The sequence below is a fragment of the Bombina bombina genome, chromosome 6, assembly GCF_027579735.1.
Source record: "Bombina bombina isolate aBomBom1 chromosome 6, aBomBom1.pri, whole genome shotgun sequence".
Taxonomy (NCBI): Eukaryota; Metazoa; Chordata; class Amphibia; order Anura; family Bombinatoridae; genus Bombina; species Bombina bombina.
This window is the reverse complement of record NC_069504.1, coordinates 858,978,234-859,085,389: the sequence shown is the minus strand read 5'-3', so window position 1 is coordinate 859,085,389 and position 107,156 is coordinate 858,978,234. Positions and strand designations below refer to the sequence as shown.

The 107,156-nt window shown below is 38.7% G+C and overlaps 1 protein-coding gene across 1 annotated transcript; it reads right to left on the bottom strand.

Moving 5' to 3' along the window:
• Positions 1-8,075: 8,075 nt before the first annotated feature.
• On the bottom strand, positions 8,076-98,414 carry LOC128664683 (extracellular calcium-sensing receptor-like). The gene is made up of 6 exons (XM_053719492.1): positions 98,374-98,414; positions 97,072-97,396; positions 94,698-95,522; positions 44,981-45,208; positions 9,088-9,211; positions 8,076-8,995 (listed from the first exon to the last, which is right to left on the bottom strand). The coding sequence occupies exons 1-6, from the start codon at positions 98,412-98,414 to the stop codon at positions 8,076-8,078; spliced, it is 2,463 nt and encodes an 820-aa protein (XP_053575467.1).
• Positions 98,415-107,156: the final 8,742 nt, after the last annotated feature.

Below are 107,156 nucleotides of genomic sequence, written 5' to 3'. Positions count from 1 at the left end.
GTGACAAAAAGATGGACTAGGAATCCTCATCTATATATTAGCCCTTGATCTCTCAAAATGTTAGTGTAATCTGCATACTTTCTGCAAAGTTGTAAAGTGTATGGTGATAGGTCAGGGAACACTTGAAATCTAGAAAGACGTGTTTTTCCAAGGGCAAGAGCTCACTGTATTTTTTTATCTAAATGTATAGTAATAGAGTCTGGCATTCACATCTCAAGGTCTTGATCTAAGGGTCCTATGAACCCTGTTAATGAGGTGTGTATTTGAAAAAAAAAAGCGAAAAAAAACATCAAGTTCCTGAAATTGGATAGATTCTGGGATACCTCCAATCCTTATGTTATTTCAACTGGATCTAAATACCAGATAAGCCATTTTGATTTCAAGTATAATAATTTGATCAACTAGATTTTGGGAATACATAACTAGACTGGAGTGATCTACAATAAAGTCCTACTGATTATGCCCTAGAGCCTCAGTATTGAGGCAATGCATCTCTTGAGATCTGCATGTAACATCGAATTTCCTTGATCATGATGAGATGCCAAAAGCATTTTGATAGTGTCCACTAAGTTATTAGAGACAGGCTCAAACGGTGAAGAGCCAGCCAAATGCTGGAGGAGGGATGCATTCATTTGAGCTTAAATAGTGCTCTCAGAGTCCGATCAGTTGTCATCTGAACAAGTCTGTGGGTCAGAAGTTGGCTGATGAAAATTATTCATGAACAACTTTTAGGCGTAAGCATATTTTTTGTTTTTTTAAATGATTGCAACATTCTGAAAGAGCACAGGAAAAATGGTAGTGTAGATGATAGAGTGAGGCAATGTGGAATCCAAATTGAAACGATTCTTAGGAGGAGTTCCCTCTAGGGTTAGGATTGGAATGCCTGATTGTCAAAGAAAGGCTGATAGGGGGTTGGTTAGGTATATTAATAAATCTTCACATAAGCTATTGTAAAAATTTATAGAGACAGATACGGCTATTAAATCAAATGGGGGTAGTGGGCCATTTCCTTTAGGACCAATCAAGAATGACAGAAGGTCAAGGGTTAATGGAGTATACTCACTGGGAGCGATAGATGGGATAAGGGAGGAAATGGGACCTAACATTTAAGACAGTATCAGCAATTGAATGAGGTATAAACTCCTCTATTATCAAGCAATATGCCAAACATAGTTGAGATAATTGAGATACAGGTTATGAAGGAAGTCCTGAGCTGATGTTCAATTCTGGTGTGCATTGGGTGTTATGTAAACTTCCCTGGATTACTTCAGAAACTGTAGTGTATAGCAGAGTAAGACACATGATTCCACAAATAGAGCAAGTTCTCTGATGTGATTCTTATAATATTAGAACACTACAGAATTCCATTCCTGCAAATATCTGCCTGGGCATTTTTAACTTAGATGGCATTCAGGTAGGTAGCCCAGGGGTTAGAGGTCATAGGAGCCTAGAAGTGAGGATAATTAGGACTATATAGGCAGTAAGGGTATAGGTCTTTAAACTGCTACTATAGATGCCCCCTCTAGTACTTACTGTATCCTCTTAAGGGTTTCTCTTCCTACTATGCCTAAGTATGAGTCAGCTGAGTCAGATTTTAAATGAGTGTACATTTTAAAAAATACATTAAATTCACAAAGTAAATCATCAAATAGTGTGTTAATAATGTGTTTTCAATATAGTACAGGGTGAATTGAATTTTCAAATGACTCTTTTTGTTTGTTTTTTTGCATTTTCCATAATGTCCCAAATTTTTATATATGTTACAGGTAAAGTAAGAAAACGAACATTACCCAAGTGGCTGTGGGTAAGGGATTATGTACTGTAATTCCCCATCTACACTGTTTCTTTTGCCTCTGCCTGGGGTTCATGAAAGGTGCCCGCCGATCCCCTGGCATCCCCCCCAAGTGAATCTTGGGGAGTGAGGTTTACAAGGGGGGCTTCGCCATCCTTGAACTGCCCATGTGGAAGCAAAAAAGATAGTGAAGATGAGGGAATTACAGTGCATGCTATATATACTTGAAGCAGTGACTTGATGACTACTGGCAACATTTCTCCCAAATTCCAAATAAAAAATGCACAGCAGTAATCAGTTCCTGATGTATATAAACAAAATACTTTAATGATAATTTTTATTTGGATTATATGATATGCTTACATATATATATATATTTTTTTCTAAATCACATATTGTATATCACAGGAGATAAAGCAAATGCTTTTTATTTATCTGGCCAAATAAGATTACAAGGAGATACTTGTTTATAGAAAACAAAAACTTTGTAAAAACTAAATGTAATCTCTAATAAAATATAATGCTCATAAAGTGCACCAAATAATTCAATTATTCTGAATTTTACTTAAAAGAGGAAAACTGGGGGGCGGAGCCAACTCTGAAGCCAGACGGTCGCATTTTTCAGCAGCTCCTACCATACTCTCTATAAAAGATAAATTTAGTGACTGTATATGGCCATCTACCTTACTAAACAGCTACTAATGTTGGTCTGACTGCACAGCCGTTCTCGACAACCACTTTTACTAGGAGTGGCTCCTTATATACAGACTTCTTCTACCCTGATGTGTTCTCCGCTAACTGCGCAGGCTACAGCAGCCATCTTGCGGCCTAACTGACACCTTTCATTGAGAGCAGAACTAACTGAGAGATTTTATCTTTCACCCCTACCTTAGGAGACCGCTTCCCTCTCTCACTATGGAGGATACTGAGCACATATTGGAGCAAATGCGTACATTCCTAGAGGCATGTAAAGGTGCGTTCAGATGCCAGCCTGAAAAGGAGTCTCAGCAACCTGCGGTGACACTCTCACCTCATGCCGCCTACTTTACCAAGCCTGCTCCCGAAGATAGAGGAAATGTGGAACTGCAGAATATGCCGCCTGAGAAACACCAGCCCATGTATACTGTCAGCCCAGCTTGGGAACCACCCGATGCAGCAGCGTGTGACATAGAAGTAAAATGTCTGATGTCCTGTAACGGGGCTTGCAGTGTCTTCTGGAAACCGAAACCGGTATGGACACACCGACCCGATGTCGCAGCAACCCACAGAGGCTCTCACCTGATACAAGCAGAAGTGTCCCCCTACTCGGAGAGTCTAACTCGGTATGGCCCATGTTTCAAGAGATGGGAATTCAATATGCAGCTCCTACCTAGCGCAACGCAGCGAGTTGGTGTGGGTTAGAGACTCTTTTTTGATGAGAGTGGCTCAGTGAACTCTGGAGCGCTTCAAAGAGCTGGCGCTATTACATATTACATATGCCTCATTGTCTCCTAACTGTTGATTAACACTCTGGACATATTTCCACAACGATTAGTTTACCTTCAATCTCTACCCACATTTATATTGTGTATATGTTCTGTTTATTACTGAGCAAAGTATGTTTAACCATATTCTTAATCTAGTATGTGAAGGTGATAGTGCTGGTTATAATGTGCCGTTATATTTTCCTATCTATATCTCTCACCCCACTTGGAGCAATCATATGGGAGTTGCTTTAGTTGACTTACCCTACCTTGCTTCATAGACCCAAATCATTTAAACCATTTATATTATTATAGACTACAATCCGAAATTTTTACTTAAATCCTTCTGATGGCTGATACAGCTACATCTTTCTACCACTGGAGGGGAGTAGAGATCCGCTTTTGCTTTAATTACAGCTTATATTTGTCTAAACTTGGCTTAGATTATATATCACTTGGGACTGCTTCAAGATACCTAATAATGTATATATCGAGTTACCCTCTGCAGTTTACTTATTTATATACATACAGGTCATAGCAAGGTAGCTATATATCTTTCTTTGCTGCCTCCTACTGGTTAAAAGAGACAATGCTATTAGTAGAAGATTGATGACTGTTACTGTTTATACTATCTATGCTAAGCTCTGAGCTCTCATTAGTTCATATGGTGTTGTGACACACTAAATGTGTATGATATCTATTTTAGTTCCTGTTTTCATTGCATATGTTGAGAATTCTTTACAGCAGAGAAACCACAATTAGCTATATTAAATCCAGTCTAAGTTAGGAATTTAAAGTCTAACACCCTAAATAAACTGCTATAGCTAAGACATCTTCATTCCTTATATTATGCAGTGTGCAGATGTTAGTAGCCAAGCTTGTGTTTCCCCTCACTGTAGTACTGTTACTTATATGTGTGCGCCTATATTCTTTAGGGAAGTGGGATTATGAGTTGAGTGAATCATTGCTTTAGTAAACTGGGGTTATTTCGATTCATGCGATCAGCGGCCGAGATCGCAGGTAGAAGTCTGGGTAATATATCACTTTTTGCCCCACAGAAATTATAACAGAGTAAACCTACTCTACTTCACTTTGACATTCTCACACTACACTTAATGTGTTCACCTTAATCTTTCAATCTGGTACACATTAGCAAATGCCTGCTGAGTATTAACATATGCTCTTTACATAGTTTGTTGTTATTTGTAACTTAGTGTCTTCCTATTGCTGGATAAAGAGCTGCTGCTTAAGAAACTGATATCACTACTATTATAAAAATTAGAACTAGGCTCTCATATGTCAGAAATCCTACGACCCTACTAGGTAGCCAGCCTACTTTTGTCCCCCCCCCTGATTACTACCATGTTTATGAGGCCATATATACGACTACATTGCCCTGTACCTATTTAGTCTATCTGCTCAGTATTTGCTACCTCTCATATTTTCTTTGTTACCTCCTCTCCAATCCAAAATGAGCTCTTTAGCATTTAAACCACATATGCTACTTATTCTATCTGAAACCTATTTACTCCCTTAGTAAGTACTCTAAATACTAAGCTACTGACTTCACCTACTTATCTAGATCAGCAGGACTGATCGATAATACTAGTTGGATGAACCTATACTCTCCGCACACACCTTGCCCTCTCTATAGTTTCATTTGCTCTCACCTCCAGCTCAGTGACATTACACAATCAGTGCTTTATACCTTAAAAGTCTTTTTTGGCATATATTTTACTCACAGTATCTATTTTACCACCTCCCCCTCCCCCCGTTACTATACTATTAGTATGCCTCCTATTATTAAATACCTACCATGCTCCCACGATTATAGCTGTTGTTACATGGTTGAATTTAAATATATATATCCATTGGTCCTCAATTAAGGCGTAGTATTTAGTCCACTAAGTACCCATGACACACTATGTATGTCCGTTTATGTGTAGTGTGATAGGAGCGCCTAAAGGTGGATTCCTGCTGCTAAAAAAGTTCTTCCCTCAAAGAGAACTAAATGGTGGATAAGAAGAAAAAATGGGGTTTATTTAGCAGCGCTAAAAAAAGCTAGGAAATGATGATACCAATCTAATTTATGTTTTATACAATCTATTTTATTTAAAAATTCTTATAACACATAAAAACAACAGCAAATGCTTTTCCTAATTAATAAAGGGACGTCTCCCTTATACAACACTTATAAAAACAGACTAGAACCATATAATCCTAGAATTTCAGGTATAAAGGAATTAATTCTATAGATAACATATGGCAAGCAACAAATTTCTAAGATAAATGGTGAATTAAATATTTAAAAGGCACAAATGTATCAATCCTAATAGCTTTACAGTTCTTCAGTAACAAATTCAGTTATAAAGTTACACAGTTACTTTCCTTGGACATATAATTGGCTCAGGTGTGCTGGATAGTTAAAAAGGCAAAAAACAGCCAATATTCTGATTTAGGTGCCAAAGCAATCGTGGTTAATGGAAATGGTTAATTTAACAGATGAATACCTTGATGTCTTTAAAGTTCAGTTTGCGTGTTTTAAAAAACGTAGTGCAAATTAGTGTAGAGGTACCTTAATCTGTCCTGGTTGCAACCGCTGATTATCTTCACTGTGAGGGATTCACAGACTGTTTGTTCCTGGTGCTTCTGATAAGTCACCTGACCTTCTCTTTGATTCAGAGGTCAGGGGTGATAAAGCCCAGAAGGGTGAAACACGTTGAATGGGACCTGCTACACTCTACTAAACTTCATTTACTACTGTCACAAAGCTGTGTGACCCTGCAACTTTAAACTTTTCTCCTGACCCTGCAAGTTAAAATCTACCTTTGGTAACTTCAGGGAATACGGTGTTACTGCTAAACACTGACCAAAGATTTCTTCAAACCTTAAGAAGTCTGAGGGAACCCAGATGAAAACAATATTTGGGCTATAAGAAGAAAGGAAAACAAAAAAAAAAAAGGATAACTACATCACCAGAACGGATCATCACCCCTGACCTCTGAATCAAAGAGAAGGTCAGGTGACTTATCAGAAGCACCAGGAACAAACAGTCTGTGAATCCCTCACAGTGAAGAATATCAGCGGTTGCAACCAGGACAGATTAAGGTACCTCTACACTAATTTGCACTACGTTTTTTAAAACACGCAAACTGAACTTTAAAGACATCAAGGTATTCATCTGTTAAATTAACCATTTCCATTAACCACGATTGCTTTGGCACCTAAATCAGAATATTGGCTGTTTTTTGCCTTTTTAACTATCCAGCACACCTGAGCCAATTATATGTCCAAGGAAAGTAACTGTGTAACTTTATAACTGAATTTGTTACTGAAGAACTGTAAAGCTATTAGGATTGATACATTTGTGCCTTTTAAATATTTAATTCACCATTTATCTTAGAAATTTGTTGCTTGCCATATGTTATCTATAGAATTAATTCCTTTATACCTGAAATTCTAGGATTATATGGTTCTAGTCTGTTTTTATAAGTGTTGTATAAGGGAGACGTCCCTTTATTAATTAGGAAAAGCATTTGCTGTTGTTTTTATGTGTTATAAGAATTTTTAAATAAAATAGATTGTATAAAACATAAATTAGATTGGTATCATCATTTCCTAGCTTTTTTTAGCGCTGCTAAATAAACCACACTATGTATGTCCGCCTGCCCTTCTCTTTATCCGCAACAAACCTCTAAGTCCTTAAGTTACTTACTTCATTCATCATACTTTCACTACCACCTCCCCCCCCCCCCCCGTCACCATAAAGTACCTCCTTTTATAGGAGAGCTAACTACGCGGCTTATCTTTCCTATGCCGCATCTCTCTCCTTGCTTATACCGCACTCTGATTTCTTTCATGTCCATATATCCTGCAGCGCAATCCGACAATGCTCATATTTTTCCTCCCCAGTTTTGCAGGTTTGTCTAGCATTTTTTCTTGTTAATCATAAAAAAAATAAAAGAGTAAAACAAGGTTTCTCATCTGAGATCCATGAGTGATCCCAATCTATCTAAATTTACCTACTATAACTCCACCCACAATACATCATTATAAGGTCTTAGAGTGGCCCGCCAAATTGTTCAGTGGGTTTAAAGTTTTAAAGGCAATTGTTGTGCATTTTAAGATTGTATTATGTCATGCAATGTAACTATACACTGTATTTGTACTTTTTTCACTGACATTTTTTTGTATGTTTGCCTTATTTGAAACCTCAATAAAGAGTAAAAAAAAAAAAAAAAAAAAAAAAAAAAAGAGGAAAACTAATAAAAATACCTTTGAACACCAGATATGTATATAATAAAGACATTGAGATATTTCTGCTTAAAATCGCTCGCCGGAAACTTAAGTTAAGAAGCAGCGGTCATAAAACCACTGCTCCTTAATTCATACGCCCCCTCTGAGATGGCGGACAGCAATCATCCCGATCGGATATGATTGGGATGATTGACACCCCCTGCTAGTGGCCAATTGGTCGCGAGTGTACAGGGGGCAGAATTGCACAATAATTTCACCAGAAATGCTTGTGCAATGTTAAATGCCCACAGCGTATGCTGTCTGCATTTAGCGATATCTAGCAGACTTGACTCACCACAGCGGATCATGTCCACCCGACATTTAATAAATCTACCACAATGTGTCTTTCAAAAGGAAACAACTTTCATCTTGAGTGCTACAAATTTTAATCTAGTAAATCTTAAAGCTACGAATGACCATAGACCTAGTTTAGTTTAAGATCATTTTAATTAAATTATTCCCACAAAAACCTCATAAGACAGCCATGTCTTGAGGTTAATCAGATATGGAAACAAAAGTAAATATTATTTTTGTATTGTCTGAACTTTTGTCCTCCCCATAAGATGTTGTCTTGAATTCATTTTGGGTTGGAATAAAATAATATAACACTTAGAAGCAAACATACAAGAAAGCATGGCCCAGCTAGAGGACAAAATAGCAAAGACCTCCATGGCAACCATATATTTTCCAGTGGCACTAAGGTATGCTGGAATAAAAGATCCCCAAACTGTGAGGAAGGCCAACATGCTGAATGTAATGAATTTAGCTTCATTGAAGCTGCCTGGAAGCTTTCTAGAAATGAAAGCAACTAAAAAGCTTATAGTAGCCAGGAAGCTCAAATATCCTAAAATGCACCAGAAAGCCATGGAAGAGCCTTCATTGCATTCAAGTATAATAACTGAAGATTCAGTCTTTGAATTGTAGAAAGGAAAGGGAGGATAGAGAGCTAGCCATATAATACACATCACAAACTGTAGCACAGTGCTCAACCCAATAATTGAGTATGAAAACCTTGGACTGGTCCACCTCTTCAAGACACTGTGTGGTTTAGTAGCCTTAAAAGCAATCACTACCATGATGGTTTTTGCCAAGATACATGAGACACAGAAGGCAAAGGCTACACCAAATGCCATTTGGCGCAGGAGACATTTCTCAGGGTTGGGATAGCCAATGAAAAACAATGAGCACAGGAAGCAAAGTGTCAATGAGACTAGAAGAAGACAACTTAGGATATAATTGTTTGCACGAACAATAGGTGTGGTCTTGTAGTGGATCAGTAGTGCTAGAACAGCTACAGGAATTATGGAAGATGTTACGCTTATGCCAGCCAGAGCAGTCCCCAATGGTTCTTCATAAGATAGGAATTCAATGGATTTTGGAAGGCATTTGTCTTTTTGGTAGCTAGGCCAGGAATTCCATGGACACTTGTAGCATTCTCCTGAGTCTAATAAGGTGACATGTAAAGGAAAAACATGTAATAGTATTAGTCTACTCATGGGTTATATATTTTGATTAGCTATATTGCAAAACACTCACCTGTTTGATTGGCAATTTCTCCTTGGGCACATGGGACACAATTAAAGCAGCAGGCAGGCACTCCTTTTATAACTGCCTTCCTAAAACCCATCAGACATTTCTCACTGCATACAGAATGAGGGACCTAGAAAAAGGTATTATACAGTATTTTTACTTGTGAAATATTCCACTCTATCATTGCATGACTGTTCTCATTTGTCTAGATTACAGTGAACTGTAAAGACAAAACAACCTTGCCATTAATATGATAATAATGAGAGTGCATATTTAACAGCAATTGTAATTAACGTTTATGAAACTCTAAACTAGTAGTTAACTGTATTACAAAACTGTCGCCTAGATTTAGAGTTCTGCGTTAGCCGTCCAAACCAGCGTTAAGGGGTCCTAACGCTGGTTTTGGCTGCCCGCTGGTATTTAGAGTCAGTCAGGAAAGGGTCTAACGCTCAATTTCCAGCCGCGACTTTTCCATACCGCAGATCCCCCTATGCCAATTGCGTATCCTATCTTTTCAATGGGATCTTTCTAACGCTGGTATTTAGAGTCTTGGCTGAAGTGAGCATTAGACCCTCTACCGACAAGACTCCAGCCGCAGAAAAATGTCAGGAGTTAAGAGCTTTCTGGGCTAACGCTGGTTCATAAAGCTCTTAACTACTGTGCTCTAAAGTACACTAACACCCATAAACTACCTATGTACCCCTAAACCGAGGTCCCCCCACATCGCCGCCAATATAAATACATTTTTTAACCCCTAATCTGCCGACCGCACACCGCCGCAACCTACATTATCCCTATGTACCCCTAATCTGCCGACCGGACCTCACCGCTACTCTAATAAAGTTATTAACCCCTAAAGCTAAGTCTAACCCTTAACCCTAACACCCCCCTAAGTTAAATATAATTTAAATCTAACGAAATAAAATAAATCTTATTAAATAAATTAATCCTTTTTAAAGCTAAATACTTACCTGTAAAATAAACCCTAATATAGCTACAATATAACGAATAATTATATTGTAGCTATTTTAGGATTTATATTTATTTTACAGGCAACTTTGTATTTATTTTAACCAGGTACAATAGCTATTAAATAGTTAATAACTATTTAATAGCTACCTAGTTAAAATAATTATAAAATTACCTGTAAAATAAATCCTAACCTAAGTTACAATTAAACCTAACACTACACTATCAATAAATAAATTAAATAAACTACCTACAATTATCTACAATTAAATCAACTAAACTAAATTACAAAAAAAACCCCCACTAAATTACAAAAAATAAAAAAAGATTACAAGAATTTTAAACTAATTACACCTACTCTAAGCCCCCTAAAAAAATAACAAAGCCCCCCAAAATAAAAAAATGCCCTACCCTATTCTAAAATAAAAAGTTTTCAGCTCTTTTACCTTACCAGCCCTTAAAAGGGCCTTTTGCGGGGCATGCCCCAAAGAAATCAGCTCTTTTGCATTTAAAAAAACATACAATACCCCCCCGCCCAACATTACAACCCACCACCCACATACCCCTAATCTAACCCAAACCCCCCTTAAAAAACCTAACACTAAGCCCCTGAAGATCTCCCTACCTTGTCTTCACCACGCCGGGTATCACCGATCCGTCCAGAAGAGGGTCCGAAGTCTTCATCCTATCCGGCAAGAAGAGGTCCTCCAGAGGGTCTGAAGTCTTCATCCTATCCGGCAAGAAGAGGACATCCGGACCGGTAGACATCTTCATCCAGGCGGCGTCTTCTATCTTCATCCATCCGGCGCGGAGCGGGACCATCTTGAAGCAGCCGACGCGGATCCATCCTCTTCTTCCGGCGTCTCCCGACGAATGAAGGTTCCTTTAAGGGATGTCATCCAAGATGGCGTCCCTCGAATTCCGATTGGCTGATAGGATCAGCAAATCGGAATTAAGGTAGGAAAAATCTGATTGGCTGATTGAATCAGCCAATCAGATTGAAGTTCAATCGGATTGGCTGATCCAATCAGCCAATCAGATTGAGCTCGCATTCTATTGGCTGTTCCGATCAGCCAATAGAATGCAAGCTCAATCTGATTGGCTGATTGGATCAGCCAATCTGATTGAACTTCAATCTGATTGGCTGATTTAATCAGCCAATTAGATTTTTCCTACCTTAATTCCGATTGGCTGATAGAATCCTATGAGCCAATCGGAATTCGAGGGACGCCATCTTGGATGGTGTCCCTTAAAGGAACCTTCATTCGTCGGGAGTCGCCGGAAGAAGAGGATGGATCTGCGTCGGCTGCTTCAAGATGGTCCCGCTCCGCGCCAGATGGATGAAGATAGAAGATGCAGCATGGATGAAGATGTCTACCGGTCCGGATGTCCTCTTCTTGCTGGATAGGATGAAGACTTCGGACCCTCTGGAGGACCTCTTCTTGCCGGATAGGATGAAGACTTCGGATCCTCTTCTGGACGGATCGGTGATACCCAGCGTGGTGAAGACAAGGTAGGGAGATCTTCAGGGGCTTAGTGTTAGGTTCTTTAAGGGGGGTTTGGGTTAGATTAGGGGTATGTGGGTGGTGGGTTGTAATGTTGGGGGGGTATTGTATGTTTTTTTAAATGCAGAAGAGCTGATTTCTTTGGGGCATGCCCCGCAAAAGGCCCTTTTAAGGGCTGGTAAGGTAAAAGAGCTGTAAACGTTTTATTTTAGAATAGGGTAGGGCATTTTTTTACTTTGGGGGGCTTTGTTATTTTTTTAGGGGGCTTAGAGTAGGTGTAATTAGTTTAAAATTCTTGTAATCTTTTTTTATTTTTTGTAATTTAGTGTTTTGTTTTTTTTGTAATTTAGTGTTTTGTTTTTTTTGTAATTTAGTTTAGTTGATTTAATTGTAGATAATTGTAGGTAGCTTATTTAATTTATTTATTGAAAGTGTAGTGTTAGGTTTAATTGTAACTTAGGTTAGGATTTATTTTACAGGTCATTTTGTAATTATTTTAACTAAGTAGCTATTATATAGTTATTAACTATTTAATAGCTATTGTACCTGGTTAAAATAAATACAAAGTTGCCTGTAAAATAAATATAAATCCTAAAATAGCTACAATATAATTATTTGTTATATTGTAGCTATATTAGGGTTTATTTTACAGGTAAGTATTTAGCTTTAAATAGGATTAATTTATTTAATAAGATTTATTTTATTTCGTTAGATTTAAATTATATTTAACTTAGGGGGGTGTTAGGGTTAGGGTAAGACTTAGCTTTAGGGGTTAATACATTTATTATAGTAGCGGTGAGGTCCGGTCGGCAGATTAGGGGTTAATAAGTGTAGGTAAGGTAGCGGCAACATTGGGGGGGGGCAGATTAGGGGTTAATAAATATAATATAGGGGTCGGCGATGTTAGGGGCAGCAGATTAGGGGTACATAGGTATAATGTAGGCTGCGGCGGTGTACGGAGCGGCAGATTAGGGGTTAATAATATAATGCAGGGGTCAGCGATAGCGGGGGCGGCAGATTAGGGGTTAATAAGTGTAAGGTTAGGGGTGTTTAGACTCGGGGTACATGTTAGGGTGTTAAGTGCAGACTTAGGAAGTGTTTCCCCATAGGAAACAATGGGGCTGCGTTAGGAGCTGAACGCTGCTTTTTTGCAGGTGTTTTTTTCCAGCTCAAACTGCCCCATTGTTTCCTATGGGGGAATCGTGCACGAGCACGTTTTTGAAGCTGGCCGCGTCCGTAAGCAACGCTGGTATTGAGAGTTGAAGTGGCGGTAAATATGCCTGTATGCTCCCTTTTTGGAGCATAACGCAGCCCTTCAGTGAACTCTAAATACCAGCGTTGTTTAAAAGGTGCGGGGGGGAAAAAACACGCGTAGCTAACGCACCCCTTTGGCCGCAAAACTCTAAATCTAGCCGTGTGTCTATTAGTTACACACTGGCGCTAAATTGTTGCAATGCAATGATTCTTTACACCAGTTCAGAGACGGGGTACACTGATTGGCTAAAATGCAAGTCTGTCAAAAGAACTGAAATAAGGGGGCAGTCTGCAGAGGCTTAGATACAAGGTCATTACAGAGGTAAAACATGTATTATTTTAACTGTGTTGCTTATGCAAAATTGGGGAATGGGTAATAAAGGGATTATCTATCTTTTAAACAACAAACATTCTGGTGTTGACTATTCCTTTTAATTGTATTAATTTTAAATGTATTTCAACGCGACATAGCATTACTAACTGATGAGCATCAGTTGTCATGGTAACCAGGACCACGCTTAGAATTTGCAGGGCTCTGGGCAAGACAAATTTGTGGAGTCCTTTTGCTCTTATTCCACTCTCCCTGTATGCCCCGCCCCCTGTATGAGCCACCCCTATCCAAACATTCAGTCTTACCTATATAAAGAATAACACTAAATATTACACCCCCTGATTCTTCATAAACTAAATACAGGATGTGCATTGCTCATTCTCATAAACTTACCTCTTGGCACTGTGGGGCCTGCCAAAGTGCAGGATCAGGCGCGATGATAACACTAGCTCCCATTTTACATACTGCTGGTAGCAGCATTTCATTATTTACTGCAAGAACATGTTTATTGGTGTGTCTGTCATAAACAATCATTTATGAAATCCCATGAAGTCACACAACTGGCACAATACTCAATGTAGAAGACATAGCTGAGATAACAGATTGACCACTAGAATGAAAAGTAACTATTTCACAGAGATGGTTGACATAATGATAGTGCCATAAACTCAATATGTATAAAGACCTTCTATAGAGTCCATTGAAATAGAAGACCAAGGTTTGGCAAATAATGGAATGGCTAGCGCCAATATCTACACCTCATATATCGATATGTGAAATTTCACATAAGTTGATATATGATAAAATGGTGCAATATATTAAACATCAATGATAAATTATAGAATGTCAAATCTGAGGATTACTTTATGCCAGGATTTGCAGCCTAAGGGGTCAATTTATCAAGCTCCGTATGGAGCTTTACGGCCCATATTTCCGACAAGCCTTCAGGCTCGATGGAAACAGAAGTTATGAAGCAGCGGTCTAAAGACCGCTGCTCCATAACTTGTCCGCCTGCTCTGAGGTGGCGGACAGAAATCAACCCGATCGAATACGATCAGGTTGATTGACACCCCCTGCTAGCGGCCGATTGTCCGCAAATCTACAGGGGGAGGCATTGCACCAGCAGTTCACAAGAACTGCTGATGCAATGATAAATGCTGACAGCATATGCTGTCGACATTTATCGATGTGCAGCAGACATGATACGCTACATCGTATCATGTCCGTTCGCACATTGGTAAATATACCCCTAAATGTTATTTTATATAAAGCAAGTTTTAGATGCCATGGATTCTATGTGCAGTAATGGAGGTCTCAAGTTTCTAATTAAACCAGTGAACTCAATCCATTATCATCAGGATTCCACAAAGATATGGTGTGTATTGTCAAGTATATTTACTTACAGTTACACATCAATATGATTCAAGCCATTATCATTATTCATGATTTTAAAAAAAAGAAGAAAAAAAAATGTGCATCCTGTAAGTCAAGCAAAATTATGTATTTGCCTGAAAATTATACAAATGCTTGTATCCAGGGCCATAACAACAGTGGTCTCAGAGGTCGCAAATGAAGCCGGGCCCATACCTCTAGGGGCTTATCTTACAAAATGATCTATCTTTACAAAATGATGTATCTTTATAAATATGGTGGCAGGGTCTCAAAGATGGCCACCACTGTATTGCTGTACAGAAAACAACTGCCTCCATATTTGTGCAGAAAGGACGAGAAAGTACATATCTTCTGGTGTAGACTTACCAAATGAGAAGAATGGCCGACAATCCCAGAGAAGTATCTCCAATTTTGTGGAATGCTGAATAATTATACTATTAGGAGTGTGTGGTTCTCTGGAAAGGGTGCCATGGAAATGGAGAATCTAGACACAAATTTTGCTGTGGCCCAATGAGATCTAGTTATTCCCCTGATTTTATTTTTGCTTGTTAACCACAAGAAAATTAGCATTTTGTCATTTAATCAGATTGTTATAAACATATGTTTAAAAAAATATATGTCATTTTTTTTACAGTTATATGTAATTGTTATTGCAGTGTGCTCAGAAGAAGAATCATAAAACACATGTAGATTCTTTGTTTTCTGTGTGTGCCACTGTCATATCTATTTTTCCCATATTGCTTACTATGGAATTTGCCAACAAGCAGATAGAATTTTTTTTTTAAATGTTGTTATGTGAATTTGAACCTAGATGACAAATCCACTTGTTTGTTTCAATAGCAGTTTAACACAACATGCTTACAATATGTCTGGCAAAGGCATAAAAAATGCAAGCATCTATTGTATCCTGCAAGTATATACTGTACACGACTGGCAAAGGGTGGTGAGTGTGAAAACATACACTTTGTATATTTGATGATTTGCATAATTTTGAATACTGTGTGCTAAAGTGAATTTCAAGCTTGATCGCTTACACCACCTTAATTAAACTTGTTGCATGTGCTGGTTACTGCTCATATTGCAAGTTGAAAGTATTTTTTTGGGCAAGAACGAAACCTAATGCACACCCGCTAACTGGAGTTTGGAGGTCTTCAGGAAACTTGTGTTTAAAGAACTGGAGGGAATCAAGCGTTTTAACTTGGATGGGGGCAATCTAAATAGATTTGATTGAAAAGCTATTTCCAATTTGATGTCTGGCACAGAAATTATAATAAGACAGGCAGATAAGGGTGGAAGGGTAGTACTCCAAAATAAATCGGACTATCTGCAAGAAGCAGGTCATCTATTGAAAGATGAATCCTATTACAAGATTTTATCTTTGATCCCACACTTACATTCTCAAGAGACCTGATAAAATTAATAGATGGTGGGTACTCCCAGAGGATTCTTGATAGAAATGAAAGAATATTTTTGTTACCAGAAAAACCAAGTGTAGCAAACTATTATCATTTACCAAAAATTCACAAAAACTTGGTGAATCCCCCTGGGAGACCCATCATCTCGGGTATCGGGTGTCTAACATATAATTTATCATGTTATATCGATGTTTTCTTGAAAAGAATTATGATAAATTTAGAATCCTATATAATAGACACTACAGATTTATTGGGTAAATTAAGGTATCTTCCAAGATCACTAAGAAGAATATTTGGATTAGTTGCGATGTTGCAGCTTCATATTCAAATATTAAACATGACATTGGTTTTAGAGCAGTAAATTACTTTTTAGAGCAAGATAGGTACATGCCTGAGAAACACATAGCACACATGAAGTGTTAGTGTACTCCTGTTGGGTTTATGTGCGCAAAATCCAACAGGACTACACTATGGGCCCTGAATTCCCCTTCTTCCACGTGAACCTTGTGGCTCGCCAGAAACAGGAGTTAAGAAGCAGCGGTCTTAAGACCGCTGCTTCTTAACTCATCCGCCGCCTCTGAGGTGGCGGACAACAATCAGCCTGATTGAATACAATTGGGTTGATTGACACCCCCTGCTAGCAGCTAATTGGTCGCAAATCTGCAGGTAGCGCATTGCACAAGCAGTTCACCAGAACTGCTTGTGCAATTTTAAATCCCGACAGTTTAGCGATGTTGGATGGACGTGATTTGCTACAGCGAATCATGTCCACCCCCATTTGATAATTCGGCCCCTATTTCTCCATGTGTGCTATCCCTTGTGATATACCATATACCTTTTAACCCTTAAATAAAAATTGTTATTAATATTTATATGAATAATTTTTATTAGATAGTGTATATATGAGTTTATTTATAAGTTTATGACTTTATTTTAATGTATTTATGTTGTGTTTAGTGCAACTTTAATTTTAACTTTAACACTTTATGCAAGGGGGTAGATTTATCATAATGCAAGCGGACATGATACAATGTAGCGTATCATGTCCGCTGCACATCAATAAATTACACTGTCAGCATTTATCATTGCACCAGTAGATCTTGTGAACTGCTGGTGCAATGCTGCCCCCTGCAGATTTGCGGCCAATGGGCCGTTAGCAGGGTGTGTCAATCATCCCGATCGTATTCGATCTGGTTGATTTCAGTCCGCGGCTTCAGAGCAGGCGGACAAGCGGACAAGTTATGGAGCAGCGGAAACAGGGGCATCGAGGTTGTGCAAACCCGACGCGCCCTACTTTTCTTTGCAAATTTGAAATGCGACTTCTAGATTGCTTTACCAATGGGTAAAATATCTAGGATTTAAAGGGACAGTCAAGTCCCAAAAAAAGTTCATGATTCAAATAGGGCATGTCATTTTAAACAACTTTCCAATATACTTTTATCACCATTTTTGCTTTGTTCTCTTGGTATTCTTAGTTAAAGCTAAACCTAGGAGGTTCATATGCTAATTTCTTAGATCCTGAAGGCCGTATCTAATCGGAATGGTTTTTTGCCACTAAAGGGCGTTAGTTCATGTGTTTCATATAGAAAACATTTAGCTCACGCATTTGAATTTACGGAGGAGTGAACACTGATTGGCTAAAATGCAAGTCTGTCAAAAGAACTGAAATAAGGGGGCAGTCTGCAGAGGCTTAGATACAAGGTCATTACAGAGGTAAAACATGTATTATTTTAACTGTGTTGGTTATGCAAAATTGGGGAATGGGTAATAAAGGGATTATCTATCTTTTAAACAACAAACATTCTGGTGTTGACTATCCCTTTTAATTGTATTAATTTTAAATGTATTTCAACGGGACATAGCATTACTAACTGATGAGCATCAGTTGTCATGGTAACCAGGACCACCCTTAGAATTTGCAGGGCTCTGGGCAAGAAAAATTTGTGAAGTCCTTTTGCTCTTATTCCACTCTCCCTGTATGCCCCGCCCCCTGTATGAGCCACCCCTATCCAAACATTCAGTCTTACCTATATAAAGAATAACACTAAATATTACACCCCTGATTCTTCATAAACTAAATACAGGATGTGCATTGCTCATTCTTATAAACTTACCTCTTGGCACTGTGGGGCCTGCCAAAGTGCAGGAGCAGGCGTGATGATAACACTAGCTCCCATTTTACATACTGTTGGTAGCAGCATTTCATTATTTACTGCAAGAACATGTTTATTGGTGTGTCTGTCAGAAACAATCATTTATGAAATCCCATGAAGTCACACAACTGGCACAATACTCAATGTAGAAGACATAGCTGAGATAACAGATTGACCACTAGAATGAAAAGTAACTATTTCACAGAGATGGTTGACATAATGATAGTGCCATAAACTCAATATGTATAAAGACCTTCTATAGAGTCCATTGAAATAGAAGACCAAGGTTTGGCAAATAATGGAATGGCTAGCGCCAATATCTACACCTCATATATCGATATGTGAAATTTCACATAAGTTGATATATGATAAAATGGTGCAATATATTAAACATCAATGATAAATTATAGAATATCAAATCTGAGGATTACTTTATGCCAGGATTTGCAGCCTAAGGGGTCAATTTATCAAGCTCCGTATGGAGCTTTACGCCCCATATTTCCGACAAGCCTTCAGGCTCGATGGAAACAGAAGTTATGAAGCAGCGGTCTAAAGACCTCTGCTCCATAACTTGTCCACCTGCTCTGAGCTGGCGGACAGAAATCAACCCGATCGAATACGATCAGGTTGATTGACACCCCCTGCTAGCGGCCGATTGTCCGCAAATCTACAGGGGGAGGCATTGCACCAGCAGTTCACAAGAACTGCTGATGCAATGATAAATGCTGACAGCGTATGCTGTCGACATTTATCGATGTGCAGCAGACATGATACGCTACATCGTATCATGTCCGTTCGCACATTGGTAAATATACTCCTAAATGTTATTTTATATAAAGCAAGTTTTAGATGCCATGGATTCTATGTGCAGTAATGGAGGTCTCAAGTTTCTAATTAAACCAGTGAACTCAATCCATTATCATAAGGATTCCACCAAGATATGGTGTGTATTGTCAAGTATATTTACTTACAGTTACACATCAATATGATTCAAGCCATTATCATTATTCATGATTTTAAAAAAAAGAAGAAAAAAAAATGTGCATCCTGTAAGTCAAGCAAAATTATGTATTTGCCTGAAAATTATACAAATGCTTGTATCCAGGGCCATAACAACAGTGGTCTCAGAGGTCGCAAATGAAGCCGGGCCCACACCTCTAGTGGCTTATCTTACAAAATGATGTATCTTTATAAATATGGTGGCAGGGTCTCAAAGATGGCCACCACTGTATTGCTGTACAGAAAACAACTGCCTCCATATTTGTGCAGAAAGGACGAGAAAGTACATATCTTCTGGCATAGACTTACCAAATGAGAAGAATGGCCGACAATCCCAGAGAAGTATCTCCAATTTTGTGGAATGCTGAATAATTATACTATTAGGAGTGTGTGGTTCTCTGGAAAGGGTGCCATGGAAATGGAGAATCTAGACACAAATTTTGCTGTGGCCCAATGAGATCTAGTTATTCCCCTGATTTTATTTTTGCTTGTTAACCACAAGAAAATTAGCATTTTGTCATTTAATCAGATTGTTATAAACATATGTTTAAAAAAATATATGTCATTTTTTTACAGTTATAGGTAATTGTTATTGCAGTGTGCTCAGAAGAAGAATCATAAAACACATGTAGATTCTTTGTTTTCTGTGTGTGCCACTGTCATATCTATTTTTCCCATATTGCTTACAATGGAATTTGCCAACAAGCAGATAGAATTTTTTTTAAAATGTTTTTATGTGAATTTGAACCCAGATGACAAATCCACTTGTTTGTTTCAATAGCAGTTTAACACAACATGCTTACAATATGTCTGGCAAAGGCATAAAAAATGCAAGCATCTATTGTATCCTGCAAGTATATACTGTACACGACTGGCAAAGGGTGGTGAGTGTGAAAACATACACTTTGTATATTTGATGATTTGCATAATTTTGAATACTGTGTGCTAAAGGGAATTTCAAGCTTGATCACTTACACCACCTTAATTAAACTTGTTGTGTGTGCTGGTTACTGCTCATATTGCAAGTTGAAAGTATTTTTTTGGGCAAGAACGAAACCTAATGCACACCCGCTAACTGGAGTTTGGAGGTCTTCAGGAAACTTGTGTTTAAAGAACTGGAGGGAATCAAGCGTTTTAACTTGGATGGGGGCAATCTAAATAGATTTGATTGAAAAGCTATTTCTAATTTGATGTCTGACACAGAAATTATAATAAGACAGGCAGATAAGGGTGGAGGGGTAGTACTCCAAAATAAATCTGACTATCTGCAAGAAGCAGGTCATCTATTGAAAGATGAATCCTATTACAAGATTTTATCTTTGATCCCACACTTACATTCTCAAGAGACCTGATAAAATTGATAGATGGTGGGTACTCCCAGGGGATTCTTGATAAAAATGAAAGAATATTTTTGTTACCAGAAAAACCAAGTGTAGCAAACTATTATCATTTACCAAAAATTCACAAAAACTTGGTGAATCCCCCTGGGAGACCCATCATCTCGGGTATCGGGTGTCTAACATATAATTTATCATGTTATATCGATGTTTTCTTGAAAAGAATTATGATAAATTTAGAATCCTATATAATAGACACTACAGATTTATTGGGTAAATTAAGGTATCTTCCAAGATCACTAAGAAGAATATTTGGATTAGTTGCGATGTTGCAGCTTCATATTCAAATATTAAACATGACATTGGTTTTAGAGCAGTAAATTACTTTTTAGAGCAAGATAGGTACATGCCTGAGAAACACATAGCACACATGAAGTGTTAGTGTACTCCTGTTGGGTTTATGTGCGCAAAATCCAACAGGACTACACTATGGGCCCTGAATTCCCCTTCTTCCGCGTGAACCTTGTGGCTCGCCAGAAACAGGAGTTAAGAAGCAGCGGTCTTAAGACCGCTGCTTCTTAACTCATCCGCCGCCTCTGAGGTGGCGGACAACAATCAGCCTGATTGAATACAATTGGGTTGATTGACACCCCCTGCTAGCAGCTAATTGGTCGCAAATCTGCAGGTAGCGCATTGCACAAGCAGTTCACCAGAACTGCTTGTGCAATTTTAAATCCCGACAGTTTAGCGATGTTGGATGGACGTGATTTGCTACAGCGAATCATGTCCACCCCCATTTGATAATTCGGCCCCTATTTCTCCATGTGTGCTATCCCTTGTGATATACCATATACCTTTTAACCCTTAAATAAAAATTGTTATTAATATTTATATGAATAATTTTTATTAGATAGTGTATATATGAGTTTATTTATGTTTATGACTTTATTTTAATGTATTTATGTTGTGTTTAGTGCAACTTTAATTTTAACTTTAACACTTTATGCAAGGGGGTAGATTTATCATAGTGCAAGCGGACATGATACAATGTAGCGTATCATGTCCGCTGCACATCAATAAATTACGCTGTCAGCATTTATCATTGCACCAGTAGATCTTGTGAACTGCTGGTGCAATGCTGCCCCCTGCAGATTTGCGGCCAATGGGCCGTTAGCAGGGTGTGTCAATCATCCCGATCGTATTCGATCTGGTTGATTTCTGTCTGCGGCTTCAGAGCAGGCGGACAAGCGGACAAGTTATGGAGCAGCGGAAACAGGGGCATCGAGGTTGTGCAAACCCGACGCACCCTAATTTTCTTTGCAATCGAGCTAACATGTTTACTTTCATCTTGTAATATGGGCGCAAGTTAGCGGGCTACTTGTAATCTAGCCCTTAGAGTTTCCAGATTGAACAACTCCAGGATTTGAAAATATGAACAGGATGTACAAAATTTAAAAAATGCTTTATTTTACTTGATCTTGCTGGACTTACATAAACAAATATTTTTGGCAAATTTGATAGATCACCTGCGAAAGATGTTAACTTCTTCAAGAACTTATTTAAATACAAGCAGGTTGCTATTGAATACATATTTATGGCTATTAATGTATATTAGAGAAATAGGTGATGCAAGTTAGCAAATAATGTGAATGTTTGTACAGCCTTCTGTCCTACAGAAACACTATTCCTCTATACTGCATTTTTTTAAAAGATTCTGAGAGATAAAAAAATATGTCAAAAGGTGTGACCAAGTATCCAAAATGAAACAGGTTGTTATATCTAATTTCCTGATCCACAAAAAGTTATATGTCAGGGATCCAATTATTTTTTAAACTTCGGACAAATGTAAAAGGGAAAAGATTCCAGGAATGAGTGGCATGTGTTTATGATCATTCATTATGAGGTTATAAATATTTGTGTAGTCAAATCTGGTAGTGATGAAGAATGAACAAATTAATTTTTCCTGAACATACTGTATGTCTGTAGTAACTCCAGTTATGGCTTTAGTAATTTGTGTCTGTATGTCTCAATTTGTTGAGAAGCCGGTAAGAAGAAGGAAAATAGATTTGATAGGGTGGTAAACTATTTAAAATATTCCTTTATGTGTTTACTATATACTGAGGGAGTGTCTGAGTCCATTGTACCATCTTAAAGCTCCAACCTAGATATGGGAAAAGTACTTATATTACAGCTCATGAGAACATTATGGGTACCTAACCAGGGTAAGCCCAACACTGCCAAAAGGAACAATAAGAAAACTTAAAAAGATCATTTTTTTGTGATCTAGATATGTAATGATTAGCAGTAGAGTTTGTTTAATAAGTATCAAGACTATATTTAGGGCTAGATTACAAGTGGAGCACCAACGATTCTGCGCAAGCAATAAAGGAATGTCTCGGGCGCATTAATTTGTGTGCGTGTTACAAGTTGAATCTAAACGTGTTCGCTTGAGTGCAATCACATTTAAGGTGCGTTGAGTTAGTGAGACCAAAGACCATGCTTAAAGGGTTAGGGATGAAAAAAGTTCCACTAAATACAGCTTAAAAACATTAAAATATACTGTTACACTAATATAATCAATATCTAATAACAATTATTGATATAAATAACAGAATTTATGCTTACCTGATAAATTACTTTCTCCAACGGTGTGTCCGGTCCACGGCGTCATCCATTACTTGTGGGAAATATTCTCCCCCACAGGGAAAGGCAAGGAGAGCACACAGCAAGAGCTGTCCATATAGCTCCCCCTCTGGCTCCGCCCCCCAGTCATTCGACCGACGGTTAGGAGAAAAAGGAGAAACTATAGGGTGCCGTGGTGACTGTAGTGTATAAAGAAAATTTTTTCAACCTGATTAAAAAACCAGGGCGGGCCGTGGACCGGACACACCGTTGGAGAAAGTAATTTATCAGGTAAGCATAAATTCTGTTTTCTCCAACATTGGTGTGTCAGGTCCACGGCGTCATCCATTACTTGTGGGAACCAATACCAAAGCTTTAGGACATGGATGAAGGGAGGGAGCAAATCAGGTTACCTAAATGGAAGGCACCACGGCTTGCAAAACCTTTCTCCCAAAAATAGCCTCCGAAGAAGCAAAAGTATCAAATTTGTAGAATTTGGCAAAAGTGTGCAGAGAAGACCAAGTCGCTGCCTTACATATCTGGTCAACAGAAGCCTCGTTCTTGTAGGCCCATGTGGAAGCCACTGCCCTAGTAGAGTGAGCTGTGATACGGTCAGGAGGCTGCTGTCCGGCAGTCTCATAAGCCAAGCGGATAATGCTTTTCAGCCAGAAAGAGAGAGAGGTAGCAGTAGCTTTTTGACCTCTCCTCTTACCAGAGTAAACGACAAACAAAGATGAGGTTTGTCTAAAATCTTTTGTTGCTTCTAAATAGAACTTTAAAGCACGAACAACATCTAAATTGTGTAATAAACGTTCCTTCTTTGAAACTGGATTCGGACACAAAGAAGGAACAACTATTTCCTGGTTGATGTTCTTGTTGGAAACAACTTTTGGAAGAAAACCAGGCTTAGTACGCAAAACAACCTTATCTGAATGAAAAACCAGATATGGTGGATTACACTGCAAAGCAGATAATTCAGAAACTGTTCTAGCAGAAGAAATAGCAACCAAAAACAGAACTTTCCAAGATAATAACTTAATATCTATGGAATGTAAAGGTTCAAACGGAACCCCTTGAAGAACTGAAAGAACTAAATTTAGACTCCAAGGAGGAGTCATGGGTCTGTAAACAGGCTTGATTCTAACCAAAGCCTGAACAAAAGCTTGTACATCTGGCAAAGCTGCCAGTCGTTTGTGCAACAAGACGGATAATGCAGTAATCTGTCCTTTAAGAGAACTAGCTGACAACCCTTTATCCAAACCTTCTTGGAGAAAGGAGAGAATCTTTGGAATTTTAATCTTACTCCAGGAGAATCCTTTGGATTCACACCAACAGATATATCTTTTCCATATTTTATGGTAAATCTTTCTAGTCACAGGTTTTCTGGCTTGGACCAGAGTATCTATCACAGAATTTGAAAACCCACGCTTGGATAAAATCAAGCGTTCAATTTCCAAGCAGTCAGCTGCAGAGAAACTAGATTTGGATGTTCGAATGGACCTTGTACTAGAAGATCCTGTCTCAAAGGTAGCTTCCATGGTGGAGCCGATGACATATTCACCAGGTCTGCATACCAAGTCCTGCGTGGCCACGCAGGAGCTATCAGAATCACCGAGGCCTTCTCCTGTTTGATCCTGGCTATGAGCCTGGGAAGGAGAGGAAACGGTGGAAACACATATGCTAGGTTGAACGACCAAGGCGCCACTAATGCATCCACTAGAGTCGCCTTGGGATCCCTGGATCTGGACCCGTAGCAAGGTATCTTGAAGTTCTGACGGGACGCCATTAGATCCATGTCTGGAATGCCCCATAATTGGGTTAACTGAGCAAAGACCTCCGGATGGAGTTCCCACTCCCCCGGATGGAAAGTCTGACGACTCAAATAGTCCGCCTCCCAGTTGTCTACTCCTGGGATGTGAATAGCAGATAGATGGCAGGAGTGATTCTCTGCCCATTGGATTATCTTGGTTACTTCCTTCATCGCTAGGGAACTCTTTGTTCCCCCCTGATGATTGATGTACACAACAGTCGTTATGTTGTCCGACTGAAATCTTATAAACCTGGCTTCCACTAGCTGAGGCCAAGCCAGGAGCGCATTGAATATAGCTCTTAGTTCCAAAATGTTTATCGGGAGAAGCGACTCTTCCCGCGACCATAGGCCCTGAGCTTTCAGGGAGTCCCAGACCGCGCCCCACCCCAAGAGGCTGGCGTCGGTCGTGACGATGACCCACTCCGGTCTGCGGAAACTCATTCCCTGAGACAGGTGATCCTGGGTCAACCACCAGAGAAGTGAGTCCCTGGTTACCTGGTCTACTTGAATTTGGGGGGACAAGTCTGTATAGTCCCCATTCCACTGATTGAGCATGCATAGCTGTAATGGTCTTAGATGAATTCGAGCAAAAGGAACCACATCCATTGCTGCGACCATTAGTCCTATTACTTCCATGCATTGAGCTATGGAGGGTTGAGGAATAGAATGAAGAACTCGACAAGCTTTTAGAAGCTTTGTCTTTCTGACTTCTGTGAGAAAGATCTTCATTTCCACAGAATCTATTATTGTTCCCAGAAAAGGAACCCTTGTGGACGGTGACAGTGAACTTTTTTCTATGTTCACCTTCCACCCGTGAGATCTGAGAAAGGCCAACACAATGTCTGTATGAGCCCTCGCTTTGGAAAGGGACGACGCTTGGATTAGGATGTCGTCTAGATAAGGTGCTACTTTAATATCTTTAAATCCAGAATTGGCCTGAAAGTTCCCTCTCTTTTTTGGGAACCACAAACAGGTTTGAGTAAAAACCTAGACCTTGTTCCCCGGAGGGGACTGGGTTTATCACTCCCATCTTTGATATTTCTTTATCTGGTCTGAAGATAAGCGAGACAGGTGGAACCTTCCCTTTGGAGGAAGTCCCTTGAATTCTAACAGGTATCCCTTGGAAACTATCTCTAGTGCCCAGGGATCCAGAACATCTCTTGCCCAAGCCTGAGTGAAGAGAGATAGTCTGCCCCCTACCAGATCCGGTCCCGGATCGGGGGCTACCCCTTCATGCTGTCTTGGTAGCAGCAGCAGGTTTCTTGGTTTGTTTACCCTTGTTCCAGCCTTGCATGGGCTTCCAAGCGGGTTTGGGCTGGGCCGCGTTACCTTCTTGTCTAGCAGCAGTGGAGTTATTAGCCGGTCCGTTCCTGAAATTGCGAAAGGAACGAAAATTAGACTTGTTCTTAGCCTTAAAAGGCCTATCCTGTGGGAGGGCATGGCCCTTACCCCCAGTGATGTCTGAAGTAATTTCCTTCAATTCCGGCCCAAAAAGGGTCTTACCCTTGAAAGGAATATTCAGTAACTTAGTCTTGAATGACACATCTGCCGACCAGGATTTTAGCCAAAGCGCCCTCCGCGCTACTATAGCAAAACCTGAGTTTTTCGCCGCCAATTTCGTTATTTGAAAGGCGGCATCCAATATAAAGGAATTAGCTAACTTTAATGCGTGAATTCTGTCCATGACTTCTTCATAGGAAGTCTCTTTCTGGAGCGACCTTTCTAGTTCTTCGAACCAAAAGGACGCCGCTGAAGTGACAGTAATAACACACGTAGCTGGTTGAAGGATGAACCCTTGCTGAACAAAAATCTTTTTAAGCAATCCTTCCAAATTTTTTATCCATAGGATCTTTGAAAGCGCAGCTGTCCTCTATAGGAATAGTTGTGCGCTTCGCTAGTGTTGAAACAGCTCCCTCAACCTTCGGGACCATTTGCCATGCGTCCCTTCTAGGGTCTACTATGGGAAACATTTTTTTAAATATAGGAGGTGGGGCAAAGGGTACACCTGGCTTCTCCCACTCCTTTTCCACTATGTTCGCTACCCTCTTAGGTATTGGAAAAGCGTCATCGTGCACTGGGACCTCTAAAAATTTGTCCAATTTGCACAACTTCTCTGGTACTACCATGGAATCACAGTCATCCAGAGTAGCTAATACCTCCTTAAGCAAAGCGCGGAGATGTTCTAGCTTAAACTTAAATGCCACTAGATCAGGTTCTGCCTGTTGAGAAATTTTTCCTGAATCTGAAATTTCACCCTCAGACAGCCCTTCCCTTACAGCCAATTCCGATTGATGCGAGGGTAAAATAGATAAGGCATCGTCAGCATCTGATTGTTCATCCTTTTTATCTGTATTTAAAACTGAACAATCACGCTTTCTCTGAAAAGCTGGCAGTTTGGATAAAAGATTTGCTATAGAATTATCCACTACTGCTGATAATTGTTGCATAGAAATAAGCACTGGCGCGCTAGGTGTCGCCTGCGCGGGCAAAGCTGGTGTAGACACAGAAGGAGAGGATGTAGAGCTATCCCCACTACCTTCATTAGATAAATCATCTTGGGCAACATTATGAAAAATAACAGAGCTGTCCTGATTTTGTTTGGACGCTATGGCGCAATTATCACAAACACTCGAAGGGGGAACCACATTTGTCTCTATACACACAGAACATAGGTTATCTGATGGAACAGACATGTTAAACAGATTTAGGCAGGCAAACAATGCAATAAAAACGATTTTAAACAAAAACGTTACTGTCTCTTTAAATAATAAAATGACACATTTATTTCTGAATGTTCAAAAAACTATGAAGGCAATATCTGAAATTTGGACCCCAGTGTCTTAATGCTTAGAAAGTATTGCACAGCAAATATGGAGACTCTAGCTCTTAAAACAAGCAAACCGGAGCTAATTGTTGGATTTAACCGTTTTTATACACCACAATCCCTGCTACAGCATTGCTGCAGCTTTTTACCTTCCTTAGGGGTCACCATTCACAGAAAAAAGCGTTTTGGAGTCACTTTCTGAGCCACAGGACCCTCTCACATGAATCTGCATGCACTGCCTTGTAAATCAACTGCGCAGCTGAAGCACCAAAATGAGGCTTCCTCCCTCAGCACACTAGAGTGATGGGGCCTTCCTGACTAGATTTAGGTGTCTAAAACAAGCCAGATCAATAAAAAATGTTCCCCAGTGTATGTGAGCTTATAAAATATTTCAAATGGTATAATATTGTAATAAAAACCAATCGATTTTGCCCCTAACAGTGTCTACCAGCATAAAAAACAAAAAGGGGAAGCCTGTTATCTTTTTTGCTGAGGTGAAAGAAAAATGGCTTACCGTTTCCCCTGAGGGTAAATATGACTGTCATCTAGCATTAGCCTGTGTTGTTAGAAGGAGACCAGTCATACCTGAAGCAGATGAGTCTGCAAACTGTTACCCCCAACTGAAGTTCTCTTGTTTCAACAGTCCTGCGTGATAACAGTAATGGATTTTAGTTACTGGTGCTAAAATCATAGCCCTCTTAAACAGAAATCTTCATCACTTTTCTGTTATAGAGTAAATAGTACAAGCCAGCACTATTTTAAAATAACAAACTCTTGATAGAAGAATAAAAAACTACAACTAACACCACAAACTCCTCGCCATCCCCGTGGTAGATGCTACTTGTTCAGAGCGGCAAGGAGAATGACTGGGGGGCGGAGCCAGAGGGGGAGCTATATGGACAGCTCTTGCTGTGTGCTCTCCTTGCCTTTCCCTGTGCGGGAGAATATTTCCCACAAGTAATGGATGACGCCGTGGACCGGACACACCAATGTTGGAGAAATATATATTTTTATAAGGGTTCAAATGTATATAGTATATGGCCTTGTATTTGACTGCAAAGGGCTATAATATATATATAATTAAATACAAATTCTATAATAATATTTAATAATGTGTATTTACTGTAAATGTTTACATTCCAATGTTCTTCACATCCAGGATAATGTTATTTTTACTATGAAATATATATTTCTTTATAGATCTGGAAATGGTAATATAAATCCTTACAACATTGTTTGCACCTCACTTGTAATCTAGCTCTAAGTGTGTTAAGAAAAGCAGAGAGTCAAAATATATAGCCCTGAATCAGTCTAAAATAAAATGTTGCAGCTCCTCTCTTGCCAGCATCCAAATATACACAAAAGAGAGAGTGCGCTCCCCTAGTACATTGCCAAGTACAGTATAAATGAGTAAAAAATGGAAATGCAATCACAAATCTAAAAGCACAATGTTGTGCTTATTCTGATGGTTTGGGAAAATATTCAGCCCCCCTATATTGCTGATTTCTTTGTTCTAATCTTCTAAATAAGATCATTGCCTTTAGTAGTGCTTATCAGACATCTGCACTTTCTTCAATATGGCATTTGGGTGTATAAACATATGCCGATTATGACCCATTAAAATAAGGGCACATAATTGTGCTTATCAGGCAGCCTGGGAGAATCTGCAGTTTATTCACAACGTTTCGGGGATAATACCCCTTAATCATGTGATACATATGTCATCAGTTCTCATTACTTATTTAGGTGTACACCTGAGATTAACCCTTTACATGACATAACTTATCATACCTATTGACAATTAAAACAACTTAGAGCATGAGATCCGAATGCAATAAAAAACAGCTATGAAACAATCAGGATCACAATCTATACATAAGCTTATAAATTGTTGCAATATTTGCAAAACAGTTTTATTTATCAGGAACACAAAATTGCAAAAATTGCAAAAATGTCACACTCAGCAAAAAACATGTAAAAACATGATCAATAACTAACAGATATGAATATTAAACAATGAGATAATAAGAACAATGCAACCAATAGCATATTCAATAGAAAGCAGACCAATTAATCTCCCTATTCATGCCCATAGGTTCCAGAGTATCTAACTGAAAAATCCAAAAGGTCTCATGCTGTTTAAGCAGCAGATCCCTATTACCTCCTCTCCTAGGAGTTTTAATATGATCAATAATCTGGAAACTAAATTGATTAATCTGATGTTCTGCTGACAGGAAATGGTGGGCAACTGGGGCAGATAATACCTTACATCTAATTTTGCTTTTGTGTTCTGTGATCCAATCTCGGATTCGTCTAGTGGACTCCCCCACATAGACACACCCACAAGGACACTTAATTATTTGCACATATTTTTTTTTTCAGGACTATCAAAGGATATCAAGGGATATTGACCAAACATCTAGCTAGACTTATAAATATAGGAAAAAGCAATAATATGATACCAGCAATTAAAGTTGAGAATACAAGATATGTTGCTTCTTCTGAAATTAGAATTTTTTTTTAACTACTATAAAGAAAATTACTCAGAATCGAAAGTTAATAAGAAAGAGAAGGATAGATTTTGCCAAAAAATAAAGTTACCTAAAATTACCAGTGAGGCTCTCCAACAAATCAACTACTCAATTTCTATAGAAGAGATCGAGACATCTATAAAAAAGATGAAGCACAACAAAGCACCCGGCCCGGATGGGCTACCATCTGAATTTTATAAAACCTTACAAAATGAAGCAGTTGGAACTCTAGCTAATCTTTTCAATGAGTAATTCTGTGAAAATAGAATGGACTCCCCATTTTTTTCTGACTCAGTAATTACACTCATTCATAAAAAAGGGAAAGATTCTTAACAATGATTATAAATTGTTGACATCATCAATAGAAGACAGACTCAAAAAAGTGATAGGAACTTTGATTCATCCAGATCAAACAGGGTTTATGCCAGGGAGAAATGTTGTACGTAATATAAGAAAGGTTCAAATTGCAGCATGACATTAGTAGAATGGACATGGCCCTATTGACCCTGGACTTGGAAAAGGTGTTTGATGGGATTGTATGGGACCATCTATTTACCACACTTAGTAACATTCGCCTAGATTACGAGTCTTGCGTTAGCCTTAAAACGCAACGTTGAGAGGTCCCAACACTGCTTTTTAACGCCCGCTGGTATTACGAGTCTTGCAGGTACAGGTGTACCGCTCACTTTTCTTCTGCGACTCGAGCATACCGCAAATCCCCTTACGTCAATTGCGTATCCTATCTTTTTAATGGGATTTGCCTAACGCCGGTATTACGAGTCTTGGAAGAAGTGAGCGGTAGACCCTCTCCTGTCAAGACTTCTACCGCATTTAAAAGTCAGTAGTTAAGAGTTTTATGGGCTAACTCCGTAACATAAACCTCTTAACTAAAGTAATAAAAAGTACACTAACACCCATAAACTACCTATTAACCCCTAAACCGATGCCCCCCCCCACATCTCAAACACTTAAATAAAAATTTTAACCCCTAATCTGCCGACTGGACATTGCCGCCACTGTAATAAATATATTAACCCCTAAACCGCCACACTCCCACCTCGCAAACACTAGTTAAATTTTATTAACCCCTAATCTGCCGTCCCTAACATCGCCGACACCTATCTACATTTATTAACCCCTAATCTGCCGCCCCCAACGTCGCCGCTACTATATTAAATTAATTAACCCCTAAACCTAAGTCTAACCCTAAGTCTAACCCCCCTAATTTAAATATAATTTAAATAAAATGAAATAAAATTACTACAATTAAATAAATTAATTCTATTTAAAACTAAATACTTACCTATAAAATAAACCATAAGATAGCTACAATATAACTAATAGTTATATTGTAGCTAGCTTAGGGTTTATATTTATTTTACAGGCAACTTTGTATTTATTTTAACTAGGTACAATAGTTATTAAATATTTATTAACTATTTAATAGCTACCTAGTTAAAATAAATACAAATTTACCTGTAAAATAAATCCTAACCTAAATTACAATTAAACCTAACACTACACTATAATTAAATTAATTACATAAACTAACTACAATTAACTACAATTAAAATAAATAAACTAAAGTACGGAAAAAAACAAACACTAAATTACAGAAAATAAAAAAATAATTACAAGAATTTTAAACTAATTACACCTACTCTAATCCCCCTAATAAAATAAAAAAGCCCCCCAAAATAAAAAAATTCCCTACCCTATACTAAATTACAAATAGCCCTTAAAAGGGCCTTTTGTGGGGCATTGCCCCAAAGTAATCAGCTCTTTTACCTGTAAAGAAAAAGACAATACCCCCCAACATTAAAACCCACCACCCACACACCCAACCCTACTCTAAAACCCACCCAATCCCCCCTTAAAAAACCTTACACTACCCCCTTGAAAATCACCCTACCTTGAGACGTCTTCACCCAGCCGGACACAAGTGGACCTCCAGAGGGGCAGAAGTCTTCATCCGATCCGGGCAGAAGAGGTCCTCTAAGCGGCAGAAGTCTACATCCAGGCGGCATCTTCTATCTTCATCCATCCAGAGCGGAGCTGGTCCATCTTCAATCCAGCCGACGCGGAGCATCCTCTTCAAACGAAGTCCAAGCGAAGAATGAAGGTTCCTTTAAATGACGTCATCCAAGATGGCGTCCCTTGAATTCTGATTGGCTGATAGGATTCTATCAGCCAATCGGAATTAAGGTAGGAAAAATTCTATTGGCTGATCCAATCAGGCAATAGGATTGAGGTCGCTTTCTATTGGCTGATTGGAACAGCCAATAGAATGCGAGATCAATCCTATTGGCTGATTGGATCAGCCAATAGGATTGAACTTCAATCCTATTGGCTGATTGGATCAGCCAATAGGATTTTTCCTACCTTAATTTCGATTGGCTGATAGAATCCTCAGCAGCGCACTGTCGGATCAGGTCTGCCAGACCTTTGATAAATATCCCCCTATATGTGGTCATGTCCACAAATCAGGCAATTTTGGAATAAAGCTAAAGGGACATAATACTCGTATGCTAAATCACTTGAAACGGATGCAGTATAACTGTAAAAAGCTGACAGGAAAAGGAAGATATTTTACCTCAAAATTTCCTCAGCTCACCAGAGTAAGTCCTGTGTAAAAATGTATACTTCAGCTGCTGCCAATCAGCATCAATAGTGCTGAAAAAAAATTATATTAGCTTAGCTTGGATACATTTATGAAATCTGAGGTTTTCCAGGGGTTAGTTCCGGAAGGCACCCTCCCACAGCATTTGGTGAATATTAGAAGGCCAGTAGCCTAGTTATTATAGAAGATAGACCTGAAGCCAGACTCTCAGAGAGAGAGAGGGAGGGGGGGAGGGGGACATGGCGGGGCGGGAGTTTCTTCTTTTTTTTTTCATTATGTTAAACATAGATTGAAAATTATATAAGTGGGATATTGTGGGAAGCCTTTAATTTGAAGGCATGATATCACATTTAGTTTTCCTAGGCCTAGATTTGGAGTTTGTCGGTAGATGGGCTGTTAACGCTCCGCGGGCTTTTTTCTGGCCGCACCATAAAATTAACTCTGGTATCGAGAGTTCAAAAAAATGCTGCGTTAGGCTCCAAAAAAGGAGCGTAGAGCATTTTTACCGCAAATGCAACTCTCGATACCAGAAATGCTTACGGACGTGGCCAGCCTCAAAAACGTGCTTGTGCACGATTCTCCCATAGGAAACAATGGGGCTATTTGAGCTGAAAAAAAACCTAACACCTGCAAAAAAGCAGAGTTCAGCTCCTAACGCAGCCCCATTGTTTCCTATGGGGAAACACTTCCTACGTCTGCACCTAACACCCTAACATGTACCCCGAGTCTAAACACCCCTAACCTTACACTTATTAACCCCTAATCTTCCGCTCCGTAAACCGCCGCAATTTACATTATCCCTATGTACCCCTAATCTGCTGCCCCTAACACCGCCGACCCCTATATTATATTTATTAACCCCTAACCTGCCCCCCACAACGTCGCCGCCAGCTACTTACAATAATTAACCCCTAATCTGCCGAGCGGACCTGAGCGCTACTATAATAAAGTTATTAACCCCTAATCCGCCTCACTAAACCCTATCATAAATAGTATTAACCCCTAATCTGCCCTCCCTAACATCGCCGACACCTAACCTCAATTATTAACCCCTAATCTGACGACCGGAGCTCATCGCTACTATAATAAATGGATTAACCCCTAAAGCTAAGTCTAACCCTAACACTAACACCCCCCTAACTTAAATATAATTTAAATCTAACGAAATTAATTAACTTATTAAATAAATTATTCCTATTTAAAGATAAATACTTACCTGTAAAATAAACCCTAATATAGCTACAATATAAATTATAATTATATTGTAGCTATTTTAGGATTAATATTTATTTTACAGGCAACTTTGTAATTATTTTAACCAGGTACAATAGCTATTAAATAGTTAAGAACTATTTAATAGTTACCTAGTTAAAATAATAACAAAATTACCTGTAAAATAAATCCTAACCTAAGTTATAATTAAACCTAACACTACCCTATCAATAAATTAATTAAATAAACTACCTACAATTACCTACAATTAACCTAACACTACACTATCAATAAATAAATTAAATACAATTGCTACAAATAACTACAATTACATAAACTAACTAAAGTACAAAAAATAAAAAAGAACTAAGTTACAAAAAATAAAAAAATATTTACAAACATAAGAAAAATATTACAACAATTTTAAACTAATTACACCTACTCTAAGCCCCCTAATAAAATAACAAAGACCCCCAAAATAAAAAAATGCCCTACCCTATTCTAAATTAATAGAGTTAAAAGCTCTTTTACCTTACCAGCCCTGAACAGGGCCCTTTGCGGGGCATGCCCCAAGAAATTCAGCTCTTTTGCCTGTAAAAAAAAACATACAATACCCCTCCCCAACATTACAACCCACCACCCACATACCCCTAATCTAACCCAAACCCCCCTTAAATAAACCTAACACTAAGCCCCTGAAGATCTTCCTACCTTGTCTTCACCATCCAGGTATCACCGATCCGTCCTGGCATCCGGTGCTGAAGAGGTCCAGAAGAGGCTCCAAAGTCTTCCTCCTATCCGGCAAGAAGAGGACATCCGGACCGGCAAACATCTTCTCCAAGCGGCATCTTCGATCTTCTTCCATCCGGTGCGGAGCGGGTCCATCTTGAAGCAGCCGACGCGGATCCATCCTCTTCTTCCGGCGTCTCCCGACGAATGACGGTTCCTTTAAGGGACGTCATCCAAGATGGCGTCCCTCGAATTCCGATTGGCTGATAGGATTCTATCAGCCAATCGGAATAAAGGTAGGAATATTCTGATTGGCTGATGGAATCAGCCGATCAGAATCAAGTTCAATCCTATTGGCTGATCCAATCAGCCAATCAGATTGAGCTCGCATTCTATTGGCTGATCGGAACAGCCAATAGAATGCGAGCTCAATCTGATTGGCTGATTGGATCAGCCAATCCGATTGAACTTGATTCTGATTGGCTGATTCCATCAGCCAATCAGAATATTCCTACCTTAATTCCGATTGGCTGATAGAATCCTATCAGCCAATCGGAATTCGAGGGACGCCATCTTGGATGACGTCCCTTAAAGGAACCGTCATTCGTCGGGAGACGCCGGAAGAAGAGGATGGATCCGCGTCGGCTGCTTCAAGATGGACCCGCTCCGCACCGGATGGAAGAAGATCGAAGATGCCGCTTGGAGAAGATGTTTGCCGGTCTGGATGTCCTCTTCTTGCCGGATAGGAGGAAGACTTTGGAGCCTCTTCTGGACCTCTTCAGCACCGGATGCCAGGACGGATCGGTGATACCTGGATGGTGAAGACAAGGTAGGAAGATCTTCAGGGGCTTAGTGTTAGGTTTATTTAAGGGGGGTTTGGGTTAGATTAGGGGTATGTGGGTGGTGGGTTGTAATGTTGGGGGGGGGTATTGTATGTTTTTTTTTACAGGCAAAAGAGCTGATTTTCTTGGGGCATGCCCCGCAAAGGGCCCTGTTCAGGGCTGGTAAGGTAAAAGAGCTTTTAACTCTATTAATTTAGAATAGGGTAGGGCATTTTTTTATTTTGGGGGTCTTTGTTATTTTATTAGGGGGCTTAGAGTAGGTGTAATTAGTTTAAAATTGTTGTAATATTTTTCTTATGTTTGTAAATATTTTTTTATTTTTTGTAACTTAGTTCTTTTTTATTTTTTGTACTTTAGTTAGTTTATGTAATTGTAGTTATTTGTAGCAATTGTATTTAATTTATTTATTGATAGTGTAGTGTTAGGTTAATTGTAGGTAATTGTAGGTAGTTTTTTAAATTAATTTATTGATAGGGTAGTGTTAGGTTTAATTATAACTTAGGTTAGGATTTATTTTACAGGTAATTTTGTTATTATTTTAACTAGGTAACTATTAAATAGTTCTTAACTATTTAATAGCTATTGTACCTGGTTAAAATAATTACAAAGTTGCCTGTAAAATAAATATTAATCCTAAAATAGCTACAATATAATTATAATTTATATTGTAGCTATATTAGGATGTATTTTACAGGTAAGTATTTATCTTTAAATAGGAATAATTTATTTAATAAGAGTTAATTAATTTCGTTAGATTTAAATTATATTTAAGTTAGGGGTGTTAGTGTTAGACTTAGCTTTAGGGGTTAATCCATTTATTATAGTAGCGATGAGCTCCGGTCGTCAGATTAGGGGTTATTAATTGAAGTTAGGTGTCGGCGATGTTAGGGAGGGCAGATTAGGGGTTAATACTATTTATGATAGGGTTAGTGAGGCGGATTAGGGGTTAATAACTTTATTATAGTAGCGCTCAGGTCTGCTCGGCAGATTAGGGGTTAATAAGTGTAGGCAGGTGTCGGCGACGTTGAGGGGGGCAGATTAGGGGTTAATAAATATAATATAGGGGTCGGCGGTGTTAGGGGCAGCAGATTAGGGGTACATAAGGATAACGTAGGTGGCGGCGCTTTGCGGTCGGAAGATTAGGGGTTAATTATTGTAAGTAGTTGGCGGCAACGTTGTGGGGGGCAGGTTAGGGGTTAATAAATGTAATACAGGGGTCGGCGGGGTTAGGGGCAGCAGATTAGGGGTACATAAGTATAACGTAGTTGGCGGACGGCAGATTAGGGGTTAAAAAATTTTAATCGAGTGGCGGCGATGTGGGGGGACCTCGGTTTAGGGGTACATAGGTAGTTTATGGGTGTTAGTGTACTTTAGGGTACAGTAGTTAAGAGCTTTATGAACCGGCGTTAGCCCAGAAAGCTCTTAACTCCTGCTTTTTTCCGGCGGCTGGAGTTTTGTCGTTAGAGCTCTAACGCTCACTTCAGAAACGACTCTAAATACCGGCGTTAAAAAGATCCCATTGAAAAGATAGGATACGCAATTGACGTAAGGGGATCTGCGGTATGGAAAAGTCACGGCTGAAAAGTGAGCGTTAGACCCTTTAATCACTGACTCCAAATACCGGCGGTAGCCTAAAACCAGCGTTAGGAGCCTCTAACGCTGGTTTTCACGGCTAACGCCAAACTCTAAATCTAGCCGCTAGATTTTAATAATAATTCTCTCTGAATAGGCTTAACTTCGCTTATAACTTTATTGATCAGACTTTGGGGGTAGCCGCTCTCAAGAAATTTGATGCCCATTTCCTCCAATCTTACAGGAACATTATTGTCATCTGAGACAATCCGTTTTACTTGTAACATTTGACTACGTGGTTGTGATTTAATTAATGTAGGGTGATGAGCACTTTCAAAATGAAGTAAGCTATTTCTGTCAGTTTCTTTGCTAAAAATATCTGTCTTGAACCCAAAACCATCTTTGATCACAGTAACATCCAAAAAATCAATTTTAATCTCACTCCATGATAATTTAAATTTTATATTAGTAGTGGAGTGGTTTAGTTTATCAATAAAGAATTTTTGGGCTCCAATTTCACTCACCCATATACCAAAAATATTGTCAATGTAGTGCCATCAGGTGGCGCCACACTGACAAAAAAGTTTATTCTCAAAGACAAACTTCTCTTCAAATGTGTTCATGTAAATGTTGGTATAATTGGGGGCGACATTGGAGTCCATTGCTGTACCCTGCAATTAGAGATAAAAAGAGTTTTCTAAAAGAAAATAGTTATTATACAGAATAATCTCCAATAGCTGCATAATGAAATGAATTTGTTCAATGCTATATAAACCTGCAGAGTATAAAGCATATTTAACAGCACTCAGCCCACTTTCATGTAAATGGATATGTACAAACTTGTAACATCTAAACTGAACAATATAAACTTGTTTGTATCCATTTGAAAATTGTCCAATTTATTCAATAAATCATTGGTGTCTTTAACAAAAGTGTTTGATTGCTCCACCAAAGGCCTATGTATCTTATCTAAAAAAGTTGCTAAATTTGAAAACACTGAGGCCTAGATTTGGAGTTTGGCGTTAGCCGTGAAAACCAGCGTTAGAGGCTCCTAATGCTGGTTTTAGGCTAACTCCGGTATTTGGAGTCACTCAAAAAAGGGTCTAACGCTCACTTTTCAGCCGCGACTTTTCCATACCGCAGATCCCCTTACGTCAATTGCGTATCCTATCTTTTCAATGGGATCTTTCTAACTCCGGTATTTAGAGTCGCGTCTGAAGTGAGCGTTAGACATCTAACGACAAAACTCCAGCCGGAGGAAAAAAGTCAGTAGTTAAGAGCTTTTTGGGCTAACGCCGGTTCATAAAGCTCTTAACTACTGTACTCTAAAGTACACTAACACCCATAAACTACCTATGTACCCCTAAACTGAGGTCCCCCCACATCTCCGCCACTCGATTTTTTTTTTAACCCCTAATCTGCCGACCGCAAAGCGCCACCAGCTAAGTTATCCCTATGTACCCCTAATCTGCTGCCCCTAACACCGCCGACCCCTGTATTATTTTTATTAACCCCTAACCTGCCCCCCACAACGTCGCCGCCAGCTACCTACAATAATTAACCCCTAATCTGCCAACCGCAAAGCGCCGCCACCTACATTATAGCTATGTACCCCTAATCTGCTGCCCCTAACACTGCCGACCCCTATATTATATTTATTAACCCCTAATCTGCCGCCCTCAACGTCGCCTCCACCTGCCTACACTTATTAACCCCTAATCTGCCGAGCGGACCGCACCGCTATTATAATACAGTTATTAACCCCTAATCCGCCTCACTAACCCTATAATAAATAGTATTAACCCCTAATCTGCCCTCCCTAACATCGCCGACACCTAACTTCAAACATTAACCCCTAATCTGCCGACCGGAGCTCACCGCTATTCTAATAAATGTATTAACCCCTAAAGCTAATTCTAACCCTAACACTAACACCCCCCTAAATTAAATATAATTTTAATCTAACGAAATTAATTAACTCTTATTAAATAAATTATTCCTATTTAAAGCTAAATACTTACCTGTAAAATAAATCCTAATATAGCTACAATATAAATTATAATTACATTGTAGCTATTTTAGGATTAATATTTATTTTACAGGCAACTTTGTAATTATTTTAACCAGGTACAATAGCTATTAAATAGTTAAGAACTATTTAATAGTTACCTAGTTAAAATAATTACAAAATTACCTGTAAAATAAATCCTAACCTAAGTTACAATTAAACCTAACACTATACTATCATTAAATTAATTAAATAAAATACCTACAATTACCTACAATTAAACCTAACACTACACTATCAATAAATTAATTAAATACAATATGTACAAATAACTACAATGAAATAAACTAACTAAAGTACAAAAAATAAAAAAGAACTAAGTTACAAAAAATAAAAAAATATTTACAAACATAAGAAAAATATTACAACAATTTTAAACTAATTACACCTACTCTAAGCCCCCTAATAAAATAACAAAGACCCCCAAAATAAAAAATGCCCTACCCTATTCTAAATTACTAAAGTTCAAAGCTCTTTTACCTTACCAGCCCTGAACAGGGCCCTTTGCGGGGCATGCCCCAAAAAGTTCAGCTCTTTTTCCTGTAAAAAAAAACATACAATACCCCCCCCCAACATTACAACCCACCACCCACATACCCCTAATCTAACCCAAACCCCCCTTAAATAAACCTAACACTAAGCCACTGAAGATCTTCCTACCTTGTCTTCACCCTGCCAGGTTCACCGATCCGTCCTGAAGAGCTCCTCCGATGTCCTGATCCAAGCCCAAGCGGGGGGCTGAAGATGTCCATGATCCGGTAGAAGTCTTCATCCAAGCGGGGCAGAAGAGGTCTTCCATCCGATTGAAGTCTTCATCCAGGCGGCATCTTCTATCGACATCCATCTGGAGCGGAGCAGCAGCATCCTGAAGACCTCCAACGCGGAACATCCATCCTGGCCGACGACTGAACAACGAATGACGGTTCCTTTAAATGACGTCATCCAAGATGGCGTCCCTCGAATTCCGATTGGCTGATAGGATTCTATCAGCCAATCGGAATTAAGGTAGGAATATTCTGATTGGCTGATGGAATCAGCCAATCAGAATCAAGTTCAATCCGATTGGCTGATCCAATCAGCCAATCAGATTGAGCTCGCATTCTATTGGCTGATCGGAACAGCCAATAGAATGCGAGCTCAATCTGATTGGCTGATTGGATCAGCCAATCGGATTGAACTTGATTCTGATTGGCTGATTCCATCAGCCAATCAGAATATTCCTACCTTAATTGCGATTGGCTGATAGAATCCTATCAGCCAATCGGAATTCGAGGGACCCATCTTGGATGACGTCATTTAAAGGAACCATCATTCGTTGTTCAGTCGTCGGCCAGGATGGATGTTCCGCGTCGGAGGTCTTCAGGATGCTGCCGCTCCGCTCCAGATGGATGTCGATAGAAGATGCCGCCTGGATGAAGACTTCAATCGGATGGAAGACCTCTTCTGCCCCGCTTGGATGAAGACTTCAATCGGATGGAAGACCTCTTCTGCCCCGCTTGGATGAAGACTTCTACCGGATCATGGACATCTTCAGCCCCCCGCTTGGGCTTGGATCACTGATCCAAGGATCAGGACATCGGAGGAGCTCTTCAGGACGGATCGGTGAACCTGGCAGGGTGAAGACAAGGTAGGAAGATCTTCAGGGGCCTAGTGTTAGGTTTATTTAAGGGGGGTTTGGGTTAGATTAGGGGTATGTGGGTGGTGGGTTGTAATGTTGGGGGGGGGTATTGTATGTTTTTTTTACAGGCAAAAGAGCTGAACTTCTTGGGGCATGCCCCGCAAAGGGCCCTGTTCAGGGCTGGTAAGGTAAAAGAGCTTTTAACTTTAGTAATTTAGAATAGGGTAGGGCATTTTGTTATTTTGGGGGGCTTTGTTATTTTATTAGGGGGCTTAGAGTAGGTGTAATTAGTTTAAAATTGTTGTAATATTTTTCTTATGTTTGTAAATATTTTTTTATTTTTTGTAACTTAGTTCTTTTTTATTTTTTGTACTTTAGTTAGTTTATTTCATTGTAGTTATTTGTAGATATTGTATTTAATTAATTTATTGATAGTGTAGTGTTAGGTTTAATTGTAGATAATTGTAGGTATTTTATTTAATTAATTTATTGATAGTGTTAGGTTTAATTGTAACTTAGGTTAGGATTTATTTTACAGGTAATTTTTTAATTATTTTAACTAGGAAACTATTAAATAGTTCTTAACTATTTAATAGCTATTGTACCTGGTTAAAAAAATTACAAAGTTGCCTGTAAAATAAATATTAATCCTAAAATAGCTACAATGTAATTATAATTTATATTGTAGCTATATTAGGATTTATTTTACAGGTAAGTATTTAGTTTTAAATAGGAATAATTTATTTAATAAGAGTTAATTAATTTCGTTAGATTAAAATTATATTTAATTTAGGGGGGTGTTAGTGTTAGGGTTAGACTTAGCTTTAGGGGTTAATACATTTATTAGAATAGCGGTGAGCTCCGGTCGGCAGATTAGGGGTTAATAATTGAAGTTAGGTGTTGGCGATGTTAGGGAGGGCAGATTAGGGGTTAATACTATTTATTATAGGGTTAGTGAGGCGGATTAGGGGTTAATAACTTTATTATAATAGCGGTGCGGTACGCTCGGCAAATTAGGGGTTAATAAGTGTAGGCAGGTGGGGGCGACGTTGTGGGCGGCAGATTAGGGGTTAATAAATATAATATAGGGGTCGGCGGTGTTAGGGGCAGCAGATTAGGGGTACATAAGGATAATGTAAGTAGCGGCGGTTTACGGAGCGGCAGATTAGGGGTTAAAAATAATATGCAGGGGTCAGCGATAGCGGGGGCGGCAGATTAGGGGTTAATAAGTGTAAGGTTAGGGGTGTTTAGACTCGGGGTACATGTTAGGGTGTTAGTTGCAGACGTAGGAAGTGTTTACGCATAGCAAACAATGGGGCTGCGTTAGGAGCTGAACGCGGCTTTTTTGCAGGTGTTAGTTTTTTTTTCAGCTCAAACAGCCCCATTGTTTCCTATGCGGGAATCGTGCACGAGCACGTTTTTGAGGCTGGCCGCTTGCGTAAGCAACTCTGGTATCGAGAGTTGAAGCTGCGTTAAATATGCTCTACGCTCCTTTTTTGGAGCCTAACGCAGCCTTTATGTGGACTCTCAATACCAGAGTTATTTTTATGGTGCGGCCAGAAAAAAGCCGGCGTTAGCTTCGCGGGTCTTTACCGACAAAACTCTAAATCTAGCCGTGAGTTAGTTCCAGCGACATACTTTTCTTATTATCTCATCGTTTAATATTCATATATGTTAGTTATTGATCATGTTTTTTGCTGAGTGTGACATTTTTGCAATTTTGTGTCTCCGATAAATAATACTGTTTTGCAAATATATTGCAACAATTTATAAGCTTATGTATAGATCGGGATCCTGATTGTTTCATAGCTGTTTTTTATTGCATTCGGTTCTCATCCTCTAGGTGGCGTAATTGTCCATAGGTATGATAAGTTATGTCGTGTAAAGGGTTAATTTTAGGTGTACACCTATATAAGTAATGAGAACTGATGACATATGTATCACATGATTAAGGGGTATTATCTCCGAAAACGTTGTGCTTTTATTATTCTGTCCTGGATATCTGAATAAAGCCGTTTTTGCATGATTGGAGACCACTCTGTGTTTTGTACTTTACCTGTTGTGAGCTTTGGTAGTTGCTCATTGTGGGTTTCCACACTGGACTGTGCTGGACTCCATTATTGATTGCTAGATTCTGCAGTTTCCCAGCTTACTGTTGCTTTAAGATAAACTCTCCAAACCGCAGATCAAGAAGTGAAAAAGGAAATATCTAAGCAAGCTGTATAAAAAGTAATTAATTAATTAAAACAAAAGTATGAAAACACATTAACACATTTCTCATCTCAACTCTCATACACCAAGCAGCGAGCTGCGTGTTTTGGCGCGTTTTTTACGGACATGACCGTTAGTTGGTTTTACACACCTTTCGAGACTAACAGCAGTCCTGCAGTACTCCATATCGAGCGGTGCTCTGAGCGGATCCTGGAACTACCCGCTTCCTGCAACCAATTCGGTAAACACTCCCAGGTGTAAAAATCTTTTGGAGACCTGTTGATGGAGTATCCATGGTCAGTTTGCTAACTGCTGAAAAGTGTTAGCCGGCTCATTTGTACTCTATTTCGGTACGTGTGCCACCACCTTTGGTGAGTGTATTTTTTCCTTTTTACATCGTTTGAAATTCAACGCAACACACTAAGAGGCGCTCCCACTCTCTTCTCTACATTTCTCATCTCCTAGGAGTGATTCTTCATGCTGTATAAAATCTAATGAAAGTGCGTAATTCAGGGCCTAACAGAACTGAGGTACAAATCCACCTGTATTCTTGTAAACTATGAAGACAATAAGAGAATACAAATGACATCCTGGAGAGTCCTATTGTGTAGCACCAAAACTAAAGTGAACACACATTAAAGGGATACTAAACCCAACTTTTTTCTTTCATGATTCAGAAAGAGCATATCATTTTAAGCAACTTTCTAAATTATTTCTACTATCATTTTTTTCTTCGTTCTCATGTTATCTTTATTTGAAAAAGCAGGTATGTAAGCATAAGAGTCGGTCCATTTTTAGTTCAGCACCTAAGTAGCACTTGCTTATTGGTTGCTTAATGTAGCAAACCAATCAGAAAGAAAGAGACAACCGGCGTCGGCCCAGGAAACATCCGAATCACAGCATCGGTAAACCGAAAGTAGATCCGGGTAAAGGTCAACCAAAGTATTCCTGAGTGAACGGAGTACCGTAGCAAGGTGTGGTGGAATCAAGCCACAAAAGCCAATATGCGGTAGAGACAGAGGATGCAGGTACTCTACTCTGGAGTACCTGCATCCTCTGCATCCTCTGTCTCTACCGCATATTAACCAATCAACAAGCTCTACCCAGGTGCTGTACCAATAATGGGACAGCTTCTAACCTTACATTCCTGCTTTTTCAAATAAAGATACCAAGAGAACAAAGAATAATTGATAACAGGAGTACATTAGAAAGTTGCTTAAAATTGCATGCTCTATCTGAATCGCGAAAGAAAAAAAACTGGGTTTAGTATCCCTTTAAAGGGATAGAAAAGTCAAAATTAAACTTGAATGATTCCAACAGAGCATGTCATTTTAAGACACTTTTAAATTAACTTCTATTTTCAAATGTGCTATGTTCTCTTGGTATCCCTTTTTGAAAAAGAATACGCACATATCCTACACGAGCTGGTGCTAATTGGTGCCTGCACACATTTGTCTTTTGTGATTGGCTAACTAGATGTGTTCATCTTGCTACCAGTAATGCAATGATGTTCCTTCAGCAAAGAATATCAAGAGAATGAAGCAAATTTGATAATGGAAAAAAATTGGAAAGTTGTTTAAAATGTTATGTTCTATCCAAATGATGAAAGCAAATTTTGGGGTTTCCTGTCTCTTTAATACATTATTCATAAAGGAAACTATGCAGAAGCCACTAGGCAGGTAAAAGTAGACCACAGGCCAGTCTGTGCGCACAATCATTCATGAGTGGACACTCCTGCTGAACAGATGTAACAAAACATATTTCTTTTTCCACACCAATATGTTACATTTAATTTATTTTTATTATTACACTTTATCCAGATTTTCAGTAAACCAGATGATACTGGTTCTATTGTTAGTGTTTGGATCATTTCATTAAATCTTACCTTTTGGTCTCCAGTATTCCACAACATGGCACTGATATTGATGTTCAATGTTTTTCCATCAGTTGCTGATGTGTCATAACTTCCCACATTAATTAGCTTCAGTTTACCTTCTGGATCCAGCTTCCATTGCACAATATCATACACAGCAGGAGGGTCTCCATTTTTGTCAAAGTAGATCTGCCTTCCACTGCTCAGCCTTACTCTCACTTTCTGCATGTAGTATAAAAGCTGTGGGATTGTTAGGAAAGATATCATATTGACCGTTACTAAACAACATGTTTCTTAAAGGGATATTAAATCATTGCAATATGTATTATTGATCTATTTAAATGGATTTTACCTTTTATTTATTTTTTACATTACATATTTGCAGTGTATTTTATTTCCTGTCAGAGCCCTACAAGGAGGAGGAGACAGGAAGGTTTATCTTAGCCTAGTATCATAAAACTTCTAGGCTAGTGAATAGACTAGATAACTGGGAATAAGATATGCTCATGTCCAGAACTGACAGAATTAAAATTTAGGTTTTGAAAATCCTCTGCTCTTAAAACACTGGGGGTGGGTCTACACTAAGTATTTCCAGGGCTTTTTTTTGGGGAAAAAAGGTGCCGGTACTCTTTGATAGTCATTGCCCCTCCCACCTCATATGCCCCTCCCGCATCATATGCCCCTCCTCCACCATGACTACATTAGTAATAATAATATTCCTGCTTCTCTAACTAGATCATTATTTATAAGTTTAATTCATAAAGGCACACTAACAGACCATAGTTTAAGGATTACCTTTGGTGAGAGCACACTAATAGCCATGCTCTAATTCAGATATCCTGAAAATATGTGCCCTGCAAACTGGAATTTAGAAACACTAAACTAGATAACCAACTCAGTCATAGTTATAGTATTCTTAATGCCTTTGTCATTTGCAAGGCATAGGCCTGATTGAAATTAGAGTATCAAAGAAAAGTGACACAAAAAGGCCCCAGCTTGAAACTCTGTTTAAAGAGATATGGAAATCAAATTTAAATGTTTATTATTTAGATTTAGAGATATTTTTTTTTCCCTTCAGTTATCTAAATTTACATCTTCCTCTTTTGTCTCCTTGGTTGAAATGTGTGCATGGAATATAAAAGCTATTTTTATATATACAAAATATCTTCAGACAAAATTGGAACATGTATCCCTTTAAAAGTTTCTTGAGTGTTATCTCCTTAGCTGCGACCAATTAGAGACAGATTGTACCAGAGTCACATTTTGTTCCTCCATTAGTATTCTGGTTTAACTTTGTGAATATCTAAAGCCCTCTCACAAACCTTCACCACCCTGTCCACAGAGTGCCACCAGTGATGTCCCAAGTGTCACCAGGCACACCCACAGAGGATTGATCAGGCTATTTCCCATGCTGTCCAATCCACCCTGGCTCCCCATGCCTCTCTTTTTCCTATGAATACACTACAGTGAAATTAAATAATCCCTCACGGTACCTTGCCTGTATAGTCGCCAACACATGACACGTGTTCACACGCCGACTGAACAGCTATTTCCTCCTCACTGCACACAGTCTACTCAACCTTCTATGCCTGAGAGTAGGTGGAGCTGGAGCTGGCTGATGAGATCACTAATATGTGGACCAGAGTCATCCACACCCTGTCCACATATTGCCGATTCAGGGCTCCCAGCTGGATATATACCAAGCACATACCGGCTCCTTCCACTTCACTCAACCCCACTCCACACACTAGAGCACCCCCCAAGTAACTTCAAGTCCAGCCGCCAAGCCAAATAAAAATAATAAATTTATAGGTGGCATCTGGTCCCAACCAGACTGCAGACCCTCTATCCTAATCACCCCCCCTCCTGTTGGAGAAACTGTGGCGGCATTGGCACCCCACTACACACCTGGTGGACTTGTCCCAACCTAAAGGCACTCTGGGGTAAGACCAGTAAGATCTGTTGCTTGATGGGTCTTCCAGAGATAAAGGACCCCGGAATGGCTCTTCTACACTTGGGTCTAGAGAAAGTGCCTCCGCACCAGAGAACCCTTCTTATATACATACTCACCTCAGTTAAAATGGCAATTGCCAGGAACTGGAAAAAAGTGCACCCTCCAAAATGGAATACCTGAATTATGTCAAGTCCATGGAAGACTTTGTCTAGAGAGTCCGGCGCAAGTCGGAAACTTTCTGTCTTGTCTGGGAACCCTGGGAAGCTTACCTACAGAGCCTCAGAGCTAAATCTTAGGATTCCCTGCCCCTTAGTGTCACTGGCCCCTGATACGGGTCCAGGACGGTCTGTCCACCCTTCCCCCCCCCTCCACCCCCCCCCTCCACTCAATGAGCCCAAACCCCCCCCTCCCCCCCCCCCCTCATCTAATATCCTCTCCCCCCTCAAAGGGGGTACTTTAGCCCACGATAGCGCAAGGATGACTGAATCTTGATTTCACTCCTTTGGAGCGGTGGCCCTTGTTGGCCCCTCGCATCCGCTCAACTGCTTATACAGGCAATACCCACATAACAACCGACTACTAGCGTAATTCCGCTTTTATAAAGCAGATCAAAAGGCGGAAAAAACGCCAAAACCTTAACCTACCAACTGACAACGACTCTCCTAACCTGTAAACGCTCCTACTCACTCCTCATTTCACCTCCCACTCAGGTATAGTTTGACCTTTAGATCTGTTAGGAATGGAGGTGAAAACCTGGTTATATTATGCAATATCTATGTCATTTCAATGTAATGCGAGATACCATTCTTGTGATTTCTGTGTTTACTTCATATTTGTAACGTTTGAAAGAGTTGTGATAACCTATGCATATAATAAAAAAATATTTAATAAAAAATAAATAAAAAAAAAAAATAATAAATAAATTTAATTGTCAGTCCGCCGATGATCTCCTTGCTACCAGACGTTATTCTAGGCGTCCTCTGGGTGCAGCGTGCAGTGTCAGAGGCTGTCTTTCATACAAAATGAACTCAACTCCGCCCCATATACAGTCCAATGAAAATTTCCCTGTAGATCTCAATTTTGCTTTGAAGAGGTGCCGGTACAGCGTGCAGAGGTGCCGGTATGGCGTACCGTTGCTTACCGGCAGAAAAAAAGCCCTGAGTATTTCTAATTGCTAATTTTGTAAGAAAACAAGTAAGTTATTTGCTGTTTTTTATATCTTTTTTTTTTTTTCAATTCTTTATTTAAGCAAAGAACAAACATCACTTCTCATCTCAATGCACATAATACCGAAAGGACAAAAAAAAAATAGATTTTTTAATACAAAACATAGAGTTGACCATTGAGCTATAGCAATGAATGTCTTCTTTTTCTATTAATAACCTCATATTCTCCAGCCTTAATGCTCTCCTCTGCCATCTACCCCAAGGTGTCACTAATCCCCCTGCCGCAACCTGTGAGTTCCCCTATAGCGAGACTGTACATAGCTATCAAAGTCAAGTTTCCATTCCCCTCTCAGTTGTGCCTCTAAGATGTAGGTGGTATTTCATATTGGGTACAAAATTTGCAATTGCTGTCCCTGATCCAGTGAGTGTAAGTAAATGTCCCATTTAGTCATAAAGCGACTTGTGCGTTTCTGAGGGTCCCCCAGAGTATCTGCTTGTTCGTAAAGTAATTGCTGGTGTACCTCCCTTCTTAACTGTTGCAGGGTTGGGGCCTCCGAGGTTAGCCAGTTCTTGAAAATGACCTTTCTGGCCTGTAAGATCATGTTATGTGTGAATGCTGTGTTTGTCTTATTTGTATTTTCACATTCCAGAAAGACCAGTGTCTGGGACGTGAATGGTTTCAAGTGTATACCTATCGACCTAAGCCAGTGTTGAATCATTAGACAACTAGTACTCTAGTGACAGATGGTGTCACTGCAGTACTTATAAGAGGCGCCTAGGAGCGGGTATACACACTTAGAAATATGGTATACAGATAATAAGCTAATGAGACAAAATTAATAAGACAAAATTAATAATATAAAAGGTATAAGGGTATACAGACTAATAGTCCAATAGGTGGTGAGTGATGGTAGGGAAGTACTTTGTTGTAGTGACGAATAGTCCCAGATGATATGTATCCAAAGCAACAGGCCGCTCCTCTAGGGTGTCGTGCCACGACACAGGTCAAGGGAATATAAACAAATCAGAATAGAGGGCGCCACATAGTGCAGATCATAAAGTAACTTAAAAAAGTTGCAGGAATGGCAGAAGAATCCTACTCACAAAATGTAGAGCACAGATGTGCAATACCAGCAGTTCGGAACTGCTCGTCGACCGGTAGACCAATAGATGATGTCACAAAAGGGATCCTCGTCTCGCCAGGGAGAGTCCAGAGATACCACGGGCGGGAGTCTGTACAGCAATGGTCAGTCTCACAGGTCCAGAGGCCTGAATGAAGAGTCCACAGCTCCAAATTGGTAGATAAATCCCAGAATAGGGAAAAAGATAGGTCGGTAGCAAATGAGGGGTTAAAAAAAAACTTAAAAAAGTTTATTTAAAAGGATAAAAACAACAGCAACGTGTTTCTCAGTGTAACACACTGTTTCATCAGGCTAGATGTAGGTGGTATTTCGTATTGGGTACAAAATTTGCAATTGCTGTCCCTGATCCAGTGAGTGTAAGTAAATGTCCCATTTAGTCATAAAGCGACTTGTGCGTTTCTGAGGGTCCCCCAGAGTATCTGCTTGTTCGTAAAGTAAATGCTGGTGTGCCTCCCTTTTTAACTGTTGCAGGGTTGGGGCCTCCGAGGTTAGCCAGTTCTTGAAAATGACCTTTCTGGCCTGTAAGATCATGTTATGTGTGAATGCTGTGTTTGTCTTATTTGTATTTTCACATTCAAGAAAGACCAGTGTCTGGGACGTGAATGGTTTCAAGTGGATACCTATCAACCTAAGCCAGTGTTGAATCATACCCCAGTATCTTACCAACTTGGGGCAGTTCCATATCATATAGATTAAGCCCCTTGGACAAGTGCCTAAGGAGTCAGTCTCCCATACTTTGTATAGCATTGGTGTAATGTATGCCATTTCAAGAAGCTTAATGTGGGACTCCAATCAGCCAATAGAATACGAGCTCAATCTAATTGGCTGATCCAATCAGCTAATCGGATTGAACTTCAATCTGATTGGCTGATTCAATCAGCCAATCAGATTTTTCCTACCTTAATTCTGATTGGCTGATAGAATCCTATCAGCCAATCTGAATTCGAGGGACGCCATCTTGGATGACGTCATTTAAAGGAACCTTCATTCGTCATTAGTCGGTCGGTGAGGAAGGATGGCTCCGCGTCGGCTGCTTCAAGATGGACCCGCTCCGCTCCGGATGGAAGAAGATACAAGATGCCGCCTGGATAAAGACTTTGGACCCTCTGGAGGACCTCTTCTTGCCGGATAGGATGAAGACTTCGGACCCTCTTCTGGACAGATCGGTGATACCCGGCTGGGTGAATACAAGGTAGGGAGATCTTCAGGGGCTTAGTGTTAGGTTTTTTAAGGGGGGTTTGGATGGGTTAGATTAGGGGTATGTGGGTGGTGGGTTGTAATGTTGGGGGGGGGTATTGTATGTTTTTTTTTCAGGCAAAAGAGCTGATTTCTTTGGGGCATGCCCCGCAAAAGGCCCTTTTAAGGGCTGGTAAGGTAATAGAGCTGTTAACTTTTTATTTTAGAATAGGGTAGGGCATTTTTTTATTTTGGGGGGCTTTGTTATTTTTTGGGGGGGCTTAGAGTAGGTGTAATTAGTTTAAAATTCTTGTAATCTTTTTTTATTTTTTGTAATTTAGTGTTTGTTTTTGTAATTTAGTGGGTTTTTTTTGTAATTTAGTGTTTGTTTTTGTAATTTAGTTTAGTTGAGGTAGGTAATTGTAGGTAGTTTATTTAATTAATCTATTTATAGTGTAGTGTTAGGTTTAATTGTAACTTAGGTTAGGATTTATTTTACATGTAATTTTGTAATTATTTTAACTAGGTAGCTATTAAATAGTTAATAACTATTTAATAGCTATTGCACCTAGTTAAAATAAATACAAAGTTGCCTGTAAAATAAATATAAATCCTAAAATAGCTACAATATAATTATTCGTTATATTGTAGCTATATTAGGGTTTATTTTACAGGTAAGTATTTAGCTTTAAATAGGATTAATTTATTTATTAAGAAATAATTTATTTCGTTAGATTAAAATTATATTTAATTTAGGGGGGTGTTAGGGTTAGACTTAGCTTTAGGGGTTAATACATTTATTATAGCAGCGGTGAGGTCCGGTCGGCAGATTAGGGGTTAATAAGTGTAGGTAAGGTAGCAGCGACGTTGGGGGGGAGGGCAGATTAGGGGTTAATAAATATAATGTAGGTGTCAGTGACGTTGGGGGCAGCAGATTAGGGGTTCATAGGGATAATGTATGTTGCGGCGGTGTACAGAGCGGCAGATTAGGGGTTAATAATAAAATGCAGGGGTCAGCGATAGCAGGGGCGGCAGATTAGGGGTTAATAAGTGTAAGGTTAGAGGTGTTTAAACTCTGGGTTCATGTTAGGGTGTTAGGTGCAGACTTAGGAAGTGTTTCCCCATAGGAAACAATGGGGCTGCGTTAGGAGCTTAACGCTGCTTTTTTGCAGGGTTTTTTTTCAGCTCAAACTGCCCCATTGTTTCCTATGGGGATATCGTGCACAAACACGTTTTTCAAGCTGGCCGCTACCGTAAGCAACGCTGGTATTGAGAGTTGAAGTGGCGGTAAATTATGCTCTATGCTCCCTTTTTGGAGCCTAACGCAGCCCTTCAGAGAACTCTAAATACCAGCGTTATTTAAAAGGTGCCAGGGAAAAAAAACACGCATAGCTAACGCACCCCTTTGGCCGCAAAACTCTAAATCTAGGAGTAAGCTTTTTCCGCTTCCTGATATTTGGGGCATGCCCCGCAAAAGGCCCTTTTAAGGGCTGGTAAGGTAATAGAGCTGTTAACTTTTTATTTTAGAATAGGGTAGGGCATTTTTTTATTTTGGGGGGCTTTGTTATTTTTTGGGGGGGCTTAGAGTAGGTGTAATTAGTTTAAAATTCTTGTAATCTTTTTTTATTTTTTGTAATTTAGTGTTTGTTTTTGTAATTTAGTGGGTTTTTTTGTAATTTAGTGTTTGTTTTTGTAATTTAGTTTAGTTGATTTAATTGTAGGTAATTGTAGGTAGTTTATTTAATTAATCTATTTATAGTGTAGTGTTAGGTTTAATTGTAACTTAGGTTAGGATTTATTTTACATGTAATTTTGTAATTATTTTAACTAGGTAGCTATTAAATAGTTAATAACTATTTAATAGCTATTGCACCTAGTTAAAATAAATACAAAGTTGCCTGTAAAATAAATATAAATCCTAAAATAGCTACAATATAATTATTCGTTATATTGTAGCTATATTAGGGTTTATTTTACAGGTAAGTATTTAGCTTTAAATAGGATTAATTTATTTATTAAGAAATAATTTATTTCGTTAGATTAAAATTATATTTAATTTAGGGGGGTGTTAGGGTTAGACTTAGCTTTAGGGGTTAATACATTTATTATAGCAGCGGTGAGGTCCGGTCGGCAGATTAGGGGTTAATAAGTGTAGGTAAGGTAGCAGCGACGTTGGGGGGGGGGCAGATTAGGGGTTAATAAATATAATGTAGGTGTCAGCGACGTTGGGGGCAGCAGATTAGGGGTTCATAGGGATAATGTATGTTGCGGCGGTGTACAGAGCGGCAGATTAGGGGTTAATAATAAAATGCAGGGGTCAGCGATAGCAGGGGCGGCAGATTAGGGGTTAATAAGTGTAAGGTTAGAGGTGTTTAAACTCTGGGTTCATGTTAGGGTGTTAGGTGCAGACTTAGGAAGTGTTTCCCCATAGGAAACAATGGGGCTGCGTTAGGAGCTTAACGCTGCTTTTTTGCAGGGTTTTTTTTCAGCTCAAACTGCCCCATTGTTTCCTATGGGGATATCGTGCACAAACACGTTTTTCAAGCTGGCCGCTACCGTAAGCAACGCTGGTATTGAGAGTTGAAGTGGCGGTAAATTATGCTCTAAATTATGCATAGCTAACGCACCCCTTTGGCTGCAAAACTCTAAATCTAGGAGTAAGCTTTTTCCGCTTCCTGATATTTATGTTGTAAGAAGTCACCACCCCCCTTAGCACTGCCTTAGCCGCCTCCCAAAAAAGAAGTGGATTGTCTCTGTGTCTGCCATTTAGGTCATCATACGCTAACCATTCCCCTACCAAGTGATTTTTTAAGTTTGCATCGTGCATCAGATATCTGGGGAAAGACCACCCCTCCCTACCTGTCCTAGTCGATCCCAGACTTAGTTCGAGTGTAATTGGAGCATGATCAGAAAGAGTCGGGCTGTCAATTCCAGTCCTTGTAATTCTCGTGGTCAACGTAGGTGACGTGAGAAAGAAGTCAATTCGCGATAACGTGTCTTTGGTGTGTGTAGTGCATGTAAAGTCCTTTACTTCCGGATTTCTTTCTCTCCATATGTCTATGAGTTGTAATGCATTTTTGAACTTGTTCAATGTTAAAGTGTCACGTTTCACATTATACTGTCTACTGAGGCCTGGTGCTGAGATATTGGGATTCTTATATCTGTCTGCCGGTGTTTGTGGGGCTATATTATAATCACCCCTCCAATATTATGGGTATGTCAGCCATTTTCATAATTGTTGTCCTCATGGTATTCCAAAAATCTTTTTTATGTGTGTGTGGCCCGTAAACCCCCCCCAGAATCAGAGGGGTACCCTCCAACACAGTCTGAAGAAGGACAAACCGTCCCAGCGGATCTATTGTCTTTTGGATAACTTTATAATCCAGATTCTTCCTAAATAAAAAAAGCCATGCCCCTAGCTCTCCTGCTCTCATAGGGAGTATAGATCACTTCACCTACCCACTGCTGTCTACATTTTTCGTGTTCACTAGGTTTCAAGTGTGTCTTTTCCAATATGGCTATATCAACTTTCTTGGTCTTTAGATATTTTAGAATGGCTTTTCGCTTAATGGGCAATGTGACTCCTCCCACGTTCCAAGCTAAAATGTGGACCCCCATATTCAGTCTAACAGTAGTGAGGCCCTCCCCTCTCCCACCTCTCTTCACAAGTGTGGTGAAAGATTGATGATCTAAGCCTCCTCAGTGAAGGTATGGTGTGAGTTTGTGACAGGTACTTACTGTTTGACACCTTGGGGTAGTTCCTATGAATCACACATACAGGCACAAAGAACTACTTCAGAGGTCCTTTAAGAGATAACATCAACAATAAGGCACCAAAGTCGTTAGGTACAATCTAGAAAAAACAGTAAATTAATACAACAGTAAACAACTTAAACTACAAAGTAGTGCAACAATTCAACCCCCCCCCCCCCTGCTTTCAAAAATGATATATGAGAAAAGCTCTAATAGCATAATTAAAAGTATTCAGTCTTTATATGTTCTTGTTTCCTTCTCTGCGTTATTTTCATCTCCTGCGACCAGCAGAATATTGTGTCCAATGGAGAGACCATATCAGTCCTCTGCTTCCTCTATTTCTTCATCATCAATTTGGTTATTTTTTACCAAGGCAAGAGACCTCAGGAAAACCTTGAGCTGGGTGGTATCTTCAAAAAACTTTGTTCCCTGTGGTGTCTGCACCTTAAGTCGAGCCGGATATAATTGGGTGAATGATTCTCCCCTGTCAATAAGTTCCTTACAATAAGGGGAAAACTCTCTCCTCTTCTTGGCTACTTCAGCGGAGTAATCCTGAAATAAATGCAGCTTGCACCCCTCATACTCCAGGCTTGAAGCTTGCCGATATCCTTTGAGAAGCAGTGCTTTATCTTTAAAGTTGAGATATTTTATCATAACCTGCCTGGGGGGGGGGTTAATTCTCCCTCTGTGGAGGCATTCCAACTCTATGTGCTCTTTCAACCACACAGGGTATACTGATATTTGGAAGTTTTAATAGCTGTGGAAGTATCTGTTCTGCAAAGTCAATTAGAGCAGAGCCGGGGATTGACTCAGGAAGACCCACTACTCGAACGCTATTCCTCCTGGACCTATTCTATAGGTCTTCTAGCTTTTCTCTAAGGGCCTTATTTTGTCGTTGCAACTGAGAAACATTCAAAGTAACTTCCCTCTGCTGACTCTCTGTATCTGCCACCTTGTGTTCCACTGTAGCGATTCTTGTTGAGAATATCTTAAGATCTGTTGTGAGAGTATCAAGGTGAGTGCAAAAATATAGCGCTAATAGCTAAAGTAGACCTAGGCCACTCTAAGACAGTCCCCCCAGGATTGTCACAAGTAGAACAAGATAGAAAGAATAAGATGGCGCTAAAGCTAAGATCCCACCACACTTAGTCAAAAATAGTATAGACAACAGAAGGCAAATTAATAACTTTACTTCACAATCTTTAAAATACAGTTTATACAACAAATGGAAATATAGATGAGAATTGATGTGTAAAAAGGGACGTCTCCCTTAATAAAAATAAAAATAAACTGGATTACCACCTTTAAGAAGATAAAAAATATATACTGGAGCTTGATAAAATATGTTCATATATTCGATGAGCGTTAGTTTATTTTTAATATTTTTTATATGTTCATGTTGAGCGCAATAAATTCTTTATCTAACAAAAACACACTACTATAATACTCAACACTATTTTTTGGGAAAGTAAATATGATCTCCTGGTCTAAGCTAAACATACCACCTTAAGTAAAACTACTAGGAATTTGGATCGAATTCCACCTTTTATTGGAAAGCATCACACCAATCAGCACACTCCGATGAATATTTAAACCCTGTCCCGGGAACACACCGGCATCTTGAAAAAGCCCTGTTAACGGGCGAAACGCGTAGATTGATTTCCAGTTGTTCCCTGCAAAGGACTTAATTTTATCTCTTATCTAGGTACCTAGTTCAAGAATATCCAACCCGCGCGTGTTCCACGCTAAGTGCGGGCCTGCGGATTTCACCTCTTGCCTTCGGAATCAAAAACCAAGCACACAAGGAATTGGAGTGACAAGCAGTTTCCATACACGCTGACCGGGTTCAGCCCACGCAAGTAAAGAGCAACACAGCATTGGAGGATACCGCTTACCTGGACATATATCTGACAGTGTAAGTCTAATAAGATCGTATTAATCACTTTGAACTATTAAGTATTACTTAATTAACTATTAAATTATCAATCTTGACTCTAAGGTGTGTATTATGACTGTTTGAACCACATCATAGGGAGTCACACAAGGAATGAGAATACAATTTCTCTATGTTATAACCATCTGATGGACAGTAACACGTTTTTTCCTTGATCAGCCTATATAAGGAACATTGTTTCAAAAGTGTAGCTACTCAATAAAGTTTAGCCAATTTCGCTGGATAACTAACGCTCATCGAATATATGAACATATTTTATCAAGCTCCAGTATATATTTTTTATCTTCTTAAAGGTGGTAATCCAGTTTATTTTTATTTTTATTAAGGGAGACGTCCCTTTTTACACATCAATTCTCATCTATATTTCCATTTGTTGTATAAACTGTATTTTAAATATTGTGAAGTAAAGTTATTAATTTGCCTTCTGTTGTCTATACTATTTTTGACTAAGTGTGGTGGGATCTTAGCTTTAGCGCCCTCTTATTCTTTCTATCTTGTGAGAGTATCAAGGCCTGTCTGCAATTGTTCTATCTTTGGAAGAAACAGCGCTGAAAGCTGGGATACTATTGGATGTGTATCTTGTAATGCAAGATCTGGCATCTCAGGGGAGGTGGATGGTGGAGGATGTACTTCCACTTGACTTTTAAGCCTCCTATCTTGCTGATGTTGTTTGCTGGCCATTTTGTCAGTTTTTTTGTTGTATGGCATAAAGTATTTTTGCATACAGAGGTATGAGCACTTCCCACGCCGGATTCAGCAATATGATAGACAAATGGGTTTAAGGGGGCCCTCAGGCCAATGTGCCTCCGCCAGAGAAGTACCCCAATGCCCCACTATATAGCTATACACACACACAGTCTCTCCAATGGAAGTTGAAGTTTATGATTTACCTCTGCTAGTTTGAACAAAAAAAAGGGATGTTAGCAGAGAACGTTAGCTAAGTCAGCAGATTCATTTGACTGAAGATGTTGTGACAGGGGGTTCTCAGGGGGGGTACATGTAGCTTACACCATCTTCATTGCCATCGTTCTTACAGGAGAAAGAAAACCTCGGTGGGGATCGAGTAGCAATATGCCACCTCTTATCTCACTCTCTCCTGTCTTCCTTAACTAAGGTATTCTCTTCCCCTACTTGATATAAGGGTTTCCAGGGGGTCAAATCTGCCCACACGTTGCTCCAATAAGCCCAGGCCTCCCACTGCTTCGTAGTGTAGGTATTGTTAGGCCTTTAAGTTCTAATAGTGGACAGGCGGGGTGTACAATCGCTCAGTCCCCTGCAGTGTCAATACTAGGTGTCTGAGGTCTTTTATTGTATTTATGCAAAGTTTATAATAAAGTGAGCGCTATCCTGGATCGCTGTGACTTATGTGTAGAGCTAGCTACTCACCAGGAATATGTTAGTGTGGCGTTTGTGGATCTCACTTATTGTTTAACACTTTCGGCCGTGAGGCAAGATGGCTGCCGTCCACTTGTTACGCAGATTATATTCAGTAAGTTGCGCTTCTTGCGGTCGCTTTGTGCACCTCAGCTCCGTCTGTCAGATGCTGTGGCTGGCAGAACTAATGCTCCTCTACCTCCCTATACCTCCAAGATTACCCCAGGAGACTTTTATTTCCTCCGGTCGCCGCCGCGACCTCTTATCCGATGTTCAGTCAATGCGACTTGCCAGTGAGGGAGTTGGTTGAACTCACTCCTTGCTTAATTAAGGTCCGGGCAGGTGTAGACGAAAGTCCCTGCCAAGGAATAAAGCTTATCGGGCTAAATACAGGACTTAGTCTTAGATTTGGGAGCTGGTATGCACGGAGCTCTCCACTCTTGCTTCCATCCGTTAAGCCCACCCACCGGAAGTTGTTTTTTATTTCATTTTATATTTACTTTGATTTAACATATTTGTTTTTTTTTACCAAATGAGTACTGTTTAATATCCCTTTAATAAAGTCCAGCAAGAGCAAAGTTAAATAATTTTCCTAATACTTGAATTACATTACTTCCGTGATACAAAGTTTTTGCAAATTCCTAAATCTCAAGTAATTGAGCAACACTATAACATTGCCCTATTTATTTCCTTGTATCTATTCTAAATACTCTACTTAGTTTATACAAATATGACATATACTTCTTCAAGAAAAGATTAATTCAGATACTCCTTCTGCATACACTAAAGCTAACCAGAGGAATCTTACGCCTAGATTTAGAGTTTTGTCGGTAAAAATCCGCGTAGCTAACGCTGCTTTTTTCCCCAACGCACCCTTAAGACAACGCTGGTATTTAGAGTTGTCTGATGGGCTGCGTTAGGCTCAAAAAAGGGAGCCTAACTTAGCTCCACTTCAACCCTCAATACCAGCGTTGCTTACGGTAGCGGTAAGCAGCTAAAACGTGCTCATGCACGATTTCCCCATAGGAAACAATGGGGCAGTTTTGGCTGAAAAAAAACCTAACACCTGCAAAAAAGCAGTGTTCAGCTCCTAACGCAGCCCCATTGTTTACTATGGGGAAACACTCTCTAAGTCTGCACCTAACACCCTAACATGTACCCCGAGTCTAAACACCCCTAACCTTACACTTATTAACCCCTAATCTGCCGCCCCCACTATCGCTGACCCCTGCATATTATTATTAACCCCTAATCTTCCACTCCGGACACCGCCGCAACCTACATTATCCCTATGAACCCCTAATCTGCTGCCCCTAACACCGCCGACCCCTATATTATATTTATTAACACCTAATCTGCCCCCCCAACGTCGCCGCTACCTTACCTACACTTATTAACCCCTAATCTGCCGACCGGGCCTCGCCGCCACTATAATAAATGTATTAACCCCTAAAACCGCCACACTCCCGGCTTGCAAACACTATAATACATTTTATTAACCCCTAATCCGCCCTCCCTAACATCGCTGCCACCTACCTACAATTATTAACCCCTAATCTCCCGCCCGCACTGTCGCCGCTACTATAATAAAGTTATTAACCCCTAAACATAACTCTAACCCTAACCCTAACACCCCCCTAACATAAATATAATTTATAATAAACGAAATAATATTCATAAAATTAACTAAATTATTCCTATTTAAAACTAAATACTTACCTAAAAAATAAACCCTAATATAGCTACAATATAACTAATAATTACATTGTAGCTATTTTAGGATTTATATTTATTTTACAGTCAACTTTGTATTTATTTTAACTAGGTACAATAGCTATTAAATAGTTAATAACTATTTAATAGCTACCTAGTTAAAATAAATACAAAATTACCTGTAAAATAAATCCTAACCTAAGTTACAATTAAACCTAACACTAAACTATCATTAAATTAATTAAATAAATTACCTACAATTACCTACAATTAAATACAATTAAATAAACTATTCTATAATACAAAAACAAACAAACACTAAATTACAAAAAATAAAAAAGAATTACAAGCAGTTTAAACTAATTACACCTAATCTAAGCCCCCTAATAATATAAAAAATCCCCCAAAATAAAAAATTCCCTACCCTATTCTAAAATACAAAAGTAATCAGCTCTTTTACCAGCCCTTAAAAGGGCTTTTTGCGGGGCCTTGCCGCAAAGTAATCAGCTCTTTTGCCTGAAAAAAAAATACAATACCCCCCCAACATTACAACCCACCACCCACATACCCCTACTCTAACCCACCCAAACCCCCCTTAAAAAACCTATCACTAACCCCCTGAAGATCTCCCTACCTTGAGTTGTCTTCATCCAGCTGAGCCGAATTCTTCATCCAAGCGGAGCAAGAAGATGTCCTCCATCCAGTAGAAGTCTTGATCCAAGCGGCAAAGAAGAGGTCCTCCATCCGGGCGAAGTCTTGATCCAAGCGGCAAAGAAGAGGTCTTCCATCCAGGCGATGTCTTCTTCCAATCGGCATCTTCTATATTCTTTCTTCCGGATCCATCTTCATCCCGCCAACGCGGAACATCCTTCTTCCCCGACGGACTAACGACGAATGAAGGTTCCTTTAAGGGACATCATCCAAGATGGCGTCCCTTCAATTCTGATTGGCTGATAGAATTCTATCAGCCAATCGGAATTAAGGTAGAAAAAATCTGATTGGCTGATTTAATCAGCCAATCAGATTGAAGTTCAATCAGCCAATCAGCCAATGCATCAGATTGAAGTTGCATCAGCCAATCAGATTTTTTCTACCTTAATTCCGATTGGCTAATAGAATTCTATCAGCCAATCGGAATTGAAGGGACGCCATCTTGGATGATGTCCCTTAAAGGAACCTTCATTCGTCGTTAGTCCGTCGGGGAAGAAGGATGTTCCGCGTCGGCGGGATGAAGATGGATCCAGAAGAAAGAAGATAGAAGATGCCGCTTGGAAGAAGACATCGCCGGGATGGAAGACCTCTTCTTTGCCGCTTGGATCAAGACTTCGCCCGGATGGAGGACCTCTTGTTTGCCGCTTGGATCAAGACTTCTACAGGATGGAGGACATCTTCTTGCTCCGCTTGGATGAAGAATTCGGCTCGGCTGGGTGAAGACGACTCAAGGTAGGGAGATCTTCAGGGGGTTAGTGATAGGTTTTTTTAAGGGGGGTTTGGGTGGGTTAGAGTAGGGGTATGTGGGTGGTGGGTTGTAATGTTGGGTGTGGTATTGTATTTTTTTTTTCAGACAAAAGAGCCGATTACTTTGGGGCAAGGCCCCACAAAAAGCCCTTTTAAGGGCTGGTAAAAGAGCTGATTACTTTTGTATTTTAGAATAGGGTAGGGAATTTTTAATTTTGGGGGGCTTTTTTATTTTATTAGGGGGCTTAGATTAGGTGTAATTAGTTTAAACTGCTTGTAATTCTTTTTTATTTTTTGTAATTTAGTGTTTTTTTTTTATTATTATAGAATAGTTTATTTAATTGTATTTAATTGTAGGTAATTGTAGGTAATTTATTTAATTAATTTAATGATAGTGTAGTGTTAGGTTTAATTGTAACTTAGGTTAGGATTTATTTTACAGGTAATTTTGTATTTATTTTAACTAGGTAGATATTAAATAGTTATTAACTATTTAATAGCTATTGTACCTAGTTAAAATAAACACAAAGTTGCCTGTAAAATAAATGTAAATCCAAAAATAGCTACAATGCAATTATTAGTTATATTGTAGCTATATTAGGGTTTATTTTATAGGTAAGTATTTAGTTTTAAATAGGAATAATTTAGTTAATTTTAGGAATATTATTTAGTTTATTATAAATTATATTTATGTTAGGGGGGTGTTAGGGTTAGGGTTAGAGTTATGTTTAGGGGTTAATAACTTTATTATAGTAGCAGCGATGGTGCGGGCGGGAGATTATTGGTTAATAATTGTAGGTAGGTGGTGGCGATGTTAAGGAGGGCAGATTAGGGGTTAATACTATTTATTCTAGTGTTTGCGAGGCGGGAGTGCGGCGGTTTAGGGGTTAATACATTTATTATAGTGGCGGTGAGGTCCGGTCGGCAGATTAGGTCTTAATAAGTGTAGGTAAAGTAGCGGTGACATTGGGGGGGCAGATTAGGGGTTAATAAATATAATATAGGGGTCGGCGATGTTAGGGGCAGCAGATTAAGGGTTCATAAGTATAACGTAGGTGGCGGCGATGTCCGGTCGGCAGATTAGGGGTTAAAAAAATGTATTAGAGTGGCGGCGATGTGGGGGGCCTCTGTTTAGGGGTACATAGGTAGTTTATGGGTGCTAGTGTACTTTATAGCACAGTAGTTAAGAGCTTTATATTCACGCATTAGACCATAAAGCTCTTAACTACTGACTTTTTTTGTCGGTATGAGTCTTGTCGGTAAAGGGTCTACCGCTCACTTCTCCCAAGACTCCAAATACCAGCATTAGGCAGATCCCATTGAAAAGATAGTATACGCAATTGGCGTAAGGGGATCTGCGGTAGCCTGGAGTCGCGGTAGGGAAGTGAGCGGTAGACCTGTACCTGCCTGACTCTAAATACCAGCGGGCGGTAAAAAGCAGCGTTAGGACCCCTTAACACTGCTTTTGACGGCTAACACAGAACTCTAAATCTAGGTGTTACTTACTACATTAAACCATCCTAAATATAGAATTATTTTCTGTCAAACGCTTTGAGATATAAATCAAAGTAGCAAATGTAAAGCAACCATTTCAAACCCCTGATAAGTGAATTCCCAAAATACTTAAAAATGTAATTAAAAGAAACAATGAAATGACTTATTAATAAACATTTGGATGTTATAAAGTGAACAATCTGAGAAATGGATGAACTTTAGAGATAAATGACAGGTAGTATAAACCCCTCATTTTAAAATATACTCTGATAAACCACTTACCCTCTTGTGGTGACCTAAAGATAAAGGTTTAATATTTGATCAATAATTTCAGTTAAAGGGACATTCTACCATAGAATTGTTATTGTTTTAAAAGATAGATAATCCCTTTATTACCCATTCCCCAGTTTTGCATAACCAACACAGTTATATTAATGTACTTTTTACCTTTGTGATTACCTTGTATCTAGGAACCTTCTTCCAGCCCCCTGATCACATGACTGTGACTGTTTATTATCTATTGTCTTAAATTTAGCATTGTTTTGTGCTAGATCTTAAATAACCCCCTGTGCCTTAACACAGTGTTATCTATATGGCCCACGTGTACTTTCTGTCTCTTCGTGTTGAAAAGAGATTTAAAAAGCCTGTGATAAGAGGCAGCCCTCAAAGGCTTAGAAATTAGCATATGAGTCTACCTACGTTTAGTTTAAACTAAGAATACCAAGAGAAAAAGCAAATTTGATGATAAAAGTAAATTGGAAAGTTGATTAAAGTTAAAAGTCCTATCTGAATAATGAAAGTTTAATTTATACTAGACTGTCCCTTTAAAAAGTTTTACTTAAAATTGATTACCCTGCCCTAGTGGAAGATCAAAAAAGGGAAAAAAAATAGTTCTTATAAGCTATATAATTTTTTCTTTTCATTTTTGGTTTACAATCTTGCGGCTAGATTTAGAGTTCGGCGGTAGATGGGCTGTTAACGCCACGCGTGTTTATGTCTAACGCACGTCATTGTTCGACTCCGGTATTTAGAGTTAATATAAGACCATCTAACGATGCTCCTAACGCGTGTATGTCACACGCGTAATCCTGCCCGCGTTAGACAGTCTCCCATAGAGATCAATGGGAAATCAAATAAATTGCCTTTTTTCACCTAACACTCGATCTCGCGAGAATACGCACAGCTCGGTCATATGACGCATACCACATCATGCACAACAATAACACGCCGCAAATGTCACAACAACAATCAATCAACAAAGCACACAAGCATTACACATTCACAAGCGGGGGAAGTTTTAATACTATTTATACGGGGAATACGCATATACTTTAAGATGCGGAAAATCGCACAATAACAACAAGGATTAAAAAATATATACATACACTAGAAACAAAATCGCATTCAATATCATTATATATTATGAAAAACATACATATACAACACTTCACGAAGAACACACCATCGCAAATTCACATTTAAAAAGAATACTTTTGGACAATGAAAGCGAAAACGAACACTATGACATCATCGCATTCTACACATTCCACAAATACCAACTCTAAATGAGCATGCGCAAATTCACACACCTAATACACATTGCAATAATATTAATTGCTAATAAAGCACACCTGAACACTAATTACAATGGAAATTGGGACATCATTAAACATTTACACAGGGTATATAAGCACCACACAAGCAGGGCTTCTTTGACTGTGTTGCTGGTGGGTCTTTGGAGATTTAAGAATAGAGAGTTTGAGAATTTTTGAGAGTGAGTTAGTGTTAGCGTGAGAGAGTCAGTTGGTAGTGTTAGCGTGAGAGAGTCAGTTGGTAGTGTTAGCGTGAGAGAGTCAGTTGGTAGTGTTAGCGTGAGAGAGTGAGTGAGTTAGTGGGAGTTAGTGGGAGTGGGAGAGAGTCTGTTAGTGGGAGCGTGAGTGAGTTAGTGGGAGTTATTAGTGATAGTTGTTAGTGTGAGCGTCAGTTAGTGGTAGTTAGTGAGCGTTAGTGGGAGTGTTTGTTATTGAGAATTAGAAGTAGTGTGAGTTAGCGAGCGAGTGATTTATCTGTACACTTAACACATTTACACGCAAACACATTCAATACATACATACACTTATCAATAACACTACATACACTCCATACCCCCTACCCCCTCATACTACACTCCATACCCCATTCCTTGTAGTCCCATTCCCTTTCATCCCATTTACTCTTATCCCATACCCCATACCCATCCCATACCCATCCCCTAGTTACATTTAGTTTACATATCCTCCTTTTAGTCTTATTCTTTTCGTTTATTTAAATACTCCTTACCCTCTTTGTTTTGTTTACATCCCTCACACTTTAAGCACCTTTTTTGTCTTTTTAGTTCTTTATTTTGACCCCCTTTCATTTCATCACACTCACTTTTTGTTTGATTATTTGGGGTTTAGTTTAGGGAGGAGATGGAGGCCAGGCAGGGGACAGGTAGAGGGGGGAGTAGAGGGAGGGGGAGAGGAACAGGGCAGGAAGGGGGGCAGGAAGCGGGGGTGGAAGCGGTGGGTGGACCCAGCCACTTGGTTCAAGATGACCAAGTGGCTGGGCCCAGTGGCGGTCAGAGTAGGGCTTCACAGTCCGGGAAACAGAGGGCATCGTCACAGGGGAAGGCCAAGGCGACTAGGGAGGCGAGGTTTACGATGGAGGAGAAGGAGGCCCTCGTAGAGGCCTATATGGCCAGGCATAGGATGCTGCAGCACCAGAAGACTACCCCGACTGACAGGAGGAGGCTCTGGAATGAGATTAGGAATGCAGTCAATGCAGTGGGTGGCCGGAACCGGGATATGGATTCTATCAAACATCGGTACCGGGACTGTAAACTTGAACTTAAAAAAAAGTTAAGCCTGGAGGCCCGACATGCCGCAGGGACCGGTGGCGGCCCTGCCCTTGAAATGGAGTACTGCAGATGGGAGGAAATGTTGCGGCCCAGCATCTCCGAGGTGGAAGTAGTCGGTATCGGAGGAATCGATACCGGGAACCTGCCACTCTCATCTGACGGTAAGCTCATTGAACAATAATTTCACATACGAATGTATTTCAATGGACACTATACGCAAACATTTACTTTCATGATTGAGGTAGCGAATACAATTTGACAAAACATTCAAATGTACTTATATTACCTAATTTGATTCATTCTTGAGATATATTTTAATGAAGAAATAGCCATGCACACGGTGAAACAATCACAGGAGGCAGCTATATTCAGCTAACAATCAGCATCTTATAAGCATATTTAGATATGCTTTTCAGCAAAGAATATCCAGAGAATGAAGCTAATTAGATAAGAAAAGTACATTCGAAAGTTGATACTAAATGTATGCTTCTAAATCATGAAAGATAAAACATTGGGTTTCATGTGTTAAGGATCAGATTAATGCTATTACGCTGTTTACACGCATTCTATTACTTTGCGGTTACATCAGTATCTAGGCTATAGGTTAGGTGTGCATTTAAACAGACTGAAAACAAACGCAAAAACATTCACATTGACCAGATATCACAAACACGGTTTAGAAAAAGCGGAAATCGTATTGATTGTTTGTTAGATTTCAAAGTGGATTAATGATTCTGCATTTGTAATTGTATCGTAAGCTAAGTCATTTAAACCTTGATTTGCAAATATGCTAATATATATATATTTTTTTTTTATTTTTTTATTTATATACAGAGTCTGGGGACGAGGCAGCACAGCCTCCTGCATCTCCCCGGGATGAGAGTGGTGGTGAGGAATTCCCACTTCGGAGGGAAGAGGCCCCCCGTGACGAACAGCGCACGGGAGATGATGAAGAGGCCCCGGAAGCACAGGAGGATCCCGCTGAACCCGCGGAACCCGCGGAACCAGAGGTCCCTCAAAGACCCGCACTCCGCCGTGCACGGGCACCCCGCCGTGCACGGGTTCAACAGGCACAACAAGAAGAAATAGCGGAGGTGCGGGTTCTACTGGAGTACATAGACCAGATGCGTACCTCCCGGATAGAAAACATAGAAGGACGACGCAGAATACTTGATGGGCAGAATCAAATAATTCAAGGCCAAAATGAAATAATCAATATACTGAATAGAATACAAGAAGGACAAACAAGAATGTTTAATCTTCATCAGGAAATGTTCACATTTTTCCGGGAGGCGCATGCTGGTCTACCTCCTGTTGCTGGGCCTCTTGTTGCTGGGCCTCTTGCTGCTGGGCCATCTCCTCCTGCCGGCCCATCTCATCCTCCTCCTCAGCCATCTACTCCTCCTCCTCCTCAGCCATCTACTCCTCCTCCTCCTCAGCCATCTTCTCCTCCTCATCCATCTTCTCCTCCTCCTCAGCCATCTACTCCTCACCTTGGTCGTCCCAGTACTCTTCCTTCCACTCCTCCCACAACAGCTCCAAGGAGGACTCTTCGGAGTCGGCAGTTGCCTCTCCCAGAGCCTCAGCCCCGTGGGAAGAGGGGAAGGAAGAGGAAGTAAGTATTTTTTTCCATCTTCAAATATTTTTTTTGTGTAATGGATAGGTATGTGATGATGTGGTTTTCATACACTTGTGGACCACACTCTGTATATAATCGACTTCTATGGGACCGGGTCCATGGAGGAAGATTCTTTGCAGAGTGTGGGTTATAAGTGTGTGAAAACCACATCATCACATACCTATCCTTGTTCATGATATTGATTGGTTTCTGTGATGTGATGTCCAAACTGTTTCCCGAATCGCTAACTAAATTACCATAACAATTATCCATGATGGCATATTACTGTTTGAATGCCAATAACACAGCTTAAAGGGACAGTCAGAAAATTATTGATTACAAAGAAAACACTGTATTACGCATTATAAAGTTTGAAACAACAAAACATGGAGAAATACATGTGTGACTTATGTGCTTACCCTTGTATCTATGACTATGAAAAATGACCACTTATTTGTTGTTCTGACATAACAACATTTTAGATATCAATGATCAATACATGGTCAATAATATGCTGTATGAGCACAAGGTTTTACATATACAAATGCTATCCAAATGCCCTCTAGTGCTCAAATTGTATAATGATTACAAGCACTCTTCAAGATTTAAGAAATGAGCACACCAACCTCATAGGTTTAGAGAGCAAATTTAAATAAACCCAGACAAATGTTCAATTGTTGAGAAACATTTGATATCCTTGATATTACAGAATTGACTTTTCGAATAATTTAAAATTTTTTTTTTTTCTAAACTGTCCCTTTAACAACATTACATATGCTAACACATATTTTAAGCTTGTTGGTATATCTACATGTACTTTGTCAAAAAAAAAAAATTTAAATAACATTTATATTGACGTGTTAAATAAAGTCTATTTTCTTTAAGAGACATTATTGTGTTAATATTTTATTGTAAATATTTTTATTTTAACAATGAATATGGTTTAAAGTCCTTTTAGGAGTGGGGGGGGGGGAATATGCTAACAAAAATATATTTGAAGATTAAACTATGTGGATCTCATACATGATACAAAAAACAACATTTGCATTCAAGGGACAGTATCCTATATTTTTTACATAACTGTATGTAATAGACACTACTACAAACAACAAGATTAACATATACTGATATCAATATTAAAAAGCTTCAAACACTTGCAAATAAAATAGGGTTAGCTATATTGAAAATATAGATGAACCACCATTACAACCGTAAAACAACACAATACCCCATCATTAACATATGAAAAGACCCTTTACACAAACTGGACAAAGCTGGAGATGGTACTCACATGAAACTCATTGGCTTTGCGAGGAGTAAGAAAATTACTTACATTTTCTTACAACACAAGACAAAATAAACCGATTGGTTAAACAATGGACTATCTAACTAGAGACAAAATCAAATATTTTTATTTATAATGTGAGTGTCTAATGAACCTTTCATAAAATATACAACGAAATTACATTTAGAAGAAGTCGGCATCATATATTTAGCATATGATAAATGCATATTGATTACTTTATTCAAACACAATAGCGCATATTTATTAATTAGATATGTTCAACATTAAACACAACAGTAATTTTTCAGAAAAAGGAACATTGTTGACAAACATATTAAACATGGACTGGAGAGATTTGCACTTGCCTATAAATATCCTATGCATGAAAACATTTTGCTTTCGTTCGTTGATTCAACCAGACATCCAGCAAAAGAGAATGTGTTGGTCTTTATCAGCTACGGGTCAACAATGTAACATGATGCAAATAATACATATTCGCAAGCTTTGTAAAATTGCATGCAGTCACAAACGTTTTTAACGTGCACAAATATTGCGGGACTACGCAATCCAATCACACGTTTTTTTACCTTTACATGTTCCGTCTTAACATGGCGCTTCCTTGATCACGTAAGAACGCCATCCAATGAAAGGCACATTATTGATCACGTAAGAACGCACAAAAAAAAAGGCGCATCCTTGATCGCGTCAAAACGCAATACAATAAAAGGCATATTCCTGATCACGTAAGAACGTCAGTCAATACAAGGAATCATTGGACAGCCTGGCAGGTGACGTCTTAAGCAACATGGCGCATCCGAGATCGCTGAAAAAACGCAGACAATACAAGGACTCAGTGACATCTTGGCATATCACTAAGAAACGTATTTATATTTTAGGAACTAGTATGTGTGTAGATTGCTATCTAGGAATGTCACCAAATCATGAATCATCTTTTCGGACTTGACTGTCCCTTGAACTATAGCTATGGTGTATATCTTTAACATTTAAAAGATACACATGAGAAATACATATGCCATTGATGTTTTAAGATATGTTTGGATTGTTGTTGAATAACAATAGTTATACATGTATTGATTAAACGTGTCATTTATTCAAGTTTAATTATTGTCAGCCTACCTATAGCCATATATGGGAGGAGATGTATTTTGTTAACATATTAGTTAACTAATATTCATCATCTACATTATTTGCATTACACACAGAGATTGATTTGGTTACACTTTGACAATAATATAGATTTGAAAATGAAATACAGGTGCTGTCAACATTACAATAAGATTGTTTATTAATAAAACTATATGTCCTTGTTCTTGTAAAAAGGACAAAAACGCTTTACAAATGGAAATACATTCATTTACAATAGTGATCAACATCACTTAAAGGGACATTATTTTGTTTTTAAAAAGAGCATACACATAGTCAATACTATTTAAATAAAATGAACACTTTACAGGGATTATATCATTGTATCAATACTCAGATCATTTGGTAAAGGTGCATCAATTCATGCAGAGTTTATAAATACACACATGGATCTGAACATTTAAATATACATATATACACAAATACAAAAATATATATACATATATAAAGAAATTACTCTGCTAATCATAATCAGGCAATGATAGAGCTAAGAGAAAATAATATAAACACAAATAATAAGATTACATTGGAGATGTTAATCTTAAAGTCATTTACTATTGTCTTACATATATGATTTCATTATAACAAATATATTTGTTAGGTCCCTTTAAGGATAAACAACATAAACTAGAGCTTTCAAAAAATAACAGGAAGAATGAGGACAAAGATTTGTGAAATAAAATGTATTTTATTAGTATGTAAGAAAACATACACAACGTTTATAAATAATCTTGTAAAAATAAGGAATATATGAGCCATATGACAAGGTAACACAGTGCATCACAGTCCATGAAGAGAGTTGCCAAGGGCCAGCATAGCCCCATTGGAGACACATGGCAAGGTAACACAGTGCATCACAGTCCATGAAGAGAGTTGCCAAGGGCCAGCATAGCCCCATTGGAGACACATGGCAAGGTAACACAGTGCATCACAGTCCATGAAGAGAGTTGCCAAGGGCCAGCATAGCCCCATTGGAGACACATGACAAGGTAACACAGTGCATCACAGTCCATGAAGAGAGTTGCCAAGGGCCAGCATAGCCCCATTGGAGACACATGACAAGGTAACACAGTGCATCACAGTCCATGAAGAGAGTTGCCAAGGGCCAGCATAGCCCCATTGGAGACACATGGCAAGGTAACACAGTGCATCACAGTCCATGAAGAGAGTTGCCAAGGGCCAGCATAGCCCCATTGGAGACACATGACAAGGTAACACAGTGCATCACAGTCCATGAAGAGAGTTGCCAAGGGCCAGCATAGCCCCATTGGAGACACATGACAAGGTAACACAGTGCATCACAGTCCATGAAGAGAGTTGCCAAGGGCCAGCATAGCCCCATTGGAGACACATGGCAAGGTAACACAGTGCATCACAGTCCATGAAGAGAGTTGCCAAGGGCCAGCATAGCCTCATTGGAGACACATGGCAAGGTAACACAGTGCATCACAGTCCATGAAGAGAGTTGCCAAGGGCCAGCATAGCCCCATTGGAGACACATGGCAAGGTAACACAGTGCATCACAGTCCATGAAGAGAGTTGCCAAGGGCCAGCATAGCCTCATTGGAGACACATGACAAGGTAAAAGAGTGCAACAGGCACAACAATAAACTGATAAAAAGGCCAAATGGCAACAATATAAATACTAATTCAACATGTGGACGGAGGATTATTATCTGCCACCATGGAGCATATCCAGATCCTCCACTTACTGGTCATCATCTTCATTGTCCTGTGCATGTCCAGCTCCAGATTCAGGCCTTGAACGTAATTGCATAATTTCACGCAGAGTCAAGTCCTGAACCCGGAGCTGGGCCTGCATGGTGTTGTTCATCCCTCTCAGGACATCTGCGTTCCTCAACACGGCCTGCTCTACTCTTGCTATCCCTTCTAGCATGAGCCATGCTGAGTCACAGCCTAAAATAAAATAAAATTAAATATTAAGGATAATTACACAACAGAATAAAAGATTTTAATACATACATTGTCATCATAAAGACAAATAATTATTTACATAAATTATTTTTCATATATTCTTTACACATGAATTAGGTTATTCAGACAGACAGAAATCATTAAAGGCTCATGTTACTCAAACATGTTGTCCCCTTTAATTGGTTTTAGATGATCCACTTATACAGCTTGAGTGTATCAAATCTTGTTAAAGGATTTACATTGTACTTACATCAGCAATTTAAAAATTCAATTTAGACTGTGGTAGGCACACCTATCCTTAAACATTTTGGCATTGAGGACAAGCTGTGTAAACATAGCAACCAGAAGAAATTAAATTCCCACTGGGTTAGACAAGAGATAATGTATCCACATTTGGACATAAAATTTTGGATCCAAGTAGTGGTGTTTGGTATATGTAGTGATATCCAATTAAAGGGACACTGAACCTAAATATTTAATGGACTGATTCAGATAGAGCATGACATGACAAATCTTTAGAAATTACACATATTCATTATATGTTTTAATTGTCAAGCTATATTTTGAATGCAAGAATGTTGGTTTTTATGGAAGCCAATATTTGTTGATGAACTTTGTTTGTGCATGCTGGTTGATGGATACATTCATCCAACAATAAAGAAATGATGGCCACATTTATTTTATTGTTTAAACTAATTATAGGAATAAGTTGTTTTCCATAAATATATCAAGAGAATGACGAATAATTCATAAGAGTATTCTATTATACATTGGCTTAACATTGCATGCTGGATTTGAATCACAATTTAACCAATTTAACTTCACTGTACCTTTAAGTATCTTATAAAGTGTATTTAGAATGATACTTACAGCTGTGCCTGGGAAGGACAATCTGACACCCAGGACAATGAAGGTTTAAACAGGGGGGAGGGATGGGATTGGCTTGGGGAGGGATGGGAATGGCTTGGGGAGTGGTGAGCTGCTGCTCCAGGGTAGGCCGTACAGCTGGGGAGTGGGGAGTTTGGGTCTGGACAGCTGTACGGGCCAGAATACGGGGAGAGCGGCGAAGGGGGGTGTATGGGCGTTTTTTGGGAGGGACAGGATATGAAATATGGGAAGGGCTGGCAGTGGTCGGGGCATGGTCATGAGTTTGGTGATGGGAAGGGCTCTGGGTGTGTGCAGAGGTGTGGCCATGGTCAGGGGTGTGTGCACGGGGAGGGGTCTGTGACTGGGCAGGGGCGGAATCCAGATGACCAGAAGTGGTGGATCCATCTGAAAATGTAAAAGAAATATATTAACATCTCATACATCCTGACATCAAATCAACGCATTTCAAATTGATTATGTTTTCAATATACTTCGAAGTGTGTTTGAATCTGTAAACTATTCTGAAATGAGGATATGGTATCTATATAGGCACTCAGATGAATCTCAATGACTGTCTGTACAATGTGAAACTTATTATTGTGTTTTGGCATGGAATATGCATGTGACATAATGATGGCATGAATTATATATTCTTAAAAAAATATATACAAGCAGATTTTCATGCTGCCTGATATAGAAAGGGGCCAGTAGTGTATTTGAACAGACAAATAATATTCCTTTTTAAAGGGAAAAAGCTGTAGACTTTGAATGTCTTCAATAAAATGATTTCAAACTAAGAAACATGTTGGAAACATGATAGATATATTTCACATACCATCAGACTCCAAGGCAGCCTCTTCCTCCTCCATCCCACATGTGACATCAATCTCTGTAAAACATAACATGTTGTGTACACCTTAAGATCAGATATTATAACATATGTTACTGTTGCTCAAATACGCACATCAATGTTGCATTAAAGATATACACACACAAAGTTATGATTTACATCATTTTGATGGAGCATACAAATGACAATAGATTTGTTATTGTCAATAAATCAGAATATTAATGTATTGTTTGTCTTAATGTTAAATTCATAAAAGCATAGTACATAGAACATTTAAGATTTCTCATGTGTGTATCACTTGATGACTGTTGTCAAAAAAACAAATTGAAAAAAACATATGTTAGACATCTTATGAATAACAAATGTGTAGACTAATAAAGTAGAAATTATTAATCGCTCAATATAAAAAATAAATATATAAACAGAAGATAAATTCTATGTTTTTTTATAATGTTATGCTTCATCGGAATCATGATCATAATATTGATTAGCAATACACCTTCAATTACATATAAATGAGTCAATGGACTTACCAGGAGACCGCAAAGGCGGCTCTATGTCACTGCTGGATTCCTGTGGGCTTCCCACACCAACTCTCTCTATGAATGATATAGATATATATTATTAAACACATTTTGGATATCACTAAATCACATCTGTCTAGAATTTTAACATTAATCAACTTTAAAATGTGAAGAATAGAGCAGTCATTACACCAGAAAATGCTTGATTGAATCAAGGGGATTCTGTAAACATATCTGTATTGAACATATGTTTAATGTCAGACTACATTAGACATCAAATTCATCTCAGATGCTGCTATTGCATATCTAAATATACCCAATGATCAATGTTCTTAACCCTTTAAGGACACAGCTTTCACTTAGCTCAATTGTTTTATGACGGAATAATTCCGTCATATGTCCTTAAGAAGTTACAAGAATACACACAAACCACATATTGAGGAGCATCTGTTGACAAATCTAAACAAACATGTGTCACATCGACCCATTTTTTCAATGTACAGTAATCTTGTTTAGGACACAACACATATTTATCACAATACATAACAAACTTGATTATTACAAATATGTAATCATGGTGCTGTTAGAGTATGCAGATATCTATAAAGTAACTCCAACAGATAATTAGATTTATATATCAATAGTTTTTAATAAAAATAATGTAAAGATGAATGAATCTATTTTGTCTTAAAGGGACACTGACATGATTAATTTAAATAATTGATTTCTATGTTCAAAATGTAAAAAATGATTTAACATTGACTCCTATTATAATTAGAATGTTGTTCGATATTAATCTTAAAGGCAGATAAGGAATATTGGATTCAATAAATATTGTTTGTTGAAGGTATCCACCAATCATCAATATAAACCCAGGTTGGTCAACAAATATTTAGATGCACATAAACGTACTTTCTTTATTTTAAACTACATTTAGCAATAGAATATGTCACATATGATGATAGTATTATATTTTATGTTTATTAATATTGCATACTGTATGTGAAAGACAATATTAATAATTGTAGCTCAGTATCCCTTTAATCTAAAATTAAATAGATTCCACAATGTTGTTGTTTGTTAATGAATTATCTACTCCATATGTTGATGTAATGAATGGTATTGAGCATGCAATTAAAATCAAATATGTTATTTAAGGATATCCGAATAATTATATAATTTTCATCTATTAAATAGACATTACATATAAATATTGAACAATGTGTATTTAGTATGTAATGTTCATTCCATGTTTCTAAGACAAATGTCAATTAAAATGAGACATACCATACTGTGACAAGCCCTGGCTTGAGGATCCAGCAGCCACATCCATATCTGTAATATATTAAATGAGGATTGCATATCATTAATACTAATCATGCCATGTTTAAAATATTTACATTAATATCAAATCAATAGAAAAATATTAATCCTTTGGTAGTCCCATGAGTTAATAGTTTCCGCAATTAAATTAATGATAAATATATCCTGGACTCTTATTTTCAATCAGTTGTGTTGTTTACTGTATCTTTAAGAATATCTGCTTGTTATTACATAATCATCAATTGATGGCCATATGTTATAATTTATTAGTATTATTCGTTTTTTATTAGATATAATATTTAAAATAAGAATACTGTATTCTTCACTAATCTAAGAATTTCCATTTAATTTTTAACAACATGTATAAAGCAATGCCACTTTCCGCAAACCCATGTTAACGTGGATGAGAAATGCCATTTTCGCGATCATTGCGCAATGATTCCAAGCGGAATTACGCATCCGTCATTTGAACAACATGTATAAAGCAATGCCACTTTCCGCAAACCCATGTTAACGTGGATGAGAAATGCCATTTTCGCGATCATTGCGCAATGATTCCAAGCGGAATTACGCATCCGTCATTTGAACAACATGTATAAAGCAATGCCACTTTCCGCAAACCCATGTTAACGTGGATGCGAAATTACATTTCCGCTCTGTGACGCATATTCTGTAGAGCGCAAGAAACATCATTCCTATTTCATGTGTCAATAATCTAAAATCAGATATCTAAACATCATATGTAGTGTATGTTGTGAGATCTGTATAGGTTTAGTATCTGACTAAATACACATTTTTGATTTTTAAAATTATAAATATTATATGAAGTTGGATAATTACCTGGTTCAGATTCTCTATCGGCTCCTCCCAGGCCACCGGACGGAGAAGCATCTGCCCTGTCCCCCGCGTCAGGACTTTCAGATCCCGCAGCTGGGAGGGAAGAAGAGGAGGCCGAGGATGGCGAGGATCTAAATCTTTTGGGGACCCGGAGATTGAGGAGCTCGCATAAAGTCACCTCATAAGGGAGTAGGTACAGTTTCCGCGGGGCCTTTCTTTGGCCCCCTCTTTTACGGGCTTGTACCCAGTCCCTTATGAGGTTGACTTTTTTCGATAAACGCAACCTCATATCTCCGAATCTCCTCATGATCTGATCCTGGGTCCTCTGGACGTCACACACCAATCTAACCGCATTGGTGATAGACTCCCAGAGGGCCTTCTTAACAGGCGCATCTGTCGAGCTCCTCTTGTTCCCAAACAGCTGGGGATAAAAGTCCTTGACGGCGTGGACCAGTGCAGCGCTCTCCTCCTTGGTGAACCTGGGAACTGACATGCCTGCTGGGTTGTCCAATAAATATATTATAATAATATAAACTGCCTGCAGGCATTAGAGAACTGACAAAGATGGCAACGTGTAATGGACTTTTATATGGTGAAGTAAACATGAGATGCACCATGGGACAATTTATCTGTACATCTGATTGGATAAAAGTTTGAAATATTGTTATAATGTCTGTGAGACCATCCTGACTCAAGTTGTGTTTGTGTGATGAACTCTGATTGGCCGTTCCTTAATGTTTCATATCTTAGTAACTTCCTTACACATACCGCTTGGTGGTGCTGTAAATTCATTTTTCATGTAGACTTATTTGTAACTCATGGGCCTGTCATGCGGATATGTGTGACGCAGATTTAATATCCGGGATCCGTGAAATATTAATGATTAAATACTCTTTAAAATCTAATCCTGTCACATTATTAATGTTGTAGACATTTCTCGGTTTAATAACGGTCTGTTTCTTTAATACAAATACACATTTAATATTGTATGTCTTTATTGTTCTTTAAATAAATTGATTGTGAAGTATTGACATTGCTCTATTAAATGTATTTATAATGCACATTGATTGTGTGCTATTGCGTGACATTACACTAATGTTTAAATATGCTAATCTGGTGTTTGAAGATGCGTTTCCCACGCAATATTTATTAATGTTAAAATTCCGGTTAGAATGTCAGTAACTTGGATAATCTGTTTATAAATGTTAAACTACAGCTTTGTTATTCGCAAATAAACCTCGAGCTTGTATTTCTCTGAAGTGCTCATATATGTTATTGTGCAATGGCGTATTTAGTTTTAAAGAGACATTACAAACAAACAATTGTATCAAATGATCTGTAGAGATAGAAGATTGTTTAGACTTTAAACTGTAAATCATTTTCTCTTAGTATTTATATATCCTCAACAGAAGAAATTTAAATGCACATGGTTGAGACAATCACATAAGGCATCTCTGTGCATCCACCAATCTTCATCTACTGAGCCTATCTCGATATGCTTTTCAAGCAAAGTATGTCAAGATAGGAAGAGAAGTAAATACACTCTTTAAATCTCTTAAAGGGACACTGTCCAAACAAATTTACCATTGGTGATTGAGCATGAAATGTTAATCAACTTTATTATTTAATACGATTATCAAATGTTAAGTTATCTTGTTATGTTTCTTTGCAAATCAATAATGATATTTTATATTACGGACAATTGTTTAATAAAAACCTGGGTTGTCCTTGACGATTGTTGCATCAATTATTCCAAACAATCAAGTTCTGTCCAGAGTACTGAAGCAAATAAATTAGCTATTTACTGCCTTATTTCTAAAGTAATGATAGCAACATCACAATGAGCATTCATAATATGAGACAAGTTTTAAAGTTGATTAAAATAGAATACTCATTCAGAATGTATAAATCATTGTTTTTTTAAATGGCTACCTTTAAGTATATTTTGAGTTCATGTCCCTTTAAATAAACATTTCACAATAATGCTTAATATATCATAAACCTAGGCACCTTCCTTTTGCTAAATGAGTCTAACATATGAGTAAAGCAAATTTAGATTAACTTCTAGATTGTTTTACACACTGACTGAAATATATTTATTAAATGAGGTCTTTTTTAGCCTTCAGCGTAGAGGGACATTAAGCTATATGTTATGTATGCATTTTGTATAATAATCTTATATTTGACCAATTTAATATGTTTTGTTATTCAATCATTATATTGTAATTATATATATATTCGTGGATTAAATACATCTCTACATAGGCTATTTTGATGCTGATTGTTGTTTGCATATAGATGCCTTATATCATTGACTAAGATATGTGCATTTATTTGTATTTTAACAAGTATATTTAAAGACTGAATGTAATTCTATAGTACATTCTAAATATGTTTAAATTCTTGTATGATATTTGTTACAATGTATACAAAATATACATTTTGAATGACCCCTTTAAGGACCCAAACATATTGTATTTTGATTTAACATTGACAAAATAAACTAAAGGGGAAATTACATTCTATATAGATATTTGATGTCTAACCCAAGAGGTAAGATTGTAATAAATACATAATATTACTAAGTATAGTTAAATGACTCCACTAGAAAATTACATAGATTAACCTGGCATCCAATAACTAATTTTTTAAAAATATCAAGTTAAATGACCTACCATTTATAAATGTAATAATTGTAAAATATTTTCTAATAATGTTTTGAGATACCTAAGGAAGATACATGATCTTATACAATTCTTTTTACATTCAACAACACTGTCACTTTCATGTAATTGAACCACTTCACCTTATTAAATGTTAAAACAATCATAATATTAATACATATCCTAAATATTTTTAATATATACTTTTTAAATATAAAAGCATTGAAGAATCTGACTCCCCAATTAATGTTAAAAGATATATTTTAATATTCTCTGAAGATTTTTATTTTCTACTATTAATGCATTATTTTCTCTTATGCATGTGCTTGTCAAATAGCCAACTACCAGTCATGGGAGTCCAAGTTTTATTTATTTACAGATTATATTGATATATATTAGAATCTGTTAAAAATAAACATATATTTAATTGAAAATAATTAAATATTCCAGGAAGTCATCAGATGCCAATCTGAAATGACAAATAATAAAAATTGAACAAAGTTAATACACACGTTGTAAAATATTCATAAAATACGTTTAAAATCATATGGTGTCTATGCTCTAACTTTGATCAACATTTTTTAAAGATAATCATTACATTGATTTTAAATTAATGAAATACATACACCATTATATTGTTGATTAAAAATTATATTTAAATATCAAAAATTAAAATTATACATAATAATGTATATCACATGTAAACAATATATGTATGCTGAACATAAATGTAATATTTCATGTCCATTCAAATACCTCTATATCAACTATAATATGTATTCCTTTTTCTGATTGTGATCCCTAAATATCTCATTAAGAACTAAATATGACTAATGTATGTAAGCTACTAATATTCTACAGTCTTCACTAGCATGCATTGGTACACCAACCTGGACAATGCATGGTCTTTGAAAGTCAATTCAGGGGTAAACAGTTGATCTTCAATAGGTGTCTTATTCATCAGTTCATTAAATAGAGGACTGGGAAATACCATCTAAAAAAGTACAATCATCTAAGTGTCTGATTGTGATCCCTAAATATCTAATTAAGAACTAAATATGACTAATGTATGTAAGCTACTAATATTCTACAGTCTTCACTAGCATGCATTGGTACACCAACCTGGACAATGCATGGTCTTTGAAAGTCAATTCAGGGGTAAACAGTTGATCTTCAATAGGTGTATTATTCATCAGTTCATTAAATAGAGGACTGGGAAATACCATCTACAAAATAGAAAATCATCTAAGTGTCTCCAATAGGATGTCTCCACAGCCTTATTCTATCAAATAGTTTGCACTTACCATGTGAACATGTATTTGTATGGTTTTCAAGGTCAGCAGAATTGAAATATAATGCCAGACATGATCCCATTGGTATACTTCAATTTCAATCTTGGCTTTTTCCCCACTGTCAGTCTTGGAAATCTTCACTGTCAGGCTTCAAATTGTTCCCTTTCAGTCTTTAGATTAAGTCATCTCCCTAATGTAAGAAATTATATATAAAGATTTCATACAAGTGTGTGAATCAGTTCTGTACCCCTCTCCCACCCCCCATTTCATAATAAATATCTATCACTAGCTTACTAAGCCTGTGTATGAACCTGTGTTATTTTCTATCAAGTGTGAAGATGAGTCATATTGAGCAGAACAAACCTCTGTGTGACATTGAACCATAGTCATTCTAGAGTATCCCTTTCTGATTATGTACATTTTAAGTAATGTGTAAACAAAGTTATATTTTTTAAAATGTATGCCATATGATGTATTTGTGTACAAATCATGCCAGCAACAGTCCATACATTTCTACTTACCATCTGATGTCCTCTTTAAAAACCAGGTGGCAAAGACTCGCTATAGGACCCAATGCCCAGAGCATCACCTATATTATGAGAAATAAAGATTATTCTAACATTTGATCAATACTAACATGTTTGCACAATTCTCTACTTGTCATTTCCCTAGAGTTCACATCTATTGAAAATACTCCAGTGTAACTTCTATTATTTACCGTCTAAAGTGGCGGTTGATGACGTCTGCTCTGACATCAAGTCCCTCGTCCTGGAATTCCCCCTCTAGAACAGGATCATCCTCCTCATCTCTGAGGAGGTCTCTGTCCACCGGGACGGCCTGCAGCATCCCAGCCCGCTGTGCAATATTATGCAGGACGCTACAGGCTACAACGATCTTAGCCACCTTCTTTGGGTTGTACTGGAGTGCTCCTCCAGAACGGTCCAGGCACCTGAATCTCATCTTCAGGAGCCCGAACATCCTTTCAACCACCGCCCTGGTTCTCTTATGAGCCCTATTGTAGCGCTCCTCAGACACATCAGTTGGGCTACGCAAGGGGGTAATGAGCCAAGGCCGGCTCATGTACCCAGAATCACCTATAAATTTAGAACAGAACATAATTCAAACAGAATACTTAAACTAGTATATTGTTGTATAAATATATTTTTTAAAAACCATAATCCATATTAAAAGTTGTCAGAAAGATAAAATAAAAAAAATAAATTTATATATAAATCTGTATCTTGCCATTTCATCTAAGACATGCTACATATGCGTATTTCTCCTAAACCAAACCTTGTGTAAAATGCTAACTACATGGTTACATTGCATTCTCTATCTGAACACTTAAGGTAAGACATGCTACATATCTGCATTTCAATAAAAATAGACATTAGCAGAAAAAGACAATGACAGGGTTAAATTGCATGAGATAATATCTTGCCTTTTCATCTAAGACATGCTACATATGCGTATTTCTCCTAAACCAAACCTTGTGTAAAATGCTAACTACATGGTTACATTGCATTCTCTATCTGAACACTTAAGGTAAGACATGCTACATATCTGCATTTCAATAAAAATAGACATTAGCAGAAATAGACAATGACAGGGTTAAATTGCATGAGATAATATCTTGCCTTTTCATCTAAGACATGCTACATATGCGTATTTCTCCTAAACCAAACCTTGTGTAAAATGCTAACTACATGGTTACATTGCATTCTCTATCTGAACACTTAAGGTAAGACATGCTACATATCTGCATTTCAATAAAACTAGACATTAGCGGAAAAAGACAATGACAGGGTTAAATTGCATGAGATAATATCTTGCCATTTCATCTAAGACATGCTACATATGCGTATTTCTCCTAAACCAAACCTTGTGTAAAATGCTAACTACATGGTTACATTGCATTCTCTATCTGAACACTTAAGGTAAGACATGCTACATATCTGCATTTCAATAAAACTAGACATTAGCGGAAAAAGACAATGACAGGGTTAAATTGCATGAGATAATATCTTGCCATTTCATCTAAGACATGCTACATATGCGTATTTTGACTAAACCAAACCTTGTGTAAAATGCTAACTACATGGTTACATTGCATTCTCTATCTGAACACTTAAGGTAAGACATGCTACATATCTGCTTTTCAATAAAACTAGACATTAGCGTCGGTAAATAACAAATGGTTAAATTTAATCCTATAGCTGAACATGACGCTAACAGTTAAAAAATACAGGGGCAATTGTCAAAATAATTAACCATGTTGAGCACAAATACTCACCAACGAGATAACCAGGGGGCATTTGTCTTTCCTCAAACTGTCTCCACAGGGACGACAGAGAGAAGATGCGGGCATCATGACAAGCCCCTCCAAAATTCGCATACACATGCATAATCCTCATCCGTGCGTCACAAACATACTGCACGTTGAGGCTATGAAAATGTTTGCGATTTCTGAAGGGCAAGTCATCAATTGGAGCACGCAGCGCAATGTGGGTACAATCAATGGCTCCCAAGACATTGGGCAATTGAGCAATATCAAAGAATTCCCGCTTCAGGCGCCTCCAATCACCATCATTCTGTGGGAATCCTATGTATTGCTTACTGATACGTACCATGGCGTTCAGAAAGTTATCAAACACCCCAGAGAATGTACCTTGAGCCAGGCCATGCATGTACAGTTCTCCGGATTGAAAACTCCCTGAGGCCAGGACGTATAGACAGCTTAGCATCTTACTCATGGGGGGAACAGCAGTCCTTATTTGTATACGTGGCTCCAAATGAGGTTTAAGAAGCTCGTAAAGGCCAATGAGCTGTTCGCGATCGAGCCGATACTTATCAAAAACCTCAAAGTCACTCATGTTTTCCAAGGTGGGTCTCACCCTGTAGACACGAGGACCTCGAACCAGACGACCCCTTCGTCTCAGTCTGAGCCGCCGAGGCTGCCTGATTCGACCAACAGCTAGTTCGCCAATAGCACCACCAGCAGCGTCTACCATGTCATCGTCATCCATCTTTCAAAACAGCGTAACAAGGTATGCACTTGATCTGATGTGGATCACAAGTGATGCATTGGCCATGTTGTTTGGGGGATTTATAGTACAATTAGTCCAATGGTAGTGAGTTTGTAATGATTGCTAATTGTATTCACTTGTTTGTATGTGAGCGGCGCGAATGCTTTCACAGTGGGCGTTTATTTGTTGTTTGCTGAAATGTTAGTTTCAAACAATGATTCTCAATGTGAAAGTGTCCAATATCACACATACAGTGCATGTTTGTAATGTTTGATCATATGCGTAATCAATATTTCTTAAACGCGATCTTATAGTAACAAGCACACGTCCAGGCTAACATGAATGAAAGTGCATAGTTGTGTATAATGTGCATCGAATGTGATCGATCAATGTTGATGCAATATTGTTTGTAAACGATAAAGTAACATCTGCCATCTGTAGTATTGTATATAAGTGATTGTCGATCTGTCAATATTGTATGCGTCCCTTTAAAATTGCACTAATGCTGAATAACTTCCGGCTGCCATCTGTAGTATTGTATATAAGTGATTGCCGAGCTGTCAATATTGTATGCGTCCCATTAAAATGGCACTAATACTGAATAACTTCCGGCTGCCATCTGTAGTATTGTATATATAAGTGATTTCCGAGCTGTCAATATTGTATGCGTCCCTTTTAAATCGCAATAATAATTCCGAACTTCCCGTCTGCCATCTGTAGTATTGAATATATAAGTGATTGCCGAGCTGTCAATATTGTATGCGTCCCTTTCAAATGGCACTAATACTGAATAACTTCCGGCTGTCATCTGTAGTATTGTGTATATAAGTGATTGCCGAGATGTCAATATTGTATGCGTCCCATTCAAATCGCACTAATACTGAATAACTTCCGGCTGTCATCTGTAGTATTGTATATATAAGTGATTGCTGAGCTGTCAATATTGTATGCGTCCCTTTCAAATGGCACTAATACTGAATAACTTCCGGATGTCATCTGTAGTATTATATATATAAGTGATTTTATATCTGACAATATTGTATGCGTCCCATAAAAATTGCACGAATACTGAATAACTTCCGGCTGCCATCTGTAGTATTGTATATATAATTGATTTGCGATCTGACAATATTTCTTAATTGTCCCATTGAAATCTCCATAATAATGCTTTTCAAAAGTGTGGTTTACGTATATGTTGTATTGTAGTATTGAGTGTTAAAGTTCCTAAAGGGGCGGTACAGTGGTGAATCTGTGATGTGTATGGTTGAATCTTGTAATGACGTCATGATATTATTAACCTGCCTATGTAGTTGTGAAATCCTCATTGTGTTGTTGTATTGTGCTACATTGTTATTGTGTGCTGAATAAAATATAAATGTGTGCTTTGTGGTTGCGTGATGGGGGATACGTGTTATGTACATGTAGTACGTATATATTGTGATTGTGTCCCACATATGCTGACTTGTATATAGCGGTCTGGCATTGTTGTTCCTTCCCATAAAGTGACATCTGTAATCTGGTGTAATGATGTTCTTCTTGTACGTAATTCCTAATGGTTTCTGGTGATGGAATCATGATGTTACAAGTACAGTCAAATCCATATGTTGTGTTTTGTGATTCCTGTAGAGAATGTAATGTGTTTGTCCCCCATCATTTGAATGCACATGTATGAGTGAATGTTAAACGTAATGTATGTGCATCCATGAGTGATTATGTGTTAAGCCTATGTAGATATGCAGTTGCTGCAAGCATATGAGTTGAATAACTGAAATGCAATAATAAAGGTAAATGAGAGATGTTTCCCATTGTGTAGTGTTTGTGAATCCAGAAATGTGTATTGAATTTTATTTTAATTGTAAATGTAATTTTATTGAAATAATAATGTGTTACTAGTGATGGGGATTTGTAGTTGATGTAATCTAAAAGTGTTAAAAATATTTATGGTGTGGTGAATATTTAATATTAAAAACCATAAGTCCACCATAGGGAAATAGTCATTTCTTGATCTATTTATCATCGCTAGGTCTAACGCATGAAATCATGTATTTTCTAGCGCTGGTATTTGGAGTTTTTCAGTCTACGCTATTTGCGTGCGTTAGGGAAATGAGGGTTTCGCGTGCACGAGCACGTCTTCCCAATAGAAGTCAATGGAGGCTCCAAAGATTTCTAATTTTTTTTTCTAAGACTGGTTTTCCTCGTAAAGTGAGTGACGTCATGATCTTGTGTGAAAAAGTCGCTAAATCGTGTTCTTTTTGTAATAAATAAATATTTTGTGTATGTCATGTGGTGTATATTGTTTGTATGCATCGATGAGTGTATGTTTGTGATAATGTTATTAGTTAGATGTAGGTATATGAGGGTCTTTTCCCGTGTGTCTATGTAAGTCAATGGGAAAATGGATTTGTGTGGATTTTTTTCAAACACCCGAGATCTCGCAACTTTAATCCTTTGTATTTTAAGGAAAAAAAAAAAAAAATAAGAAAAATAAAGATAGTGTTGTGTTTGTATGAGTGTAAGTGTACTTTGTGTAATATTTGTTTTGTGATTCGTGGATGTTTTTTTTTGCGGTATATGTTTACTACTGGGTCTGAGGTGGCGGTAGAAAGGTGAGCGTTAGGTGTATTTTGAGTGGCGGTAAATAAACTCTAAATACCGGAGTGCGTAAGAAACCCGCGTTAGGAGCCTCTAACGCTGGTTTTTACGGATAACGCCGAACTCTAAATCTAGGCCTTGGACTTTTGATGTTTATGCTATGGGCCTAAAGTTAAGAATGTCTATGTTTAAAAACACTTTTTATGCATTTACTTTTAAATTTATTGTACATGAAATTCTAATGGACTATTTACATTTTTTTTTATTTTTATATATAACGTTTATAACTCACTAGCGGCTAGATTTAGAGTTTTGTCGGTAACGACCCGCGTAGCTAACGCTGGCTTTTTTCTGGCCGCACCTTTAAAATAACTCTGGTATTGAGAGTCCACAGAAAGGCTGCGTTAGGCTCCAAAAAAGGAGCATAGAGGCATATTTAACGCCACTGCAACTCTCGATACCAGAGTTGCTTACGGACGCGGCCAGCCTCAAAAACGTACTCGTGCACGATTCCCCCATAGGAAACAATGGGGCTGTTTGAGCTGAAAAAAAACCTAACACCTGCAAAAAAGCCGCGTTCAGCTCCTAACGCAGCCCCATTGTTTGCTATGGGGAAACACTTCCTACGTCTGCACCTAACACTCTAACATGTACCCTGAGTCTAAACACCCCTAACCTTACATTAATTAACCCCTATTCTGCCGCCCCCGCTATCGCTGACCCCTGTATATTATTTTAACCCCTAATCTGCCGCTCCGTAAACCGCCGCTACTTACATTATCCCTATGTACCCCTAATCTGCTGCCCTAACATCGCCGACCCCTATATTATATTTATTAACCTCTAATCTGCCCCCCACAACGTCGCCTCCACCTGCCTACACTTATTAACCCCTAATCTGCCGAGCGGACCACACCGCTATTCTAATAAAGTTATTAACCTAATCCTCCTCACTAACCCTATAATAAATAGTATTAACCCCTAATCTGCCCTCCCTAACATCGCCGACACCTAACTTCAAACATTAACCTCTAATCTGCCGACTGGAGCTCACCGCTATTCTAATAAATGTATTAACCCCTAAAGCTAAGTCTAACCCTAACCCTAACACCCCCCTAACTTAAATATATTTAAATCTAACGAAATTAATTAACTCTTATTAAATAAATATTCCTATTTAAAGCTAAATACTTACCTGTAAAATAAACCCTAATATAGCTACAATATAAATTATAATTATATTGTAGCTATTTTAGGATTAATATTTATTTTACAGGTAACTTTGTATTTATTTTAACCAGGTACAATAGCTATTAAATAATTAAGAACTATTTAATAGCTAAAATAGTTAAAATACTTACAAAATTACCTGTAAAATAAATCCTAACCTAAGTTACAATTAAACCTAACACTACACTATCATTAAATTAATTAAATAAAATACCTACAATTACCTACAATTAAACCTAACACTACACTATCAATAAATTAATTAAATACAATATCTACAAATAACTACAATGAAATAAACTAACTAAAGTACAAAAAATAAAAAAGTATAAAAAAATATTTACAAACATAAGAAAAATATTACAACAATTTTAAACTAATTACACCTACTCTAAGCCCCCTAATAAAATAACACCCAGACCCCCAAAATAAAAAAATGCCCTACCCTATTCTAAATTACTAAAGTTCAAAGCTCTTTTACCTTACCAGCCCTGAACAGGGCCCTTTGCGGGGCATGCCCCAAAGAATTCAGCTCTTTTGCCTGTAAAAAAAAAAATACAATACCCCCCCCAACATTACAACCCACCACCCACATACCCCTAATCTAACCCAAACCCCCCTTAAATAAACCTAACACTAAGCCCCTGAAGATCATCCTACCTTGTCTTCACCATACCAGGTTCACTGATCCGTCCTGGCTCCAAAATCTTCATCCAAGCCCAAGCGGGGGCTGGCGATCCATCATCCGACGGCTGAAGAAGTCCAGAAGAGGCTCCAAAGTCTTCATCCTATCCGGGAAGAAGAGTAGATCCGGAGTAGATCCGGACCGGCAACCATCTTCTTCCAAGCGGCTGATCTGTTCCGATCAGCCAATAGAATGCAAGCTCAATCTGATTGGCTGATCGGATCAGCCAATCGGATTGAACTTCATTCTTATTGGCTGATTCCATCAGCCAATCAGAATTTTCCTACCTTAATTCCGATTGGCTGATAGAATCCTATCAGCCAATCGGAATTCGAGGGACGCCATCTTGGATGACGTCCCTTAAAGGAACCGTCATTCGTCGGGAAGTCGTCGGAAGAAGAGGACGGATCCGCGCTGGAGGTCTTTGTTATTTTATTAGGGGGCTTATAGTAGGTGTAATTAGTTTAAAATTGTTGTAATATTTTTCTTATGTTTGTAAATATTTTTTTATTTTTTGTAACTTAGTTCTTTTTTATTTTTTGTACTTTAGTTAGTTTATTTCATTGTAGTTATTTGTAGATATTGTATTTAATTAATTTATTGATAGTGTAGTGTTAGGTTTAATTGTAGGTAATTGTAGGTATTTTATTTAATTAATTTAATGATAGTATAGTGTTAGGTTTAATTGTAACTTAGGTTAGGATTTATTTTACAGGTAATTTTGTTATTATTTTAACTAGGTAACTATTAAATAGTTCTTAACTATTTAATAGCTATTGTACCTGGTTAAAATAATAACAAAGTTGCCTGTAAAATAAATATTAATCCTAAAATAGCTACAATGTAATTATTCGTTATATTGTAGCTATATTAGGGTTTATTTTACAGGTAAGTATTTAGCTTTAAATAGGAATAAGTTATTTAATAAGAGATAATTTATTTCGTTAGAATAAAATTATATTTAACTTAGGGGGGTGTTAGGGTTAGGGTTAGAATTAGCTTTAGGGGTTAATAAATTTAATAGAGTAGCGGTGCGGTCCGCTCGGCAGATTAGGGGTTAATAAGTGTAGGCAGGTGGAGGCGACGTTGTGGGGGGCAGATTAGGGGTTAATAAATATAATATAGGAGTCGGCGGTGTTAGGCGCAGCAGATTAGGGGTACATAAGGATAACTTAAATAGCGGCGCTTTGCGGTCGGCAGATTAGGGGTTAATTATTGTAGGAAGTTGGCGGCGACGTTGTGGGGGGCAGATTAGGGGTTAATAAATATAATACAGGGGTCGGCGGTGTTAGGGGAAGCAGATTAGGGGTACATAAGGATAACTTAGGTGGCGGTCGGCAGATTAGGGGTTAATTATTGTAGGTAGTTGGCGGCGACGTTGTGGGGGGCAGATTAGGGGTTAATAAATATAATACAGGGGTCGGCGGTGTTAGGGGCAGCAGATTAGGGGTACATAAGTATAACGTAGGTGGCGGTCGGCAGATTAGGGGTTAAAAAAATTTAATCGAGTGGCGGCGATGTGGGGGGACCTCAGTTTAGGGGTACATAGGTAGTTTATGGGTGTTAGTGTACTTTAGAGCACAGTAGTTAAGAGCTTTATGAACCAGCGTTAGCCCAAAAAGCTCTTAACTACTGACTTTTTTCTGCGGCTGGAGTTTTGTCTAACGCTCACTTCAGCCACGACTCTAAATACCGGAGTTAGAAAGATCCCATTGAAAAGATAGGATACGCAATTGACGTAAGGGGATCTGCGGTATGGAAAAGTCGCGGCTGAAAAGTGAGCGTTAGACCCTTTTTTGACTGACTCCAAATACCGGCGGTAGCCTAAAACCAGCGTTAGGAGCCTCTAACGCTGGTTTTCACGGCTACCGCCAAACTCCAAATCTAGGCCTTGGTATCTTAAAGTAAATTTATGCAAATAAAATTAATGTCACTATTACTCATATTTGAAATGTATAATATTACTCCTGTAGAAATGTTAGTAGGGGTGTACCACTGGGGTCAGTCCTGGGGTCTTTTTGGTTTTAAATATTTATCAGTGATATTATCAATTTGCAGATGGCACAGAAATGTATAATGGAGCTGATGATCCAGGGAAGGTGGATCAAATGAGAGGTGATATAAAAAAACAGGAGGATTGGACAAAATCGAAATACAGACTCAATGACACTAAACTAACTGTTACAAAAGAGAAACAGGATTGGGGAATAATTTCCTCCTTGTAGAAAAACCTCAAAAGTAGAAGAAAAACTGAAAATAATGAAGCAAGTAATCACATTTATATTCACATTTAGATAGTGCCGTACTCACATGCTATTGAGCTTATAAATTAGCTTTCAAGTATAATCACTCAAGCATAGCCTCTCTTCACAGACTCAAAGGCATATGTAGGAAGCACTATAAACAATCTTTTTTTTTACACAAGCACAGGAACCAAATAAATAATATATACACTATTTACTAGTAAAAAGGACAAATCGTCACTATGGTGTTTGGCATGCAACATACATACAACTTCTTCATATTCAGTACAAGACGTCACTTCACAGTTAAACCGTTTCTAGCAGTTGAAACTGTTGGCTCCACCCATCTTGTGACATTGGTCCATAATATCCAACATACAGTGGGTATTGAAAATAATCACCCCCCCCCTTGGAAATAATCACATTTTGTTGCTTTGCAGTCTGAAAAAAAAGACAGACACAGTTTTTGTTTATCCAGTGGTAATTACTCAGTGCAACTTATAACATCCAAGTGAAAGATATAACACCAATATGTCAGACAAAAATAAAGACAATTCAAATACAGAATCACTGAGTTGGAAAATTACTTGTAAATTCAATCAAGTGTAGCTAATTACCTTCTCAACGGCACACACAATGCCATTTGACCTTCAACTGTGATCAGCTGTGGGCATATTGATTAGCTCAGCATGAAAATAGCTTTCATGGAGCATCTTAGTCCCTGGTAGGGCAACTGAAGCAAACAATCAAATATGGGTGGCAAGGCACTGTCAAAAGATATCCTGGATAATGTTGTGGACAGGCACAAGTCAGGCAATGGATACAAGAAAATATCAAAGATGTATAAATGCCTAGAAGCACAGTGAAGTCTATTATTAAGAAGTGGAAGGTATTTGGTACAACACAGACCGTCTCTGGATCAGGATGTCGCTCCAAACTGGATGAAAGAGCCAGGAGGAAACTGGTCAGAGATGCTACCAAGAGGCCCACAGCAACTCTGAAGCAGTTGCAGGAATTTATGACAAAGAGGGGTCATTGTGTGCATGTGACAAAAATATCACAAATTCTCCACAAATGTTGCTTGTATGGGAGGGTTGCAAGAAAAAAGACACTCATCAAGACAGGCCACATGCAGTCACGAGGTGGTAATATCCTGTTATTGGGGTGTTTCTCTGCATCAGGCACTGGAGCACTTGTCAGGATAGAAGGAATAATGAATGGGGCAAAATACCATAACATTCTTGAGGAAAATCTGCTGCCCTCTGCCAGGAAGTTGTCAATGGGAAGAAGGTTTACCTTCCAACTTGACAATGACCCAAAGCACGCAGCAAAAATGACCACACAGTGGTTGAAGGAGAAAAAGGTGAATGTCCTTGCATGGCCTAGTCAGAGTCCAGACTTAAACCCCATTGAAGATCCGGGCATGACTTGAAGACAGCAGTCCACAAACAGTCACCATCAAATGTAACGGAACTGGAGCAGTTCTGCAAAGAAGAGTGGGCAAATATTACACAGTCTAGATGTGTAAAGTTAGTAGAGACATATCCCAACAGACTAAAGGCTGTAATTAAAGTAAAAGGTGGTTCTACAAAATACTGACATAAGGGGGTGATCCTTTTTCCAACTCAGGGCTCGTTTCCATTGAGCCGTAATTCCATTTGCGTGTACTCACAAACTGATAACTATGCTGTTGGAAGCAATATCATTTATCGACTGCTCCCAATGGCCCGTTATAACCAAATTTCGGCAACCAGACTTCGGCTGCCAAAAAACATTATCGTATCCCATACAAAGTATAGGAAGCCGCAAATCTTTAAATTATATTAGGCTGCCGATACTCTAACAAAAATTACACCCAGCTGAACTAGGTGTAAAACAGGAAAAAGGTGCTCTTTGAGACCTTTTCCATTGAAATCTAACCCGACACTTCAAAACCCCTCTATCCGCCATCACCCCCAATATAGCAACTTATAATAAATGTATTAAACTCTAAACTGCCATGCCTCACAACCAAACTATCTATTAAATCTATTAACCCCTAAATCCGCAATGCCTCCACAATGCAAACTATCTATTAACCCCTAATCCGCAATGCCCCCACAACGCAAACTATCTATTAAATCTATTAACCCCTAATCCACAATGCCCCAGAACGCAAACTATCTATTTAAACGATTAACCCCTAATCCGCAATTAACCTACTTTCAATTAACCTAATAAATCTATTAACCCCTAAACCACCAAACCCCACAACACAAATAACTAATCACCCTAACGTAACACCCCCTAAATTATCCCCATTACATAAATTAAAATAATCCTAGATTACAATTAAAATAAAAAAGATAACATTACTTAAAAAAAAAAAAATAAGTTTAAATTAAGCTAGAATGACAGAGAATAAAAAAAATCTAACATTACAGAAAATAATAAACAAAATTGTCAAAAATTAAAAAATTAAACCTAATCCCTATGAAAATAAAAAGTCCCCCAAAATAAAAACACCCCCTAATCTAATTCTAAACTATCAATTACCTTTAAAAAAAACTAAGTTCCCCTAACAGGAAAAAACCCCCACCCACCAAACCCCCAAAATAAAAAAACTAACACTAACAAATCCTAAACTACCCATTGCCCCTAAAGGAGCATTTGTATGGGCATTGCCCTTAAAAGGGAATTCAGCTCTTTTACTGCCCTTAAAAGGGCATTCAGCTCTTTTTCAGCGCCCAAATCCCTAATCTACAAAATAAAAACAAAACAAAAATAAAACAAAAAGCCTAACTCTGAAGTCTTCTTCCAAGCGGCGACCTCATCTATCTTCATCCAGGACCGTGGAACTGAAGACCGGTGACCGCGGAACTCAAGACCGGCGACCACGAATCATGGAACATGGAGGATCCTTTTCGTACGATCGCCACCATACACTGAATAGTGGATTTAAGGTACGCAATTAAATATGGTGTCCCTTGCAATCCTATTGGCTGATTTGTTTCTTCAAATTCAAATCAGCCAATAGGATGAGAGCTACTGAAATCCTATTGGCTGTTCAAATCAGTAGCTCTCATCCTATTGGCTGCTTTAAATATGAAGAATCAAATCAGCCAATAGGAATGCAAGGGATGACATATTCAATCGCGTACCTTAAATTCACTATTCAGTGTACGGCGGCGATCGTACATAGAGGATCCTCCGCATTCCATGGTTCCGTGATCGCCGGTCTTCAGTTCCGTGGTCCGGGATGTAGATAAAAGAGGTCGCCACTTTGGAGAAGACTTCACCACCAGACTTCAGGAACCATGAGTACCTATCTGGGGGTTAGAGTTAAGCTTTTTTTTTCTTTTCTTCTTTTTTCTTCATTTTTTAGATTTGGGATTTGGGCGCTGAAAAAGAGCTGAATGCCCTTTTAAGGACAGTAAAAGAGCTGATGCCCTTTTAAGGGCAATGCCCATACAAATGCCCCTTTAGGGGCAATGGGTGGTTTAGGATTTTTTAGTGTTAGTTTTTTTATTTTGGGGGTTTTTCTGGGTGGGGGGTTTTACTGTTAAAGAGCTGTTTAACTTAGGGCAATGCACTAAAAAAGGCCCTTTTAAGGGCTATTGGTAGTTTAGTATTAGCTTAGGGGGTGTTTTTATTGTGGGGAGATTTTTTATTTTCATAGGGATTAGGTTTAATTTTTTTATTTTTGATAATTTTGTTTATTATTTTATGTAATGTTAGACTTTTTATTTTCTGTAATTTTAGCTTAATTTTAACTTAGTTTTTTATTTTTTAAATAATGTTAGCTTTTTTCTTTTAATTGTAATTTAGGATTATTTTAATTTATGTAATGGGGTTAATTTAAGGGTTAGGGGACTTAGTGATTAGTTATTTGCTTTGTGGGGTTTGGCGGTTTAGGGGTTAATAGATTTATTAGGTTAATTGTGATGTGGGTTAATGGCGGATTAGGGATTAATAGTTTAAATAGATAGTTTGCATTCTGGGGGCATCGCGGATTAGGGGTTAATAGATTTAATTGATAGTTTGCGTTGTGGGGGGATGGCGGTTTAGGGGTTAATAACTTTAATAGATACTTTGCGGTTTGGGGGTTGGCAAATTAAGGGTTATTACATTAGTTATTACGGTGGGGGCGTTGCGGTTGAGAGGTAGATATCGCGTATGCGTTAGGTGTTTGATTTTATTCTAACAGCAAGCGACAGGTAAAATATACAGCCGTAAATTACTTTTAGCTGTTGGCTGCTTCGGTAGCTTACAACTCCATTTTTAATGCAAACGAGCCCTCAGTGATTCTGTTTTTGAACTGTCTTAATTTTTGTCTGACATGTTGGTTTATGTCTTTCACTTGGATGTTATAAGTTGCACTGAGTAATTGTGTCTGTTCTTATTTCAGGCTGCAAAGCAACAAATGTGATTATTTTCAAGGGGTTGATTCTTTTTAATACACACTCTACGCTTCACCAGATAGGCTTAGTCAAGAATCCTTGATAAAGCCTATACGTTGAAATGTACGTTGGATGTTACGGACATATATCACCAGGAGGGTGGAGCCAAAAGTTTAAACTGCTAGTAATGGTTTTACTCATGCTGGGAAATGGCGTCTTGTATTGCATGTGAAGAAGTTGTATGTATGCTGCATGCCAAACACCCTAGTGACGATTTGTCCTTTTTACTACTAAATATTGTATTTATCATTTATTTGGTTGCTGTGCCTGTGTAAGAAAAGGATGATTTATAGTGGCTCCATATGCATATGCCTTTGAGCCTGTGAATGGAGGCTATGCTTGAGTGATTATAATTGAGAGCTAAGTTATAAGCTCAATAGGATATGAGTACAGCTCTATGTACATAAGAATATAAATGTGATTATTAACTTTACCATTTCCAGTTTTTCTTCTTCTTTGAAGGTTTTTCTACAAAGAGGAAATTACCAGACAAAGTATCTCTTGAACTATATCCTTTAGTGCACATATACACACAAATATTTATAGCTTAGAAGAGAGAGGTGAAAGATGTAGTATAAAATTCTAGCATGTCAAGGAACTTAATAAAGCTGAGACTGAAGGCTGATGATCTCAAGTTGAAGGATAGTAAGTTCAGGGGTAATATCCCAAAGAACTTCTTCACAAAGAGGTTGGTTGATTCATGGAATAAACAGCAATTAGAGGTAGCGAAGACAAACACAGTGGGGAATTCAAGAATGCCTGGGGTAAGCATAAATTTAGCCTTAGAACTAATTAAGCTTACACTTTATAGGAAATATCAACAGACTTATTGGGTTTTTGGTTCTTAACTGCATTAAAAATTGTGTATATCCCATTTTCCATAGTATCACAATATAACAGCAATAGAACTGAAAACATTTTAGAAAAACTCATCTAAATACATGCTTATCTAAAGAAATACATCTTGATGATACATCTTTTCTAATCCTAATTTGATTATCAAAAAAAATAACCTTTCAATAATAACATGTAACCATGTTCTTATTGCAACTTAACCTTACATACGACTCTTTTAAATTATAACTGCATTTTACCTGCCATGGTTTGAAATCCCATAGGCTCGAACAGCTGTTATTAGAAAATGGTCCTTTTCCTATTTTGCAAAGACTCAGGTCATGCAATGCTTTGGCTATAACATACACAGCACTGTATAAGTTATATGAAATTCTTATGTTGGGTGAATTTCTCAATATACTCTGAAAGTTTACTGCCACATCTGTGCAATTTTTTTTTGGCCTGTCCCAAAGTAATGGGTAATTTTTAAAATTGAAAAGGGCACATCCGACAGTTTCTTCTAAGAACATTTTTGTCCATGCCTCTCCTGGTAAGTCATATGGCTGAATTTGCCCAATAAATTCATAGAAACCTGGCATTGTCTCACTGTGGAATGCAAAACCTATGGTTCCTACAAGGATTCTAGAGTATTTTTCTGCATACAAATATGCAGAAGATGCCCAAGCTTCACTAGCTATCCATATCCTCCCAGTAACATTCTGTTTCAAAATCTCATCAAAAAGGGGCATCAAGCTAAGGTCGGTAGAAAAAACAACTACAGCCTTAGCAGTTGATTCTTTAATAACATTAACAATATATGGGGTGTTATAATCAGGCCGACTGCTCTGAATGTACTCTGTAAAAGCCACGCAAGCACCAGATTTTTGGATCTCCCGTCTGATGACCTGAATACCTTGTTGACCATAATCATTATCAACAGCAACAAGTCCAACCCAAGTCCATCCAAAATGCAGCACCAATTGGGCCAGCCCTTGGGACTGGAAACTGTCACTGGGAACAGTCCTGAAAAAAGATTTAAACTGTGTCCGATCACTTAACAGAGAACTGGTTGAGAAGTGGCTTATCTGTTGTGAAGAAAATTGAAATGTTTTAACAACTTAAATTATAAATGTTTATTACAAATGAGGACAATTGTCCATTCTGGAAATTGAACATCACACAATCTATAACCTTATATATAAGACAATGTGAAAGTTCAAATATTTTTACCTTAATTATTTACGATTTTTAAAATTATTACCCATTATATAGAGCAAATACGTTGCTAATAAACCAATATTTATGTAATGGGTAAAAATACAATTTAGGTTATTAGTGGGTCGAATTAATATATATTTTTATATATAAGCATTTAATTATATATATATATATTCCTATGTATGTCTACATATATATATACCTATATATAATCATATACAATATATATATATATATATATATATATATATATATATATATATATATATATATATATATATATATATATATATATATATATATATAGTTATATATATATATATATTTGTGTAAAAACATAAGAACATATTCTGCTGTGTGAAGAACATTGGAATGTGAAATAATATTTACATTTTGCATGATCAGGTTTTCACACGAGTAGGGTGTAAAGTTTTTTTTTTCACTTTTTTTGCTCCATCTAATCCTATGGGGGAATACGTTATCGTGATAATCTAAGTTTGGCTTTTTATGCTCATCAACTTGTAATACGAGGACTACCATACGTGTGCAAAAAGCTTCCTTTTTAGCATAGTTAATGGGTTAAATACAGCTGCACTTGTAATCTGACCCATAATCCTTAGTAATTTGTAAAGTCTCTTTATTTGTTGTAATAATGGAGGTCTGTTTTACCCTTTTTATTTAAATTTCAAGAACTTTTAAAATATCTAGAATAGATACTAAATTCTTGGTGCATTTGAACCAATCAAATTGTGAAACAGATAAGTAAGAGCAGACATCCTCACACTTGGCCCTCTAGAGGTTTTGGAACTACATTTCCCATGATGTTCAGCCAACATATCAGCTGGCTGAGTATCATGGGAAATATAGTTCCAAAACCTCTGGAGGGCCAAGTTTGAGAATGTCTGAGTAAGAGTATATTGTATATCAGTAAATGGTACATTCACTCTGCAAGTTCACTACAATACTAATAAGGCTCACAAGCTTTAGTTTTTTTTTTTGTTTGTTTGTTTTTTAAAGGTAGAACGTTTATACTTGTGTAGATGGAACAATATATATCCTAATGAGGTGATATGGTTATTTTATTTCTAATTTTGGTAATAAATATAAATAAAAGATGAGCTGGTAAATCATAGAATTTATATAAAGAATAAATAATCTTACATATAGATTACAGTCTTTTTGGTTGTTAATATAAAGTAGCAGCAAAAAAAATTATTTCACCACTTACTAGGTTTAAATTACTAACTTCTAAGAAAAGTTTATAAACAATCACAGATACAAATGCAAACATCTAGCAAGTTCTACAAAAAGGTTACTTAGACCTGAATATTGACATAATTGTCATTTACTTTTATGGTGAATACATTGTTCATCAATATAAATACTTTTCCATAATATGAGTTTGAAAACTCAGACAGTGATCCAGATTTCTAGTTTGATCTCCCTTACATGTGTGTATCTTGCTAGTCCCAGGATATGGGCCATTAGAATAGAGTAAGTGGAGATAGAGTGTCCAATAATGGCAGCCATTTGTTCTTTTTCTTGGCACTGGAAATTGGCTACAGCTTTATTCTGCCCAGTTACCATCCAAAGAGTTCCCTCCAACTCTGTTTGCAGCAAAGCACAAGAATCATAAATCTTGAAGCCCAGTGTTGTATTGGGGAGTAATTCTGGATTATTGTTAATCTCCTCTATGGCAAACCTCATGGAATGTAGTTGTAAGTAATTCTCTACAGGAAACCTATTGAGGAGAACATATCAATCTTATTGCATATTTTTAAAAACAGAGAGACACAATATGATTGACAGGTGCAATAAATACTGTAACAGAATGACATTCTAGACATCTAACAAGACATTTAGAAATATGATAAATTATAGAGTGTAAAAACTGATGAAAGTACAGCAGAGCAAACAACAGCAAACAGGTAGGATTCTCTTGCTTGTTCTTGACCGTGGCATCTCTTCGTGCTGACACTCAGGTGCGGATACAGCATCCAGTGACGACTTCCGGTTCAGTAAGGTGCTCAGGGAACGTAAAACATCAATAGAATCTAAGGGGCCTATCTATCAAGCTCCGAATGGACTCGCCAGAAACAGCAGTTATGAAGCAGCATCCTAAAGACTGCTGCTCCATAAACCTGTCTGCCTGCTCTGATGAGGCGGACAGGAATCGCCGGAATTCAACCCGATCAAGTACGACACCCCCCTGCTGGCGGCCGTCTGTCAGACCTGATCCACACTGTCGGATCAGGTCCGACAGACTTTTCATAAATAGGCCTCTAAGGATCCCGGCACTCAAAAGACCGCAGACTGAGTGAAACAAAGAGCTTTATTACCACAATTAAAAAAGCAAAAAGGGCACTGCACCATAAAAGCAATAGCCAAGACAAAGTGAGAGAGCCTAGACCCTCCACACCAGATGCATTTCATGCCCCTGGGGCACTTGATCACTGGGCACTATTGCTTTTATGGTGCAGTGTTGTGCCCCTTTTGATTTTTAATTGTGGAAATAAAGCTCTTTGTTTTACTATGTCTGTGGTCGTTTGAGTGCCGGGATCCTTGGATTCTACAGCAGCACAAAGGCGAGACATAGTGACGGTAACAAGACTGTATTTTTAGTTGTTAGAGAAAAAAATATAAGATGCTATATAACCTAATGAAATATTCATGAAAGCAAAAATCTTTGTACTGGAAAGATATAAAAATGATACTTACATTTTACAAATAACATTTCCAGGTTTCTCTTTGTATGACATGTTTGGATATATTCTGTCTATGTGAAGAGGTAACACAGCCCCAACCAAAATGTCTCCATCTTGGAAAATTCCTATCAGATCTGAGCGATCCAAATTGCAACTACGTCCACTGGAATAAGAAACTGGAACAAGGTAATACAAAATGATGTGCCAGAGAGTCTTGTATAAAAACAGAATTTATGTTTACCTGATAAATTACTTTCTCCAACGGTGTGTCCGGTCCACGGCGTCATCCTTACTTGTGGGATATTCTCTTCCCCAACAGGAAATGGCAAAGAGCCCAGCAAAGCTGGTCACATGATCCCTCCTAGGCTCCGCCTACCCCAGTCATTCGACCAACGTTAAGGAGGAATATTTGCATAGGAGAAACCATATGGTACCGTGGTGACTGTAGTTAAAGAAAATAAATTATCAGACCTGATTAAAAAAACCAGGGCGGGCCGTGGACCGGACACACCGTTGGAGAAAGTAATTTATCAGGTAAACATAAATTCTGTTTTCTCCAACATAGGTGTGTCCGGTCCACGGCGTCATCCTTACTTGTGGGAACCAATACCAAAGCTTTAGGACACGGATGAAGGGAGGGAGCAAATCAGGTCACCTAAATGGAAGGCACCACGGTTTGCAAAACCTTTCTCCCAAAAATAGCCTCAGAAGAAGCAAAAGTATCAAACTTGTAAAATTTGGTAAAAGTGTGCAGTGAAGACCAAGTCGCTGCCCTACATATCTGATCAACAGAAGCCTCGTTCTTGAAGGCCCATGTGGAAGCCACAGCCCTAGTGGAATGAGCTGTGATTCTTTCGGGAGGCTGCCGTCCGGCAGTCTCGTAAGCCAATCTGATGATGCTTTTAATCCAAAAGGAGAGAGAGGTAGAAGTTGCTTTTTGACCTCTCCTTTTACCGGAATAAACAACAAACAAGGAAGATGTTTGTCTAAAATCCTTTGTAGCATCTAAATAGAATTTTAGAGCGCGAACAACATCCAAATTGTGCAACAAACGTTCCTTCTTTGAAACTGGTTTCGGACACAGAGAAGGTACGATAATCTCCTGGTTAATGTTTTTGTTAGAAACAACTTTAGGAAGAAACCCAGGTTTAGTACGTAAAACCACCTTATCTGCATGGAACACCAGATAAGGAGGAGAACACTGCAGAGCAGATAATTCTGAAACTCTTCTAGCAGAAGAAATTGCAACTAAAAACAAAACTTTCCAAGATAATAACTTAATATCAACGGAATGTAAGGGTTCAAACGGAACCCCCTGAAGAACTGAAAGAACTAAATTGAGACTCCAAGGAGGAGTCAAAGGTTTGTAAACAGGCTTAATTCTAACCAGAGCCTGAACAAAGGCTTGAACATCTGGCACAGCTGCCAGCTTTTTGTGAAGTAACACAGACAAGGCAGAAATCTGTCCCTTCAGGGAACTTGCAGATAATCCTTTTTCCAATCCTTCTTGAAGGAAGGATAGAATCTTAGGAATCTTAACCTTGTCCCAAGGGAATCCTTTAGATTCACACCAACAGATATATTTTTTCCAAATTTTGTGGTAAATCTTTCTAGTTACAGGCTTTCTGGCCTGAACAAGAGTATCGATAACAGAATCTGAGAACCCTCGCTTCGATAAGATCAAGCGTTCAATCTCCAAGCAGTCAGCTGGAGTGAAACCAGGTTCGGATGTTCGAACGGACCCTGAACAAGAAGGTCTCGTCTCAAAGGTAGCTTCCAAGGTGGAGCCGATGACATATTCACCAGATCTGCATACCAAGTCCTGCGTGGCCACGCAGGAGCTATCAAGATCACCGACGCCCTCTCCTGATTGATCCTGGCTACCAGCCTGGGGATGAGAGGAAACGGCGGGAACACATAAGCTAGTTTGAAGGTCCAAGGTGCTACTAGTGCATCCACTAGAGCCGCCTTGGGATCCCTGGATCTGGACCCGTAGCAAGGAACTTTGAAGTTCTGACGAGAGGCCATCAGATCCATGTCTGGAATGCCCCACAGCTGAGTGACTTGGGCAAAGATTTCCGGATGGAGTTCCCACTCCCCCGGATGCAATGTCTGACGACTCAGAAAATCCGCTTCCCAATTTTCCACTCCTGGGATGTGGATAGCGGACAGGTGGCAGGAGTGAGACTCCGCCCATAGAATGATTTTGGTCACTTCTTCCATCGCTAGGGAACTCCTTGTTCCCCCCTGATGGTTGATGTACGCAACAGTTGTCATGTTGTCTGATTGAAACCGTATGAACTTGGCCCTCGCTAGCTGAGGCCAAGCCTTGAGAGCATTGAATATCGCTCTCAGTTCCAGAATATTTATCGGTAGAAGAGATTCTTCCCGAGACCAAAGACCCTGAGCTTTCAGGGATCCCCAGACCGCGCCCCAGCCCATCAGACTGGCGTCGGTCGTGACAATGACCCACTCTGGTCTGCGGAATGTCATCCCTTGTGACAGGTTGTCCAGGGACAGCCACCAACGGAGTGAGTCTCTGGTCCTCTGATTTACTTGTATCTTCGGAGACAAGTCTGTATAATCCCCATTCCACTGACTGAGCATGCACAGTTGTAATGGTCTTAGATGAATGCGCGCAAAAGGAACTATGTCCATTGCCGCTACCATCAACCCGATCACTTCCATGCACTGAGCTATGGAAGGAAGAGGAACGGAATGAAGTATCCGACAAGAGTCTAGAAGCTTTGTTTTTCTGGCCTCTGTCAGAAATATCCTCATTTCTAATGAGTCTATTATTGTTCCCAAGAAGGGAACCCTTGTTGACGGAGATAGAGAACTCTTTTCCACGTTCACTTTCCATCCGTGAGATCTGAGAAAGGCCAGGACGATGTCCGTGTGAGCCTTTGCTTGAGGAAGGGACGACGCTTGAATCAGAATGTCGTCCAAGTAAGGTACTACAGCAATGCCCCTTGGTCTTAGCACAGCTAGAAGGGACCCTAGTACCTTTGTGAAAATCCTTGGAGCAGTGGCTAATCCGAAAGGAAGCGCCACGAACTGGTAATGCTTGTCCAGGAATGCGAACCTTAGGAACCGATGATGTTCCTTGTGGATAGGAATATGTAGATACGCATCCTTTAAATCCACCGTGGTCATGAATTGACCTTCCTGGATGGAAGGAAGAATAGTTCGAATGGTTTCCATCTTGAACGATGGAACCTTGAGAAACTTGTTTAAGATCTTGAGATCTAAGATTGGTCTGAACGTTCCCTCTTTTTTGGGAACTATGAACAGATTGGAGTAGAACCCCATCCCTTGTTCTCTTAATGGAACAGGATGAATCACTCCCATTTTTAACAGGTCTTCTACACAATGTAAGAATGCCTGTCTTTTTATGTGGTCTGAAGACAACTGAGACCTGTGGAACCTCCCCCTTGGGGGAAGTCCCTTGAATTCCAGAAGATAACCTTGGGAGACTATTTCTAGCGCCCAAGGATCCAGAACATCTCTTGCCCAAGCCTGAGCGAAGAGAGAGAGTCTGCCCCCCACCAGATCCGGTCCCGGATCGGGGGCCAACATTTCATGCAGTCTTGGTAGCAGTGGCAGGTTTCTTGGCCTGCTTTCCCTTGTTCCAGCCTTGCATTGGTCTCCAAGCTGGCTTGGCTTGAGAAGTATTACCCTCTTGCTTAGAGGACGTAGCACCTTGGGCTGGTCCGTTTCTACGAAAGGGACGAAAATTAGGTTTATTTTTTGCCTTGAAAGGCCGATCCTGAGGAAGGGCGTGGCCCTTACCCCCAGTGATATCAGAGATAATCTCTTTCAAGTCAGGGCCAAACAGCGTTTTCCCCTTGAAAGGAATGTTAAGTAGCTTGTTCTTGGAAGACGCATCAGCCGACCAAGATTTCAACCAAAGCGCTCTGCGCGCCACAATAGCAAACCCAGAATTCTTAGCCGCTAACCTAGCCAATTGCAAAGTGGCGTCTAGGGTGAAAGAATTAGCCAATTTGAGAGCATTGATTCTGTCCATAATCTCCTCATAAGGAGGAGAATCACTATCGACCGCCTTTATCAGCTCATCGAACCAGAAACATGCGGCTGTAGCGACAGGGACAATGCATGAAATTGGTTGTAGAAGGTAACCCTGCTGAACAAACATCTTTTTAAGCAAACCTTCTAATTTTTTATCCATAGGATCTTTGAAAGCACAACTATCCTCTATGGGTATAGTGGTGCGTTTGTTTAAAGTGGAAACCGCTCCCTCGACCTTGGGGACTGTCTGCCATAAGTCCTTTCTGGGGTCGACCATAGGAAACAATTTTTTAAATATGGGGGGAGGGACGAAAGGAATACCGGGCCTTTCCCATTCTTTATTAACAATGTCCGCCACCCGCTTGGGTATAGGAAAAGCTTCTGGGAGCCCCGGCACCTCTAGGAACTTGTCCATTTTACATAGTTTCTCTGGGATGACCAACTTGTCACAATCATCCAGAGTGGATAATACCTCCTTAAGCAGAATGCGGAGATGTTCCAACTTAAATTTAAATGCAATCACATCAGGTTCAGCCTGTTGAGAAATGTTCCCTGAATCAGTAATTTCTCCCTCAGACAAAACCTCCCTGGCCCCATCAGACTGGGTTAGGGGCCCTTCAGAGATATTAGTATCAGCGTTGCCATGCTCTTCAGTATCTAAAACAGAGCAGCCGCGCTTACGCTGACAAGTGTTCATTTGGGCTAAAATGTTTTTGACAGAATTATCCATTACAGCCGTTAATTGTTGCATAGTAAGGAGTATTGGCGCGCTAGATGTACTAGGGGCCTCCTGAGTGGGCAAGACTCGTGTAGACGAAGGAGGGAATGATGCAGTACCATGCTTACTCCCCTCACTTGAGGAATCATCTTGGGCATCATTGTCATTATCACATAAATCACATTTATTTAAATGAATAGGAATTCTGGCTTCCCCACATTCAGAACACAGTCTATCTGGTAGTTCAGACATGTTAAACAGGCATAAACTTGATAACAAAGTACAAAAACGTTTTAAAATAAAACCGTTACTGTCACTTTAAATTTTAAACTGAACACACTTTATTACTGCAATTGCGAAAAAACATGAAGGAATTGTGCAAAATTCACCAAATTTTCACCACAGTGTCTTAAAGCCTTAAAAGTATTGCACACCAAATTTGGAAGCTTTAACCCTTAAAATAACGGAACCGGAGCCGTTTTAAACTTTAACCCCTTTACAGTCCCTGGTATCTGCTTTGCTGAGACCCAACCAAGCCCAAAGGGGAATACGATACCAAATGACGCCTTCAGAAAGTCTTTTCTAAGTATCAGAGCTCCTCTCACATGCGACTGCATGCCATGCCTCTCAAAAACAAGTGCGCCACACCGGCGCGAAAATGAGGCTCTGCTTATGCTTTGGGAAAGCCCCTAAGGAATAAGGTGTCTAATACAGTGCCTGCCGATATTCTTATATCAAAATACCCAGATAAAATGATTCCCCAAGGCTAAATATGTGTTAATAATGAATCGATTTAGCCCAGAAAAGTCTACAGTCTTAATAAGCCCTTGTGAAGCCCTTATTTACGATCGTAATAAACATGGCTTACCGGATCCCATAGGGAAAATGACAGCTTCCAGCATTACATCGTCTTGTTAGAATGTGTCATACCTCAAGCAGCAAGAGACTGCATACTGTTCCCCCAACTGAAGTTAATTGCTCTCAACAGTCCTGTGTGGAACAGCCATGGATTTTAGTTACGGTTGCTAAAATCATTTTCCTCATACAAACAGAAATCTTCATCTCTTTTCTGTTTCTGAGTAAATAGTACATACCAGCACTATTTCAAAATAACAAACTCTTGATTGAATAATAAAAACTACAGTTAAACACTAAAAAACTCTAAGCCATCTCCGTGGAGATGTTGCCTGTACAACGGCAAAGAGAATGACTGGGGTAGGCGGAGCCTAGGAGGGATCATGTGACCAGCTTTGCTGGGCTCTTTGCCATTTCCTGTTGGGGAAGAGAATATCCCACAAGTAAGGATGACGCCGTGGACCGGACACACCTATGTTGGAGAAAAAGTTACCAGCCTGAAATCAGAGGTATATTTGGTACAGTTAAACAGCGGATATTTTATTATATTTATCTGTCAGTCTATCTGTCTGTCAGACCAAGGGCCTTATATTCAAAACCTTGATGGCATGGAAAGAAATCACACAAAAACTTTAGGATTTTTTTTAGACCTTGTATTGTAAAGTATGAGAGGCCTATTTATCATATGTCTGTCAGACCTGATCCGACAGTGCGGATCAGGTCCGACAGACATCGCTGAATGCGGAGAGCAATACCGTAGCTCTCCGTATTCAGCATTACACCAGCAGCTCACAAAAGCTGCTGGTGCAACGCCGCCCCCCTGCTGACTCGCGGCCAATCGGCCACCAGCAGGGAGGTGTCAATCAATTGCGGCGATGTCTGTCCGCCTGCTCAGAGCAGGTGGACAGGGTTATGGAGCAGCGGTCTTTAGACCGCTGCTTCATAACTGCTGTTTCTGGCGAGTCTGAAGACTTGCCAGAAACACGGCCCTTAAAGCTCCATTCGGAGCTTGATAAATTGGCCTCTGAGTCTCTGTTTTACATAAGACCACTACATAGCAACATAAACATTTTTCAATATAAAATTTGCCTTTGTAAAAAAAAATACAGGTCCTCGCTGTACCGACAAGACTTCTTAGAGTACATTTTATGTTTTTGTATAATCAAGACTAGAGGGATATAAAAATTATAAAAAGCACAAATAAATATGTATGTTTGAGCAGGGTTGGCTCCAAGGGGGGGCATTGGGGGGCAATGCCCACCCAAATGGAATGCTGTGCCCCCCAAAAAAATTGATATGATCATACGCTTTAAAAATAATAAATAAAATAATGAATTGTTATGTAATGCTGCATGCTGGGGGCGGAGTTAGCTGCTGAACTGTGAGGTTGCATCATGCATCTGCAAGGAGCTCCGTGTCTTAACCTCTTATTTGGAATTGGAAGTTAATTAGTGATTATTTAGACTTATCTTTAACCATATTAATTTTACCTAACAATCTGAGTTACTCATTTTCTTAAACAATAGACCATGATAAGAATATGATTGTATCATATAAATATGTCTATAAATGGCTACCGGCTTCTATCGATGCCTATTCTCCAAATGTTAATAGTGGGGGATAAGCCACCCAGAAGCTACACTTTCCTGCAGAACATGTAGGTCTGCTCTTATTTTGACTCTCATACATGCTTTGTAAACGCATGTCCCCTCATGAAAAAAAAATGCCCCCCCATTTAATTTGTTCTGGAGCCGACCCTGTGTTTGAGACAGACAAATGCATGAAAATCAGTGGTTATCAATCACTTTCCCTCAATGGGCTGCAATTGAATGTCCAAAGCCTCCAAAAGGACTGCACAACAATTTTAATGAGTTCTATATTTATTATTGGATAACAAGACATTGCAGGTGGATTGTAGTTGTTTTGTGGGATAAAATGATGATCATGCCTTATATCGGGTAACAATATTAAACTTTCTAACTTTGAAAGACAGATCAGTATTCACTAAAAAGCTTAGCATAATGTTCTCTGTTCCCAGATCACTTGATAGCCATTTCCACCATTGACAATAACGTGTACGTGTTTGTTGCAAGCAGTTTTAGAATAACTCAAAAAAAGAGATGAAACTAGTAATGTTCCTTACCTCATTGCTCTGTAAGTCCAGCTATTGATAAATAATGGCATTACAATGTAATACTCCTATAAATACAGTTTCTTGAGTCCCATAAGGGTTCATTTAGTTTAAATGCCATAGGGACAGACAGTGAATTAGCCAGCAGTGTGTATCTGTCACAGAGATCTTATAAGATGTGTATCAATATGATCATGTTTGGACATTGTGTTTCTTTACTCCGGTGAGACCATTTAATCCACTGAGAGAAAATTTGATGAGTAACTGACAAATTATTCATAGATATTGTGTTGCTTAATTAGCCATGTGTGCTGCTGTTTCATGGCATTGGCATGTGTGAGAAACAGATGCTAGCCCTGTCCTTGTGTTGAGAAAACTAACCAGAGGATTTATTGGAAAATTCAATAAAATATACATCTGGAGCTTGGATATTGCTGTCAGGATAAATCTTTTACCTCATAGACTTCTTTGGGGCACACAAAGACCGCAAGACCTCGCTAAATGCGGAGAGCAATACGCTCTCCGCATTTAACATTGCACCAGCAGCTCACAAGAGCTGCTGGTGCAACGCCGCCCCCTGCTGACTCGCGGCCAATCGGCCGCCAGCCGGGAGCTGTCAATCAACCCGATCGTATTCGATCGGGTTGATTTCCGGCGATTCCTGTCCGCCTGCTCAGAGTAGGCGGACAGGGTTATGAAGCAGCGGTCTTTAGACCGCTGCTTCATAAGTTGTGTTTCTGGCGAGTCTGAAGACTCGCCAGAAACACGGCCCTTCAAGCTCCGTACGGAGCTTGATAAATGGGCCTGTTAGTCTTTCTGTTTTTTGTGTACCCCCAAAATTTTGCATTTCCTTCAACCCGTGCACTTGTGTTTTTAATTATAAAGATAACATTGTTGCGTTGTTTTAGGGAGGTAAAATTTGCGAGATTCAGGGTTATTAATGCCAGAACCATTTTACAATTGTGATCACTGGATAAACTTATCTGATAATACAGGCTAAGGTTCAGGAATCATTTCTTGCCGAAAAAAAGTGCAAGATTGGGATCAACCCCTTAAAGAGACA

Excerpts from the sequence above, each read along its gene's own strand:
- LOC128664683 (XM_053719492.1), bottom strand. The coding sequence starts at position 98,414 with ATGTCATACAAAGAGAAACCTGGAAATGTTATTTGTAAAAT. Across the intron at positions 45,209-94,697 it reads GGGATTTCAAACCATGGCAG|CTTTTATACTACATGCAGAA; the intron begins GTAAAATGCAGT and ends ACAATCCCACAG. Across the intron at positions 9,212-44,980 it reads GGAATACTGGAGACCAAAAG|GTCCCTCATTCTGTATGCAG; the intron begins GTAAGATTTAAT and ends ACCTTTTTCTAG.